Raw genomic sequence first — 125,096 nt, forward strand, 5'->3', positions numbered from 1 at the left:
CACGCTGTGAAATGCATTCTCCGAGATCTCGTGTTTTGATGAAGACCAGCAAGATATTGATATTAATCTATAATTTACATCACATTTTATCGCCTGACCCTGTGCACTGTGCGAGACTGTGCCGCACTGTCACTCTGTGCGCTCTGTGCGCTGTACCACTGTGGGGCTGTGCTAGTTGTGTCGCTGTGGGAATCTTGTATCCAAAACCGGTAGTTTGCTGATGCCGTCCTCACGGCTCGTCTGGGTTGCGACTCTTCTGAGTTGATCTTAACTTGTAATTGTATTTGTACCACTCGAAGCGACTCATCTGGATTAAGTTGATCTCTACGATATTTGTTGCAATCGATTTACGTTATGGCTCGAAAAAGCGACCGTAGCGGGCTCTGCCGCGTGCGGCCTTGCGCGTTATCGGGCTCACGCGTTCCGAAGCCGATTGCTCAAATTTCAAACTGCACTCTGTTTATTAAAACTCGTGGCTTGCATGACAGCAATGCAGGAAAACCTTCTGAAATTAGTGCCAGCGCTGTCTTTGTTATTCGCCTCCACCGAGGGATATAAATTTGGACAGCACTGACATGATTGGTCCCGCCTGAAATACCCTTCGATGTCTCATCCAGTCATATCAGAATTCGACATTATCTTTGCTGGAGGCGAGTAGTAATACATCTTGAATTGATGGTGATTCTCTTGACATAACGCTGTATCGCGGTTCAGGCGGTACCACAGCTTGTGTTGTCGCAGGCCGCCTGGCTGCATGGGACCCCTCGCTTAGTATCTTAATTCTCAAAGGGGGCCAACACACGCTTAATCAAGCTGTGCATGTGCAGCCTTACCGATTTACAAGCCACCATGTGCCCACAAGTACCACCATGACATTCAACGTTGGAAATCCAAGTCCACGTCTCAACGGTCGTGCTCCGATCGTTTCGTGCGCCCATTGCATTGGTGGAGGGTCAAGTGTGAATAGTTCGTAGCGTTCTTGACTAAATAGCATGGCTCTGACTCGGATATGTTGACTCGGTCAGCTATGGTTTACACTCGTGCGCCTGCCTCAGATTTTGATGACTGGGGAGCCGATGGGTGGGAATCTAAGAACTTGATTCCCCTCATGAAGAAGGTCCTTGATTGAATCATCTTTAATTTCTCAAGCTGAACTATTCATTACTTAGCTGGAGACATATGAGGTGCAGCCCGATCGCCCAACCCACGGGTACGGTGGACCTATCAAAGTGTCCTATGGTGGATGCAAACTACGTGCTAGCGAAGAGTTTCATCCGTGTTGGCACGACGTATCACAAGAGGAAATATGTCGAAGACACTGATGATTTAGAAACATGCAACACATACAGTGTGCGCCACCTGATTTTCTTTCTCTGTGTGTGGAGTCCGCTAACGAGATCCATTTCAGTCATGGGCGAAGTGAGCTTGTGCTCGTCATCTATTTGTGAATTGACCTCATAGATAAGAAGGTACATTGACGGGACAACCGGAAGGCGTTCTGATGCAGCCCACCACTATGTCTACAACCAAGCTCACAATGCAAATTTGCAGATATGGGTCGGCAAGCGCGGAGCGGTGATCTTCCGGTGAGTGTTGTACAACAAGTTGGATTGCAGCCGTGTCCAACTGCTGATGTCTTTTTCGAATGAAAGAGATAAGCGTGCCGTAGGTGTCGAGTTCACCAGCGATCCAGTGTCTTGCCCAGACGCAGGTCAGTCATCAAGTATCGTAAGAGCATCGAAGCTTGTTGTTGTCACTGCTGGGGCGTTCGGCTCGCCAGCCATTCTCGAGAGGTCTGGCATCGGTGCCGAAGCGATTCTCAAGCGGTGCGATATACAGCAACTGGTGGACTTGCCTGGCGTCGGAGAAAATTATTGCGGTCCGTGTTCAACCATTTATCTCATAATGTTAACTTAGGGTTAAGAGATCACAACATCGTCTCTGTTCCATACTTTTCTGCTGATGGAGCTGTTACTATGGATTCCCTCTGGCGTGGGAAGGAGTGTTGTCCAGGGTAAGCATGTTCTTGTCATATTCTGAGTCCCTTTAACCGCCAGGGAAATATTATAGAACACCTGGCGCAATGGAAAATTAATGGCAAGTCACTTATTGCCCAAAAGTTGGTACAAAACCTTCAATGCTGGTGACGTATTGATTGGCAGTTTCAGTGGAACCGATGCAAAAATCAAATGGCGTCCTGACGATGACGAGCTGAAAGCCATGGGTTCAAGCCTTTCAACCACGATGGAAGGAGTTCTTCCAGGACCGCCCAGACAAGGCTGTTGCAATATTTGCTCTTTCTGAAGGGTGTGTACACATTATTTTGCTTTGATGACTTACGAATGCTCACAATAACCAATAACCAGATACGTTGGGCCACTCTCGAGGAGCCTTCCTCCTCGCAATTACTTGGCTGCTTTCTATTTCACAGTACTACCCCCATCTACTATCCCGTAATCTTTGTTCTGAATTTTCCAATAGTTGTACCCCGCGTCCGCCGGCAGTATTCATATCAAATGGGACGAGAACGGCCAGGAAGGAATCGACTTCAATACAGGCTACCTGATGAGTGAGTCGGCAATTTCATCTCACTGAATACTACTATAATCCACACAGTCCATCCGATATTGTACCTCTTAACTTTGGATACAAAAAGATGCGCGAAATTCTTCGACGGCATGCCTTCATACAGAGGTGAAGTCCCCGCCGGCCATCCTTGTTTCCCAGAGGGAAGCGCTGCAGTCTGCAGAGAAACGACCGGTCCGGTGGACTTGAATGCGCCTGACTTAATCTACACAGCAGAAGATGACGAGGCGATCGATCGATACAATCGTGACTGCGGTATGTCGCATCCCTATCATTATGTTAAAATACTGAATCGATACTCAGTAGCAAACGACATGGCATTCGGTATGTACAGCTGAACTTTCATGCTTTCACATGAGGTACCTGAACCTTGCAGTGTGTAGCTCGGAACTTGCGCCATGAAGCCGAGGGCAGATCAAGGGGTTGTTGACGCTCGGCTAAACGTCTACGGCGTGACAAACCTCAAGGTTGCGGACATGTCAATTGCGCCGAAAAATGTTGGCACAGTGAGTGCTGGTCGGGATCATTGACGTGCTGTCTAAGCGTCTCTCTAGAACACATATTCGACAGCGCTTCTCATTGGAGAGAAGGCTGCGATGATCATTGCTGATGAGCTGGGTATTGAATGCAGACCATACAGTGAGTCGTCGGGGAAAAGTCCTCGATCGCGTCTGTGATAGGCGTCTTCGCAGAAATGATCATCAGTATGTACTTTACGCGTCGATCATCGATGCGCAATTAGAACGTGTCTCGAAATAGTGAGGACAATATAAGGATTGACCTTCCGGCAAGGATCAGCATACTGTCGGCCTTTCCCTTACACGCGCATCTTGCCAGCCGGTCAGTGCTAGTAGCTTCTACAGCCGCTGTGCAGGAACCGCACATATTGCCTCATATCTTCATTAGTTCCTTCATATTCCTGATTACTGCCGCCGGCAGCTTTGCAGCCTTCGCAGCTTTGACCCCGGTCCGCTCTATCTAATCGGCATGGAATCACGGACCACATTGGTATCAAATGGCTGGATTCTTATCAACTGATACACGAATACAATGCCTTCTCCTCGAAACCATAGTAGGCTACTATGGTTTTCGATGTTTGCAAGGTACGAGTTCCCGTGGTCGGCGCTCGATTACAGGATATGGAGACAATGGTAGCAGATGGAGGTTTTGGAAGTGCACGCAGGGTTAAACAGGTAGATTGCGTGATGTGCACGACCTAACGAAGGTGTTCTTATCTGTGTTAATCGCTGTCATATGAAAGTATCAGTTAGATGATCGTCCGACTTCTACGATAGGCACAGATTTTGCCTTACGCAAAGTGAAACTTGAATGATGCATTCGTCACAGGGGTCGCGCGATGATAAGTATACCAATTGAGGTATGACCGAGATTGGATATTGCCTTAGCCTAACGGGTCGACGCGATGCAGTTAATGATCACTGAAAACCAACGTTCCCCGGGATGATATAACCTGTACTAATATTAATTACTACAAGTGCTTGCCGCTGCGCGGCTCCTGGAATTCTGTGAGTTTGCGTCTAGTACTATAACGGATTTTTTTATGCATCAAATATTCAATATATTGTCGTCTATTCTTTGCTGCGGAAATAGCATCGAAATCCTTGCGCATGTACATGTGAGCAATGAAACAAAGTATGTACGAAGCTTAGTTGCATGGAGATGGTACAATCACGCTATGTGTCGATAACTCAAATTTCTCGCAGTATACATAGCCATCTTTAGCAGGAGCAGAATTGTGTCCTCCTATAGTTCCCACGGCTACCATGTCAAGGACTCATGAGTTCTCTGATGATGTCATGAGCGGTAGGTAAAACCTCATCTACACACGTTCTGCGATTTACGCTCTATGAGGATGCGCAACTCCTCGCAAATTCTGATTTTGTTGATGTGCAGAAAGCCCTCGATGCTGGTGTTCCGTTCTACTTGTCCGCCAATGGCGTTATCCTGACAGACGGCAATGAAGGGTTCCTGTCACCAACCTATTTCCAGCGGGTGGAGTTTGCCAAGGGACGCTCGCCGGTACCAAGTTGGGAAGGCGCAAGACCAGTCGTACCACGGGCATCACTCGCTCAGTCCTCACTATCCGCCCAGGGTCTTCAAGTTGCACAATCAGATTCAAATACAAGTGAATCTACATAATTTGCATTCAAAGCGCCGGCACGCTTTGTTTCAGTATTTTTGATACTGGATGGCATATTATTCTCGCTTCTCCGCAATGTTTGGTCACTTATCCATGTCTTCCAGCTCTTCTTCCTCTAGAATTTTTCGTGACACCTTGCTTCGAGCACGAATCCTAGACCCATAGAAGAAAAGTACCTGGCCCCAATTTAATATTGACCTAACAGGTAGCTGGTTTTGTCTTACCCATGGAATGGGCACGAGCGCTGCACCTATGCATCCAAACACGGTCAGACCCCATCTATACGTCAAGCGAGCAAACGTTTGTGTCGTGAAAAGAGGAAAGATTGATGCGGCCAAATTTCCTGGGGATTCGTGGCATTAAAAAGGATGTGAGAGGCGTGCAGGAGACGAACTCACGACACAGGCTTTGGCATGCAATGGCTGACGATGCATATGTCCCATAGCTATGAGATTGATGAGTTTCATTCAACCGCGCAGGTCAAAAATATTTTCACCAGTCTGCGAGATACAAGAAGACCACCATGTAAATCACAAATCCGCCGGACATGAATATCTTGAGAAATGTCAGTCTCACAACTGTGACGGAGATGCGTAGGACAAACAGTGAGACCGATTGCTGGCGCTATCCAATGTATTTCCGGTCTTGCTGTCCAAGCGTAGATGAATATCCCGATTGGTATGAAGAATGCCGCAACACAAGGAAGATAAAGACGCGCTTCCTGACGTTTCCGAGGATAATTTTTTCTAATTCGAACAGGTCGATGATCCATAGATGTGCAATGTGGCCAGCGCATGCTTACTGATATAACTTTTCCTGATAGATGTTGGCAGAGTATCCAATGAAGCTCCCAACTCTAAGCCGCACAATAGTAAATCATCATCACGAGTTTCAGCTTCTGTCGACTCACATGAGGGTGCTGAAAACAAATCCCGTGTTCTGTACGTTAAAATCGTAGACCGCCTGGAACTCGGCAGAGATAGACCTATACCTGGGTTAGACGGTAAACACGAAGATATGGAACGGCGTACTCTATAAGGGCAAAGACTACGCCCCATGTAAAGCCAATCCACAACTGCGTGAAAGAAACACTCCTGTTTAGCTCCGTCTCTAAAAAGTAGCTGCAGAGCCTACGCTGAAACCCTGGACGATAGGCTCCGTCAGCAAGAGGTCTGAAAAAATAAAATGTCAGCTGATATGTGTAGACCATCGGCGAAATTTGCTGACAAATTGGCCGTGTGCAGGAAATCTTGATCAAAGTGCTTAATTTTTGTTTTTCAATCTCTGCTTTCGCTCGGTATCTATCATCTCCTGTCTCTTTTCGCTTCTTGCTTGCCAGGCGGGTTAAAACTATGGTAGCACGCGTTTCTTTCATGAGCAACACAACAGAGATGAAATAAGCCCCTGTAAACCTGCAGGAAAATTCAGTCAATGCAATGTGCGTGATATGTTCCAAGGGACTAACATAACATGAACCCACTGAATCCATCTCCATCCAAGGCGAGGATTTGCCTCTATTACACCAGCAATTACAGGCCCAAGACCTGTTCCAGTCACAGCAACAAGAGCGAAGAATGCCATAGGTTGTCCACGCCTGTGAAGATAGCTGTAGCGATCAAACAAGTAAAAATCTCAAAATGCCCAACTCATGTTGCTTCCATACGTCGGCGATCGAACCACCCACCAAGGTTGCACCTGTTGAGCCGAATGCGCCCCCGAGCAGACGTCCAAGTATGACGGTCTGTATGTTCGGTGACCTGTAATAGTCTGTGAAACAGCGTCACGTTTGTGAAAAATGAACTTACAGGGCAATCGTCATTTGCGTAAGCATGAATGCAAATGATGAGACGATGTATATATTCAGGCGACCGAATTCCTCCGTGAAGGACGAAGTGATGAGAGGAACTATGCCAAATCCGATTGACCACATGCTCAATCCGACAGTGGCCTGGAACTGAGTGCAGTTCAGGTCCTGCATCATCGACTGGTATCCCATCGAAAAAGAGGCCGCCGCTGCAGCTAGAGTTATAAGATTCTATCAATTCTCTAGTCGCTCCGTGGCGTAGATTAGATTACCGACTATGCCAGTGAAAGCACACGCCACCAGTGTGATCGTCCACTTTGTTTTGTATGAGAAATTCATGGGATCCCGCGTGTCATTATCCTCGAAGGTCACCTATTACTCATTAATAATATTGATTGAGCTGAAGGAACGAAATCGAAAAGGTACTTGCAAGAAATTTATCGTTGTCCTCGGACATACGGGTCATTGACGAAGGAGATCTGATTATGTCATGTTTCTCTGAATCTTGTACGGTCGCCATGAGCTTGTGGTGAACTGTCGCAGGGCAATGATGAGGTACGAGTAGGTATCCAATTGTATTTTCCAGCTATTTTATAAGTCTAATGGCACGACTTATCTGAGTTATCTCATGACTAGGAAAAGTCACGAGCCCACACTGGCACAGAGATAGGCAATTGGCCGAAACCCTGTCTAGATGCATAGTAAGCTCAGCTTGATAATCTCGAGCTATCCTGAGCCCGAGAAAGTACGACCCTGTGTGTGAACATCAATGTGAATTAAATCGGGTTATCGGACAGACCCAAGCCCAAATTTACGTTGGCATTTGAGCTCGTTCGAGGCATTCCTAAGTATCCTGAGTGCGGACAGTGAAGACAGCGCTCTGACGGCGGTCAGGGACTCGGACACCGGTACGTTCGTCCGAAGGAGCAACATTTTGACTTTTTCGGATCAGTAGCCAAGAAAGCGCTCAATTCGGCAAAGTGGCAAATAGATGTGCCCGAGATGATGCGGGGCAGCCAGCTCGAGATTATATGAGCCTGCGAACGAAGGTGGCTATCATGAAGAGCTGCTCCAAGACAAACTCTTGGGATGCATCCTACATGCTACTTACCTCGATTATATGTGTTCTCAAACAAAGTCGTGCACTATGGCTTATAAACAGTTCATGTTTGGAGTGTAATCGCCACCTCAGAGCGCGGGAGGCGCTCGGTGATAAGTTTCTGAGGTAACCGATTTGGGAAGTGTAAGTTTGACGGAGGAGAGATCCTGCTCAGGACTCAGGCTGTGATATGACAGCACACGTGTCTCTGTAAGAGGAAGTAATGCCTACTAGTCACCGCGTTCTGCAAGGTTCTGCAGTGCTGAGTACATACAGGGAACAACTTGACAGACACGACGCAAATGTTTGCCAACGTCATACAAGGCCAAATAGAAGAACAAATAAGCTATTACGCAACGTCAGGCCTCGTTTGATGAAATTCCAGCCATCTTCATATCATGTCGATAGACCAGAATCTAGACATATATCATATTAATTTCCGTATGGACATTCCTGATAGGGTGTGGTGATTCAATCACGGTAGATCTGCGCCCTGCATTGATGAGGTACTATCTCATTTTTTCGCCGCTTTGGAATTCTCAACCACAGATATCTCGTCGCGCGTATCAAGAAACTAGGACTGTTACCCATCGCAGGTCATTGTCACGGCCACTCGAAGACTTTGCGCTCGTCAGACGGGCCTCATGGATTACTATTGGATTACTAGTAGATCTGCTCTCAATCACCGCGCCACTTGAAATCCATTAGTAATATGTCCGTCTGCTCAGGCTGTCATGATGGAAAGTCGTATCCTACTGACAACAAGGGCATTTCTTAATGGTGCTAAACTTGTGCTGAATCACAACTCAGCAGGTCGGCACTATTCGGGGTTTGCAAACCATCGATCATCAGAACCCTGCAATCATATCTAAAAGCATATATCCATCCAATTAACAAATTGGTCATGATTTCAACTTATTCGTCTAGAATTGACCCCTGGCAGTCAACTGCAATTCCGTGGAGGCTTTGAAAGTTTGAATCGAATAACCCTCTTCCCCTACTCCTACTTGTGAGTCGCGTCCAAGTTGGTGGTATTTTTCTGCTGCTCCCTGTTGCCTGGACTACGACCTGTTCGCTACGGTTACCTCTTATGTCACCGTTGAATGTTGCACTGGCATGACAGCTTCCATTGATTGGCCACGGTATGTATGGAACCTGCGCAATCTAGCAGAACCCTGCAGGACCTCGGTTGTTAGCGAAGCCCGTTCGTTAATCGGGACAGAGCTTTGTTTATGTGATACGGAGCCCCTTTCTAGAGAAGTTCACTGACAACGTTGACATCCTGTTGACGTTTTTCCCTTTTCTCTCTTGCCAATGGGCTGCAGGGTACTCACCTTGCTTATTACGAACAGTCACCAGTTCATTCTTGAATACGAACACCGCGAAATCCCCACGATATTTCGTAAGAATATCAACACCTGACTTCAATTGGTCGTAAGGATTCTATCAGCCCCTAGCCTAGCATATAACCCCTGAAGCTGTTTATGTACATTCGAAGAAGTGCCATCTGCTTTGTCCTGTCTATGATCCCTTTTAAAATTTCTGTGAGAATGACAACTGAATGGCTCTTTAATGAGCTGACTCACGGTACATATGCAACCAACCAGAAAGGTATGTGTAGCTTCTCATTTACATACTTGCATCCGACATAGTGATACAAGTGACTGACAGAAAAAGACGGTAGAATAACTGTGTCGGGTGCATTGATATGAAAAAGACAACTTGCAGGAAACTGAGATAGGGGTCGCTGGAGCATATACTCATGCACACCAGCTGAATGTCAACCACAGGCTGTCCTAACCTTGATTGCCTCAGAGTTTAGCAATCCTCTGGGTAGTTTATCAGTTAAATAACTTGAAGATATATGATTTGAACACATACCCGACGATAATGATAACTCACTGTCTCCTCATCATCACAAGGATCAAGTGAAGGCTCTGTCATGCCTAATTGCTTGCCCCGTTCATCTATATCCTTGCAGGGATATTCTTTACTACCTGTTTCGTCCCTGACCATGTAAAAGAAAAACATGGCGAACCACGAACACTGGTACATTGGTGTGTACATGGGTGCGAAATCGTCGATGACATCGATGAGCGTAGCGAATTGTGCTGCTGACATGTGGGTATCTTTGACGGTATTGAGAACTTTGTATGGTCCAAACGCTTCTTCAGCTATGCGTTCAAGTCCACCCCATGTTCCAAACGCAGGCACTATGATACTGTTTATGGCTGCGTGATAATATTCACCGCTCTTTCCCGTATCTTGCATGGCGTTGCCGGAAGAGGGGGGGGACGCTAATGGAAAGTGGGATGGGCAGTGCTTAGATAGTTCCAGGTCCCGTGGAAACAACGATCGTATAAGACCGGTCGGCTTTTCTGGATAGCGATCTAGTGTTACCCCCATTTCGAAACTTGTGCCGTCTATCTCTGTGATGAAGTACGCCATGAGGAATTCGTGAGCTGGAGATTGCAAAGATTTGCAGTGTTGAAGTTGATGCAGGAATGTGGACTCTTTCGAAATGACAAGATACACACTAAGAACCTCGCAGGTCCAGTAAATGGCATTGACTCGGTCATCGAAGGGAGTGGGAAAAAATGTTTGGATCTTCCGCGGAGGGAGCGGATCTGGCGGATCGTTCGACGGGTCCTTGAAGATTTGAAAGAAGCTCTTGACCACTGCAGAAGCTTGTTGTAGAATGTATTCAGTCATGATTTCGTTGAGAGATTGTACTTTAGGGGTTCTTTTAAGGGGTGCCGGTGATGTGACCTATGATTGTACTTTGAAGCTCAGCATACCGCATATCAATGATGTGGGGCCTACTACCTGGCCTCCTTGAAAGCCTAACCCATCATTATATCGTAACGTGTAATACCTTACACTGGTCAGGATTTCTCGCAGTTCATTCAGCAATGTCCCCTTTACCAGGAAACAGCTTCATAGACAGATACCATCATGTTTGCAGCCACACCGAGCTTAGTGGGGTCCTTTCTCGACGACAGAGCAGGAAGACCGTCCGCATCTTTTGAGATTATGTCGGAAGGAAGATCGAGTGTTCTTGGATGCTCTAGGCCCAGCCCAGATCTGCTTTTGATCAACGTTTTGCGGGCCTCGGGTTGTTGAAGTCCCCGATATCGATATATACAGGCAGGTGTATATCACAATGCAATGATTCTGCACGCTATCGCATAGGTTGGAAGGGACGGAGCCGCTGCTGCACGACATCCAGGACAAGGTCGTGTGCGAGTTAAAAGCAACTGGTCTCATGAAGTTGCAGTCATTCTGCAAAGTTGTTCGAGATGTGGGCTATCACTTGGCATGGGTTGATACGTATTGCATGGAGCACAATAACAACGTCGAGGTCCGAAATTCACTCAACTCTATGTTTGTCTAACCATGGCACCCGGCACTTGGTTGGTAATTAGGGACAGAGTATCAGAATGTGCTGTGAAAAATCACTTGAGTGTTGCGATACTCACTTGGTTTCTTGGAGAATTTGGACCATTGCACGATAGATGACGTTCCTAAATATCCGCAGTGACAAATCGATAATCAAATGCAGCTTGACTACGATGAGAGCCCGCAGACTTAGTAGAACTGACGGCAGTGTTGCATCGATACTTGCAGGGTGCAGGATTCCTATGAGATGGATACAGGAGATGGATTAGTGAACGATAAAAACCAAAACGAGTTTGCCCAGAGTTTGCAAAGCTAGGAACACAGGGAAACCTATAAATAAAAGTTCAAACACAAGTGTTCGGATAAAACTGGAAAGTCGGAAACCAAGGCGGAAACTCGTCCGTCGTAGCACTAGTAGCGGATTCAGCTGTATCCGATGCACACGTAACAGATCTCAGGAATCGACTGAGTGAAAAAGTGATATTGCAGTAGGCTCAGTTTCGATAGAGAAGGGACGATGCACGCAAACGGTGACCGTTCGGACAGGCTACATGGAAACCTGCTGGATTAGTTGCTCGGCATGAGAAACAAGGTATTATTCATGCTACTGTCCAGGATGGATGACGTTCGCGACCCTAGTAATATTTGACGGGCCTCAGGCACTATCAGCTGGATCACTGGACTTACACAAATTGGTGTCGGATGTGCAGAGGCGCAGGGGGTGTTATGCTGTCCAGGGAGTATATATGATAGCGGTGAGTATTCTTGTCGCAACCTTGATGTATGTGTGGAGACGAACGGGGGTTCGTGTCCTAGGCGTCTATAGAAACACAAGGCAGATCGATGGAGTGGAACAGCATAGAAACGCATAATACACGCACCTCTGTAGCCTAGGAAAACGACACTTGCAGTCCCTCCAAAATCCATCTCGACCGTGCTCCACACCATTGACATCCAGTAAGATGTCAAGCTCATTCCAAGCACCGCACTCCTTCGAGTTTTTGAAGATTATGAGAGCGGTGTAACCGGAGCGGCAGTTTTTCCTCATAGACAACATATAACGACAGGCTCGTATGACAGACTGTTCGGTTGTGGGACTTGAAGGCAAGTTGTTGTGTTGAAGAAGATGAGGGGGCACTGCAGTGAGGTGCGGCCATTGGCGGTGTGGCCATGGTGAGGAGATTCCGAGCCTGTGCCACGAAATTCGGTTGCATCTGGTGCACACAGGGATCTTGGGAGTCTACGGGATGCATAAATGAAGAACTGATATGACGGTAAGCTATATGCACGCGTTCGAAGGAGTGACATGTGATGTGCTGGAGTAGCTGCTAGACACGAAACAAAACGATATTCGTGCGGTTATCAGGATAAATAGTCAGATTCGAGCGCTGGGGAGCACCGACTGCTCGTTTGGATGCGATGTGATGAATTCTGGAAGCTCTGGAGACAATAGTCGGACGCATATATGCACTGAGGCGCTGGGAGGGTATTGTTGAGGAAGGCAGGTATGACAATAGGGAGCATTCTTGCCGTAATGGTGATGGAGGCGAACAACCTCGTGTCCTGGGCGTCTATGAAAACTAGGCAGGTTGACGCAGTGAAACAGCATAAAACGCACATAACACGCACCTCTGCAAAAAGACACCCGCAGTCCCTCCAAAGTCCACTTCGACCGTGCTCAACACCATCAACCTCCACTAAAATGTCGAAGCTCGTTCCAATCACCACGCCCCTGCGAGAGTTTAAAGGCCATGAGGAATGTGTAGATGCAGTCGCAGTTTTTCCCGATAGACGACGAATGGTTACGGGCTCATGGGACAACACACTTCGTCTGTGGGACTTGAAGACAGGTGTTGTGTTGAAGAAGATGGAGGGGCATCGCACTATGGTGTCGGAACTGGTAATATCACGAGATGGGCAATTGATAGCAAGCTGCGGCGATGGTGAGGACGGAGTGCTCATCGTCTGGCACGGAGAAACTGGCGAACCTTTCACCCAATCCTTCGAAGGCTGCACCTCGGTGGATTTTTCTCCCGATGGAACAGTAATGGCCGCTGGTTTATGGGACGGAATGACGGAACTATGGAACACCAAAACCTGGCAGATGCAAGGAGATCCAATCCAGTGTGGACCTGGTAGTTATGTCTACTGCGTACGGTATTCACCGTCTGGAAAACTTCTTGCCATCGCAACATTTGATAATATCGAAATTTATGATTCAGGCACGAGGGAACGCGTCGCATCCTTCAAGGGTCACACATCACACAACTACCTTACTCGCGTGGACGCCCGATGGCACACGCCTTCTCACAAGTGGCGATGAGCTCGATCCTACCATACGTGAATGGGATACAACAACCTGGCAGCAGGTCGGTGTTCCTTGGATGGATCACTCAGACTATATCCATGCCATCGCCGTTAATCCTGCTGGCACACTCATCGCATCCGTATCTCGTTCCAACCACGTCCATCTCCGGCGGCTCTCAGACCGACAAACCATTGCCATCTTCAAGCACTCATCCTTTCCACATGCGTCACTTTCTCCGTGGACGGAAAGCACATCCTCAGCGGAGGTAAAGATATGATGATCTCAGAGTGGGGCAGTGCCTCGGGGTATCCATCCAAAGGCGCGTTTCCATACTCGACTCGCATAACGTAATTTGAGCGTGCTTTATGCAGATCCTCACCATCACGACAGCCCGTATTGCATGCATAGATGGAGACCTATTTACCGCTGAAGAACTACTTACGCAAGATATCAACACCGATCCCAACAACCATATTTCCTACGCCCATCGCTCATTCGTGATGGCGCGAAAATGCGACTGGGACCACGCGCTTGAAGATGCAATCAAGGTAAGTCATATTGATTGATCAGAGCCCCCTTATGAAAGGCTAACTCGACAGTGACATAGTCCATCAGCATTCACCCTCATTGACAGGCTATATCTCCAAGGGAATTGCCCTCTGCGGAAAAGGCCATGTCCTGGAAGCGAGGGCAGCATTTGACGTTGCATCCATGTACACGGACCAAGATTCAGAGAGACCATCCATTTTCTGCTCTTGATCAAGGTATGTTACATTTGCCTCGCATACTCTCTGCTTCATCACGTATTTCAGGCCATCACCCTCTTCAATGCAGATCAACATGACGAGGTAATCCTGCTCCTCAAAGAGCTCACTACCGGCTGTCCGAATGCAGATACACGCGCATGTCATATTGTGGAAGTGGGTGTCATGCAGCCACGCTGGTCATCAACGCTAATCTCTGCGACCCTCGCACATTAGGCATATCTACGTGTTCAACTAGAAATCAAAGCCTTGGATGACGCACGTCACGCCGAAGCCGCCGATCACTTCACTGTCGCTGTCAACTCCAGCGCTTCTCTTCGAAATCGGACATTCATGAAATATACGAGGACTTCGTAGTGGTGCGTTAAGATGATGCGTACATAATTCTTTTCATTAGTAACTGAGTGTCTTTTCCAGCTCTTTGGCTGGGATCTCAAAATTTTGTGGCTCACTGCACACCAGAAACGGTGTGATGCACTCCTTCAGGCAGGTAGACCTGAAGAGGCCCTCACAATGTACCTAGACTTGACGGGTATGAGTGACTCAGATACGAAGGCCAGCTGCCTCGACTGGTCTAACGGCAAGTCCGGAGTCCGTAATTTCATGCAGGCCGTAATCCTCACCCGTATTTTACTCAGCTTTCAAGAAACAATGCAGCTTGCTCTATCTTGCCGACGGAGATGATGCCTTCTCTGCAAGCGATTACGACAGGGCTATCGACTTATTTTCTGTGGCGATCGACCTCGATCCTGCAAGCGACACCATTTTTGCACACCGCAGCAAGGCTAAGCTGGAAAAAAATGTTATGGGAGAGTGCACTTTTCGATGCGCTCAAGGTACAATGCCATTTACTGAGGCCGTTTCGTAGCCAGTGCTCACTTGTGCATGCATAGGTAATTGAACTCAACCCTTCGTCCCATATTGGATACCAAGTGAAGCACGAAGCGCTTCATGGCGCACAATGCTATGATGAAGCAGTCGAGGCCTTCCAAATGATGCCATCCAAATTGAACGATGCCCCCAACATGCAAATACGAAGTAAGCCTTGAGCAACTCCATATATCAACGTGCTTAACTCTTTCCTCAGAGTTGCGCTAGCAGTATATCAGTCCCTCCGAATCAGAACGTATCATTCAAAAGGTCGTTGACGTTGAACTCGACAGCGCCCCCGCTTCGTTTACTTGACACCGCCACGGGACTCTTATGTCACCGAGAAGCGCAGATAAGCACCTTCAAAACGAGCGCAGAGTACAAAGAGCTTCTGTCATCGACTATGAACCGCTCAGACCCCAAAATGGAGCGTATCGTAGATGTGGTGGCGACGTACTTCCGTTGTGTCATGCTATCGCATAGGTGGGAAGGGACGGAGCCCTTGCTGCACGACATCCAGGACAAGGTCGTGTACAAGTTGAAAGCAGCTGGTGGTCCCATGAAGTTGCAGTCATTCTGCAAAGTTGTTCGTGATATGGGCTATCACTGGGCGTGGGTTGATACGTGTTGCATCGACCAGAATAACAACGTCGAGGTCCAAAAATCACTCAACTCTATGTTTGCCTGGTATCACCGATCAGCGCTTACGATCGTTTACCTATCGGATGTTCTGCCTTCGTCCAAGTCTGGCGCACTGGCAAAGAGCGCTTGGAACACCCGAGGATGGACCATCCCAGAATTCCTGGCTCCTAAAGTCATTTTCTTCTATCAACAGGATTGGACTTTATATCTTGACGACCACTCCTCCAATCACAAAGAGTCTGTCAAGATCATGCATGAGTTGGAGGATGCGACAGGCATAGATGCGCTGGCTCTCGTCGCCTTCCATCCAGGGATGAGAGGCGCCCGAGAGAAACTTCGATGGGCGTCTACCCGTATCACCACTGTACAGGACGACATCGCATACTCATTATTTGGTACCTTTGGCGTCCAACTACCTGTCCTTTATGGCGAGAATAAAAAAAAACGCGCTCGGGCGGCTCCTGCAGGAGATCGTGGCTCGGTCAGGCGATATTACTGCCTTGGACTGGGTTGGACCACCATCCGAGTTCAATAGTTGTATTCCAGCCGATATTTCCTCATATGCAGCTCCGCCATGCGCTCCGCCATCCTTGTCTGAAAATGAGATCCAGACAACGGTGTCTTCGCTGCGAAATGCCGTGGCTGTGGGGTTGGCTTCAAAACTTTACACCCTGCTTGACAACATGAGCGCTCCTCGATTCGCGAACTACAGGTTGCATCTGCCTTGCATCGCATTCCGTGTCGCGGAAGTCAGACGGAGGCATGGGCCAGCCCCAGAGACTCGTTTCACCTACGAAGTCAAGGCAGACGGGCTTCATGACCTACTCATCACCACCGATAAGACGCTGGTTCAATTTTCGCGGGCAAGGCCCACTCGACAGACCTTCTTACTTGTCCGTCCATGGGATCGATATTTCCTCGAGCTGTCTGATTTTGCAGACGACGCGGAGAGCATAGGAGAGTGGTCCGAGCCCGAGTCTCCGTTAGACGACTCGGCTGGCGATTCTCTAGTAGAACAGGAGTTGGCTGATTCGGAGTCTCACTCACGAGCATTGCGATTGATTGTTCGCCTTGGACAACCGTTCGGCGCATTTTTACTAGCGCAGCAACGCGGTGGAGAATACAAGAGGATCGCTTCGGATTATGATATCATTGCACAAGTCCAAAGACGTGGCGTCTGTTCATGATAAGATGGATGTTAGGACCCTAGAAATATTGTAGTTGTATGTGTTTTTTCGAAGTCCAGAAATCTCAAGACTCAGAGTGGTTTTTGTTTGTACCGATAGCACTTTGTAGCCTCATCTATGCATTGACACATCCCGTAATTTTCACGGTGGGGACCAGTCATTCATGAGACCAGTGTACTTCTCGGTCTTACACTATCAATACGAGCCTCTCAGACCCCCTCGCAGCCCTCCAATCGCTTGACACACTTGCTGATTTATGCCTCACATTCGTGGTGCCAGGAAGCTATCATGATTTGAACGTTGATAGGCTGCCTGTGACTTCCTTGATGAGAACGACTTGCACTATGATCATGTGAATTTCGACACCAAGTATTAAATAGATCAGTGCAACAAGTACTAGTGCTCGACATCGCAAATGTTGATGCCAAGGGTCGTGAAATGGTCGTATTGGTAGTTTTGTTAAGAGTCCACCGTCGCGGTGATAGTCGACCCGTCTACCATGATGTTTCTGTATGCCATGGACTGGCGGGGTTACGAAGACGTCGAAAAGCTATTATTGTTATTCCCTGTCTGAAAGTTGCAGACATACCATGGCCTTGGACTAGTCGATGTCGATGCAGGCAAGTCTTGTATCGCCTGTCCAGCATTAATGATGTTGATATCTGCAACCAAAGATAATGGTGTATTACTATAGCGACTATACGGGCCGACGGCCCGCACAACAACCGTAAGCACTGAATAATAAAAACAATTACCAGAATCTGTTACTGTCTGGGGTAAAACCCTGCGCCATACGCAGCATCACAACGTTTGAGGTTAGGCTCGACCACTGCAATGAGACGCTCGTCAGTCTTGCACCAGCAATTAAGCTGCAGCGGCTCTTACCCCATTCCCGATTAACACTTCAGATCTTTGAGCCACCAACATATCCAACGCTTGCACCACAAATTTCTGTTCCCATGTGATGTCGAGATCGCGGCTGCTCTGAATCTGGTCCCAGTCCCCAGAGTTCCAAAGAGCCTCTTTCAGCTCCTCAACCCAAGCGACAGCGCCATTGGTCATGATATAGATATGCGTCAGCGGCTGTTCTGACTTGACGCGCACTTGTACAACTTTCTCGACGATTTGGTCGATTGTGGGAAAGCACCGCTGCATATACATCTGCATGTTCTTCTCGGATGTCTCGCCCCATCCGCCATCAGTGGGCCTTTGGAACCTGTCGGAGAACTCGGGGAACATATTGAACGCATTCCAGTTTGATGACCATTTGCCCAGGTGGACGCAGTGATCCTGGAAGTCACCCCTTCGCACGTGTAGTGCTAGGAGGCCAGGTATCGGGTCTGTGTATTTTTCCGTAACAGCCGAACCAGAGAGCCCTTCGAAGATGTGGCGATTTTGTCTGTATGCATCGTGTATTAAAGGCGACCACCTCCAGTGCGTCAATACCGGGGAATCCTTGAGGTACTTCCATATGGACAACATTCTCTCCTGTCCAAATATCCTACGCGAAGTCTGGCGTCTCCCACTAGTCATCCAAAGACGATGTGTATGACTCACAAGTACTCAAAAACTGGATGACTCTCCGGGCCCGGGTCGGAGTCGATTTCCACACACGGATCCTCAATCGAGTTGATTTTTTGGAGCCACTTTTCGAATATATACGAAACTGGTACGCTTTCATCGAATGGTATACCACCATCGTTCACCTCCGTCACCTGAACGACTGTCGGATGGGGGCAGACTTTGTTGAAGAAATCCTTAGACACCGCACGAGGAGTGGTGTCGCCAGGTGGCATTTCACCACCCACCACGACACCTAGAACAGTCAGTCAATGGGGCATATACGCGGAAATTGACTATGTTGTACTTGCCGCCCAATAATGCTGTCAGGGGAATCCGAGAGGGAATCAAATGTCCATTATAATGCGAAAAGAGTGAACCATCTGGATTCCAAACGTAGTCATCAAAGACAAAACTACATGTCATCGAAAAACAAAATCAGGAATGTGGGAACCAAGCGAAGGAGCGCGTAAAGGAATAGGAACTAACGAGCGTCCTGTGTCATGTGCAAGCAGTGCATTCATCACATAGTCTTGCATCACATTTCCCCATCCTGATTCTGGGCACGGTCAACACATGATGAATCAAATTAAAAAGAGGATCACCCACTATCTGCATGTTTGGCTGACCAAAGATATTTAACGTCCTTGCTCATTTCGTACTCCTTATAATGCTCCAAATTTTGCTCCCGCTTTCGACAGTCCTCGTACAATGGCGGTAGTTGATCAGTGAAATAGATTCTCACAGCTTCACGGTAGTGAAGTAATACAGGGAACACGAAACACGATACGACGGCGAGGAGCAAACAGCGTGTATAACGCTTCGTCAGACCATAGGATGGCATAGGGATGATGGAGGGAGGAGTCCTTGAAGATGAGAAGCGCAAGTCGTGTCAGCAGTATCCAGATAGTGCGTCTGAGAATGTGAATATACAGCAGGGAAAGGTGTAGGGAAGGTCATACAAGGCTTTAATCAGAATGCCGGACACGCTGCGCATCATACAGCCATCCTGATCGTTTCGCACAGCTCGTGTTTACTGGGGAGCTGCAACACTGTGGCATTGAGCAACCCGGTTTCTGATACCAGTCGACCATGGAGTTAATGAGGCTGGCAGCGTGGCTGTTGCATCGTATGGCCGTTCAACGTTTAGCGCTCAGCTTTCGACAGCTTTCGACACTCGCGCTGAACATCGTAACGTAGTGGGTATGTGCTACCGTACGGTGTGCATGAGCATGATGGATCGGATCCCGAAATAAGTTTTTGTTCTAATTTCGTGCGTGTTGCCATAAATAATCAGAGATAATTATATTCTCTTCCAGTTCTTATGGAAAGCGCATGACCATTGGCTAAAGTGATTCTAATGATACAGCATGTACTCGAATAAATTCCAATTCCCAGACCATACTTCGTCAAAAGACAGTGCCAGTGAGAAGAAGTGTTAGTAAGTAAGTAATATATACATATCAGAACCGGGGATGAACCCCAGGGAAAACTGGACATGGCCAAAACGGTTGAGATCGAGCGGAATATGACGAATTCAGAAGCACAATATTTCAGTATAGGAGACTCGCTGTGGAGACAAATAGAATATTTCGCATCTGTTGCAATCTTCTCGAATGTCGTAGGATATGCTAAGAATATTGTTATCATATTTCAGTTCAGTTCGTGTGGTACGACAAATCGGTTGCATTCGGGTGAATTATGCTATAATCTACTGATACAAACGCTTCGACCTGCGACCGGCAAATACGATACAGGATGATAATGATAGAACCAGCACGACAGTGAGAAGCAGGCAAACTCGACAGCAGCAAAAGAACAGGAGCGATGTGGACGGGCGAGGAATGAGACAAGCGAGCACAGGCAGCAACCAGCAGGTAACGGCAAAAGAACAGGAGCAAGGTGGACAGGCGAGGAGTGAGACAAGCAAGCACAGGTAATTGGGAAGCAACCAGCAGGCAATGGCAAAAAGAATAGGAATGATGCAGACAGGCGAGGAGCGGCAAGATAACGTGATGGGAGAGCATCCAGCAGCAAAAAAGGCATAGAGCAAGAGTGAGGGAGGTGAGTAGTACACTGAAGACAACAGGACGGAGAAAAATCATGAGGCGGAGCTACTGTCGACAATAAGCACCCTTCCCGCTCCTAGTAAACATGAATGATCATAAAATAAGAGTTCGAGAGCCGAAACTTACCAGCTAGCGCTAAGTGGATCATAAGCCTGCAGAGACAATAAGTTAGTGCCATTTAAGAAAAGCAGTAGTAGTAACAACACGTATACCTGAATCCACGAGACCCGCATATTTGTGGAATCAGTGGAGGAAGGCAGTGGCAGGACTCCTAGCTGTTGGGAAGATGGTGGTAAGAAGAAAAGGGGAAATGGACTTTGCCGAAATTCCCCAAACATTTTTAAACTTTGGGGTGTTGGTAGTTTCAAAACTCACCCAAACTTTGTGATCGGAATTCAAGTGGAGCTTTGCAGAGTAAGTAAGCTGTGTGACGTGTGAATGCAAAGTAGTGATCGAGACATGGACGGAGTGATGTAAGTGAACAAATTGTGTGTGTTGACGAAAACACGCTCGACGACGTAATAACGCAAATCGACAACAATGTAATGTTTTTGCCATGCGATGCGCAGACGATCGTGTCGTTGAAGATTATACAATATTATAGCATAAATTATATGTCTAAACAATATTTCACACTATCCTGGCCGTTTTGGCCATGTCCAGTTTTCCCTGGGGATGAACGTTTAACGTTCGGTCTATGTGTCCAACTACTTGCAAGCGTCCGCGAATCGTCCACTGAATGAGGGATACGATGTCAGAATATATTGTTGTCTTGTCCGGAACAGTCAGAGGAACTGACTTGTATTTGTTCTCTTGAACAGGTGCGCAAAGGACTACAACTGAGTACTTACTACTGAGTCGTAAAGTATACCAAAGCAAGTTGAACTGACTCGGAGGGCTCCGGACTAGAAAATTATTTGCTGCAACGACTCGTCCGCCAGAAATGTCCGGTTCATGATGCAAAATTGTACGCACGGTACTAGTGGCCATCACAGCTGGGATTGCTAGTTTGAGGAGACACATTAATACCAAAGGGGCAGATGCGAGTGCAGAAGATTGTGAAGGATGAATGTATTTGAACAGACTTGAGAATTGGATTTCGATGCTACATACGGGCTTCTTTGGAGACCTTGCTTTTCCAGCATCCTCGAGCTCCGTCTTGGTTCTGACGCTGCACGCATAGCCTCACTCGGACAAGCTTGATCCAAAGTATCGAGTCGTAAAGATCTTAAAAAAAGTGGGTTAGCCCTGTCGTAGCCTGACCTAGTATTAACATGCAAAACGCCTGAGCCCTAAAGTACCTGAACCAAATATCAAGCAACGAGCGGATGATGAGATGATCATGTCTGCTATACCACCTAGAGGAGTCAAAAACATACCCTACAAGCTACTTGTTGCAAACATGAAGGGAACCCCTGTCGACGTTTAAGTTTTGTTACTGTTGGACAGTCTAGTTAAGCGAGGCTCAGAGATAAACCTAAAAATAGTGCTCGCTCTCCTCGAAAAATACTGATCTAGTCCTGGCATTTGGCATTTGCTTGGTAATTGTGGTCAGAGCATTAGAATGTGCCGTGAAAAATCGCTCGAATATTGTTATACCCACCTGGTTTCTTGAAGAATTTAGACCATTGCATGATCGATTACATTCCTGGATATCCACAGTGACAAGTCGATAATTAAATGCAGTTCAAGTGCGGTGAGAGCTCGCAGAGTTAGTAGAGCTGACGGCATTGTTGCACCAACACTTGCAGGGTACAGGTTTTTAATGCGATGGATATGGGAGAGTGATTAGTGATAAACAAGACATTATTCATGCCACTGTCCAGGATAGATGGCGTTTGCGACACTAGTAATATTTGACAGGCCTCGGGCACTATCAGCCAGATCGCTGGACTTTACAAATTGGATGCAATGGAGGCTGAGATACGTGTTGGATGTGCAGAGGGGGCGTTATGTTATCCAGGGTACATATGATAGCGGTGAGTATTCTTGTTGCAACCTTGATGGAGGTGAACGGGGTTCATGTCATAGACGTCTATGGAAATACAAGGCAGGTCAATGGAATGAAGCGGCACAGAAACGCACAATACACACACCTACACGCCCCTGCACTGTAGCCTAGAAAAAGACACCCACAATCCCTCCGAAGTCCACCTCGACCATGCTCCACACCATCGACCTCCAGTAAGATGTCTGAGCTCATTCCAAGCACCACACTCCTTCGAATTTTTGAAGATTATGAGAGCGGTGTAACTGCAGTGGCAGTTTTTCCTAATAGATGACGTATGGTGATACGCTCGTATGACAAGATGCCTCGGTTGTGGGACTTGAAGATAGGTGTTGTGTTGAAGATGATGGAGGGGCATCGCAGTGAGGTGCGGCCATTGGCGGTGTGGTGATGGTGAGGAGATTCCGAGTTTGTACCATGAAATTCGGTTGCATCTAGTGCACACAGGGATCTTGAGAGTCTACGGGATGCATCGATGAAGAATTGATATTACAGTAAGCTATATGCACACGTTCGAAGTAGTGACATGGTGAGTGCTGGAGTAGCTGCTTGACACGAAAAACAACGATATGCATGCGCTCATGCAGGATAGATCTTAGTCAGATTGAAGCGCCGGTAACCAGCAACTGCTCGAATGGATACGATGGGATAAATTCTGGAAGTTTTGGAGACGAGTCGGACGCATGTATGCGACACTGAGCCGTGGGAGGTTATACTGACGAGGACGACAGGTATGACAATAGGGTGTATTCTTGCCGTAATGGTGACGGAAATGCGGAGGCGAACAGCTTCGTGTCCAGGGAGTCGTAGGTGCCCTGTTACTGTTCCGAAGTAGATTGGCTCCCAAAAGCTTCCGAAAACAAGGTACGTGCAAGGTGACATTACTTAGTCATTCATGGACCCCAGCAACTCCTCCCAAAGTATTCCTAAGCCGAGTAAAGTAAATCTTAGTAAGTCTGTTTCAGTTGCAGTTGTGCCTCGTCAACTGTGCCACCCAGTGTCTTCAGGTGCTCATCAAGTGCTCCCGCCAGGGAACTATATGTTGAGATGCACCATTTCGAGTCGTCTACGATAATCAACGACGGAGACAGAATGCTGGTCAGTGAGTAGTCTATTATTCGTGCACCTGGCTGTAATGCAAACGACAGGCTGTTGAATGTGCTGATTTGTGATGGCATCAGCGGTTGGCGAAGCGAGACTGACGGTGGCTCATTGAAAGTGACCAGGGTGGAATCCTTGTCAACCATCCCATATAGTGGTATTGTGATGGCGTGTGTGGTGGCAGTGTGTTTGGTGGCTGGTTGTATTGGCATCGTGACGTTGCGAACAGTAGGAAGTTGCAGAGGTCGTGGCGTGGCTGTAGCTTGTGAGGACTTGCAGTGTTTTTTTTGTGCCAAAGCTAAAATAATGTTCAGTTATATTCAATATTCAGGACAAAGCTTGTACTTTGCCAAACAATACACCTCGTTGCATGATAAACTTGAGTTGCCTCTTGGTCTCGTGTTGAGACTCCAAATGTCGCATGGACATCCATGCTACTCATTGCTCCTTGATCGAACTTCATGCCCTTCATGATCCCAGCTAACAGAGTCAAGTGTACACCTTCGCGGTATGCATTACGGTGAGCTTGCTCATTCCCATTGGTCGTTGAAGGCGATGCTTTCCATAATGCGAGAGGGATCAAGCTCATAGGTTGGTACAGTGCTGGAAGTGCGAATTTCGTTCCTTCGAGTTTGTCTTTCAACCATGCTAGTAAAAATGTCAGTATTAACGGTTCCTGTGGTTGTGAATAGTTACCTGCAGCCTTTGGCCCACCACAACGAATAGTATTAAATGTTCTTTGGATGTCCGGGTGTTCCTCACACGTCGCTAAACTAAGCATCGCCTGAGTAAACTTCATCCGAAACATGTGTGTGAAGAGCATGGACATTCCTCTTGAAGTGAGCTACACATAGCCGGTAAAAACAGCGAAGATGATCATATGGACTCAAGTCACACACACGTCGGTGAGGTTCATGTACACATGGTGTTGAGATAGAATGTGAAAGCTGTACACAGTACATTCCTAAGCCTATGCCTCATGCATCAGCGAATACACGGATGACGATAATCAAACGTACCAAGTCCTTGGCCTTTGTGGCTGTCAGCAATGACAATTTCGCACCCGAAGCCATGAATATGTTGGAATGAAAACGAGTGGCCAGTGTCTGCAGATGCAATGTCAAAAATTCACTGAAAGAGAACCAAGTGAGCCTTTGTGCTCTGTGACGTGGTGAAGGCATCGAGTGCTGACAACAGCTGAAGAACCATTAATACCTAACGGTACGAGTAGTGATTTATTTTACTCACAGTGACAATGCTCGCTATCCCATGATTCAATCTCGAACTCTTGCCATCCTTGTGCTCATTTGAACGAGGTGTCAATGGACAAGCATTTGGCTTGCACTAGATGCGATGACATTCGTGATGTCATACACACGACGAGTTTGAACTCCACATCATGGTCAATGACATGTGTTTCTGCGCAGCAAACATAGCGCTGCTCCAGAGGCAAGGATGCAGTGTTCATTCGCAAGACGACATGCACCTAAACAGAAAAAAATGATAATCAAGGATCGTACTAGGTGGTTCAAACATACCTTCAAATCCTGTTCCACTCGGGTACTTTGTAGACCTTGTTAAGTTAATAAGGCGACGCACGTGGTCAAGATTAGCGAGTGATGGATGGAGGCCTTGAAGCATTGCATCACGGCCATCAGGAAATTGCCAGTCGAGCACTTGATGAAGACCCTCAACAAAGGCCGTGTCCAGGTATATTCGTCGTGGTGTTGCATCTGCGAGTTTCCACTTCATGAGGGAGACTAATCCATGAAATACATCAATGAGGGGAGGCGGCGTTTTGACAGGTAGAGGAGGGGGATGTGAATGAGGGTTGGTGCAAAGGACAAGTATTTGAGGGCAGGCGAAAAGATCTTCGGGAACATATATGTCAAATGATGCTACACAGTTGTGCGCCCATTTTCGTAGCACACCTTGCTTCAATGTACCGTCAGCTTGGCGATGCCAATGTGCTGAAGCAAAGGACGTGATTAAAAGCAACAAGCTACAAAACAGAAAAAAAACATACGGCACACTTGTTTTTGTGATGATGGGCCAGTAACAAAACTACACGGCATCAGGGGTCCATATCCCCGCGACTTTGCAAGTTGCTCGCACTCCGTAATCATGTGGCGGTCGTCGTCCAGTAATGCCTGCAAGTAGCGGGTATCGCTCTCCTGCAAATTTCATATGAATAAGTGTGAGCGTGCAATGCGAGAATGCAGGCTGCATCTGTGATGCAGAATGTGAGATATATGCGAACAGCAGTAGATAAATAAAAACTTACCGAATGAATGGTTGATTATATGCATCAAAGTGCATGACAAGTCTTCCATTACATTTTTTTTTGACTGATCGACGACTTGATGGTACGCAGCCAATATGGAGATCGGTATCAGAACTGGTAGAGACACTGTCAAGATACTGGTCAGCCGTCAGACCCTCAAAATCATCATCAATATCTGTGCTACTATCTTCTACTATGTCTGTATAAGCGATGGAATTGTTGTTGTGTCCATCAGTAGGAGAATGAGGCGAGCAGCCATGAAGACATAGAGCGACAAAAAACGCAAGAGTTTTCTCAAAAAGTTCTTGGTCAGCGGTGCCAGCAGGCCCTCGTGGTTGTAATGCAGACGGATGGTGAGCTAAAACTTCAGAAACGTTGGTGAAATGGTGCGCAGAGATATCGTGCTGATGTCCTGAACAAATTTTGAGGCCCTTGCCTGCAGGACATTCGAGAATCACCCAAAGACAATGTGTAGATTACTTACATGATGTTCTGAGCTTTGCGCATGAAACTGGTTGCCCTCCAGCATCACGGAGCATTAGACATTTCCCAATGATTTGACCACCGTGCCCGTCACCCAAGGAATACTGGAAGCTTGACTTAGGATGCAAGGTAGAAGTAAACATGGAAGGATCTATATGAAAGATATGGGCGATTGATTCGTCGGCATGGCGTCCAGTCTGCGGGTACTCGACTATGGCACCAATTGGATGCTCGACGATGGCATGTGCAGAAGTCTTGTGTGTGACACAATGCCATCCTTGCATATGATCTTCCGCTGTAAAAGGTCGCACAGGAGGTGGGGTATAATGGGTGCCAGCAACAGCTAGACAGGTATAATGAGTAGATAGAGAAGCAGGGCAGAATTTAGGCAGAGTACTAGGAGGAGATGAAGGTGATAGTAGTGGCGATGGCGATGATGATGACGGTGATGGCAATGATGACGACGAGAATGAATCCAAGTCTCGTGGAGACAGACCAGCATTTTCAAGGAGGATCTGTGCGCTCTGAACCGCAGAGCGCTGAAAGTCAGTAAGAAATGACATAGCTACAATATTTACCTGTTCTACAGTCCTCTTAATATACTGTCGATATCGGCTAGGTTAGACATTAATCGATGCTGAGATCTAAGATGCTTGAGCGCTGAGCGCAACACCTAAGTCCTATCGCCTGGTTTGGAAGATCATCAGCACTTTCGGTTAACTTAATGGCAAGCAGGACCTACATCATCTTAAAGATCCAACTTTGTGGGAATGTAGCTTGAGACTCTTGCAAGAGTTTCTGTTTAGTTACACTAAAATCTAGTTCGTAGATACCTATAGCTTAGATCATTACTTGTCACTGACCCATCTCAACTTGCCAGTGATTTGGGTTTGATTTTCCACAAAGAACTTCCCTAATTCCTATTCACCTTCATCATGGAAAGGGTGAACAACGGAAGTACTTACATTGCAGTGTAGACTTGGCTTTGACTCAAGCCGGTGTGCATCGTGTCAGTACTGAGCACTTGCACAGGAAACCAAAGAAACTGGTAAGTCTTTCAAAGTCCGAAGACCTCACGTTTCACAGCACACAGTCATCGGGCCAGGCAGATGGAACTTGCGGGTTCATCACCAGCTTCATCTCCCCCTCAACCAAGCAGTCCTGCTTTCACCAGTACTATGTCAAGTAGTGCGACTCATGTTGAATTGACACCCTTGGAGATTTTTAAGAAGGTCGACTACTCTGAGTTGCCCCATAATATGACCACTGCACTCTTATCTGGCTCTGACTGTTCACTTTCTCCCAAGCTGTCTCCTTCCCTTTCAGGTTCTCCAGATGTCCGCCTCTCCCCAGTGGAAGAGATCCCACATCTCCCTGATGTAAAGGAGAGCTTATTGTATAAGCCTGGCCTCATACAGTCACCAAAGTCACCTTCTCGGACAGCGCACATGCGTGAGAGGTCGTCCAAGAGGCACATTCCATACCCTCATAGGCCATCTCCACTGGAGCTTCGCCTTGCAAAGCGCGTGACAGGGCGAGTGCGCGAACCAGATTTTACACCTGAACAACTTCAAGAGGTATTTGTATTTTTATTTCTTTGTTCTAGATGTTCTTACATAGTCTATATTCAAAAGCATGAAGACGTGATTTCCAGTGGTCTTTCCCGGATGAGCTTTGACACTCTGTACAAAGCGTTCAGAGCATTACTCGCTGGCCGTGAGACTGTTCGCCACGAAGTGGCAACATCACTATGGCAGGTCGAATACTCAGAGTGTATGACAGCGTTCAATAAGGCGCTCCACCAGGAGAATAAAGACCGGCTCAATATGAAGGACGAACAGCTGAAGAAGATTAGAAACCTGTTTTCTGGGCATGACCGCACAGAAATTGATGACGACACTGATTACCTTCAGGCCGTCTATAACGATGAATGCGAGATGCTTCGTGCCATCACCACCCAAGCGGAGATAGTCTCAAGATGCCTGGGCCCACGTGCCAAGCGTGAATTATTGGCGTCTACGGGTGAAGCTCCCTATCTCCCTCGTTTCGTTGGTACATTGCCCAACAAGGACAGCATCACCCATGTGCTTCATGGTGATTTCGCGGATGCCGGGTACCGATACAGATACTGACTCCGAGAACGATTTCGGTGAAGATGGTGACTATCACGGCGAGTGGCCGGGCCAGTGCAGCATGCAGCTGTGATTATCTCGGTATGTGACTGCCAAGTTATTCACGCTGCCCACGCTGATCAATATCAATGACTTCATAGATTGCTATCAAGTGGCACTGCCTTGCTTCCCCCGTTTTTCACCTATGCTTCGACCGTTCATACACAAGCTTCGACCATTCATAAACATGCTTCGGCCATTCAAATAAAGCGCTTCGCCCGCTCCGGCCGTTCATAGATCTTTTCTCTCGTTCATATTTTGTCTTATCAGGCCACGCCCCTCCCCTCTTTTCAGTCTTCACTAGTAATTGTGCTTACTTCGTTTGTCAAATCACCTTATCAGCCCGCCACATGTTCCAAGTTTGTAAAGATTGTGTAACGTTTGTGTTTCTTTTCTCCCTATGTACTATTAGATCAATCCACAAGTTAAATGCATGCATATGCTCTCAGAACTTTACCCTCGATCTTGAATGCCTAGCTAACTTGGATCCTAGCGACAAATGAAAGTCCCAAAACCGCCGCGAGTTTCTGGCCTCTACTGATCGACTTCACATTCCTAGATGTCTTTTTTCACCTCTGATGCGCATGCAGCCAGTGGAGGCTGGCAGGGTAGTAGCGATGAAGTGCCTCACCCCCAAATGCCAAGCGCTGGGAGCACATGTAAGTGCATCATACTTTCGATCATTGATTGCTCAAAGTTCTATAGCTGTGCATGATCACTGGTCCTATGGTAGCATGCCCTCCCAAGGCACTTCATCCCAAGGCATCTCATTCCGGGATGCGCCTTTCCACTCCTTCGACAGCGACCTCTCTCATCAAGGCTATTCCTATGGCACTTTGTCTTTTGAGATGCCCTCCCAAGGCCCCTCCTTTGAGACGCCCTCCCAAGGCCCCTCCTTTCAGACCCCCTCCCAAGGCCCCTCCTTTCAGACGCCCTCCCAAGGCTCAGAGACAACACTCATCCAACGAGAAATGGACATGATGCACATAAGTCATTTGTTTTTCTTCGATTAATTCAATACTGATATACATTTAGACAATGGGCCTGGCAACGCTACCAAAAAAATGAGATAACCGACGACCGATGCCACCTACAACACGTATGGAACCCTACCCAACAACGCGCCCACAAGACGTCTCTGACCAACCCGTATCCGAAAGCTCGTCATCGTCAACATCCCAACCCCTCATCAAACTCTCCAAGGATGTGATAAAGCAGACGGTGAAAGCCGCGATGAAACTCGTCACGCATGAGCTGTTCAGCGAGAACGCGATGACAATTGGTAAAGCCTCGAAAAAGGCCATGTTAACGAAGGTGATCCAGGATGCGGTGCTGCGTTGTTTCGGACCCGATGGTAAGCCTTACACGTCGATCATGAACATTATACTGACCTCATTCTATTAGTGATGTTCGAGGACTTCATATTGGATAAACACCACATGCATGTCTCAAATGCGCTGTCAGTCACACGTGGGAAATTCGTTGAATTTGCGCGCGACGGCATCTTCAACGCATATCAACTATTCCCCCCCACTACATAGTACCACACCCCCTATTGTCTATCGCAAACGAGTGATCAACAAGATCACGGTGGATGTTGACGGTCTCGCTTTTATGCATATCTACACCTTTGATCAGGTACTTTTTCATTTTCACACGTTGCAGGAGGCTTAACTAGATTTTTTTCAGGATGGGGAGGTCATTATCAAAGCAAAATTCCAACATCCATTCATCATGTCCAACGTTATCCGGTTTATTTGGTATGGCTTGCGCCATGAATTTCTCGGTGAGACGGAGGAAGAAAAGCTCAAGAACTTGAGGTTCATCTGGGCGCTCGCCGGCGCCGCTACATTTTGCAGCTTGGATGAGCAAGCCGACGATACTGTGGATGTTGATCGTTTCAGGGGGAAGGCATGCAACAAGAAGTTTCTCGCTATTCTGAATGCAATGGACAACCTGACGGACGACGAACTAGCAGAACTTCAAAGGTTCTTCCAGTACGCATCAGTAAATCACAAATTTCTCCACAGAATGTACACAAATCATGTTCCCACGACAGTGAGCCACAGAGTCCACAGTTCCGCCAAAGTCACAGCCAACAGTGGCTGCAAAGTATACATTGTCTCCAGTTACTCACAGTTCTACAGTATAATTCAAGAATTTATCAACTAATATAGGTAGTAGTTACATAGTACTTTTCTCTAGGTCTATACGACTCAGTTTCGTACGATATGACTTGGCTTCAAATTGAATGATCAAACTTAAACAGCCGCAGTGAAGATAGTTTAAGATCTGAGTGAGACGCATATGTTCATTCATGCCTGAGAGGACATACAACAAACAACACTGCATAGCGAAATATTCATGCAACAACAGCATATACATAAGTTGAGTATCATAATAATGTGAAGAGGGAGCGCTCGGATCAATCAAGCTGGACGGTGAGGTGACGACCACGTTCAGCATCTTCTACTGGGATAATCAACCTCCTGCATCAAGTTTCGTATCGTTAGCTTACCAGTTTGTAGGCGGCCATCGCGTGTTTGAGTCGGATGAGGAAAATGACTCCATCCATTCTTCTTAAATGCGATTCGCATGCACCCTAATCCAACATCCGCGTCCTCCAGTCGTTTTTCTGCTTCTTCAGCTCGATATCGGAGTAAGTTTGCCAACACTTCGTTCTCGCGTATTATACAGTCCGCCAGTGTCTTTTGCGCTAGATAAACTTGCCGCTTAGCTCTTACAAGGTCCAACACCAGGTTGGCCTCAGAGTCGGTTGGATCCTGTATGGACTGTTAAAATGTAAGGTACATCGAAAAAGCGAATTTCAAGATCGACATCACCAAGGAATTGACAGAATGAAGAACATTGTATATGTCATATGCACCCGATGGTCCTTCGTGATGATGTAAACGGGAGATCTGCTCATCCATCCCTGATGCGCGTGCTGATAGAGATCGCAGTTTGGTTATGTTCATGGTAGTATTGTTTAAGTCAGTATTGGAAAATGCCGAAATATCGATCAGAAGGTTAATGATGACTGTCGTATGTCTCACCCTTACCCTTATGCCTCAATGTCCATCGTGCGGAAAAATTCTGAAGGACCACACATCTGTCGCTCGCCATATGAGCCAGCCCTGGTCTGGCTGCAACACGTGGCTAGAAGATATCATCAAGCTTAATTCCCTCATTCCACCCTTGGACCCAGTGAATATCGAGCACGACATTTCTCATGAACCAGAACTCGGAGGCGAGGCGATGGTAGTTGACTTTGGTGATGATGGCGGTGAATTCGGTGATGAAGAGAATATCATGGGAGGTGGAATTATGGATGAGGGCGGTGAAGTAACTGAATACTATCCTGACCCTCCACTTGCCTATCAGGATGGCTACACCTTTTTGAACCTATTTGACGCTGACGAAAATAGTGTGTATCGCAAGAACAACCTTTACTATCCATTAGTGGTCGAAGAGATTGGCAAGTTGCGGCATGGCTGCTTCGTTCGGGCCTGAGCATGGGCAAGATCGATTCCTTCCTATCGCTTGAAATGGTGAGTGTCCGAACTTCATACTGGTTACCATTCCATAACTGTTGGACTTTCTAGATCAAAGAATTACCTTTGTCATTCTCCTCAGCTAAAGAACTACGGGGTCGAGCTGAAATGCTCCCCAGTGGTCCGCGTTGGATGTCCAAAGTAATACCCACATCGCATGCAACAAAGTCACCGGTAGTTTTATATTGGCGCGACCCTCTAGAATGCATCGCCAGCATCTTCAACAACCCCATATTTCACAATCGTATTGATTCCAGGCCTCGCAAGGTGTACACTACTGCAGAGAAGCGGTGTCGTGTATATACTGAATGGATGACGGGAAATGATGCTTGGGATATGCAGGTGCGTACCATGTTGACTTTCGGTGTCTCTGGCTTATTTATCCTTGAAGGCGGCTATACCTAGTGGTGCGACCCTCCTCGGTACCATCCTATCCTCCGACAAGACGAACATCACTGCCTTAACAGGCGATCGCGTTGCTCACCCACTTCTTATAAGCCTTGCAAACATACATATGAATATACGTCTAAAATCGTCTTCGAGTGCTTTCGTTCTCACCGCTCTACTACCGGTCCCGAAGTTCGTGCATAAGAAGACACAAATGAAGGGTGTATTGGAGGATCGCCTCATACATGAATGTTTGGACATCGTTCTTGAACCTCTGAAACAGGCAGCTCGACATGGCGTCATGCTATCGGATCCCATTGGCAACAGTCGTTATTGCTTCACCCCGCTTGCCAGTTATATTGCTGACACCCCTGAAGCCATGATGTTAGCAACGGTCGGTGGCAAAACATCGCCAGTGACCATGGCAATGTATAAGCAGTTCGGGGATGCCTTCCAGCATGAACCTCGGATGAAATCCACGACTCTTGCGCAGCTTACAGTTGTGCGTTCACGCGCTGATCCCCTCGATATCGAGGCCTTCTTCCGCGAGGCACAGAAGTTCCGCCTGAATGGGGTTGCTGAGCCGTTCGTTCGAGACTGGATACTCGCGGAACCATCTCATTTCTTTACACCGGAAGACCTTCACCACATTCATAAAGAATTCTGGGACCATGACGCGCAATGGCTCATTTGTGCAGTCGGAGAGTCCGAGATTGATTTCCGGTTTTCTGTTTTGCAGCCGATCACTGGTTATCAGCACTTCCACGGAGGCATTTCGAAACTGAAACAGGTTACCGGTCGTTGTCATCGTGATGTTCAACGATACATCATTGCAGTATGTGTGGACGCAGCTCCTGGTGTTCTCACTGCCGTACGCGCACTCATGCAGTTCCGTTATCGTGTGCAGTCACCACGCATCGACGACGATGATATCAGGCGCATTGGACGAGTTTCATTCAAACAAGGATTCAATTATCGCTGCGGGAGTTCGCTGAGGGAAGGGTAATAGACCTATTGCCAATTGGCATATACCCAAGTTGGAGTTAATGCAGAACATTGTTCCAAGCATTCGCAACTCTGGGGTCATCAGACAGTGGTCTGCGGATGTCACAGAACATGCGCATGTGACTGAAATCAAAGACCCTGCAAGGGCAAGCAACAATCACAACTACAATCCTCAGATATGTTGACACTTGGACCGTGCCGAAAAGTGTCAGCGCTTTGAGCTCGCCACTAGCCTTTTGGATGCAAAACAGACTACTGAGCAGCTGGAGAACATCAACATCGATGCTGACGCTGACGATGCCGATGCCGATGCTGACACTCCAATCGAACTTTCCGCGGTGCAGGAACTCCCACGTCGTCCTGTCATCAGCTATTTTGCCATTGCTAGGGCATTGCAGTACAGACCCCTGGGTTCCGTACCTCTTCCATTACGTTCATTTGTCGTCGGCCGCACTGCATTTCATATTGCATACGATGCGTCCATTAGGAAGATCTCTATCGACGACGTCGCCATCAAATTTTCCCTTCCAGATCTGCGACCAGCTATCGCTGATTTCATTCAGCGTGAGGCGACTTGTGGAGACCAACACATCCATGCAATAGGCGGTCCAAGAAGAGGGGCACATACGGATATCCTTCCTTTTGACAGGGTTCAAGTCTGGTTCAAAGTTCGCTTACAAGAAACAGAATTTCACGATGCTCACACTATCAGACCAGCTCAAACACTAAATTGTGCCCCACCCTGCCACCCCTGGAATTTAGGTCGTTATGACACAGCTATCGTTCAAACTAGTGCGGGCTTTTCATGGCCTAGTAGTGGACTTTCAGGTGTGAATTCTGTCTTGTGTCACAATACTTGTCTCAGCCTCAACTGTACCCTGTATAGGTCACACTGTCGCCCAGATCAGACTGATCATGCGGCCTATTGGTAAGAGCGGCACATCATGGTCATGGAAAGACCAATTTCTCAGCTACGTGCAACGCTTCGATATCTCGCATGATCGTGATGCAACTACGCAACTTCATGTACTCAAACGCTCAAAACGCTCAAATGGTGTTCGGATGGGGGACGTGATTCCGCTCTCTCAACTAAGGGCGCCTATAAATCTTGTTCCTCGCTTTGGAGCCACTGCAGATAAACGCCTCACTGTTTATAATAGCATGGAGCATGCCGCGGAGTTTTGGTTGAATGAGTATTGGGAAAAACACACATTCTTCGCCCTATCAGCATAGTATTTGATTCGAGATAAGACCATTTTGTGTGCTATCATTTCTTTACTTTCCATATGTATGCTAGCATGGTTTTTTCGGAGTTCTATGCCTCGTTATGCCAACTGCGAGACACGCCAGAACAATCGACCTAGGGAAAAAACTGTCATCCTTCTTGACAGCTCCCCCCATCCATAATATAAAAGTGATGGATGAACTCACAACTTCTGAACTCAACCGCTTGATACTCCATGAGCCTGCGTTTACCAACAAAGACGAGCTCAGCCATACCTTATCTCTTATATTCCAGTCATGCACCGTTGAAGTCCCCAAAGTGGAGGATCTTGTGGTTCCGTTAAGCAAGATACCCCCCGACAGTCAGCTCGATGATCTGGAAGCTTTTTCTCTGGCTCCAGATGGAGCTCCCATGGTGCCGCTATATAACACTCAAAAGCGTCGATGGAATTGGCCCCTTCCAACAATGCATGGACAGGGACGAACTACGAAAAAAAGTGAGCGAGGAGGAACTGAGAGTGGCACAAAAGAGAAGTCGGGAGAATGGGTGTTGATCGATGAAACGAACAAAACCGAGTTACTAGCCTCTGGGGGGCTGGATGCACCGCTGGCATCTACAAGTGAAGCTACCGAGAGCATGCTGCCATTCGCTGATGCAGACCTTTTGACGGATGAAGGATCGAAGTCAGACGACGGGGAGGACAGGGACTTGGACTGCCTGTCTTCCTCAGCTGTAGCCTCGGAGGGTCCATTAACGACAGAACAGCATCTTCTCATCATTCTTCAATGTTGTTTCTACGGCCCTCCTTGCATTGCAGCCTGATCTTGCTCATACACGCAACTTATCACGCACCTGGAGTGCGGCAAATTCATCACGCCCAGTACCTGGTGAAGAAATCCCGCGCAAACCAGATCTTACCCTACTAGACGATGTTGAAGCTAGGTGGGATACGATCAAAGCGGTATGCGAGTTGACATCCAGCGCATACAAACCTTCGAGCACCCTTGTGAAGACTCTCGATACCAAAGCATACCTTCTTCTAAAGCACCAACCCTGGAGACGGTTTGCGCTGCTGATATCCTTGTGCAATGGGTATCGCGATCTTCGTGTCCACCTGTACGACCATTCCGGAGGTGTCGTAAGCCCTTGCACTAACATCGATCAAGAACCAGACAGATACTTGTATATCTTGTCATGCGTTGTATTTGGTAATCTTGAGTGCATCGGATACGACACCACAATCAGCATATTCGCGCATACACTTCCGCAGACTCTCAAAACACATTCTACTTGCCTCCTGCAGAACGAAGGTTCATCCCAGGACGTCGCACCAACTCACTCCCCGGGCCAGATCGAGAGCACATCCCCCCCCAGTTCGAGAGTACATCTTCACTTGCTAGTACCACTCCTCAGATTGACTTGGAGACAGAACCTACCGAGGATAACGCCGATGAAGATGACGGTAGCTTCCCAGTGGAACTCCCAATAGAGATCCCTCAGGATCCTCTTCTCGAACCTCTGCCAGAGCCAATCGGGAAGATACGGGTCAACGACCATTTTTATGACATTTTGGATATTATTTTTTCGAGGCAGGGTCTTGTGGGCCGCGGTACTGTTTGCTATCATGTGAGGAAGAATGATGAGGAGTTTATAATCAAGGACTACTGGGCCATTGGAGGAAATAAAGAAGCCTTGAATGAAATCAAGATGATGGAGAAGATGAAAGGCGTCCGTGGTGTCCCCCAGCTGGTTGAATATTGGCTCGTTGAGGTCACCCCTGGCAAGGTGGATCAAACAGTGGAATATCGCTACAGGTCCGTGCGAAGTCTGCAGGGTACATTCCGTACTCACATTCGCAGTGGTCTTGAAACCCCGGGGACGACCTTTACACAAATTCCGCACAAAGTACGAGTTGCTGGCCTCGGTACGGGATATCGTGCAAAGTAAGTATCATACATTGTGATGCGCGAGCATTTACTGACCTATCTTTAGTTCAGAAGGAAGCAGTTGAACAACGCAATGTTCTTCACCGCGATTGTAGTCTCTTCAATGCCATGATCGAGGACGATGGTAACGGCAACCCACGGAATGCTGATAGATTGGGAGTTTGCCGTGAAGATCTTGAAGAATCAGAGTTACACTGTTGGGGGCACCATCAGTATTTCTTTTGAGTTAGTTGAGAAATCAACGTTGAACGTTGTATTTAGGGCACATTACCCTTCATGTCCCGAGCACTTCTCCTGCAGCTCCACCTCAAGACTCCAACTGATGTGCTCGAGCTTAAGGGGGCCTCAAGTTCGAGACCATACCCACCCCCCCTAATCAAGCACTGCTACCAAGACGACCTCGAGTCCATGTTCTATGTCTTCATATGGATTCTCATCGAGTTCAGGGGTCCCCTTGGCATGAAGCGTATTCTCGACAAGAGCCACAATTGGATACCGCACGAGTGGTCTGCCTCGAAGTTCAAGACATGCTGCGATAGTAAAACATCATTTTTTTGGCACGATGAGCACTACGTCAAGGAGCTTACTGAACAAATCCATCCATACTTCAAAAGCCTCATTCCTGTTGTGTTGGATTGGTATGAGCTCATGAAAAACCTGAAAAAACGTGCATTTCGACGACGTGCTTACGGTGTTGAATAAACATCTTGCGGACCTTCCGATGGATGAGCCCTCACCCGAACTCCTGGTTTCAAGGTGGTTGCTCAGGGCACTCAAGGAACAGGATGAGAAAGATGAGAAGGAGGGCCCAAGTGTTGAGGAAAAGATGTCACAGTCGGTTGCTGGGACTCTGCCGGGCAACAAGAACAAGCGAGTCATAGATTATCGATGGACGATGGAAGCTATGCCCAAGCCGAAGAGGTCCAAGACTCGGAGATAGGAACTTGAAAACGCATCTGATTCATTATGTCATTTCAATTGGATTTGTTTGAGTCACTGATGATATATATAATCGCGCTAACCTCCGCACAACATGATACCATACGACTACATCATTACTCAACCACATCATTTGTATCATGCCTGCAGGCCAACACTCGACTAATATCTCTGAACACGTTGATTCTGACTTCACTAAAATTCCACGCTGTTACCCACGCCGAGCTCGAGTCATAGTAATTGCGATACATTCCTTATTAAAAGCCATCAAGGTAAGTTTTTTGTTTCCTTCGTGCCAGTTTCTCCCTGGTGTCAGCCTCAGATGCCATCTCACGTCAGGACCCAGCTCGCACTAGCCCTAAGAAGAGGAAGACAAAGCGCAAAGCCGCGGATTCTGATGGGCAAGATGTGTCAACCAAGAAATCGCGGGCTGAGGCTGAAGCACCCATCGTCGTCGCAGCAGCCTACTCAACGTTCTGGACGTCCTGGTGCTGGAACAGGAGGTAGAGTTAGTCAACTCGAGATCATTGGAGCACTCTTGGGTGCCCCAGCACGTACCAGCCAGCCCAAAGGCTCCACCTCCCTCGACTCTAGTATCCCTACCAATCCGCTTGCTCCAGAACCCGCCTCGCAAGAGAGGCCGGATGAAGGTTTTTTTCGTTTTTTACTTGTAGTAACAGACTGATCACTCTGAATACATCAGAAGCCCCCTCCACCATATAGTGCCTCTGGCAAGCCGATGGATTCTGCGCCTTCGAGACCACAGGGGGAAAAAGCTACAGTGGCGAAGAAAACCTGCTCCCGTTGCCTCAACTGTCGAGTCCATGGATTCTGCGCCTTCGAAACCACGGGGAAAAAAAGCTACATTGACGAAGAAAACTACTCCCGTTGCCTCGACTGTCGAGCCCCCAAACCTCCAACCCAGTTTCGTACATCGTGAAGCGGGTGCACGCTTTGGTTTTTCTCAGTTAATCGTTCCCCCTGGTACAGAGCCTGACCTGCAGGCACTCAACAACCCTTTTGTGGCTGCAGCCAGGGAGAAAGCAGGCTCTTTCAGCAGGTTCTAGCTGCACGTCAGCCTGATGCTAACTCAGACTTATTCCAGAACCTGGATCCTACCCTTCGGCCAGTCAACAACGGACCGCAAGATTCAGGAGCTGAAAGCACGGAGACATCTAGTGAGGGTGGCGATGGAAATACTGACGACGACGACAACGACAACGACAACGACAACGACGACAACGACGACGACAACGACAACGACGACAACGACGACAACGACGACGACGACGACGACGACGACGACGACGGACAACGACGACGACGACGACGACGACGACGACGACGACGACGACAACGACGACGACGACGACGACGACGACGACGACGACGACGACGACGACGACGACGACGACGACGACGACGACGACGACGACGACGACGACGACGACGACGACGACGACGACGACGACGACGACGACGACGACGACGACGACGACGACGACGACGACGACGACGACGAAGATCACACGGACAATGAAGTTGGCTGGGGAGCAGCGCAGGGGCGTGTGACTGAACATCCTGGTAAGCAAAATCATGATCACCATCATGAAATACTAAACGAGCGACAGGTTTCTCAAAAGAAGATTTACCGTCTCAACCCCATGTCGCTCGTGCTCTTCCAACCGACTTCGATTTTCAATATTCACGTGATGAAGGTGACATTAACGCAGAAAAGATCTTTGGCAGATGATATCTCCAGTACTGATGATACCACGACCAAGGTATAGTTTTATTTAGTTTCCTGAAAGCCTACTAATTTTCTGTTTGTTTGGCAGCCGGCTGAACCTAAGCCAGATGATGTCTTACAGCGCCACCACCAGAAAAATGGACGCCCTCGACTTCCTGATCCACAAGTTCTTGACCTCCTACGTCACGCCGAGACAAAGTCTTCCAAGTCAAAGGACACAAACGTCAAGACTACATCAGCAAAAGTGAAGGAATCAGGTGATGGGCCTAGAGCCACTCAACTAGGCTGGTATGGTCCACGATGGAAAAACTTCCTTGAGGTTACAAAGAGCGAGTGCCGCGCCCAACACGCGATAGAGAACCCATTCCCCAAACTAGCGAAAGATTTGACAGGTTCCATCAACGAGATACTCATGGCTTCGCTCGTCGAATGGCTCGAGGGTGGTCAACAAGTCGAAGAGGGTAGGTCTTTTTTGCTGTCGAGATATTTTACTGACGTGTCTACCAGGTATTTGGCCTGATCGCAAGCATGATATGGCAAAACTGGTGTGTGCATTCATTGGCACGCATCCGATATCTAACGTGCTGTTATGTTAGCTGTATGAGGATTTATCAACGTGGCGCTCGGACCTCAAGAAGACCGTTGCCAGTATTGTGCCCTCCATGTACGACCTCATACCTCCATCTCATGTCCCACCCCAACAACGTGCTGCCTGGGTTGAAGAAGCTGCCACGGAGTTGCTCAAAGACGCTATTTTCTTATGCAACGGTGTAGATGAAAATGGGAAAACCGAAAACGCCTCTCATCCTGTGCTCCGCGAGGCTTCTATCTCTTTCTTCTATACAGGGTCTTACCGTGTTGCTCGCAGGAGACCTGAGGTCTTCCAGAAGTCTTTACCGCTAGAGTGCTTGGCACTGGTTTGCACCGCGGGTATTTTTTCGTCCTTCCATGTCCTACTAACAACACACTGACCACATGTTTGATAGGTTAATTGTGTCCTAGATGGCTTTGCTAAGAACGGCAGTGGAAAATCATTTCCGAAGTTCACCGCAAAGGAATACTCTTCTTTGTATACTGCTATGCTCACTAACCTGGAATCGATCATGCGTGACCCTTACCATGGACCGAAATTAGCACGGCAACTTCGTTCCTGGGCTGCAGCTGGATGGCAAGGAGTTTTTGCTTTCGAAGTATTGCATGCTGATGAAGTTCTCACAGGGCGGAGTCCTACAAAGTCGACGGCAATGTGAATGACGCTTCGAGACATTCTCATTTGAAAATCATCCTTGATTGACGTCTTTCTATTCTTGACATTATTGCCCCGCATTGATTCTATCTCGAGCGTCATTTAGTGTAGTATGCATCTGATTGAATGCTATTATTGATTTTGTCAATTTTTGCTTGTGTGTACATGTGTGAACAGTCGAGCAGCTAGCAGCAGCGGCACAATTATATTTTATTGGTACAAGAGCCCTTCTCTGGGTGTCTGTGAGTTATCTGTACAGAGATCTACAGAGTGAAGTAGTACTGTAGTGAGCTGTATAGAAGGGACCAAGCTGTCGGCCTGTCACACTGTACAGTTCTGTACAGTTCTGTACAGAACCGAGTGATTTACTGATGCAGGCCACGACTCAAACCCGAGTCTGTTCCCCTGCTCTGTATACCCATGACCTCATGCTATGGTATCATTGATGAGAGAAGTTTGAGCTAGGTCGTTCAACTGATAGATAATATTGAGTGCCAATATCGCGGACAGCATCAGTAAATTCACACATTCCTTAACAGTCCTTAATCAGCTTATCTCACTTATTTCAAAACCTTGTTTTCTCTCTCTCACATCATTCACCTGGCACATCTTGTATTTTTTTAATGTGAAACATAATAAAACATGTCCATTAATACATCTCAACATTTTTTTTCTTAATACATTCAAGTTGAAATTTCGGACAAGTAGATCCACTTTCAACAAGGTGGTTAAGTGTGAATAAGTCTGTTTAAGGGCAAAATAAGGAATGTGTGAATTTCCTGATGGCCAGAGGAACAAACTTACAGCCCCCTTGGCCTTGTACCAGCGGGTGAACTCTGCCAGAGTCTCTTTCTCCGTGTCGCTACTATCGAAGGTCTCTTCTGCGTCGATCCTTGCCATGGTTCCAGCTGCAGACTTCTTCCAAGCATGTATTAGTTAGTATAATTACCTAGCTACAAGGATGCATAGTACTTACTTTATATTTCTGGGCCTCTTGCCAGCGCATGACTTGAAGTCGGTCAGGAGTTTTGGGTTCGGTCGCGCTGAGGTCGACATGTTCAGGAACTTGTAGTAATCTGGGCCGCTTGGTGGGCCATCTGAGCGTGATTTCGACTGTCTACAGAGGTACTTAGTTAGTTGGTTGTATTTAAATCTAAACTTACCATAGGCCCTGGTCGCTTGGTTTCAAAGGTAAAACTGAATGCCTGTAGTTTCGAAGGTAGTTCAAGCTTGATCTTATGTGCGTCGTCCAACATAGTGCGAGTTAACGATGGACTTAGAGAAATTTTTCGAAAAAGGTACCTCACTGAAATCCAATCGTATGCAGACTGTCGAAAGAGTGGATTTCCCGGGTCAGTCAACGTTGGAATAGCAAGCATTTGAAGAGAATAAATGGACGTCGGAAAAGACATGGTGGCGAAGTCCGAAAAGGATCTGTTTACGTTTGTAGCTGTGGACCAAACCGAAACGAAGGCTTTGCTTCAAAATCTACGATACGTCGGATTTGCATCGGATTAACAGCTAGGTACGTTTTGTGTCTGCTCACTTGCGCTTTCTCCCTCGGAATATGGTCTGATCAGTTTCTCACTTCCGCAGTGAGTACTGTAACTGCAGGACAAAAAGCCGGACAGCCGCGCTATACTCATATGGAACCCACAGGTTGTCGATCGCATTAATCTTTAGAGGTGTACGGAGTCTTCAACTTGTGACTACCATTTTTGGCCCATGTCACGGGTGGTAACAAAGCGCGGCTTTCCATATAAACGTTGTTTACATAGATACATTTTACTGTCAGCAGCCTGGGACTAGTACTGTGCTGTGTATCTACTATGGCTGCGCGCTCAATACCGATATGGGGTGCACCAGGAGCAGCCTGTCGCCTGTCTGTTTTCCGGATAAGGAAATCTGTGACTTGCTCTCCGTATTGAGGGGTGCATATATCAGCATGATCCAAAACTCACAACGGTCTATGAGACGGAGCATAATGTCATTCAGGTCGCTCGCTTTAATCTCTCCAGAACCTTGGCGGAAGGAAAATAATCTTCCAACCTGCGAATCATTCTCTCCACGGTGTTCAAGTAGTCATCCAAATCTGAAACTAGTTCTTCCTGAGAACATGGCGGAGGAAATTTCTCTCGAAAGGCCTCCTGGAATGCGGCGTCAGCTTGTTCTACAGTTAAGCTAAAGACTGTTAGCCTCTGTCATGGAGACCATGGAAAGACTCACGTCGCAAGCAACTGCTCCTGTTCTTGTTCGCGTTCCTCTTCCCATTGGGTGACGTCCAGTATCCACTCCTTACATCCTTGATACGCGTCTTCCATAATCTGTTTCTCACTGTCGGAAAGTCCGTGTTGAAACAATAGCTTAGACGGTATATCGTGACCCGGGAAGCATCCCGGAAAATAGTCGTTCAGATGTTTTGCAAGCATACACGACTCCGGTGCCGTCATAAGGTAGTAAACATGCTATCTGAAATGAAGCTAAAACGAGGTCGAGCTTGAAACCTGAGAAACGCACCAATAGACACAGATTCTTAGTGACCAAGATATAATGCAGCCTGTCACGTTCGTCGTTCGTAGCATAATCTTGGATTTTCTTTAGCTCTCTTTCTGTGAGTAGTATCATGTCTGGATCAGAACTAAGTTCCTTCGCATAGTACTTCTGCCACGACAACGCAACAGAAGACGCCTCGACTGCATATCTCCGGAAAGTGTCAACCATGGCTAGGCAATCAAGTAAATCTGGGATCTGTCCCAGAATCAAAGTGGGGTGCAGGATGTTCCGTGCCGCGTAGAAGACAAGCGCAGGTGGTATCTGTGTATTTGCAGATGCGGGTTCATTGTCTAGAATCGACGAGATATGGTCTGTATTAGTGAATGAGGTTTGAGCTTTGCGCACTACAGATAATGAACACGAAGCACACCATATGTTGCTCGGTGGGCTTCGGCATTATATTGACCACGCATTCCCGACGCCGTCGCAGGTAGTATCATTGGATGATGAAAATCTTGCATGACTCGACGGTATACTAGTATATGGACTAGCTAGAGGGCCCGGGCTAGTGACGGAAACTTCAGGTTTAGCACGGGAATGATGTTGAAGTATCATCTTATATATATATATAAGACGCGTCAAGTCAGGTGACTCGTGATTGTGGTTCTCTTAGTAAGTATGTGGCACAATTATAAGACTGGTACAAAATGTTCCGTCGAAAACTATTCATCTTCTTCGTCTGAGTCCCCAAACAAACAGGGCCCCCGATACATATCATCGTCATCTATTCTACTGCATTGTACATCCCGGGGAGAGACTCGATGCGCGAGTGCAGTAGGGATGCAAGGTGACTCTGTTTGTATCTCCGACTCTGCCACCGTCAACATACAAAGTGGCTCGTTCTGAGCTGTGATTTTCATGTCTTTGACTAGATTGGAATGATCAGGCGAAGGTCTTTCTTCCGACTGTGAACCTTCAGAATGTTGAGAATGATGGCGACAACGGTCGGTGGTTTCCCCCAAGTGCTCTTCCACCTCGTCGTTCATCGTCGCCTTGGATTGATCTTCGCATTCTGATTTGACCGGTTGCAGACTTATCGTCGAATTATGTGGTGGATTCCATATATGTGCTGTTTCGTCCAAACGACACCTGACATAGCCGACACCCTCCCGACCGCGAGTAAAAGTGATATCATCATTGTCGTGCGTCTCCACGATCTCAAGGTTTAGAATCTTTCCGATGGTCGCCCATGGGTCCGGGTCGTTGAGAATGTCCAAAGGCAATCCAGTGTCATGTATATCTGAGCCGAAAGAAGAAAATCCGTGTGACGAATTGAAAGAGTGTGATTCCACAGGTTCGGTTCGAGTGGTAAAATATGGGGGCTTGAAAGGTGTAAGATGTCCCGCGTTAGATATCTCAGTGAAGGATTTCACAGCCGCTTCCGAAGCTTTGGCAGCGTGGAACATCTTCTGAGCCTTCTGAGGAGTTATAGGACCGTATTGTGTTTCGAAGGATGAGGCTGAAAATTGCTTAACATCACTCGTGTGGCAGAGAGACTGTGATATAGGACTGCTGCACTTGATGGAGCTATCCCATCCGAAGGACCCAGGAGAATCGTGCGTAACAATGGGTGCAGGGGAACCAATCGGAGAAGTGGAGGAGGATGGCGATCGTGGTAAGAAATGTTCGTGGTTGGAACTCCATCCACCACGCAACTGTGAAAAGGAACCCTGCGATGAGGGTGGTGACGTGTCCATGTCGAGAATGTACTCCTCTTTTCCTTGAGAATTAGAACCAAAAGAAAACGGAAAGCTGTTTGACGGAGGTGTGGGATATCCCTGCGGGTCTAAAAGATCGTGGGTGAGTATGGATCCACGAAGGTTTTCTCTATCATCATCGTTATCCATTGGGAACAAATGGCTAGCGCTTCCTGAAGATCGACTGGTGTGAAAGAAAATGTCACTAGACGTTCCTTGAAACTAGGATATGGTCAGCGTCCTACTCGGATGCTCACCGTTCTCTCTGATTTTACCTGAACGTCCGACTCGCTGTCAGCATCGATAGGCAGGGGAGGATCTTCGTCGGGATCAATGCCAGGGTCGCCATCTTCGGTGTGGGATGGCTTTCCTTGCAAGGGAAGGCCAATCATTTCTGACAGAGGGATTGATAATATGCGGTCAATTGCATCACGATAGGCCACCGCTGACACGATCAGCGCATAGTATATAAGACAGGTCGAGATATATCAGGGGATATATCACATACGATCAGAAAGATCAAGCGTTCGAAGTATCTTCGAAGGTTGTTTGCGGCGGTTTGGGGCGCCGAATGAGGTGCCGTGGGCGAATGATGGGTCGCGCGATGTGCTTATACTATGCGCTATGGAGGGGCGACTGCCTTTGATTTTCGCGTCTCGTTGTGCATGAGCCAGATTGATTTGATGTAAAACAGACTTCAGGGACATCCTTTCAGGCTTTCCCCTTTCTTCCTTTGTGTTGCATAATGCAGCTGCCAATCTCTGTTGACCGAAATGTCGCTTCTGAACCCGACCTGTACTGTCTTTGGTCCGCGCTCGAGCAGCATTCCTATATATACGAAATCTGAGTAACCATGATAAATTTTGGTGTCCACTAACCTTTTCCCTCCCATGTAGTTAGCGCCTGTCATCCTTAACGTTTGAATATGTGGTTGGCCGAGTAAGTAAGGTTTCAGTCTGAATCAAACGCGTCGCGTAATGTGCACGTGGTTTTTAGTCACATCATGCATTCTTGGCAATTGCCGACGACCCAACTTGTCCGTCCTAGCAAGCCTAGTGAAGGCCACCAGTGGCATGTGCGATTTCTTCCTTGTTCACAGTCTTCAGAAGCTTCAATTTCCACACCTTCTCGAATCCAAGAGATTTGTCAGTAACTGTAGCGATCGTTGCAGATAAGCTAACCTATTTTCATTCACCGTTCCTCGTCTCGACTCTCGAGTGCTTGAACTGATCACTGATCACTGATCAACGTGATATTAAATCAGCTGCGGGATGTATTGCATATATCGTCGATGTTAGCATATCAAAGGAGTACCGGAACCCTGTGACCAGAGTCCAATGTGCCACTTCGTGGAGGTCTCTCACTCTAGTGGCACTTCCAATCAGCAAGCGCTAGGGAGTTGAGCCGGTTGTCGAGACAGGTCGCTACAATATCGGGTCACTTGTGTGCACGTTGGTATAATTCTTCTGTGGCTTCCTTCTATAATCACCTGGTGACACGCGAAGCTATTTAGCTCTCCCATACTCGAACGCGGTGAGTGAACAATATGCCCAGATCAAATGTTTATGTTGTGAACTTCCTTCTGACTTCGCAACTATCTTCATCTACGCGGCGCTTCTCCCGTTATCAGAGGATCCTGACTATCATCGACGTCTTCGCGCCACATGGCGTCCACCGTCTAGCCTGAGCTAGGTGCTTTCTGGATGTCACCAGACCCTTGGACCATGTGGCGATACCGTGCTGATCACCTGAATAGAACACCCGGAAAGAACACGTGTAGGTACATACAATGGGGGTAATGGACACGACGCTAGTACTGACAAAACACTAAAAATTTAAAGGTACAATCTCATGCGAAAAACATCCTGGCCAGCATGGATGAGTGAGTTTGTGTGTAGCCCGATCGCCACTGGCTAAGGTTAAATGACTGCTTCTCACAAGTACTCGAACTCGCTACAGTTGCACCATCGCTGTCCATGTACCGTAAACTCGCATCAAAGTGATACTCGGCGCGAGCGCAGACCTTCTGTAAAATGTGAGAGATGGTATTAGTTACAGCTCCAAAGCGTTGACAAAAATAGTCGTACATCCGCATCTTCGAGAGAATAGTCAGAAAATTACTTGATAAAAGATGCAGAAGCACGTACAATACACAGGGGCAGGTATGGAGACAGATCGAGTTGCGCTCACATACGCGTGGCAGAGAGTATATGCCACCTCTTGTATACTTAAGAGTGCATGGATTTAGTTGGTACTTGTACTTGTACGATCTTCGGCTGAAACTTACGGCCTAATATCAAAGTTGAAGATTTCATCCTTCAACACTATGTAGTGGGCAGGTCGGCTTGCTGGAAATCACCAGAAATAATCAGTTAATCTGAATATCGCTGCACATACTGTACACCAACTTCCAAGGATCCCACCGTGGGACAGGAGGTAAAAGTCCTTGGCAATCGGGTTGGCAATACCTTCGCTGGCGACAAACCCAGCTTGCACGTTGCCGCTCTTTCGATCTCCATCTTGACTATGAGAACTACTCAATAAGGAACAAAAGCGCAGGAAGAGGTACGTACGGGTTTGTCGGGAAGAAGCGAACGTGATGTCTGCGAGGAAAGTCAGCAGTCATTGCTTGCCCGTCTGAAGTGGAAGATTACCTCTTCCCCACGATAAGGTAGGTGATTAGAGGCGGAGGGTCCTTTAATTTGACTTCAGCCCAAACCCTTCTCACAGCCTCTAGATAAATAAATTCATCAATATTCTGCAAAATCTTATTGTCTTCGACGAACCTTTGATGTCTTGGAACTCTAGTTCACCGACACCTGCATATTCACCTTCAGAGAGACCGTCTCTGAAGAACATGAGTTTTTTGGGGGCTTTCCCATTGACCTTGCCATATCGTGTAATGGCGTCCTGCAAATGATAAATTGATTGTCCCGACAGCCAGAAGGCAATGCGTACATAAACCATAGGACCGAGCTCGCCTATTCTCTCTTGTCGCGGCTGTTGCACCCTCGATGTTGCACTGTACTTGACGCCGTGCCGGTCATACGAAAAGACGACACTGGCAACCGAGGGCTTGTTCTGGATACCGGGTCCAGGATGACCAACATCGGCCCCTGGAAATGAACGTCAGTGTCAGTGCAAATGTCGGATCGTTGATGGCATCACAGACCGAAAAATATGAAATCTTCTTTGGTGAACCAGTCATATGCAGGCGATGATGGAATGGAGTTCACTCCTGTTAATCGAGCGTTGATTCTGTAGGCAGATGAGCTTCACAAAAATTATGTTTTAAAATATCACGCACTTGATTGCGATGTTATTGCAATATTGGTCAAGTTGTCTCCCTGAAAACTTCGCAATGTTGTCTTCCCGCTGTGAAATACGTGTTGAGAAATAACTAACTGTCAGGATATCAAGCTGAACCCACCACACACTGAGTAGATACCTAGTCGTGAGGTCAAGTCAGCCCAGAAAGTTGTGATCAATGACGACACCTACGCCAAGGGTGACATCCCCCGCTCTCTTGACATCTTGGCGGATGTCAGCGGCAGATTGAGGCAGGATGACTAGCACGATCTCAGGTGGCTTGTTATAACCAGGAGGGGCTCCGGCTGAAACCAATGCCAGCGAGCATGCCTCCTTAATATCCTTCGAAATTACATTCAGTACAAACCAAAACTTCAAAAAAAAAGCGGACTTACCCGATCCACCGAGCCAACCCCACTACCTCGTTTGTATGACGGCTTAGCTCTCACACCTACAATAAATCGTGAACAGCACTCTCACAAACCTAAAAAAATCGTACTCATTCCTGGAATATGATGGTGAATACCAGAATTTCAACAGCGCGATCAGCATACCTCGTGCAGTGCAACACTGTTCAAGTGTGTCCATAAACGCTTTGATAACGTTTTGATCGAGCCTTAGACTGTAATCTACAACTGCCCACGCTCTGATGATCTCGGGGGAATGTAGATGTTGCCTCGTTATGTTCCAGGCTCCGTTGTTTACATCCTGTGGCAAAATCTCACTAAATTGAGCAATATGCGAAAAAAGCTACTTGCCGCCGGCTGTTTTTTGCCGTAGAAAATGGTAGGTGGTTTGAGAAGTTGACCTTGTAATGTGATCGGTTTCTCCGAGATTTCCATTCCTGCATCTTGAATATAAGGTGAGGTAGCATACTCAAGTGTCTGGGCGAAAATGGTTAATAAATCTCAACTTCGGCTAAGGACTTACGGGAGGTTGCACTCGGTCGCCTTTCTGGCCAACAATCATTTCCAGCCGTTTCTCTGGCCTGAATTTAGAAAAATCAACCATCATGGCCGTCATGTTCTGCGGTAATTTACGGGTGTACCGCTGGCCTGCGGCCACAGTGCAGAGTTCAGCCGGGATGACGGTGTTTTTTCCAGACCCACGGCTCAATTCAATGCCAATGATGTCAGGAAATGATAGTCGTATGTTGTATGTTTTGTAGTAGTAATCCTGCGTAAATGTCAATCATATGCAGGATGAGACGATGAAAGCAACTGATGCAGAGCGTACCGCCACTGTTGTGGGAAGGGATGTGCCGTCTTCTTGCTCTTGAGTGAACGGAAAACGTCCAGCTGCTTCAACGAGACCAACAATTTTCTTCGTCACAGTTTTCTTTGGTAACTTTATGTCGACAAGGACATTCCGGAAAAATTGACTGAGGATATTCCATTCTTTGCTATGCTTTTTGTAGCTGAGGGCTCGTGCATTCCCTCGAATGTTCAAAACCTCTAGAGCAATGTCCACAAACGGCCCCGGTTTATACCTAATGGGGAACACGATGAGATGTAATAGAAGCGATATGCATGACGTACATTGCGGCTGCACTGATATCGACATTCACGAGAACTCGGCCGATTGCCGGTCTGACACTCCTACGCACTAACGTGAGGAATGATCAATAGGATCTGTAACATGACGTACTGAAAAAATCCACGAAACAGCTGAAGACCTCCGCGAAGATCTTTTGAGCCGCCACTGGTGAAGTACGCTCTTCCATTATTCGGGTACTTACTGAAGGAGATTCAGTGATACTATTAACCGCGTAATGTATGGCTCACAGATTCGGGGCCTGGCGAATAATGAATTGCAGGAGATTTAGTGCAACGGAGACCTTTGGCGTCTGATCGCTGATTTTTCCGGTGAGAAATTTCTTGAGGTCGCTGTAGCATACATGTCATGAGATATGCTTGAACTGGAACTGGAAATGCGTACTCGAATGTCACTGTCTCGCCCGCGACGCGAGCTACCTTAATTGTAACTCGACCCTTGCCGGGAACGACAAGTGTGTACTGTAACCGATATCAGCCTGAGAACACTGGACCACGACCGAGAGCATACGTTTCCCGAAGTGCCATCGGGGAGATCCAGCGGCGCGGCAGAGTATAGGATGCTCTTTCCGTCAAACAAACACAGACGAAAGACCCTGGGTGCTTCGTGGTTTTGGAGTCTTTCAACTATTCGATGTCTCCATCGAACATTTTCCACATCAGGTGTCATTACTGAAGAAGATTTATTCGAACAGAGTAGTTGCTACTGGCACGAAGGCGCACGCACCAACTGCATAAATTTATTTAGGACGATGATGACCCCCGGTCAAGCAGATATGTACTCACCATCGTATTGCTCGTATGCTTTGACTGGGATTTGTGTTACGTCGAAAGCATTTGCGTAGACAGGCATGGGTCTACGTTGGCCCAACGGCACAGTAGACGCCGAAGCCGTTTGGGAAGATATGTCTATCATATGGTTGCTAAAGGATGTAGTCCGAGAAACGAAGATGTGACAGGGTTTATAAAGATACAATGTGCTGTTTGAAACAGAATTATGGACAGATGGTGCGAGTCGGCGATGGCGAGATGACTATCATACGCTATGATTCGCCTGGCTGCAAGAATTGTACAATGTCCGACCGACTCGGATTTAGTCCTCGTGAACAATAAAATTGGAATTTCTCCCAAGCTCGTGTTCAAGAAGACGAAGGTCACAGTTCGGCGGCCTCAAGGCGGTTGGAAGAGAAACAATGAGCAGATGAGTCAAGGAAAAAGGAGGTATTTTCCCAAAATCCTACTTTGAACTCGAACCACGTGTAAATCGTGTTTGGACTGAACACGTTGTTAGCTACAACGATTTTGACATCGACGCGTGCGTCGTCCAGCATCTTCGACGCTTTGGACCGCGATGGAGGCAACAAGAGAGATGGAAGAACAAGATATCGGTTTGCTTTATCCTTCTCGATCAGGGTCCTGCACAGGATCAACTGAAACTATCGCCTCAAGGCTGCCATCTCGGCAGCCTTCCCCAACCGAATTACATGTTCCGATCCATCATGATGGTATCGAATCGTTTCAAGACCCTTCGAGTCCACTCAAGTCGCCCTCACTGTCCAACGTTCAGGATACACATTTTGGACTTCGCCTGGTTGGGCAAAAGACCGTGACACGCTCTAGGACTCTTCCTCATCTGGCAAAATCTGATGCAGCGTTACATCTAAGTTCAGAGCTCGCTGGCTTTGAGTTCGAGCGAGATAAGGCGTTGCGAATGTCCCAATGGGTCTTGGCTTTCGCTATAGGTCAGTGCCACGTAACATACTTGAACCATCTCCCACGTCATACCTTGCACCACAGTCAATTTTGATCTGGATGTCGGTCCTGTCATTTGCGGGGTACATCCACCCTTGTATCTGGCCCCCGCAGAGAAGGATAACATGTAAGAATTTATCTTCCCCATCAGTCTGATTGGGTGTTGAAATACATTTTCAAGTGCTTTCTCATGCTTCCCGGATTCCCTGCAATTCGAACAAGGATCAGAAGTACATTCTTTTCGCATCCAAGATCTCGGCGTATCGCACAAACACATCGTTCTAGACCACGGTATCAACAGACCAGATAGCATCGATGGATACCTTTATGGATATTCGCATTTTTCCCAGAGAAGAGACAACACCTCGAAGCGAGGATACCAGCAGGTGAATCAATATTCACATGTCGAACCACTTTGCTGACATTGAGCAGACTTCTCTCGTTCTTCTCTCGCACCTACAGTACCCTGCACTATTTACCATCCTAATTATGAAACTTGGGCCCTTGTTCCTAACCCATGGTGTACCTATGTTGGAAACGGCATGTCATAATATTGCCAACTGGTACGTGTGTCGCTTGGGCTTATTTCGGGTTTTAATCGATTAAATATTATCTGCCAAAGAAAGGTGCAGCCCATCGCCGGGTTTGACTACTGAGCTAGGATTTCTAGGCTCAGTTCTGCATGTCGAGTTGCCCATGAATGCAGACATTCAGCAATTGACAGAGACTGCATCTTTTCATGAGAAATTTGACCCCACTTTGCATGTAACCGAGTTCTCCATTGCTGTGGATCTTTGACTGAACCGTATCAGCTACTGTCTTCTATAGCTCCACTTGACCCGCCTCCAATATCCATATTTGAGGCCTCCTTGTCCCATTTATGGTCAATATGGGAGTGCCTAATACTTTGTGAGCCGATCTTGGTATTCGGATCTTCTCCCGCAGCCACGAGTCAAGCAGTTTGGTGGCTCAGGGATCTGTTACGTCCTGTGCGCTGTCTGCTTTCCATTTGTTGAATCGAAGGCTGACACATTCCATCCTCAGATACCTCTTGCGAACGATTTTCGTCCTTACTTCACCATTCATGACAAGGATCACGCCCTTCTGGTCAATAAACTCCCACCTAAATCTGGCCTTATCTTGGGTGTGACCAATCCATTCTTCCAGAAGTCATGCGCCCATTGGCCTCACGTCTTGAGTGTAGGGCTGAAATCAAGGTGTGTCTGAGGTTGCTTGGGTTCTCAACTCTCATCACTCAAATTTACTACAGTCCGCGTCGCCAGGGGGATGCGACCATTATGGCAGGGCCGCCACCTGGATGGTGTACAAGAACTCATCGCCGATACATTTCCAAAGACCGCCAATTATTAGCGGCTATCGAGAAAGCTTGTCATGCAAGCGTCCAACACAGTCCGTATCCCAAATTATGATCAGTGCTGTAACTTACTCATCATTCTCAGGGATACAAGCATCTTTGGATCTAAGAAGACACTTGAGTTCGCGCACCAACGCTATGTTAGTTCCTTTGAACAGATACCTCAATACTCTGATACCCTCTCCGACGGAACGTACCACTGTTTCCGATTGTCGACGCCTAAAACCCTTCAGCACTGCTGACTTTTTCTCTTCGCTGAAGGCGAATGGCTCCCCTCTGCCGTTTAAGTCCGTGACTAAGCGGAGAGAATTTTATGAAAGGTGGCTGAAAACGCCAGCATTTGGGTTGTGGTTGGCTCAGCAAGAGGAAGTAGTGCATAGGACACTGCAGGACAAATGGGCTGGCTGATATGGCGATTGATTCCTGCCGAGCCAGTAACCGTAAATTGTTCTAGACTAGCTACCTTAAATCCACATGTTCTGTGAAATGACCGTCATCAATCTTCAAGTCAGCGGCACGACAAGAAGGTTAGGCGCCGACTGCGCCACGGATACCAAACAGAACCAAACAAATGTTACTGCTATAGAACATGACGAATTTGGTGAAGTTCCCCGAACATTCTCCTGCTTTTGCTCTTCCACGTCGCTGTCGCGCAACTTGTACGCTCTCCTTGCGTTCCACTGGTTTTTTCTCTGTTCTTATTGTGCCTCGCTCTACGTCCTGTATTTCGCTTAGCTGTTGGGCGCGTAATCATTGTCACTGTATCCTTACCTATCATGTAAGAGCTCCTCCACTTATTTGTATAGCTGACGTGGGTAGCGCGGGCGGGCGGCTTCATGATGCGCCGTGTGGAAGTTTTACCTCGTTATCATTCGTGTTACTCTCATGTCCGTTGGTACTCAAATCCTGTTATTTTACTTTTTTCTAGTGCAAAAGACTTTCTATTCTTCTGCTTGAGTCAGCGAAAAAATGCCTGAGGAAGATTATGATATCTACGGCGAATACGAAGCTTATGCTGTCGGCAGAGCCAACCAGGTGGGCACATAATATGCGTCTACTTGGTTGAGCAGCTAGTTGGACTGACTATATGCGCGCTTAAAGGGTATTGACGGACAGGAATTCGATGCAAAGGAAGAACCGGTGGAGGCTATGATGACTGTAGTCGAACCCTCAACAGGTGAGAAACGGCCTCGAAGCGACGAAGAGGAGGAAGATGAAGCGAAACCGTCACCCGCCCAACACTCGCCTCCAGCAGCTCCTCACATCCAGCCAATCCAGCAAGGGCAGGTTAGGGCCGAAGGTGTCTCGCATGGCATGAACGGTAACTACAATGCCGTTGTGCAAAACGGTAGTCATATGGGAGGCGGGACAGATCCGTCGATGATGGGCTATGATGCACTGTATATTGGCGATTTGCAATGGGTCCGTTTGTCCTGTCGTTTAGAATCCTGTGTATATCTTTCTAAGCCTGTCTTTGTGTTTCTCTCTCCTACAGTGGACAACGGATGAGGACCTGCGTCAAGTCGCTCTTAATCTCGGCGTGTCAATCGATCACCGTGACATTACGTTTTCTGAGCACAAGGTGAATGGCAAGAGTAAAGGGTGAGCAACTTTCCTGGCCAAATTGAGGTGTTACTCAGTCACATCAGTATCGCCTACGTGGAGTTCAGTAGTTTCGAAAACGCCAACGCGATCAAAACATGGTTCGATAATAAGTATGTGAGGCTTGATGCTTCGATGTGAATGCAAGGCTGACCTTGTACTCAGTGACTTTCAAAATAGACGTGCTACAGCAACTCTAACAAGTTCGTCGCAAGGCAATCCATTCCGCACGCTCCCAAAAGGTCTGGTGATCGCCTGGTGCTTTTGATTGCAGCTTTGTCTAATCCATATGGCTTCAGAACCACCACCTCGAGACACCCGAAACACCCAGCAAGGAACCCCCATATCCACATCGGGAACAAGCATGGGCCGCGGCTCGACAGGGAACTTTCGCGGTAATGCTTCCAACCAAATGGGGGGAGCCATGATGGGTGCACAAGGTCGCGGGGGGTGGTGGTATGGCGAACAACATGATGCGCGGTGGCATGCCCGCAATGATGGGTAACATGGGCATGGGCATGGGCGGCATGAACATGATGGGAATGGGGAACATGGGCATGGGCATGGGTATGGGCAGGCTTCGGCGGGCGCGGCAGCATGGTTCCCCAGGGACCCAGAGGAGGTGGTATGATGGTAGGCGGGCGTGGTAGCATGGGAGGAATGGGTATGGGCTTCTAACGGTCTCATGCATGTGGATTGTTGTTCTTACTTGCACTTGATGTACGCTATAGGTGTGGGAATGATGGGATCACGCGGCGGCTTCGGCATGCAAGGTCACTTCAACCCAGCGTTCATGCATGGCCAGCAAGGTGGTCAGTTTGGTGGCGGCTCAGACAGGAAGCGATTCCGAGCGGACGACAATTGATAATGCATCAAGACGCCCGCAATTCAAAACACCCGTGGATTGACGTATCTAATTATTTATTTATTTCTATCCTCCACTCCTTCGTATCATGGGCTCGGCGTCTTAACTTGTTGATATTTACTTGCCCTTGTCACTGTTGACATCGCTGATGTACAATAACCTATCATTGTAATATTGATACGTGCATCGTCCATTCTCCGCCACGCATTGGTTGGTGGTGAGCAAGGGAATACTGCATTGCACAAAAAAGCATGAGTACGACTCGAGTGACTGCGAATACATAGTGTAACATATAAACAAAATTGCGCTGGCTGATAGAACATGAGTGATGGTGGTGTGTGTGGTATGAGTATATCCTATCTAAAGCACCAAGAAAGACAACGGGATAGGTTCCATTATCCATGAGGGTATGAAATGTCCATGAAATATAGCATGCCGATGTCAGAAAAACTCCTTGCCTTATCCCCGCCTCTCCTTCATTTCCCGTTCCTTCTTCTTGCGGCGTTTTTCTTCCTCGTGACGCTTCTCCTGCTCAAGGGCTGCTTCATCCTCCTTTCTGGCAAGACGCGCACTGAAAGTCTCTTTGTCAATAGTGTGATCCTGGATGGAGGCGAAATCACTGACCTTCTGAGCTCCTCCCTCTCAAGAACGCCGGCATCAACTTCCATGTCCTCATCGTCACTATATACATCCTGCTCGACATATTTAGAGCGGTCCTTGCCAAATAGTTTCCAAATTTCATTGCTGTAAGAGTCCACGTCAGCCGAGGCAGGGCGCCTCTTTGGAGGAGGGGGGGATAACGAGGAGGACGGGGACCGGGGTCGTTTTTTAGTGGGCCCGGCAGAGCGTGCTACTGATGAAGGCTTACAAGCCTGCGACTTCACTGAAGGAGTGAAGTTTGAAGTCGACTTGGGTTTCACCTCGGTCTTTAATGATTGAGGGCTATCTGTGCCTCTGGAATGTGAGGTCTTCGAAAACGACAAGACAGCAGACTTCGGAGCAGTTGAAGTCTTGGACGTGCCAGAGTTGACCGATCCTATAAATTCAAAGATGAAATAATGAGAAAGGATTCAGCCACCAAAACACTCACTGGACGCTGAGGGGCCTGGGGAGCTGGAGCCGGAGGACGCTCTAGATGGTGCAGCCGTAGACACCTGAGTACTGGTCTTTGCCGTATCCTTCTTCCCCTTGCCAAACCAGTCATTAAACTCTTTGGCATCGTCGCCGTCCAATGTGGCAGTTTTCGCCTTGGCTCTGTCCTGCAAAATCTCGTCTATGGTCCGTGTGTCTCGCTTGTGGATATTAAGCTTGGTCAAAGTATTCGGGAGTGCAGAAAGGCGAGCCTTGACGGACTGTGAGCTGTTACAACTGTCTGAGGTTGGTGCTGACGTGGCGTCGATAGCCCCTCCTGGAAGTCGCTTGCCAGCTTTGTTGTAGCCGGAGGATGTGGCGGCCCGCCTGAAGGCATAACCCCTGCGCATTTCAGATTCGATCCTGCGCTGCCGTTTCTCTTCGCGAGTGAGAGCCATTGCTGGAGACCCGGAGCCGGAGCCACTCTCCTCATCTGACTGTAATCTGCGCTTGAGGATCTGTTCCTTCGAGATTCCGCTGGACGACGGCCACTTAGAGCCCGACTTGGCCTTCTTGGGACCATAAAGCAACGCATTGCGTTGCTCCTCCTCTCGCCTTGCCTGCTCCTCCTCCAAGCGTCTCACTTCTGTTTCTCTCTTGAGCTGCAACTCTCGTTGCTTCTTCTCGTCCTCAAATCTCTTCTGTCGGAGCTTCGCTGCTTCTTCTCGCTCCCTTTTATCGAATTCCTCCCGCTTTTTCCGTTGGAGCTCCTCGTTGCGCTGGCGCTGCAGTAGTGCGATTTGGACGGCGCTTTGAGATTCCTTAGTTTGCGAGGCGCTAAGCGCCATCAGAGCAGCGAACGACATGATGACAGTCAGGCCCCGTCCTAAGGATAACGCAAGCTAGCAGAAATCAGGATGAAGGAAAGGCGTGCGCTCAGCAAATGATGGGGGTCCGAACGGCTGTACCGTTGGCTTAAGTATGTGCCACTATGTGGCGCGTGGCAGTGTCCTTTGGTAGACAGGATGTCACACTTTCCACAGGGATCCGTGACATCTTGTGACAAACTATCACGTTTGCCGAAGGGTGTGGACCGCCGAATTGACAATAACCGGTTGATAGACGAAAATGCGATTAAAATAACAAAAGCGTGGACTTTGTCTCAAAGAAATGATAGGTCAAGACTAGTGAGACAATGTCTGTCTAATTCATGTAAGTGATTCCCCCCTGACCCCTAGCAGCGACCTCAGGGAAACCATAAGCGGGGCGTGAGATTCGTTAATGGTGATTCTTCCACAAGTGTCGAGGAAGTAAGAGCGACATGCAAATGCCCATACAGACAAGAGCAATCAGATAATAGTAGACTATCCACGCGTGGTGGGGGTTTTTAATGGAGAACGAGAACATGGACGTGGCGGATGCAGGGCCGATCGTCCGCGCGATCGAAACACCCAACTGAGCGATCCCATTCGTTGCACCAAGAGATGCCTGGTTCGGAGAGGCCGCAGCGATATAAATAAATACGCAGGCTGAGGGGATGATGGTCAACGCAAAGAATCGTGATATGATACAGAAACTGACCATACGCCAAATTTAATATCATTGAGAGAGCAAGTTGTAGGCCAACGATCACCCATACCATGAGGCTTAACCCCTGCACTCTGGCCACAGCATTGATGATGGGAAGAGTGACGATCATCGGAATTCCAGCAGCCATTGAAATAGAATAGATCGTCTTTGAGCCGAAACGATCATGGAGATCGGCGAAGAAAAAGATTTGGAACAAGCCGTTGATCACACCATAGATAGCTAGAATATTACCGATGCGCGGGGGATCTAATCCCAGCCCACCAAGCTCTAGTGGTGTGGCGAAAAACACAGGTTGCACGGCACGAAATGCGATGTCAAGGAATGACAAAGCGGAATAATTTCCAGCAGCTATGATCACTCTGGGTATCAAGAGCGAACGAAGGGGTAGCGGCTTGGAGCCATCAGCCTTTGCCCGCTGAGGGGTATCTTCTGTGCTGAGGGAATCACTTGATCCTGTGGGAGTCGCGGGGCCCTTGACAGGGGTGGAATGTTCACGACTTTGCCCCTTTAGCAAGCGCCAGGGAGTCACCCTGGTAGGTACAGTCTGTCAATCACGTCATCAACCTTTGTCGCTTGCCCAGAATGCATGCTAGCTCAAAATAACACACCTCCTGCAAGAAAAGAAACGTGACAACCCAAGCTAGTATAGAGAAGGTAGCAGGCACGGCGCATGCAAGGAAATAGGGATAGGTCTTCATAAATTGCCAATGCCCAAAGATGTTTGGAAATCGATCTGCTGGCCGGGATAATGACCCACCTATCAGGGGTCTACAAAGGGCGTTTGATTTCCAAAAGCGGTGTGAAATATCACACAGGTACGTACCCAATAGCCCCACCGCTTGACCAAGCTATCGGCATATATGCATATGCCTGGGCTAAATTAGTCGAGTCGGTTATCTCCACCATCATGCTTTTGATTACGCCGATATTGCCGTTCAAAGCGCCATTTAGAGCACGGCTGAGTTTGAGGAGTCAGGAATCAGAACTCACGGGACAATAAAATGATCAAACCTTAGTACGAGCCCCCAAAAGGTTCTGGATAGGCCAAAACAGTACATTGAAATGGACAAACCGAATAAGCCTGTCAAAATGACAGGTTTCCGTCCGATGTGGTCCGATATCCGACTCCAATGGAGAACGGTAAGGGCTTGTGTGGCAAAGAATAGGGAGTGCTGCAAGTATTCGAGGATAAGAATATAACCATCGATTAAGTCGGACTCACCATTAATCCGACATAGTATCCTACACGAGTTTCATCGCCATCTGTGATGCCAATGTCTCTTATCAACTGCAAGGGAGTCGCGACGAGTATGAGAAGCTGTCAAGTGATTCGGTTGTGTGAAAAAACTATACCTGGGGTGCAAAGGGAGCAATAACTTGTGAAGTAAGCGGTTCTGCGAGCTGAAGAAACAGTATGATAGAGAATTGACGCCAAGGTAATGGTGTTCTAGCCTTCTTCTGTTGCACAGGGAGCAGCAACGGCGTCTCTTCGTCCACCTGCTGTTGGGACATGATGATGGTTCGCAAGAAAGAGTTGAAGATAGAACAGCCGGGGAACTAGGATCTGTGGAGTACATAATAAGCAATACATAAATTAAATGATCTCTTAGTCTTTGTAATGACTTACACTAGCATACATTAATGATTATACGTACTTCCGTGAGTCGGATGACCTGCATTGAAGGCAGTGCACGGCTGTCCATGTCAGCAATCGCCCTCCGATTGTGGCAAAGACCATACAGAGATCGCTGGGCCAAGCTACTGTCTGCTGGTCGTGAGTTCCACAAGCGTGTTGGGGCGGAACGTTCGCAGAATTTTGCTCGCCTTCGAATTTGTCAGAGAACCATTATTGCTTCCGGCTCCCAGAGCCGCTGTCATGCATGTCAGCACTAGTCATCATGAATCATGAATCAAGTCGCCGTTGCTTTTCCTGCACGTGACAGTGGCGCGTTCGTTAACTTCATGCACGCGACTCGACTCGACTCCACTATACGTAGGTGAACTTCAAAAATAGGTGTTGGTGAAGCTTATAGATTTTTCGTTCCGAAATTTCAAGTTTATGCGTCTGTAGTACGCAAAGGACCGTCAGCCACGGCACACTCTCCAGTCCACCTTGCCACTGGCAGGCTCATACCTTGGTCAAGTTGAGCCTGCCGTCCAAGGCATTGTACATATGCTCCATCCACAGTCCACAGTGTTCTTCTTTGTCTCCTGTATTCCGTCCACAACACCACAAAGGACACTTTCCGGCCTCAAGTCCACACCGCTTCAAACGCTTTGGAATTGCTTGGTTATTTATACTATCTCAGTTTTGCTCTCGCTAATTTATACACCACCCTCATCTGTGTTTTTGCAGTCATGCCTCTCAACGTAGACAAGGAACTTCCTTCGTTGCCAAGAGGATTGAGCACACCTACTGGCGCAAGGTCGACGCCCTTGGCACCTCCGTCCACTGGTGGCCGGGTTAATATGGAACCCCCCCACCCAACACTTGTGCTCGAAAAGTTTCCATCATCCGCAGAGCTTGCACTTATTAGTTCCTGGCATGATGCCACCGAAGCGGTGTGTGACATGTGCTATCAGATGGACGATGTTAACTCACTCTTTTCTTCCAGCGGCAAGTTCGCTTTCAGCGCAAGCCGGCACCTAATGATTACCGGCGTTCGTTCCCCCCGCCAATGTCTGAAGCAGAGGTTCTTGCTCTAAGCACCTCACGTGCAAACGACAACGCTACACCTCAGAAACGACGGGGATTATTCACCAGGTATGCACAACCTCGACTAAATATTCAAGTAATTGATCGATCCACGTATTGCACAGGGAACAGTCAGCAGATGCTCAGAATTTGGAAGAGAAAGAGCCGAAAATATCGAGGCCCACCCGCTTCCAGAAATTCTCGGACGCAAGCAAAGCAATAGGATCAATGCCCAACCTCAACTCGGCTGCCAACCCTGGCGCACAAAAGATTTCGCGTTCGGTGCGTTTCGCTCCATGCGAGGCCGTTGCTTCCACTTCCGCGCCTCCGCACTCCACCGATGCTCCTGTTGATGAGCTCGATGAGGCTTCGCAAGCACTAGGGATTGACGTGAACGATGGGGGTATTTATCTCACTTTCGATCCCGACTGTAGATCCTCCCGCGGCGAAGCCGTCCTTACTTTCTTGTCGCCAATTCCTGACGGGACATCAAACTCGCCCCCTAGGGCCAGGATGCAACCTGTCGATGAGCTGCAGTCTTTCCTCGGCGTTGAAAATTGAGCTGTTGTGACTCTGGTTCCCCGCCTCTCCTTCGTTCCATATCACTGTTCACTTTGTTCAACTCATCACACGGATCTCTCATGGCCATTCTACGCTAGCTTCACGATATGACCCCTTCATTTTATATCCTTGGCATTATGTTTAACTCATCTGACAACTATAACTAGCCTTTCGTTCCCATTGATCACTTTATGTAGCCGACTAACCAATTCTGTGTATCGCTAAGAATACTATATCATGCTTGTCCTCGTGTCAACTTTCAATTTGCTAACTTGAAATAGTTACCCCTGACATCTTATCATTCACTGCTTCAGGTGACCACTTGATATGATGGCATTCGGACCTATATATTGCCCGCGCGGCATCACACGGCTGGTCCGCCCGTCACTGCCTCCAGGTGCATAAATTTGACTTTGCGGCACCCGGCGTGGTATATGCAGCAACTCAGGTCATCATGCATCAGCGCCAGCGTTAAGTCAAGATCATGTAGCACATATGGCGTATTATATATTGTAGCCGACTTCAAGTTGGACTCGCACAGCTTGGAGTATATGTCCAAACTGAAACTCGAATCAGTTACCGATTGTTCTACTACCCTAAGGTCCTTCGCAAGCAAGGTCATGATACCACTTATTTCGGCTAACCAAGTTAACGTTACTACTATGTACTAGACGTGACAGAAAGTGATGGATATCAATCGCAAAAAATTTACCACTCTTGAAAGAAAATCGATATAACAATGCGCTTGTGGGCGCTGGGAACGTGACAGCCTTTATTATACCGTTCAGACGACGTTCGAAAACATGGTGCGAGGAAACTCTGAATTTGACTTTCTCTATCACAACCAAAGAATCGGGAATGACCTCAAAGAATGCGCAATTCGACTCTGGGATAATGGATGAGAATTGGAGGGTACATGCGAAGCACTTGGTAAGTGGGGGAAGCTGCTACCGCTGGCGACGGATGTACTGTTGACAACAGTTTGAAGATATCCGAGTCTTGCTGCGGCTTCCGATCTTGACGAGGTCTTTTCTTCTGACCAGTTAGCCTCGTATAGTTGCCTGACTCTTTCCGTCACCAATGGAGGGTGTGGGTTATTCTGGAAGCTCTAATGGTTTATTGTCGGGGCTCTCGTCAATAAGCGCGGCTGCCATTATGATGTTGCGTGGTCTTGCTCTTGATTGTGAACCGGGGTGAGTTTCTTTTTGCCATAGTAAATAGGTGTGTATGACACATAGTAGCAAGGGCTAACAGTGCCTGAAAACCGTGTACAAGTTGCAGGAAGCCGACTGCGAGGCTCCGTTGTAATATCGATTTCCTTTTTGGTCATCGGAGTGGCGGCGATTGCCAATGACAACCACTGCTTGAAGCTTGAGCTTGACTGCGTAGTCTACTAGAGCTGATCGATATCAGCGATCATTTGCATGCAAATCGTGCAACATGTTTGATCTACGCAAGTTATAATGCAATCCCTTCTATGTATCTAGTGCTCTAATGATCCTCTTCCGCTTCCTTTTTGTGATCTGTACACAGAGACATGGGCATGGGCGTCACTTGAAAGAATTGACGCCGTGCCGTTCAAGTTTTCATGCCATTGCTACTTAGAATGACAATTGTGTTATAGTACTACTTGGATTAGATACATGCATGGGGGCGTTCGAAATTACACAGTAGAGCGTACAATAAGAGAAGCCGTCTACCGAATTTGAAATTTGAGGGCGGACATCATGTGTAGCTTGCAAAATTGACTATTACCACCAGGATAAATATCATAGAGGAAACCAGTAATAATATAAGTACATCGGATCATACACAACATAGATAACAGAAGCTCTAATTGAAGTCAACGCATAGAAGATAGATAGCACGGGATCCTATGTCAAAAGACTCTATCTAATGCTGACCAGAACATGTTCTTTTGTGTTTGGCGAGAGTATCTTTGCGCGAGAATACAGCTCCGCACCCGCACGCGTGTACAATCCCCATGTGAACTTCCTCAACGTGCCTCGAAAGGCTCTCCTTGTTGAACTCCCTATTACAAGAGTTCCATAGGCACCAAACGCGAGTCATGTCTGACCCCTCAATTCCATGAGCCTCACGCAGGTGAGCGGAGAGATTGTGGCCACGAATCAAGGCGTTGCAATGCAATCCATTTCCACAATGCCACATACACTGAAACATGTCACCGAGCAAATGTTGGCCCTGCAAGTGTCGATTTAGTCGCAATGATGCCATGTAAAAAACTTAACTCACAGGTCCTGATGCAGAGGGGACAGATACTCCGTTGCCCTGGTAGTGGTGAAATTGCCCTGACATGATATTAACGGAGCGACGATTGTGATGGTTACACTTGCAGACTAGACTCTAGAGTATCTGAGGGAGCAGTGAATAACTGCGAAGCCTGCCGTAGTATACAAATGTTCTACCTGCCAGGAGGACCTCAATGGCACTTCATGCATACGGGCGCTCGATTGTAAGCGGAAAGCGGTATCAAGTTCCGAGTTTTATACCTCCGCTAAGCGCTGGACTGAGAGACACTAGTCACTGCTCATTAACATTTACAACCACCTCGCATCACTGACACATCGTTCCAGCTGATCAGCCTTTTTCTGCATCCTATTCTAAATGACTTCTCTACCGCATTCTCCACCTCAAAAAGTTACTCGCAACGAACCAGAAAATGATAATCCGTCTTCGCCACCTCCGTCACCTAAACGATCTTTTGCTTTCACCGACGAGGCAGATCATACTCCAAGTTCTCTTGGTTATTTTAAACGTCGCCACGTCTACAGTGATGGCGAAGCCACTAAACGAGCACCGCTTGGTAAGTTTAGCACCTCCCACAGCCTTATTGCTATTTCGCTGGAACATACTGTGAATGCAGATCCCTTGTCATCTTCAGAGATTGATAACAGGCCATACAAAGATCCAAGATGGTCAGAAACATCATTACACTCCCTTGCCACTGCCCCTGAACTGCGATCGTGTGATGCAAACCCTAGCATCCCAAAAAACGAAATTGAGGATGAAGCCATATATTCACGGCTGCCTGCTGTTCAGAGTGGTGATGCTGATAGTACTGTTGGAAGTAGTCGCAGAGAACGCCCCCCACTCACACGTGGTGCAAGGTATAGCTCCGATGTACAGGAATCGGTTTGTGCCTCAGCGGCCGAATTGGCATTAGGGTGGCCATCACCGTCAAGGAGCCAGTCTGACCTCACCTCATCAGAGCGTAGGGCGTCGTCTCGCGAGCGGAATGTAGACAAGGTGACACAACCCATCAGATCATCTGCTCCTTCCATGCCATACGACCGGAGTCCTCGTCGGGATCTGTGGAAGGCCGAATCCCCATCCGACGAACCTGTGCGGACGGTTTACGGCCTCATGGACAACCGTGATTCAATATTTGATACTCCTGTGCCACCTGGACTTACAAGACGCAGGGGATCCGTGCCCGATATAACTGGAGTCCGCTCTCGGTCACCGACGTCAGGCAGTCTAGCACTGTGTGCCAATAAACCCTCCAAATACGAGCGACCCACAGGTGCCGAACAAAGCAGAGTAGTGTCGATGACACGGCGAAGATCCAAGTCGTTGCCTCCTGCACAATTACAGCCGTCTTCATCAAGTGATACAGGTAATAGTACCGAAAGACACCATTTCCATCTTGATTCCATTGGTACATGGCATGGTACCTACCTCCCGGGAGATCCGCTTACTTGTGGCGTATTGGAGGAATACCCGTCTGATCTACCAATCACTGGTGGTGAATTCTATCGTCTTTTACGACAAGCTCATTACAATAAACATGCTTCAAATATTTTTTCTCCTCTCAACCCCCTCCGAAACCCACGGCCCAGCTCCTCCCTAACTACCAATGCAACTTATCGGTACTTCTTTCCATCTATTCAAGATATACCTGACAATCGATCAAAATTTAAACGAGGACCAGAGCCGCGGGTCAGAACGTGAGGGCATTTTTGCGTACGCACGTACCACGCAGTTCTCATGTACACTTGTTTTCTTTGTCGCACAGTATCTGCGAACGCCGCCAGCCGCGAGCAGTAGCATTGGAGTGTACGCACTGCCAGGAATGCCAACGCGATACATTATGTAAACGGCTGTTGGTCAAGGATTATCGACGCATGCGCCGTGCTGCCAGGAAGTTGAGGACCACTTCCAACGTGCACAAGCCGTTAAGCTCGCCCGCCTGCAAAATTGATGAAGACGAAAAAAGTCTTTGCAATGAGGTGACAGCTGCCACTTCCCCCGAGCCCTCCCCGGGCAGCCCTCGCTTGCGAGACTTGGATGACTTTGGTAATGACGACGGTGACTACCCGGAGATACCGGATGAGGTTCTGCTTTCGGGCGAAGAAGATGCGAAGCTTGGGACTGGGGAATTCACCCGCTGAAGCTTGATTAGTACTATGCATTGCATCAAGTACGAATGTTTGTATCATTACTTCACACGAATTTTCTATTTGTATATCATTCTACCATTTCAACTCACACGCTTGGACAATAGCCCTATCCATTCCTCACACCAGGTGAACCCCACCATTTTCTACCCCAGGCTATCATGATATTCGCGTCCAAGCTTTCAGTCGTGTTCAGTCTTGTAAGAAGCACTATGGAAAGCACGTACCTGATGACTAAGGTCATTTCAACGTCTTTGGTTATTCGAAGCTTAGTTCACTCTCAATCCTTCAAATTGACTTACTTCGAACTTTTCGTTCCCTCCTTCTCGTTGTTGTTCTACGACTTCATGGACCAGGGGTCTCAAGGGTAAGAGCTACGCACGAAGACCAACTTGAAGTGTCGGCCCTTTCCTCAGCTTAGTCAGCACGTAGACTAGATTTCACCATGTTCGTAGAGGCTAACATCCATTATCTGCCTTGCTCTGAGCTTAGGTTGCTGTCCCTGCTCCACCTGTACCGCCAGTCACTCCTTTGTCCATACGCTCCTTAACTATACCCCCCAAAAAAACAATTTCAGCCACCCAAATTTCGAAACCACCATACTCTCCCTCAATGCTAGTGTTCTTGATCTTCCTCCTCGTTTCTACAATCCTTCCTTTGACCGTTGGCGCCACCCATGGCCATAACCAACGCGGGCGCCATCAAGAACTAGCCCAACGGGCGCAAGGCGACGTGGGCATCCACAAACGCACTTTCAACAACTCGCGCTTCACCTTTTATGACGTTGGCTTGTGAGTGAACTTGAACCAAAGAATCACTCGTCGAGCTATGTAGCTGACTTGGATCCAAGGGGTGCTTGTGGGCAAGACAGCTCTCCCGACGATTTCGTATGTCCCAACCATGATCATTTTTTGATATAGCGTTTCCGATACTCATAAGTTGATGACAAGATTGTCGCCCTGAACGTTGCTCAATATGGTGCAGGTTACCCGGGTCCACAGTGCTTCAAGTCCATTACCATTTTGTATGGGGGCAAAACTGCCCAAGCCACCATCATGGACAAAGTGAGTCCGACGACACTCTATTTTCTCTTTTATTGACGCGTTCTTCTCCAGTGTATGGGGTGCCCATATGGCGGGCTTGACTTCTCTACGAGTCTTTTCAATTACTTCGCTCCTGAAGATGATGGCGTCCTGTATGGATCGTGGTGGTTCAACATTCAGTGACGGCGTCAGCGAGCCTACACCAAATGGACGCCCACGCCGGTTCCTCGGGCTGATTGGTCCTCGCCTACTTATGCATACTACCACCACTACATCGCTGAAACAAACACTACTACCTCCATCCTATCTACATCTTAAACCAGCACTACATCTACAAGATTCCTACTGTAAGCTCACACGAGCAGGGCCCAGTAATTTATCTCATTTTAACATCATGATATCCTCTTACACCCTTAACTTTGACGGAACTCCATCGCCCAAGACAATGGGTTCCACCACTGACGAGGAGAACCCTTGCATCAAAGTTCTTGTCGTTAGCGCTGGATTCGAGAGGTCACGACTCATTTGAAGGTACTGTAGAAATGATGACTCAGATGATTGGGGTGCCGTGACCTCTGACGCACGGAGAGTCGGAGAGTCGGAGTCATGTCGTGGTCTCCGACTTTTTGCTGACTCCGCTTGCAAAATTTTGTCCATGGTGCAGCTCAAATCCTCAGGACTCTCCACTACAAACTCCATCGACATCCGACTGATGCACCGGGCTCTGCACATTTGTGAAATCCTTCAGGAGATATTCGTGCATGTGAATGTAGTCCGGGGCCCGGTGTCTTATCGCCAGAAGGCATTCGCGCGGAAATCTCTTGCAGCACTTGCGAACGACATGCAAAACATTCTACGAGCCTGCAATGAACGAACTTTGGGCTGTCATGTATGGGTTGACGCCATTGCTTGGCTGTGTAACGAGGCTATATCCAATAATATATCGTAGCGGCCTGGATGTCAGTGTGCTCTGTTCGTTTCCTTTCGTTCATCAGCTCACCGAGCACCTAAACACAGTACTCCTTGTTTGATCCCCCAAGCTTTCGAGGCATCAAACCATTATCGGAGAATGAAGGTCGTCAGTTCATGCGTCACGCAGCCCGTGTGCGTTGCATGTATGTAATAAATGATAGCTGCTATCACCTTCTCTCAGTCCTCAAGTGCACAGTGACGTGCATATTTCCGAGACTGTTGTCATTAACGAATCAATGTCCGGCTAGTCACTCGGATATCTTCCTTTCCCCCACACTGCGACGTTGTGTCCTATGGGTCACTTATCCGGATTTGAAAGTTATCGTGACCCATTGTGCTGCTTTGGAGCACTTATCCTTTGACACCCCTGATGAGAAAATAGTAAATGAGGTGTCTCTGCTGTCCGGCTGCGTCCGTTTGTGCAAGCGGCTTATAACTCTATCTTGTACACCACTCGACTTGGCTGCATGGAAACATCTCTCCAACCTCCCTACCCTTACCAAAATTACAATTGATAGGAGGACGGTAGACCCTTCCTCTTTGGACTTCGAAAATAATGTCAATTTTGGACCTTTCCTCAATCTCACAGCTCTTTCTTTCACCGTCAACACGACTGCATACATCATGACACTCATGCAACACTCAGACTTCCCCTCGCTGAAACAGTTCGAGATAAGCCTCAATAGCTTGCCTTGGGCAGAGGCTGAACTGCTCGTTCGTGTGCTATCCCGGTGTAACGCATGTCAAACCCTTGAACAAATTAAGATGGACGGCTCCGCTTCAGATGTCCAGGATCCCCCTCCCCCTCGCAGCTCTATCACACACTTTATTGTTTTACACAACTCCGAGTCCTCCGACTCACTTTTCCTCATTGCTGCATCCACCTTGACAACGACCTTCTTTTGGAAAGCATGTCAAGTTGGCCACATCTCCGCTCTCTGGACTTGAAAGATCCTTATCAGGCTCAAGGTACCATTACATTCCGCGGATTATTCGCAGCGCTCCGTCAATGCCCCCACTTGCACGAGCTCAGTTTAGTGATAGACGCTGTGAATATCGATATCGACCCTACAACGGAGTCGTTTCGACATACGTCCCTACAAGCATTGAATGTGCAGTCCGCTCAAGTAATGGATGTTGAAGCTGTCACTCATATCATCTTCTCTATGCTCCCTTGTGTCGACACGATCTATCGCAAACTCATGTCGATGGACGGTGGCCCTCCGTACGCGTGGGACGATGTCCAACGTCGTCTGCAGTCCCTTCATGGAGCTGCAGAGACCTGAGCTCAGATATAAACATGTCCATGATATTTGGAGTATGGGAGGTGGGGGTGGGCAAGGGAGATCTGTAGTGAATGACCTTACCTGCTTTACAAAGTGTACAGTCTTTACGACTACCGCGTTCAATTGGTGTCTCACCAGCGCTCGAATGTCTGCTCGTACATACCATGTGTCTCATTGCATTAATGTTGTCGTTTTCTACAGCTACTTAGTGTAGTCTAAGCACAGACCACGGAATATCAGATCTGTCAGACACGAAGTACTGTACTAGTAAGTGCAAGCGCACAGTGGAGCTCACGCGCATTGCTTCCGCGCGGGGATTCCGTCTTGGTAGGCAAGCCCCTATCAATTCCCTGTGAACCTCACTGGTTTCTACTCCAGGCCATGATGATGGGCCTGTGTTCGTGTTTAAGTAAGTCGGGTTTAGTATGTACTTGGCATGCTTTGTACTAGTAAAAGGCGCTATGTAAGGTACGTACGCGATGACCAAAGTCATATTGGCTTCTTTGATTATTCGCTTGGTTGACTTTTCCTTTTGACTTGCTTCGAACCCTCCCTGTTTTTTTTTTGCTTGTCGCTATATCACTTCTACGACTTCATACCCTGTACCGCCAGTCACTCCTTTGTTCATACGGTCCTTAGCTATACCCCCAAAAACGACAATTTCAGCCACCCGAACCTCATCTGACTTTCAGTCTATAATTCCCAATGCTAGTGTTGTCGATCTTCCTGCTAGTTTCTGCGATCCTTCCTTTCACCATTGGCGATACCCATGGCCGTGACAAACGCGGACACCATCAAGAACTAGCCCAGCGGGCGCGAGGCGACGTGGGCATCCACAAACGTGCTTTCAACAACGCACGCTTCACCTTTTATGACGTTGGCTTGTGAGTGAACTTGAACTGCAGAATCACTCGTTGAACTATGCAGCTGATTTGTATCCAAGGGGTGCTTGTGGGCAGTACAGCTCTCCTGGCGATTTCGTATGTCCCAGCTATAATAATTACTTGCCATAGCGTTTCTAATACTCATTTGATGACAAGATTGTCGCCCTGAACGTCGCCCAATATGGCGGAGGTTTCCCGGGTCCGCAGTGTTTCAAGTCCATTACCATCTCATTCGGGGGCAAAACTGCCCAGGCCACCATCATGGACGAAGTGAGCCCGACCACGCGTTATTATCTCTCTTATTGACGCGCTTTTCTCTAGTGTATGGGGTGCCCATACGGCGGGCTTGACTTCTCTATTGGTCTTTTCAGTCACTTCGCTTCTGAAGCTGCAGGCGTCCTTTACGGATCGTGGTGGTTCGATGATGGCGCTAGCGAGCCTGCACCATCCACGAGCTCCGCATGGACGCCCACATCAACCCCTGATTGGTCCACACCTACGCCTACACACCAGTACCACCCCGCCGATACGCCCTCCACCACGCCTACAGCCCAAATTAGCATCCCTTCTGAAACTGCAACTAGCACCCTTCTACAACCGCAACCAGCACTGCTTCTGAGACACCCACTAGCACCCCTTCTACAACCAACGCCACTGCTACTGTTACGTACCCTTCAAACTCGACGGTGTCGACCTATAACAAGGATATACCACTTTCTACTGGCGCACCCATCCCCGTACCTATCCCCGACGCTTCGCATCTGGAAAACCTTCAGAATATCGGCGAAGCCCTCATCAACCTTGGTACTATGTTAATCTCATGCCAGCGGGGCAATTAGGCTACTTTTGGCAAAGGCCCCTTCTCTCTCGTCAGTGTTATGTATTGGGCGGGAGGTCCGCCGATCTTAGCCTCGTCGGGTACGTAGCGTCTGTTCTTAATACGTGACTGAGGCTGCCGTGATGATTCTGAATTCGTAGGTGATGAGGTGATGACATACATTCATGTGAAACCGCTCAGTTCATTTGTCCACAAACTCAATTTTGCATTCGTACAACAATAATATACATGATCATGATCTTCGTTCTTCATTCTTTTCTTTTCCGCCATCAGAAAAAGTTGTACTCCTTCCCAAGTGGTAATCTGCTCGCAGGCTCGATATCAGCTAACACGCCATCCGCCCTCACCTCATAGTTTTCTGGATCAACAGACATCTTCGGCAGCGCATCGTTCCACTTCATATCTCTCTTGGTCACATTCCTACAATTAATAACAGCCTCTGCTTTCTTGGCAAGTCCGTAAGAAGCGATAGTACCAGTCTGGATCGAGATTCGGGAAAACGAATGCGACCGAGTTGAGCGCGGCTGCAGGGGGGAAGGAACCCCACATTGGTCTACCATAGGTCGGTTGTACAGTCGGAATTGAAGCGTTTGCGTCCCCCATCTAGCAAAGACATCAGCACTATTATCTAAAAGGCTCCTCTGTGAATTCTACCTGAGCCCAAGCAATCACTCCTGATTTTAATACCATTTCAGGTTTGGCGCCAAAGTTTTCGGGCTTCCAAAGAACAAGATCGGCAAGCTTTCCTACCTCTACTGAGCCGACGAGGGTGACTGATACCGTGCGTAATTGCGCTAAAGAACCATTAGTGTACGACCACTCCAGATGATAAAAAAACGAACGGGTTGATCGTGTACTTTGCTATATATCTCTTGACACGTCCATTATCATTCTCGCTTGTATCGTTTAGCTCAGTTAGTGGACCTCTGAAGTCCTTGAGCTTGCTCGCAGTACGCCATGTCCTGGTGGTAACTTCTCCGACGCGTCCCATAGCCTGAGAATCAGAGCTGATCATGGATATCGCACCGGTATCGTGCAGAACGTCTTCTGCTGCTACCGTCTCTGCTCGGATGCGAGACTCTGCGAATGCACCATCCTCAGGAAATCGATTTGTCAAGGTGGTGACAAACCATCAGCATCTATTATGTATTTAAAAAGGCAGAGATAATCATCATGCGTAAATGACTCACGTCAAGGTGTTCGTCTAGAGTGTTCCTGGCGTAAGGTCGTGTAGGGTTGGTAGACGAGGGAAGAACATTTTCCAAGCCGCAAACGACGATGATATCTGGGGCATGACCACCCACCTAATTTCACGATGAGACTACATAATAGGGAGTTAAAAACAAAGCATACCAGCTCCTTCCGTGTGATACGTATGTATAGTGCGACCGCCAAACGCCTTGATCGTACCTGCGTTCCATCAGCATCCGAAAGACCGATGAATGGAACACCTCTTACTCTCCACAAATCCACTCTCATTGAGAGTATCCGTATGGATGTTGACCTGAACATCAAACTCATCACCAACATCCAAGGCGTTTGAGATCACAGCTGGAGTAGAACCCCAGTCCTCGTGCAATTTCAAGCCGCCTGCACCTGCGCGAACAATATCCTCCAATGCATGCCTTCCCGTGTCATTCCCCTTCCCGTAAACAAGAAGTTCATCGGGAGCCCATCTGTTGCCGCAAGCATCGTCTTCAAGTGGAATGGGCTCGGTGTGCACGTCGTAGCATTCGTTCCAGCGCTCGGACCCGTCCCCCCCCGATCATCGTCGTCGTACCCGCGGCGAGCGCTTCGGTGACTTGTTGAGGACAAATATAATGTACATGTGCATCGATAGTGCCCGCAGTCACGATAAGCTTCTCGCCGGCAATGACCTCCGTTGAGGAGCTGACGTGCATGTTAGCGGTAACATTGGTCATGACGTCGGGGTTTCCGGCTTTGCCTATGCCGACGATCCTGCCTTCCTTTACTCCGATGTCTGCCTGCAAGAGTGTGCAGCAGGTGAGAGTTGGTGGAGAGTATTAATTACCTTGTATATCCCGGTCCAGTCAATGATAACTGCATTGGTGATGACGAGGTCTAGGCAGGGGGGCTCGAGGTAATGGCGACTGGTATTCTGGCCCATGCCCTCTCGGATAGACTTGCCTGCAACTAGTGATGAAAATTAGGGGAGGCGCCAGAAATCATCACCGACCTCCGCCGAATTTGACTTCATCGCCATAACAGGCCTGTGCTAGATATGAGTCCGCACAAAAAACATGATCATACTAATATAACCAACCGCATCGCTCTCGATTTCAACCCATAAACTAGTATCACCAAGCCTAACACGGTCACCGACCGTGGGTCCATACATAGAGATATACTCCTCGCGGCCAATAGTGGTGTCCTCGTGTAGCTCAAACGCAGCAGGATCTGGACAATGTCTGAAAGTATTAGTAGTAACCCCTGGTCAATATAGGCGCCCCTCTTCAGATCATCCTTCATGCGAGTAACAATCAAGTTGCCACCAGTTATGGCTTTCTTGCCCCCGATACAACATAGTGTGACGGTCTTGGAGTCGCAGGCTCGAAGCGAACAGCAGTGCCAGCGGGGATATCAAGACGCATCCCGTTAGCTTTAATGCGATCGAATTCTAAACGCGCATTGGTTTCGGTGAAATGGTAATGAGACCCAAACTTTCGAGCAATGAGAGATTGCATGATAGATCAGGGGAAGCCACGAACCTGGATAGGACGATCGCCGTGGTTGGTCACCTTCAACTTAATGCGTTCGCGTCCTCTATTAATAGTAACTCTCTCTTTTTTGGCGATGACAGCTCCTGGAAGACTTTCGCGGGAGACAATTGTAGTCTCCGCAGCTGGGAATTTATCCTGTAAAGGTATAGGGAGGAATGATCCATAGAGCGCTTCATCTAGGTTGCCGTGATGCGTGCAGATGGGATCATGCACAGTTACTAGGAATACACTTGAAGTGGACATCAGTTGAGGTGATAACGCACGGGGATACAACTCACCCGTCTGGGAATGTTCCTTCTACCTGTATCTCGTGTAGCCGGGCTGGAACGCTCGGTAAGACATGGGTTCTCCCCAATAAGGTTTTCCCAAGCTGCATTAACTCAGCCACAGAATGCTGTCCATCACGTATACGTTCCTGGAGTTGAGAAGCGATCAAGCAATGGCTTCATTAATATTGAGCTGTAGGCCTCTAGCGAGGCGCTTTTGGGCTAGAAAACCGGCCTGAAGAAGAGAAATTGATAAGGATATACACTCCATTCCATGAATCATTAATCAAGACTGGGGAGTACCTGGTGCAAGAGTAACTTCTCATGTTCTCTCGGCAAGATATGCATACCCCACAAGTTAGAAATACAGCTTCTCTGTACGAAAGCTGTACGAAACGTTTGCTCGATGAGGCCTAGGTGCCAGCGAGTTCAAGAGCTAGCGTTAACTTCCGGCGATCAGAGTCGGATTCGGCTGTTAGACTAATAGAAGGGCTTCTAAAAAATTAATTCGAATTCATTATAACGAATTCTGTAATTTCTAGTTTTCTTTCTCGCGTATCAACGTCACTTTCAAAGTTAAGTTAACGTTCAACTTGACTGAGTCGAGCGAATGGTCGACTGCTGGTGGCCAGACGGACGATATCTCTTCGGGTCATCGATGCCTTAACAATGGGCCTGCGCCACTCATGACCAGCCTCTCGACCAATCTGACGAAGATAGCCGCATCCGCCACATCCTTGTCTTGACGAGGCCTTGCGATAGTCTGGACGCAACATCACCATCTTGGGACTTATAAGACCTTTGTTCTGGATTTTGGCCATGACTCGGATGAAATATGTCAAAGGTGGTGTTCTAGATTTCGACTCGTTCGAGCGCCCTAGCATTGCGCAATGGATACTTGGAGAATGCTGAATTGGCAGGAGCAGCAGGGTCCGTTCATTATTGTCTCATACAAGAATCTTGACTTTAGGCTAATGGAGCCAACAAATTCTCGAAATGGAGGGGAAGACCTTTATTTGCGGTATTATTTAATTTTCAGTTAAGTCCATATGTAGAAATTGATCTTGATCTGGCTCCGTCATCATTCCGATCATATCTGAACCTAGTCATCGCTATATTCTTGCTCGGCACTGCTTTTGTTTGGACCACAATCCACAGATCTTATATGAATCCCTTTGTCCTGTGCCACCAGGTCCCACATCCTTCATTTCCCTACTTATGTCTACTCTTAAAGTCATCACGCCTTCCTTCACAGCCAACACTCGCACTTCGTCCTTCTCTCAACCTTATCCATCCCAGTCTTCACGCATGTCTCTTCGTCGCACTGCTTCTTTTCTCTCCTTGTCGGACTATGACGGTGACGAGGATACCTCGTTACAGTCTGGCCCCTTTTCATCTTCGATTTACGCAAAGACCCAACCCCCTGTCGTTCCCTACAATCGTACCCTGTACCACTACAAGGAGCAGCGTGAACGGCGTAAAGCTGCCCTCAGCCGCAACCGTCCCGAGTTCACCATTGCTCCACCCCACCAAGCAGCCCGCTAAACAACACTAACAATCTTCAATTACCAAAGCCTCGCTCGCCACACAAACAAATAGTAGGGCTGCGGACCTCTTCCCCTTTATCACCGACCCCGAAACTCCTTCCGCCCCGCGCTTCTTTCCCTCGTTCGAAGCCCGAACCGGACTTGTACCGCATCGCAATCAGAACCCGTATGCGGTGCTCCCCTGAAGGCGCGAAGATTCTTCGCATGGGTCCTCGCATGGCTGTGTCTATTTTGGCCGCCACTCGTGACCTCGAGATGCTTGTGTCAACCAGGACAGTGAGTAGTCTAGGCGCCTGATGCTACATTATCTAACGTCTCCTTAGTGAACTACAGCGATGACTGGGAAATGCTTGACTGCAGTGCGTGATGCAACCCTGATGCCAACATGCGAGATTCGCATCACGCTCTCACAAATGATCTGACGATCTGGGATGACCTGAAACGATTCAGATCTGTACGAGAGCAATCACATGAATTTGTTGAATTTTTACGAGGGGTCTTCATTCATTGGCATTTATATTCGTTCACTTCGTCTGTCTAATATGCCGGAAGATCATTGGACGTTCGGATTGACTGTTGTACCAATACTTAGTTATTTTCACGTGTTCTCTTCGACCAACCATACCCCACACGATCATGTAGTTGTATTGCATCATTCATTCATTATTTACTTCTTATGATCATACACACTCCTTTGCACGAATTTTCGTTTCCAGAAACAGAGATATCAATACATCACTTTTGGGGCTGTGTTTCCCGTTCCACGATCGCGTTCCGGTGTGTTTTGACTCGATCATACATCACCATGACTCGTTACCACAACACCTGACAACTACATAAAAAGTAAATAAGCCGGGGCCCTGCAGCCAGACACGCCTCATCTGGATGGGTACATGATCCGTCTATTCGTCAACGTTCCTGGATGATACACAATACAAAAGGTATACACCTCCCAGAAAGCAAACGACTAACTGATCCTGATCCCTTTGAGGAACAAAACGTGCGTCGTCATGACCGCGAGGTGAACTTTGCAAATAAGACCATAAGGGCCAGGGCCCAATGCTCGAACTGTTCCTTGGATACAAACAACAACGCCTGAGAAATCACGGCTTTGATTATCTGCGCGGACATCCCCTGTTCAATTTGGTCAGCGTGGAATAGCGAGTATTAGATTGGTAATATCGACCTGATACCACCCGACAAATCCTTCTTTCCTCAGGACCCTGAGGAGGAGGCTGACGGCACCGGCTTGCTTTGCTTTGGGTTTCGTATTTCCAATTTGACCACCAGGCAGACCCTCACTCTCTGATGCATCCTTATCAGTAGAACGGGCCTGAATTCTAACCTGGCCATAATATACGGATATGTTACCTAGGAAAGCGATGTTGTCAGGAAACGTCACTCAGCCACCCAACCACGTATCAAGCTCACGATAGTGGCGAGCGTCTTGCTAAACGCCCCAAGCAAAAACGACGTTCCTGGTGTCAATTTACCGTTTGCAGAACTTGCGAGCAACATCAAGCTCTTGAGGCGTTCATAAACACCGTACGTGATGGCAGGGTTCACAGTCAGGACCATGCCGGGTTTAATACCTAGCCACAGCCCTGTGACGCCATCCTCGCGAATAATCTCACGAGCGACAGCTAATAAAGACTCGTCCATTGGTGCCTCATCTCTGAAAGACTGCGAGGACGCTCGGGCAGAGCGCCCGACTTGTTGTCTGGTTGCGATAACCGATACGGGAATCGTGAAAATCTGGGATAGCGCGCCTGCGGCTTGCCCCGAGGGAGAGTTCGGCAGCTGTGGATAGTGCAGGAGGTTTTGAACCAGGAGGCAAATTCAAAGTCATGCGCTTGATGTATGATGAGCGCATGAATGAGTAGAAGAAGAAGTAGGCATATTCTTGAGGTATTCAGCTCGATATGGGAACGTAAAAGAGGTAATTGAAGACACACGCATAGAGAAAGTGTTGAGCATCGTTGCAGCAAAGCCTCTGTACCACCCGTTAATTCCCTCTTGTTTGAATATTTCGAGCAGCAATGATAGCATGCTCAGGTCGTCCTTGCGCTTTCCTCGTGCGGGCCGATGAGGTCACCTGTATCCTTGTCTTAGCACTACGATAAGATTAGAAATGCATCTCATGAAACGAAATCGCCGCCGCACACATCGAGAGGATACACCACACTGTTGATAAGTCAGGACAGCTGGCACGTGGGTACTCGAGTAGTACTACTCACGCATTACTAAAGCAAGCTCCAAGGGCACCAGCCAACGCAGATGCAAAAGGCGTTAGTTGCTGCGCCTGCTTCGCTGGTTGGGACTGTGTTGACATATTGGAAATGCGCAACTGAGATATATCGACCTCGTGTTCAACCTTACAAAAGAGCTCGGAATTACCGGCCCCAGCACCGGCTAATTGAATGCCGATTGCATATGAATTCCAAAATAGGGCGCGACTTGACCCAAAATGGAAGGCTAGAGCTTCTGAAGCTAACACGGACAAATAAAGATGCTGTTCTACACCTGCGATTATGGCTGGGATGCACAACCATGTCAATTTCCCAGAAGAACTCACGATAAGTCCTTTACTTCCACGTGATACTTACTCTACATGCGATTTTGGGATAAGCAACAACTTGCCTTTGGTGCTGAGGCGCAGCGAGAAGGGATCGAGACTTACGGGATCGCAGGTCGCGTTTGGTGACTAGATATCGCTTTGATGTTTCTGTTCTCCTCGCTCTGAGCGTGACGCCATGTAGGGAATCAGCATATCTTGTGACCAGCTACATCGACCATCCTTCTACTTGGGAGTTTGATCCGCCCTTGATCGATAAACATCTATCTGGGCACAAACGAATCTTTCTCGAGCTCGGTTCTGGCACGGGCATCGTTGCAGCGAAAATAGCTCAAGCGGCTGCTTTGTCCGGGCGAGATCTAGTCATCGCGACTGATCTGCCCGAAGTCTGCCCGCTTCTGGAGAAGAATCTTCTCGGTCGCACCAAAGGAAGATTCAACAAACACACAGGTTACTTTAGTACGACCTCTTTCGTGGGGGAGTTATGATCATGCCATCAACATCGTACGAGAACTTAAGCTCGTCGATGATTCAAGTGGACATGAGCACGGTTGTATCACGCATATCATCTGCAGCGATGTTGTAAATACTATGGTGCTCTCCATGCTCTAAGGCCGATCACTGACAAAAATGTAGGTATATTTTCCGGAGCTTCTAGCGCCCCTTCTACGCACCCTTCTTCATCTGACCTCTCCGCCCTCTATCTCCATCTTCGAATTACAACCACGAGTCATCATATCATACAAAATCCGGAGTCTTTCTAAAGAGACTCCATTCTGGTCGGCATTCGGCCTGTGGTTCTCGTTTGAGCCTGTTGTTGTACGAAAGATTGATGCGAACAATTCGCTCTCCGAGTGGCAGCGATTCGGATCTGATATGGGGGGTGATGGCGATCTGGCATTCATCTTTGTGGCACGTAGACGTCTAGAATCACTCAACTGGACAATTCCGTCGGAGAATATTGATCTACTTGGAGGCGTCGGCGCAAGGGGAACCTGTGGCAAGAAGAGCGATGAGACATTCGAGACCTTGCTCCTCATGGGCCTTGGACAGTGATATACATTCACCTTGTACAATACTCATTCAAATACCAGGAGATACATACATACATACCCAATACAGGATTCAATAACAACTCTCACCTCCCCTTTATGTCTCAGGACACTCCGTACCCTCCGTGATGGCAGAAGGCATTCTCTAGCAAACTGATAGAGCTGTCCAAATTCTCCGGTTCCTCTGCATACTCGGGTGGCGCAAAGGAGCGCATTACAATGCCAGTCGCGTGGAAAGATGTCACATTAACTGGTTGTGTCAGCAGTGGACCGGAGACATGCGGTGTATGTACGAAGCCAACTGCTTCGAAAGGATGAACTTCTAGATAGTACTGTGACCCGATCACAAGTTGCAAACAACACACTGGTGAATAGGTTTCTCCAGAAAGACAGAAAAGAAAGTCACTGACCCTCACAGAAAATCGGGGGAATACGACACTCTGTTTGAATGTATTCTTTAACTTCACTTCACCTTGGAGAACTCGCTTCCCCGTGGCACTGGCGTCCCTTATTGGCCAGAAGACAGCACGTGCCATTGTGCGAATGAAGAAGTCGGCTGAATGCTTCCCAGCATGATCACTTGTCGCGTCCGAGCGTGTAGCCAACGATCGCTTTAAGAAAATACGGATGGCTTGGTGATTGGCGAGTAAATCGAGAGCTTGCTCGTCTGTGCCTGTGAAAGTTAGCCATAGTGGCATCGCAGAACCACAAGCATAACTGAGCTACGGGTACAGTGAGGGGCCTGATGCTCGAAGTCAGGAATAGACCTACTGGTTTGGCTAGTGCTAGCTATAGATGTTTTATCATTTTGGAGCCTTGCGAATCGCAAAACAGGAGATAGACGTACGTTAAAATCGACATTCCCTCTCTTGGCACCAAAAAGTGTGCCTGTAACAGTGACTGCTGGAAGGATGTACCAGCCCTCAGGATCGCCTGCCAGTATTGAATACAAGCATCGAAGACCACATCGTTCGACAACTCACCTTCAGGACCAACGAATGGAATGTTTTCTTTACACGCTTTCTGTAACATAGGAGATGGGAGTTCCGGTTTCGTAATTGGGACATATGCAAAATTCGTGGTTAAACTACGGATTATTGAGTGGTTCCGAAGAGCATCTGAGAGGGCAGGAAACCCACGTTTGATTCACTCTCAGTGCGCCCCGCTTAATGATGACAGTAATCCTGTAGTTGATGTAAGCGGGACTGGCTCGCTCTGTGAATGAAGGCGGAAGGGGGAATCTCTTCTTCTCTTTACGGTCCAGAACTTCCGTCTCGTTTGGAAGTGCTATTTTGAAAGGCCATGTGTAATGGCCTTTCTCGAGTTTGGGCACCACGGATCCATCAGGAAGTGCCATCGCTGGAGTCCACAACTCCTTCTCGATAACAAGAAAACCTTGCCCGACCTGTCCAGTTGAAGCAGCTGTGGCTGTCACCTGTGTCGCCCATAAGCATCGAGAAGTTGCGCAAATAGAGGGTGACCTGCTGTTATTACAATAGACTTGGATGACTCCGACTTCAAAACGTCCAGAGTCAAGCTCCCTGAGATGAGATCGCCAGAACAAAATACTGGCCAAAACTCTGGGGAAGGAGCACGACTTTTCAACGAAAGGAGAAGCCATTTGTGTCCATTGCTGTCTTCAAGCGATATCGTGTGTTCGGAACCTGGCGTCAAGGCGTTCAGCGGAGCTACGCTGCTACCGGCTTGAGGTGTGTACCCGGGAAGTTCATCATCACCTTCTATGTGATCCATTACGACACAAACAATCGATTGCCGGTTTGCGAGTTGCGATTGTTAATGCTTACGACGACGTTGTCTGTGGTAAGTAAGATAAGGGACAAACATATTCCACGACCAGCGTGCCGTGCCTGACCAAGGTTGATAAGAATACCTAAAATAAGGAGAATCCATACTCACCACATGGACTTCCTCGCCCTTTGGTAGTCCTGAAACCAGCCTACAGTATACTACCACGGATGCTCGAGTGGCGAAAAGCCCGCGTGGGCAGACTGGTTACCAGTCTAAGTCCTGAAAGCAGTTTCGGGCCTGGTCAGACAAGCCTCAGCCCATCTCAGATGCATCCTATCGGTTTGTGCAAATGCATCTAGGTTCTTGAATTATCTTGTTAAACCACAGAGTTTGCAAAGTGTGCTGAAGACCTGAAAAAAACTGTGTTAAGAGTACTAATTATTCAGAACGAAGTCCTGGCTGCTTGAACCTTCTCGCAACATACAATGATAGGCCCAGACCGCCACAATCGCGAATCATTTAGCCTAGAATGACGAAGATCTCTACAGAAGATAATAGATGGTGCCGAGAGGAGTCGGAACCCATGATCAAGTTCAAGTTGACCTATGTATTAGAATTGACCTTGGAATCTGCCTAGAGCAGCCGTGGCCGCAGTGAACCGGGTTTTGCCGCGCGCGGCTATTCTTAGGACCGATGGCCCAACTTGAAGTCGGTATATAGACATTAATGACACGAAAGACAGCTTTCTCTGTGCGTGACCGTTCGAACCGCCGCTGAATGATGTGCAGTAGCGCAGCACGATAAACTGTCGATTGTCGTATGTGATAAATCAGAATAACAGTAGTAGGTGGACTACAGGAGTATGCATTTCCGCTGCAGCGAGCCTTGCACTTGAATTCGCCAGGTAGGCGTCCAGAATCACTTAACTGGACAATCCTGTCGAAGAATGTTGATCTACTTGGAGGCGTCGGCGCAAGGGGAACCTGTGGCAAGAAGAGCGATGAGACATTCGAGACCTTGCTCATGGGCCTTCGAGAGTGATATGCATTCACTTTGTACAATACTCATTCAAATACCAGGAGATACATACATGACTCAATAACAACTCCCACTTCCTCTTTACGCCTCAGGACACTCCGTACCCTCCGTGATGGTAGAAGCGCTGGTTTCCATTCTCCAGTAAACCAACGGAGTTGTCCAAATTCTCGATTTCCTCTGCATACTCGGGTGGTGCAAAGGAGCGCATTACAATGCCAGTCGCGTGGAAAGATGTCACATTAACTGGTTGTATCAGCAGTGGGCCGGGGACATGTGATGTATATACGAAACCAACTGCTTCAAAAGGATGAACTTCTAGATGGTACTGTGACCCGATCACAAGTTGCAAACAACACACTGGTGAATGAGTTTCTCCAGAAAGACAGGAAAGAAAGTCACTGACCCTCACAGAAAATCGGGGGAATACGACACTCTGTTTGAATGCCTTCTTCAAGTTCACTTCACCTTGGAGAACTCGCTTCCCCGTGGTACTGGCGTCCCTTGTTGGCCAGAAGACAGCACGCGCCATTGTGCGAACGAAGAAGTTGTCTGTATGCTTCCCAGCATGATCACTTGTTGCGTCCGAGCCTGTAGCCAACGATCGCTTTAAGAAAATACGGATGGCTTGGTGATTGGCGAGTAAATCGAGAGCTTGCTCGTCTGTGCCTGTGAAAGTTAGCCATAGTGGCATCGCAGAACCACGAGCATAACTGAGCTATTGGCACAGTGAGAGGCCTGATGCACGAAGTCAGGACTCAGGAATAGACCTACTGGTTTGGCTAGTGCTAGCTACAGATGATTTATCGTTTTAGAGCCTTGCGAATCGCAAAACAGGAGATCGACGTACGTTAAAATCGACATTCCCTCTCTTGGCACCAAAAAGTGTGCCTGTAACAGTGACTGCTGGAAGGATGTACCAGCCCTCCGGATCGTCTGCCAGTATTAAACACAAGAATGGCAGACTACATCGCTCGACAACTCACCTTCAGGACCAACAAATGGAATGTTTTCTTTACATGCTTTCTGTAACATAGGAGATGGGAATTCCGGTTTCGTAATCGGGATATATGCAAAATCCGTGGTTAAACTACGGATTGTTGAGTGGTTCCGAAAAGCATCTGAGAGGGCAGGGAACACACGTATGATTCACTCTCAGTGCGCCCCGCTTAATGATGACAGTAATCCTGTAGTTGATGTAAGCGGGACTGGCTCGCTCTGTGAATGAAGGCGGAAGGGGGAATCTCTTCTTCTCTTTACGGTCCAGAACTTCCGTCTCGTTTGGAAGTGCTATTTTGAAAGGCCATGTGTAATGGCCTTTCTCGAGTTTGGACACCACGGATCCATCAGGAAGTGTCATCAGTGGAGTCCACAACTCCTTCTCGATAACAAGAAAACCCTGTCCTTCCTGTCCAACTGAAGTAGTTGCGGCTGTCACCTGTGTCGCCCGTAAGCATCGAGAAGTTACGCAAATAGAGGGTGACCTGCTGTTATTACAATAGACTTGGATGACTCCGACTTCAAAATGTCCAGAGTCACGCTCCCTGAGATGAGATCGCCAGAACAAAATACTGGCCAAGACTCCGGGGAAGGAGCACGACTTTTCACCGAAAGGAGAAGCCATTTGTGTCCCTTGGTGTCTTCAAGCGATATAGTGTGTTCGGAACCAGGCGCTAAGGCGTTGAGTGGAGCTACGCTGCTACCGGCTTGAGGTGTGTATCCGGGAAGTTCATTATCACCCTCTATGTGATTCATTACGACACACACAATCGATTGCCGGTTTGCGAGTTGGGATTGTTAAGGGTCAACGATGTTGTCTGTGGTAAGATAAGCAAGATAAGGAACAAATATATTCCACGACCAGGGTGCCGTGTCTGACCACTTAAAGTTGATGAGAATACCCAAAATAAGGAGAATCCATACTCACCACATGGGCTTCCTCATCCTTTGGTAGTCCTGAGTGGGCTCGTGACCAGCCTGGCATTTACTACTATCACGGATGCTCGAGGGGCGCATAGGTAGACTGGTTAACTATTCAGAATGAAGTCCCGGCTACTTGATCAAAGCTTCTCGCAACGTACGATGATAGGCGCAGACCGCCACATTTAGCCCAGAATGACGAAGATCTGAATGAACCGGGCTTTGCCGCGCGCGGCTATTCTTAGAATCGATGTCACAACCTTGTAGTACTACTGTCACCCTCTGTCACCCCCAAGTTGACGAAGATCTTTACAGAAGATCGATAGTGCCGAGAGGAGTCAGATATAGCGTGTCTTACTACCGTTTCTATTTATTTGTGGAGCTGGACACACAAAAGGGTCCAGCCACCTGGGCTTCACGATTCACGGTCACTTCTTCATCATCTGTGCTTAGACAGCGGAACTCCACAAACGCGTAAAAAAACGCGTAGAATCAGCTGTCTGGGTATCGAGGACTGGGTTTGTTGCTAGACGTTCCGGATAATACAACAAGAAGTAGGTTTGTCTACATAAACTCGTATCAAATATACTTATGAAACATCATAACTTGACTAAATACTACGATACTACGATGGATCCTAGACCGAACATCTCCTCCATGTAGAACACTTGGCAAGCATTTCCCTAAACAGTACTGCTAGTTGGTACATATACACGCTCCTGGAAGACAATCGAATTCATACTAGTTTCTTTGTTGGAGTTGGTCACGAATTTAACGTGAGATTCTCGAACGCTAAGGATAAGGCGTGGTCCCAGCACGAACATCTGCACGCATAACAAAATCGGAATAGCACCATTGAGTATCCGAACTCCAATAGTATTCGAATTCTACAGAAATGATGAGCAGTGGTTACAAGTAGATGTCAGCGACAAGTCGGCGCACCAAGAGTTCTGGAGAGAGATAACCAAGCGTGAGGCAAGAGACACAAACAAAGCTAGCACGTGCAGAACTTGAGCAGAGAAAGATAGCCACATTCACATTACAAGCTCACCTTGCAAAATAAAGCACGTGAGATTTTATCAGCACTCTAAAACAGTCCCCGATGGTCGATCCTGTCAATGGGCCGAGTCGTCGCAAGTCACGGAAGTGTTTCACAGCAATCCAGGCTGAAAGATACAGTGCAAGGACTTCCCAAACAGTGTTGAGCATCCAAACCATTGAGGCCAGAAGCTGGGCATCCCCCTCATATTTAAAAGTGCACATATACGTGCCGGAGAGTATCAACTCCTCTGGTGTTTGTCCAATGAGCTGCGTTCTCCAAGTCAATGAGTAAAGCTTACCTTCTTCAACATACTTGAGTCCTATTGTCGTAATGACTCCGCAGGTGATGTTAACAGCCAGGAAGATAATAACAATGAATACAAGCATGATTCTAGATCTCTGATACATGGCATGTAACCGAGCAATCATGATAACTTGCATCTTGTTTCAGTCGAGTCGATATCACTGAGGAATCACAGCTCACCACCCAGCAACGCAATTACGACCACATTTGTCCCATTTATTGCATAGTTCATAATGTTGCCTGAAACACCCAATTAGTGATCATCCTCGCACTAGGATCGAACGCTCTGACTTACACCTATCGAGTCATCATTTTGAGCCACATTCAATGTTCAGAATCTCACTCACCCCTACATATGAGTGTAATCATTGATTGGGAATGAGATGGTTGCGGAATACTCACTGCATCTGTCAGCGAAACCAATGGCATATTTGCTATGTCCCGCCGGTCAGAAGAATCGAACACAGTGCATATGAGACATACACAAAGCATTGGCACTCAGAGATGGGCTATTAGTACCGCACCAACTTGTTGACCTCAAGAACATACACAGAATATGGTATTCCAATATAGCGTATCTAGAACATTTTGGAGTCAGCACAACTTGCCAACCACGCTATAGTATAATATGAGGTACGAACAACCAGGTACAGCACAGTCATGAGACCAGCGTTGCCTCTATCGCAAATTCATTATATTTTCCTGTTTTTCTTCTGGTATGGGACTCCGTCGCTTACCCAGATCAGTTCAATCTATGACACCATCCTTAGCAAGTTGGCTACTCCGACAATAACACCGACCTACCTCTTGTCCGAATGTTAGTACTGGAAATATCATGAACATAACAGCGGTTTTCGAACACTGTCCTGCTCACCCCAATCGTATGCCACCACGACGCCAGCGGCAACTGTGAAATCGTAAGTCAACTTTAGATCGAGACACCTTGATGCGACGAACTTATCCAATAGCTTCCAAAAATATTCAACTTGATTAACGGCCACCAACTAGGATCATTTGAGACCAGGGTCATATTCGATAGATGGGTGTGAGTAAACGGGGGATGTTGAGGGTCTATAATAGTGTTCGTGCTAGATGTACCACCCCTCAGCGCTTGTACCGCCAAAATATTCGGCGTAATGGGATGTTTGTTCCTGTCTCAATACCCTTGATTGGTTGAAATAAGTATCGCGGTAGCCTGAGTGTAAGAAGCAGAAGCCCTCGACTGAATCAAAATAGATTCTGATCTGCAAATCAGTACTTATCATGCACGAGAAACTTTTGTTAGAACATCAAGAAAGTTCGGACAGTCACTAGTCACTTTCGGGATGTCGGCGACTTGTTTACAACTTGAAACGCCACTTTCGAGGTGTTCCGTAGGAAATTATGTGGTCATCGATCTAGTAATGGCACAGGTCTCAACAAGCGTTTGCAGCCTGATGCCTGAGGTGTGACGGCTCCAGCGATGACTCTCTTAACAACTTGAAGGTCCCTTCTGTTAACATGGCACCAGAGAAATCAGATAAGAAACAGAGGGGCCCGAGGCGAAGAAAATATGACTAACCTTACAGACTCAGTACTAGCTTACGACGTACACGGCAAAACGATGCGCTCACACCTGACTGGTGACCTGAGACACGGCCAAATAAGAGTCTGCGACAGATCCTGGACGTCGGACCCGACTCCCGAGGAACAAATTGTTGTAATAATATTCATGTATTAGAGTGAACCGGGCTTTGCCGCGCGCGGCTATTCTTAGAATCAATGGCACAACCTTGTACTAGTACTACTCTCACCCTCTGTCACCCCCAAGTTGGCATGCATACTATGGACACGAAAGACAACTTTCTCTGTGCGTGACCGTTCGAACCCCCGCTGCATTGGCACGACATCACTACTGTGCAGTAGCACAGCACGATAAATTATCGTCGTATCTGATACATCAAAATAACAGCAGCAGGCGGACTGGAGTGTGCATTTCCGCTGCAAGCCTTGCAGGCCTATAGCGGTACAGCCACCTCGTATGGCCCTGTTAGGCCAGTCAATATTTCCTGTGCGGTTTTGCTGATGAAGGTCTTCTCTCGCGTCTACGAATATGTGCTCTTCGGAGGAAAGCCCCTTGCTCGAGGGAGATAGAGTACATATCCCTGACGATTTGGACACTGTGTACAGCCGATTCAGCAAGGCTCAGAAAAACATGGTTGTCTTTGCGGTGTCCTTTGCAGGGCTGCTTCCTAGTGCGTATAAGTCAAAAAATACGCTTTTCGACTGAGTTGATCTTGTCTCTACAGTGTTCGTGACTGGTACCTTCGTTCCTTCCATTCCTCAGATAGCTCATGACCTTGACTCAACGGGTACCGCTGTGAGGTATGTTTCCAAATTCTGCACCATGCGCTAGCTGGTGACACCGAGCCGGGCTGTCCTCAGCTTGGCTGTGAGTTTGTCGGTCTTTGCGAATGCGATCGGGGGTTTAGTGTGGTCAGCATACTCTTCATTTTGTAGGCTTTCAATATGCTTTCTTCAGTCGAACAATCTCAATTTCCCCCGAAGACGGGCGTCGCCCAATGTACTTATGGGGTATGCCTATCCTATGTATGGGAAGCTTCGGTGTTGCAGCATCAACGTCTCTCAGGTGGTTGCTATTCTGGAGGTTTGTTCAGGCGTTCGGATGCGCTGGCGGGGTGTCTGTAGGTGCGGCTGCTATTGGCGATATCTACAAGGTTGAGCAACGAGGTACAGCCATGGGTATTTTCTTTGGGGTACGTATGTGCCCATACGATAAGCTTTCGACAACCAACCAATTCTTGCCAAGGCTTGTCTTCTTGGTGTCGCATTGTCACCTATTACGGGAGGTACTGCAGCACATTACTGGTCATGGCGCAGCCTACAGTGGTCGCTTGGACTATGGGGCTTCATTGAGATGGTTTTTATCTATCTGTTTTTGCCAGAGACAAGTCATTCGCGTTCTGGAGGCATTAGCGAGCCGACGGCACCGTTCAACTTCGTATGGATCAATCCTTTCAGCAGTATCTGGCTGCTGCGTAGTCCGAACATCATGGCTGTCGTTTGTCTTTACTTTTCTTCTGACTGTGCATTGCCCAAGGTCTTGTTCTCAGACACTAGCAAATGCGTCTGCGATGGTTACAGAATATGGTATGTTGAGAACGTGGACGTCATCTCCCAGTCTAACCAAAGCCCCAGTTTTATTGATCCCAATTGCCTACACGATCGTGAGTCTACCATCCCATTTCAAACTATCTGGTCCGTTGACTTGCGATTCCAGGGTGCTCGATACCACATATCTAACGAGGCACTGATCGGTGCATGCTTCCTCCCCAGTGGACTCGGAAACTTCAGTATGCATGCATACATCCTGCTTTTTGAGTCGTATTCTTATTATTCGACATGTTTCGCACACAAGTTGCTTCGCCAATTGCTGGCCGGTTGTCCGACACTATGATTAAAAAATGGAAGGCCCGCCGGAAAGGTATTTGGGTCCCTGAAGATCGGCTACGTGCAGTCTTGGTCGGCGGACTGTTGGTCCCTCTATCTGTTTGTCTTTCGGGATTGATCACCACGTACATCGATGGACCCTATGGCTTGATATTGAATTTACTTTGTTTCTTTTTGAATGGCATTGGAGTAAGTTGTAAACTTGTGTATGATTTTTTCCTCGCTCAAACCTCGCATGTTATACAGGTGGATTTCGTTCTGACACCGATCGGTTCGTACAACGTCGATGTGCTACAATCACGCAGCGCAGAGGTAATTGCTGCAGTTACGTGAGCAGCATTCAGCCCTACTGGTTGAGCTTCATACCTAGCAATCTCGCAGCGCTTTCCGTGCAATCATTCTTGCACCAGTGACTGCAGCCGTACTTCCATCGATTGAGACACTTGGGTTGGTAGCGACAAATAACATAGTTACCATGATTGCGATTCTTGGATATGGGTGAGTACTGTCGTTGAACACTTGCAGTCATCGAATCTTATGATGGCACATAGGCTTATCGTTCTTACTATTCGGTATGGAGATCGCATGAGAGCCTGGGTGGACGTTGGATATACCGTTATGGATACGTAATCATAAACCGGACTTGAGTGGTTGTAATCTTGCCCTCGCATCCAATTCGAAAGCTGACACAACAGGCGTGACAATCAAGGCCCTTTTATTTATACACTTACTTCTATTGTCAAATATACATTGGAATACGTATCACAGCTAAATTTCGAACGACGGTTTCAGCCCTCCCCGGAAGAGTACCCGACAAATGTTTGATTGCTTGAGGCCTTTCCAATGCTACACATCGCCACAAATTGATACATCGCCGCCCTCCTGGAAAACGATTGGAGGCATATCGATTCCTGCATCGGAGTCGGTTACGAGCTTAGCATCATATTCTCGAATGCTAAGAATGAGACGTGGTCCCAGCACAAACATCTGCGCGATTGACACAAATTCAAGTAGTCCAGTGTAGACATCAGCTCCTACTGAAGATGAATCCTATAGATACGGTGAACAATGGCAGATGCCAATAAGTGAAAGATCGGCATACCAGGATCCCTGGAGAGAGATAACCGAGCTGGAAGCAAGAAACAGCCACAAAGCTTGCACATCCAGAACTTCAGCTTAAAAGACAACCCCGTTTGAAACGATGAGCTCACCTAGCAAAGTAAACCACGTGAGCTTTTATCAGCACCGAGAAACAGTCCCCCATTGTCCGTTTAGTCAACGGGCGGCGCAGTGCACGGAAGTGTTTAACAGAAATCCAGACTGCAAGACACAGTGCGAGGGCCTCCCATACAGTGTAGAGTATCCACGCCAAGGAGTCCAGAAGTCCGGCGTCTCCCCCATAGTCATAAGTGCACTGATAAGTGCCGAAAAGGACGAGTTGCTCTGTATGTCTGATGAGCCTAGCGCACTTAAGTCTTTCGACCATAATTCAAGCTTACCTGCTACAGTATATCTGCCTTCCATCACGGCGATCACTCCGCATGCAATCGTGACAGCCAGGAAGATTGAGACGAGAAAGGCAAGCATCTTTCTGGATTGCTGATACATTGCATGTAACCGAGTTATAATGATGACTTGCATGATGTTTTGGTCGAGTCAATATCATTTGAAGTATTGTAGCTCAGAAGCTCACCTCCCAGCATTGCATTCACGACCACAGTTATCCAAGTTAGTGCAGAGTACATGATGTTGCCTGAAAAATCCCAGCTAGTGATGAGTCTCGGAGGATAAACGCTTGAAACAAACTTACAGCTATCGCTGTCATTATATTGGATGAACAGGTTAGCAATCTCACTCACCCCTACTCAAGAGCGCGGTTGTTTGAGCAAGAATGATAGGCTTTTGTGCAGAGTACTCACCGCATCTGTCACCGAGACTGTCGGAAGACTTTCTGTATCCAGCCAGTCAGAAGCAACAAACAAAGTGTATATGAGACATACGCAGCATGAAGATTCTGATTGTGAGAGATGTCTTATAAGCACAGCGCCAACTTGTTAGTATCATAACAAAACATACATGGTGTATGACATTCCAAGGTAGCGCACCTAGAATGTTTTGAAGTAAGCACGACTGGTCAAACTGCGCTCGTAACATAATGTACGTACACCGAGATATAGAAGAGTCGTGGGGGACCAACGTTTCCCCTGCCACGGAGTTGGATACTGCTTTCTAATATGGGACTCTGCTCACCCAAACCAGTTCAAACTAGTATAAAAGCATTATTGATGAGATGGTCACTCCGACAGTGGCATCAACCTACCTCTTGTCCAAATGCGAGTGCTGAAAATATCATGAGAAGATCAGCGTGTTTTTCTAATAATACTATCTTGCTCACCCCAATCGTATATCACTGCAGCACAGGAAGCGACTGTAAAATCACATTTAAGGTTAGAACGTCACCGACATCATTCCACTGAATCTCCACGAACCTACAAAATAGCTGTAAAAATTATTTGATTCGATTAGCGGCCACCAACTGGGATCACTTGAGACTACAGTCATGTTTGGAAGATAGATGCGAGCGAGCGAGCGGTGAACCTGCCCTAAGGGGGCATGCGTGGTAGATATGGGACCCTCCAGCGCTTTTTATCACTGGAATAGGCATGATGAGGATGTAATTTGTCCCTGCCTTGATTGACAGAAGATTGACACATTGGAGTAGGGGACCCTGGGGGTAGGAGCCGAGTGGCACCGTAGTTTAGCGAGCATTGAGTATCCTTCGGGCTTTGTCGTAGCGTAGTGCTTTTCACCACTTCTTGCCTTGCTCGCGGCACGCAGGCACACAGTCGCGAATACACCGCTCCAACATGAAAGCAGGTAAAAAATTAGAAGCGTTCGACAACATAAAGTGTGTTCGGCTGTGGTGTCACGCGGGATGTTTGGATACCACATAATAAGCTCGAAAAGCGAGTAGTTGGTAACAATGACACTCGAAATGTTCTTGTCATTCTTGTATCAGCTCATAAGTTCCATTAGTAAATAATGACGTTTATCTGTCTAACCTTAGGCGCGATAAGAAAGGCTTGCCGTCTTAATAAGTCTCAACGACTATCAAACTTTTTGCCTCGCTTGCCGGAATCTGGTGACCGCAACAGCTTATGTGGGGTCTCGTAACAAGGCCACACGCTGTCGGTTTAACCCAAAATGAGACTTGAAAACTGAGATAGGTTCAAACATACCGAACAGATAACTCACGTCTCCCCACTGCCCCTGCAACGCCTCGACGCAGACGCACCGATGTACAAGTCCCTCAAATGTGCACCTCCTCACAAGTCCTCAGCATTTGTCGCCTCTCCGTGCTGTGGTCACGAGTGCAAATAAATAAGGTAATGTCATGCGATTCTGATGATGGCTGCCATGCAAAAGGCACTCCGCTAACTCCATCATACAGTTGATGCATCACTGTTGTATCAATTAGCACAAGCTGCTGAAACATCCCGCCATATGCGAGACTACCCACGGCTAAAAACAGAATAGGGAGACCGAAGAAAAGACAGATGCCTGCATGACCGCACGACATCGGAGGAAAACTGACTTCTTGTTCTTCATCGATCTTTTTCTGTCACGGCTTGATATATACACTAGAACGCTATGAGGGTATCAGAGACATGAAGAAGCAAGGAACACACTGCAAGATTTCCGCAGGAATACTACAGGAGACTACGGGTGGGCACAAAGGCTGTGCAGTAGTTTCAAGTTTATGGTTCCAACCTCGTCCACGAAGAATCACGGCCCAAGCATCCCCTTGTCATCATAGCGCGTGCTGTTTGTTTGTGGTTCTAAGTGAGGTTAGAAAATCAGAAACAAGTCGCATTTTGATGTCAGTAGCGTACCGCTTTCACTGACCTCCCAAAAATCTTTGTGATCAGGTCATTGAAGTTGATCAAGAACGCAAAGCCCTTTTATACAGACCCAAGTACCACATTATACACCTACTTATACTTGATACACCGGGAATCTTGAAAAGCACGGGGTTGAGAGTATTGACTGGACTGGCTAGCTTTCTTGGAAACCTCAATGCTAGTGTCAGGGTCCTGCTCGCCAGTAAATATTGACGATGGTAGTATGAGCAGACAAAGTGTATTTCAGAATCCGGGACACATCTGCACAACTTGAAGCTTGAGCTTGAAACTTTGAAGTCCGAGTCTGTCGTCCGACGCACAGTAACAGGTACAATCACACTAGGGCTCGGGGAATTAGGGATCCCGCTCTGGTTGACCGGCTAATTAGCACGACCCTCTGCGAAGACCTAATTGACCGGTGTAAATGACAGCAAATTCACTCAAATTGACCCATAGCTCTTTGACGCTGATTTGCGCTAATTTGCAGGTAAATTTGGTCTAATTGACCGTAATCTACAACAAAGCCGCCAATCACCATTCCTCCCACTCGTCGTCACCCATCGGTGTCGAGGATGAAGTTGTGGCAGCCATCACCTTTGGTGTCGACAGACCTCCGCAAGCAGCCGTGGGCTGTAGAGCGTGGTCCGACAAAATATCGAGGAGGTACGTGGATGATATGTTAATATCTTTACCCACGTCGAACTCAGTCCTTTTCACGCCAGTTAAACCCACATGGTCCGCAATATCACCATTATCAAGCCAATCCCCATCTTCATCATCCGAGTCTGAACATCTGCCTTGATGTTCGTCGGTCAAGCTCGAAGTGGTCATGGTAGGTGGAGCATGCTTCATGATTCGTTGTCGAGCTCTTGGCCATGACCATGTGATGTTACAGCCATGGCTGGCAAATGCAATGCACCGAACAAGTTTTTCCCCAGTGGGATCACTTGATAAATGACAAGGCTTCGAAACCTTGCGAAGCAGTGGGTGCATCTTGGCACCACCTTTTCGACTGTCCTCGTCTTCACCAGCACTGATATACCGGTCGTCATCGAAGGTTGACAAGATATGGGTATCGAGCTTCTGAACCTTGGGCTTTCGTTTCTCGGGTATCTGAGTATGATTGACTTTGACTGGTTTTTTTTTTCCGTAGAACTCGAGTCCGAGACAAGGACTGGCAACTTCATAGTATGCCATCAGTAAGTCCGTTATATTGAAGAAAAAAATAAGATTTGACTCGCAGCTTTTCCAGCTGCAAGAATGAGGCCTCGCGCAGCTTCGAGAGTGTCGTTCACCCATTTCTCCAGGATAACATCACCCGGAAATTTCTTCGTCCATGTTTCAAAAACATGGACTATGGCCTCCATCTCTGGGCCTTGTTCAACGAGTTTAAGGCCATTGACTCGACTGCCCAACCTGACTTCTAGTTCTCGATTGACGGCAGCAGCCTCGCCAATGTCTGCAGTTCATTCGGCGTCTAAGGTGAAGTTTGAGAATTTATACTTTGACTCCTTCGGAATAGGAATGTCTGTTGGCAATGCTGCAAGACAGAGTCGTAGTTCAGCTAGTTGATCCTTGAGATGTTGCATGTAGCTTCGCGATGGGGAGGACAATATTTACAATATTTCAGCGACTCGAACTTCACAATATTTCGGATTCTCGGTGATCTTCCGAGTTGGCAACCAAATCAACTTATATATCTTGACTATGATGAATTAAGGCTCTGTTTGGACATCGAATTCAAAAAGAAATTCACAATGAGAATTTAACTTACGTGTCAGGTGACCTACTCACATGACCTTCGGCATGACCTTCGGCACTACGTGGCGCACATATGATGAATGATAACAGTGATTGTTTGAGGACAACAGTACTAGTGTTGAACGTTGCCCCCCGCCCCCAATCAATATGTACGATTATGAAAACTCAGCGCAGAAATGGCACAGGGAGGAGACCCGTCGACGCCGGCTTACCTTCGTTATGACCTGCATCGTCACGCAAGTTGTATACGTGTATAATCTATTGTTTTTGACTTCGACTCCCCGTATCCCGTACCATACATCAGCCTTGACTGGTGAAGCATGGGTTTATGAACTCACTACAGGGCACCCTGATCGAATCCGCAATAACCTTGGTGTCTCATTAGAAGTCTTTGAGGCACTGATTCAAATTCTCCAACAACATGGTATCTACCGGTCTCGTAATGGCGTCTCCGTGGAGGAACAATTGGGCATATTTTTATATGCTTGTGTGACGGGACTTTTGACTCGCCACCTTGGTGAGCGATTCCAGCGTTCCCCCGACACTATTGCCAGGTAGATACTCAGAACGTCGCAATTGATATTTGTCTCACATAGTATTTTGTGTAGGTACTTCAAGCACTTGTTGCTATTTTTCTCAGACGACCCATTCTACTCCTCGCAAGTTCGCCTACCGAATATCGAGACTCCCATTTCCCAAAAAATTTTAAATGACCCCCGTTTCCGCTTTTTTGATCAATGCATTGGCGCCGTAGACGGCACACATATCCGGATCTTCGCCTCACAAGGCGAACACTCCACCATGCGCAACCGCAAGGGATACTTATCCCAAAACTGTCTATTCGTGTGCGATCACGATTTTTTTTTTATCTATTCACTTTGCGGCTGGGACGGTTCTGTCGCTGATGCGACACTCTGGAATGATGCGCGCGCACATGACTTGCGCTTGCCTCCGGAAAAATACCTACTCGCAGATGCTGGGTTTGGTACATGTGATGCATTGTTGGTGCCATACCGTGGTGTCCGCTATCACTTGAATGAATGGCGTCAGGCCAATCTCCAGTGAGAACAAAAAGTATCAAAATTTTCTGCTTTTGACATTTGACATTCCAGGCCGCAGACACCACAAGAGCTATTTAATCATCGACATGCGTCACTCCGCAACATCATTGAACGCATTTTTGGAGTAATGAAGCGACAATGGCGTATTCTCCAGCTCCCACCCGAGTACAAGATGGATGTGCAAGCGCGCATCCCTGTAGCGCTCTGTGCGCTGCACAATTTCATTCGCAGGTTCGACCCTACCATTTTTGAAGAAGAATATGAAGATATTCTGGGACTTGAGCTTGAGGAAGGTGCGGCTGAGCTGGCTGAACTGAATGAGCTGGGGGATGGACCAGCGAATGCTCAGGAGAGGCGGCGGGCTGATCGTCGCAGGGATGATATTGCTAAGGCCATGTGGGACAATTATGTTGCTGTGTGCGCTGCGCGAGGCAATCAAGCAGGGTAGGATGCAACTGAAATCCTATTGTTACTTTCTATGTAGCATTGGTAAGAGTACAACGGTAATACGAATCAGTCAATGTGCATAGCACGAATTTCACTCAGCCTCTTCTGCACCCAAGCGGACTTCAGCTTATCATTCATGTATAGGTATGCGATGGCCTCGTCTTTGTCCTTCAAGAACAACGGCATCATGTCCAACTTGTCCTTGTCTGATATGTTGGTGGCGGCGCCGAGGACTTCAATAGCACGTGCGAAGTCAGGGGGAGGCGCAGCGACAGGGGGTGCAGGAGCCGGAGGTGGGGGTGGGGGTGGGGGTGGGGGTGGGGGTAGAGCAAAATTTTTACTCATTTCATGTACTGAACTGGCGAGCGACATAATTGCCGCGCTGCCATCCTGCTGCGCTTTGGCAGTTGCAGACGGCGGGCGAGAGCGCTTACCGGATGGAACGTCAACATCAGATTCTAGTGCACTGGCCTTGCGCTTGCCCCGGCTGGCACTTGTCAAGGCCGAAGGTGGGCTTGTGGAAGGGAGGCGGGGCGCAGGCGTGGTGGGAGGACCCATGCTAGTAGGAGACAAAGGCAAGTTATGGAGCATGTTGTCAGAGATTTCGTTGGTAGCAGCGGATAGTTCATGGAGGTTGAGTTTGTTAGAAGTGCGGGTGCTGGTAAAAGGTGCTGCAGATGACGCAGAGCCTGTCTTCTTTCTCTGGACCCGATGGACATGGATTCCCTTCGTGGCATTGCCGGATGCCAGCAGATCAAAGATTGCGAAGTACGCAAATCCCTTGTTCTGGAATTGTCTGGCGTGAGGGTGAGACTTGAAAAAAAATCAGATTGGCCTGCACATATAGAGGACGGTACTCACCTTGATATACCCTGCCCAAGCGCTAGCTGAACTCTCGTCAACACAAGCCCCCTTATCATCTGTCCACGTAAACCCCGACGATGATCCTCCATATCTGAGCTCTACCGCGGCAAGATAAGCACTCTTGAGTGTACCAAATTTTGTTTTGCAAGCGGCATCAGTTTTCTCGCCACCCTTCTGATCCTTGAACTTCTCTGCAAGTGCATTGGCAGCTTTCGTATATGTCGATTTGGGGTACGTCATTCCATCTGTGCCCACTTTGTTTTGATGCAAAAACTCGAGGAGCGCTGCCTCCTCTTCGGACGTCCAACGAGCTGGCTCTTTGCGATTGGAAATCTTGCCTTTCCCCTTAGCTTGTGAACTTGATGTGGTCTCAACTACTCCAGAGTCTACAGAAACTCGAGAGTGAAGAGACACGATAGACGAGTCCGAGTCAGACGTGAGCATCTCTCAAGGATATAGGATATGAGTGGCTAATATCAGAGATAAGAGGCGTGCTGGCATTCCTTGCCAAAGGTCATGTGAGTAGGTCACCTGACATGTAAGTTGAATTCTCATTGCGAATTTCTTTTTGAATTCGATGTCCAAACAGAGCCTAAGGTGTTCAGAAATTAAGCTTTTTACACTGGTCTAGCTGAACTGGCCAACTGAACCATTGGACCCAAATTCACCCAAATTCACCCAAATTGAGGACGTCTCAGGATTCGCTTTTTCGCCCCGCAAACAATGATAAATAACTAATATTAATTTTGTATGTGTTGGGCGTGTTATATAATCAAGCTTGCCACACGACAGTCATGCGTCAATGTCTCTTATCTTGAATATATTCCTCTCCGAGTCTGGCATCTCGCATCTCGCTATGCAACCAATCACTTCCACCCCGCAAATGATAATAAATAATTTTAATAATATCGGTATGCAAAGTTAAGTGTGACTTGGATCTGTAGTTGTAGTACTACCTCGCTGCTGGTAGTCATCGAATCCTATCTATCATGGAGAACGAGTCATCTGCCTCCATCATTGACCTTCTTTCGAATTTGCAACAAGCTGTCTCAGCCCAGGCCCAAATCTCTCTCTATTCTATTTTTCGGTTTGTCGTTCTTGCTACCCTCGCTCAAAAACGACATCACCCTTGTTCAGCCTGGCAATTACAATGTCAATGAGCCACCCAACCATCTTTCAACCAGCCTCCTTGAGTTCTTATCAGCAAGTTGTTGTATTCCTGCTAGTGATGTACCAGCATACTGGACAGTACTCAAGAACATTGTCTGGTATGAGGGCACCTTTGGTTTAGGTGATTTGTTCAAGATCTTTTCCGAAAATCGCATCTATGGAATCAGTAAGCCTATCTGTCATATACTAGTAACTGCCTCTGGATCATCAGCTATATGTACTATTTGATCCAGCACATCGTGCTCTTTACCCTCCACAACAAGTTTGCAGCACGCTTAACTGCGTGAACGAGAAAAAATTAATGAAGGCTATGCAGCGCCCTGCTGTTCTGTACACCCTTAACAATGGCCCCATTGCCACGTACACAGTTGACCTCAAATGTGAAGGTGCGTGCTACAGTTTCATTGACTGCCATTCACACTAATTGGATGCTACGCACAGAATGTAATGTCACATTTCATCACAACTACTATGTCGACTACAAAGCACCAAAGAATTCATGCCAGAGGACCTACTACAAAGGTGTTCCAGACATCATTCATGTGGGTGGACATCAGTTTGTCGAAACAGCAGTTATCCGCATGTGGAGGACTATGAATGTTGTGTCTTGGTAGGTGTCGCAATGTCACTGCTACCAACTGGTGCTGATATTGTGTGATTTTAGGTCATCAATGTCAAATTGCGCTCGTCTGTATAACCTGGCACTTTCTCATCAAGCTGTCCCTCCAGATGACTTTCCTTACAGTTTCTCTCTTTCTGGTGACCATGTCTGGAGTGGCATTGTTCAACTCTCACTCCTTGAAGATCTTCTATGTCGTGGGGAGACTCTTGCTGTCCAACATTCAGGTTTGCACCGAGACCGCTTCACTGCAGCCATTCAAGTGAGGAACCGTAGAATTCAGTATTATGGCCAGGAAGAGCTGTGTCACTACTGCTCTAAATGCACTTCTTTCTATGACGAGGACGATGATGGGAAGGTGGATAGCAAGCTGTCTGTTATTGTCATAGATGGTGTCACTGTCGGGCACCCATGCTGCAGTGTCCATAACTGCCATAATCCGCTTGCCAACAACCGTGACCGTTTTTGTCTCACTCATAGCTCTCTTGATGGTGTATGCACCATCATTGGGTGTGACAATCCCACTATCCCCGCTGAAGGATCTTCAACTCAGCTGAGGGTGCAGCTGATATAATTGTTGAAGGGAGGAAAATATGAGTGCGATATGTTCGTCCCTTAGGGGAAGCGGAGAAAGCAAATATCCACTGGTCAACTCTAGGGGGGATGCGCAAAGCGCGTGATAAGGCGAAAGCGCGGGAACAAAGGCGCTATAGGCGCGCGAAGCGCGGGAAAGTCGCGCGTCGAAAAGCGGAACTGGGTGAAAGCGGTATGCGAGCGATAGTGAGATGTTAAGATGTGTACTGAGATGCTGATAAGACAACTGATGCGGATATGGCCACTAGAGCTAACTGCTACTAGGGCTTGCGATGATTTATTCAAAACATAATAAAAACTCGGAGATGGTGACTGTCTATGATGATGGTGGTCCGTGGTAATGTGTGTTGTGTAAAGTAAAAAATGTGTCATGAAAAATGTGTACCAAGTGAAAATAAACATGGTACGATGTTGAAATAAATGATAAATGGAGAAATGCATACCTGGGAACTTGGTTGGACATGGGAAAACACAGTGGGAAGTCAGGCGCCCTATAGTGCTTAGGCGCGGGAAAATTCGCCTAAAGCGCGCGCAAGTCACGCAAGTGTCGCCTATGTCGCGGAAGTGTCGCCTAAGTCGTGCGAACGTCGCGTTTATCGCGCAAGTGTCGTGTTACATGCATGATACTGTAGACTCGACCTATGTTGCAATATGTGCCATTGTGAGGCTACCCAGGATCGAGTCTCTACACCGCAAAGAAGACGTGCAGCGATCCGGCTCATTATGCTGTTGAGGCAGCATACACCGAACGTGGACAGGCACGCTTCCAACTCAGAGAACATCTTGAGCGTGCTCATGTTTCCAACCCAAGTAGCTCCAATACCAGAGATATAGCTGTGGACGAGATCGACGATGATAGCCCGCTAGAAGAAGATTTCGATGTCAACGAGAGAGATGAAGTTGTCATGAATGCTGCTGCCACACCGCAAAGGACGAACCGCAAGGTTAAGGCACAATTTGGCTGCAAGCGTACACACAACGAACAGCTTTTCGTTGCACCCTGCAGCATGATCATAGCACGAGAGACTTTCTATGGAGCAGAAGGAGTTGCGAGTGTTATCATATGTTTTAAGTTCAACACCACTGTTATTGCTAACTTCAGTGTTATAGGAAATGATCAAGTGTGTGTATCGTGATGAAAGCATTAGGCCAGATCACATATTCTACGACAACAATTGCACCCTCTCCTACATGGTGCGCAACGATCCTTACTTCATCAACATAGGATTATCTGTCGATGTATTCCACTCCAAATGCAAACATTCCAAAGAAGATATGTGGTGTCAGACGCACTGCAATCCCTCAGCTTTTGACGACTTAAAGGACGAAAATGGGCAGTGGGTTTTCAACTCATCAGTAGCAGAGCAGACCAATGTTTGGTTTGGAGGATATCATTCAATCTGTCGAGAAATGACTGCTGACCACTATGCATTTTTCTTGATGAGATGATTTTGCAAAAGAACCGGATGACAAGAGCAAAGTTGGAGACAGAGGGACGAAACACAGACAACTGGCCATTGGCAGTAGAATAATTACATGTAGTATGTTAGACGATATACACAACAAAATGAGGCTGAGATGTGTAGGTGATGCGATGCTAGTAGAGATATGATAATTGAACCATCAGTTTGCCTTTAGACGCTTCTTCACAGCCTTTACCTGTGCATGACGTGCAGGACTTTCCTTCATAAACATAGAATATAGTCCCTCCTGCATCATGCCACAGGACACAAACCGGGCCCACATGGAGACCGGTGCATCAAACCACCGCTGGTAGTGTTCTGTGAATGTCGATGGGTTAAACTTCACCTTTGGCCCATAGAAGGCCAGGAACGTAGACTTGAATGACTTGCCGGCCTCGCGTGCCTTCCTGCAGGCATCAAAACAAGCTGAAACCTCACAGGTATAGAAATCGCTTGGCCATCGGCGAGTAGCGATGAATGCATCAACATCGATTGGATGCTCCGGTGACAGGCCAGATGAAGATGGAGTGATGGTACGGTCACCATCATGTTCGTCGCTCTCATCCAAGTCTATACTAAGGTCTAGCAGATCAGATGTGCAGACTACCTTGCGATGACGGGTTCTGAGCACAGTGGGTGGGGGAGAAGGTGATGGTACTGGAGGTGAAGGTGATGGTGCTGGAGGCAATGGCAATGGCAATGGCGCTGGAGACGAAGGCAAGGAGGCATCGGCAATGATATCCTGGTTGATGGCTAGATGCACTGATGCTCGCTCCCTTGGAAGATTCTTTCGCAGGTGGGGAGGAGCTGCAGCGTCAGAGGAATGTGTGAAGACAGAATCAAAGTCTGGCGTGACTGTAACTCCCACATTGCACAGGTAGACAGAACGTGCATCAAGGGTAAGCACGTGCCCTTGGAAAATTTGGACCCATCGACAGCACGAGGGATTGAAGTACTGAACCAGGTGTTTGCCGTCGATGCCAAAAGGAAGGCCAAGTGCTGCTAATATGTCCGTGGTCACTGGGAATTTGGGGTATACAAACCCGTTCTGAAATTCACATAACTGGGCATCCTCGCCATCCTAATATTCAAGACGTCAATAACAGTCCACAGCTACAAGCAGCGCAAAAAAGTTCACCTTACACCACCCATAGGCATTCACAGTATTAGCAACCTGCATTTGAAAGTCACGATCAGAGGCTGCTTTGGCTTGCGTTTGTTGAAGTGTGCGCTCCTGCTCTGCATAGCGCTCCATGAAAATTGGTGGGAGTTGAGATTGATGGTGTGGATCAGCCAAGATATCCACCTCGGTACTGGGCTCAATAGCACGGCCCTTGCCCTTACTGGCATGTCGGCCACGGGACTGTCTAGCAGGCTGCCTTGAAGCCTGGCGCGAAGATGAACGAATATGGCTGGGCGGCAATACTGTATCTGGTAAGGCACTGGCAGGTGAGAGCAATGGAGATGGCAGAGGAGACGGTGAAGCAGAAGGTAATGGTGAAGGGGCAGCTGAAAGAACTGGTGTTGGTGATAGTGATTGTGTCAATGACCAAGCATCTGGAGGGCTAAGTGCAAGTACAAAGTGGTTTTTCAATTTGCAGCCTCCAAAGGTAATGCAGTGCGTGTGACAACAGATGTTCTCGCAATCTGCAGCAATTCGAGGGAACTTGCAACCAGGAACAGCACAATGCCTTGCCTGGCTGCTCAAACTGGGCAATGGAACCGGTGAAATCTGTGGCAACTGTGTAGGTGACGTCCTCGGTGAGCCCCACCGAAAGTAGGAGCAGGGCATGCCATCTTCGTTACGAATTTTGCACTGTATCCAATGAATTAGCATGAGGGTAAGACAATGATGCTGGACTGACTTACTTTGGCATACCATCGTCCTTGATTGCCCTTGAGATTGGCCTTCACCACACTCCACTCGACAGGCTGACGGTGGGTCGAGCAAATGGCAGACCACTCGGGCTTGATAGGAAACATCGAGGGTGTGACATCGGACATTGCTGGTAGGATAGTATGAAGGTGAATCTGAAGAAACACAGTTTAGCGGGCAGGATGCGAGGCTTTACAGATACGACTTACCCATATTGACAAAATTGATAACGCACCAAGGAAATTGTTGGTGGAGCAATGGCTGGTGGAACTGAACGAAATAGGAATGAGTGAGCGATAACAAAGTACCTAGTGTCAGCAGATACAGTGAGCATTATGGAACACTTAGACGGAGTAGCCCACGCACATTAATAAATTTACATGCGGGCAGGAACCGGGAGGCGTTGCACTGAAGATAGCTGGTGGTAGAAAAAGTGAGAGGAAGAAGGGGATAAGTCTGTTGAGCATGCGGCAGCGCTCCTTTATACCTTGGGGATGTTTGGTGCAACAAAACAAAGGGATCAATACCCTCATGGCTATTCTGTATTTATTCCAGTAGGCGGTATCCTCTTACTTAAGGGTCTTATGTACGTCGCTTATATAGTGACAGCACAACTATATAGGATAAGACTTCTTGCCAGTCCTTAAGTACACAGTCTACGACTTTTCTAGTTTTCGTGGTAGATAACGTGTGAGTTCTTGGGAGGGTTTACTTAAAAATGTCCCCTTCTTGCTTTCTCTCTGTAGGTTTGCTTTGAGGTCTTTTGTCAATTAAATAGGTTTATTTCACCCTATGAAAGTTTGCCTCAATGTGAAGTAGTTCTCTTAGTTTGATTCTCCCTTCCTATGAAAGAGAGAGGTTATTTGTATGTGTGAAGTTTAGTTTAAGTTTAGTGGGTTAGTTTGTTATATAGTCAACCCCTGTAAGGTAGTATATAACTCAGATAGATGTTTCTTAGTCTTACTTCAAGGCACTAGATTTGCCTGCACTTTATTTCTTAGGTAATCTCACTTGATTTGAGAACAGGGTTTAAAGTGGGAAGCTTAGATTGACAGTGGCAAAATGGGCTCCTTTTATACCTTTTTGGAGGCCATCTTACTAAGCATGATTCAGCACATGGATTGGTAAGAACATTCTTACAAATCAATCCTTTTGGTGTGTTGAGTCAGCTTGTTTACTAACTAGCTTATTAATACAATGTAATATTACAAAGAAAGATGAATAAAAAACATGAGTCATCCCAAGGATTGGTAAGAACATGCTTACAAACCAATCTTTTGAGTGAGCTGAATCAGCCTTCTTACTAAGTAGCTTATAAATACACTTGCAAGTCTTACAAAGCATGACGAATCATGACAAAAACATGATGAGTCAAGTTGAATCCTTACAAATCAGATTATTAACCAGTCACATGACAAGCTTACAAACATGCTTTGTGGCTGGAGAGGAAGTTTGATGGATAAATATGCCTAGAAAAATGGAAACAGATAGAATCTCATGGAACAAAATAGAAATACATGGAGAAATGGAAGTGAAGTTTTGAAAGTGAAAATACTAGCTAATAACTAAGGGAAAAATGATGGGGTAACTTGGTGATAGGATACATCCTGGTGTATTATACCTCCCTTATTACTCCTGCTATGTATATGTCATGGTATGAGTCACATACCATGCATGACAGTGGGGTGGAAGTCGCATAGCGAGATGCGAGATGCCAGACTCGGAGAGGAATATATTCAAGATAAGAGACATTGACACATGACGTCGTGTGGCAAGCTTGATTATATAACACGCCCTAACACATACAAAATTAATATTAGTTATTTATCATTGTTTGCGGGGCGAAAGCGCGAAGGGGCGAAAACCCGAATCCTGAGACTTTCTGCCCAAATTGACACCTGGTTTTCGAGGGTCTGAAATTCACCCTGTCATTCACGGTAAATTAGCAAGGTAAATTAGCCGGGCAAATTAGCCCACCCCAAATTCCCTGAACCCTAAATCACACTGAGCAGAATTGAGTTAGAACTTGTTGGAAAAATGACTCATCAAGACTAAAACTTTCGCGATTCAACAATAATATTCCTCAATGTATATATTTGAAAACTAACATCTCAAAACTGTATAATGGCTGTTTGATGTAACTTGCCATCATGCAAGTGCGGCAGCCAGTTCCATTGGTAGTAGTACAATATGATATTGGCTTATTCCATAGTATCTACTACGAAACACCCAATCACTACAAACGACAAAACAGGATTCTTCTGCTCCGAGTCCCTGAAGAGTGCCTGGCAAATGACTAGTTGACTCGGAGTTGACTCAGAGAGGTCTTTGTGTCACACCGTGACAATACTACCAGTTGATGCATATGCGTCCGGATGGAAAACAAGCGAAGTCATGCGGGTTCCTGCATTGAAGTCAGCCACAAGCTTAGCGTTGTATTCTCGAATGCTAAGGATGAGGCGCGGTCCTAGCACGAACATCTGCATGACTGACAAAACATCGAGAATACCGTGATAAGCCACAGTCCCCACGGAATTCGAGTCCTATAGAAATGCATTAACAACGGTCACACGAAGATGTCATGACAGGTCAATCGGCATACCATGAGTGTTGGGGACAAAAAGCCAATGGTGAAGCAAGAACCAACAGCGAAGCTAGCAGGTGTGATTCAGCAAACTACAGCATCTATGTTCAAACAGCTCACCTTGCAAAGTAAGCCACATGAGTTTTTATTACCACCGTCAAGCAGTCACAGATGGTCCTTGTCCTGAGCGGTTGTGGCAGTTCACAAAAGTGTTTGACAGCAATCCAGACTGCAAGACACAGTGAGAGGACCTCCCATAGAGTGCAGAGCATCCAAGTCATGGAATTAAGAAGTCGGGCATCTCCCTCATAGTTATAATTGCATTGATAGTTGCCAGAGAGAATGAACTCCTCTGGTATTCATTCAATAAGCCTGATGTACTGATGTCCTTAATCCATGATTCAAGCTTACCCCCTATGGTATGGCTTGTCCCTATTGCAGTGATCCCCACGCAAGCGATCGTGATACCCAGGAAGATTGCAACAAGAAAGATAAGTATCCTTCTGGATTGCTGATATATGGCATGTAGCCGAGCAACCATGATGACTTGCGTGATCAGTCAGCCAATGCAAGGTTGCTGAGGTTTCTAAGTAGCTCACTTCTCAGTAAGGCAGTTATGACCACATTAAGCCAGTTTAGTGCTAGGAAGAGATTATTGCCTAAAACCCAGTCAGTGATGAGACCCAAACGCTAAAATACTCCAAACAAACTCACAGCTGTTGTAGTCCGAGTCATTATGCTGAACAAATTAATTGAGTGTATCACTTACCCCTGCGTAAAAGTGCAGTTGATTAGACAAGAATGACAGGCATCAGTGCAGAATGCTCACTGCATCTGACACTGAGATTGTCGGAAGAGTTACTATGCACCACTGGTCAGAAGAAATGAATGTGGTGTATGTCAAGAAACATACTGAGCATGAATATCCTGGTTGTCAGAGAAGGCCTATTAGCATAGCATCAACTTGGTAGTTGTGCAAACCTACACAATGTATGGCAGTGCAGCATAGCGCACCTATAGTACTTCCACTCAGCACAACATGCCAATTTATAACATAAAATACATACACTGAGATATAAAAAAGTCATGAAAGACCAGCGTCGCTTCTGCCCTGAATCAAATTTATTATCATGTTGTTTTGCTGATAAGGTACTTCGCTTACCCAGATTAGTTTGACCTATTACACCATGCTTAATGAGATGGCCATTCCAGTAATTGCATCAACCTACCTCTTGTCTGAAAGTGAGTGCTAGGAATATTGTTAAGATAATTTAATGATTCTTCACCACTACATCAGGAAAATGGGAAAAAGTCTTAGCCATCTTATCTCACTTAAACAGACTTAATTCAATGCTAAGTTCACCAAGCTGTCAAAGCAAATCATTCTGACTTAATTTCTGCTTGGAGAATTGTTCACCAAGGAAACACAATAATAGTAAGTAATGCATGGCCAGAATTAAGTATGATAATAGACTGTGGGAACTTTTTTCATGAAAACCAATGTTGTAGCCCTTGTCAAGGAGAGTCCACTATGCGACCCAGAACTGGTGAATTTCGCCGGTACCATCACCCGTCAATCTAGTCAGAGTCACCGCATTACATGTTGAACATCACCGGGGATTGGTAATAACAACCCACCCCACAGGTGATTTATTACAGTTAAAAAAACTACATTTTTTGCCAAGTCTTTTTGTTTTCCAAACAACTGACCTGAATGGCCAGATATTCTGCTTTGTTATCCTCAAGCTTCATCGCCTTGAGCAGACGGCCTCTGCTGCCCAAGTCTCTCATTTCGGCAGTTGTGGGCTTCTGGATGAGCTCGTGCGTCGGATCAACACCATGACGGCCATTTCTAATCTTCTCTTCTGCAACTTTTTTAGCAGCTTCTGCTTCTGTGGTCATGAGCTTTGCTGCCTGTCCAGCCTCCTCAAGTTGCAAGATCTTTGCTGCTCGAAATATGTTTGTTATTTGAAATACCAATGGCACCGGTAAGAAAATTTTTCCACACCTCTGAGACGAGAATTCTCATCCTCAAGTTTCGTGTTCTTCTCTTGCAGGACTTGCTTTGTCTGATTTTTATTCGAGGTTTTCAAAGCTGGAGTCATTGTTTTGGCTGCCACAGGTGGTCGAACTGTTCCGACCTGGCCGGAAGCTGCTGTTGGATTGCTCGGTGCAGCTCCGCTTTTTTTTAGCTGCAACAGTTGGCCCCGTAGGTGGTCGGTTCTCATTACTGCCAGGCATGGTTATTGTATGGGTCTGATGAGAGGACTGAATGTGGGTATGGTGGCTAGCGCTGCGAATCCTTGTATGCAGCCACAGATGTGAATCAAAGTCATTTTGTCCTTAAAGCTTCGCTGATCTGCCAGAACACGTCCAAATTCCATGGTTAAATTTCACCACCCTGCAGTGCGTAAACTATGCCGCTGTTGTAACAAATGGGTCAGTAAAAGAACATGGCGGAATCACCGCCTACTCATTGCCCCTCCGCGTTTGAAAGCAACATCACCCTATCAGTCGAAACTTCTCGCCACTGGCAAACATAAGAAGGCAAAGCAGGTAGCGCAGCCCTCAGAGAATATTCAACTCAAAGATGAAATGACATTGGGTATGTCTCTCTCATGATGAAACCAAACTATAACCAATGCATTCGCAGACGTGCAGGATAATTACAACATATCATTCAGTCCTCCACCAAGTCCATCACCTCTTCATGCCACCTCACCGATCCCACCGAACGATACATTAATTCCAGCCCTGATGCACTGTACATGATGCACTCTCAATGGCTCGCCAATCTTGCAGCCATCTTGTAGAGTCAGCTGAGCGGGAACTGTTGTCTGATGAAGAGAAAAATGATCTTGAGAGCAGTGGAGAAGAGGACTCTGACCATGACTCCAATGAGGACTTTGACCGAGAGGTTGGCCTTGAGAGTGATGTTGAGGATGAGTTATTGGGTGAAGGAGTCAAACAGGAGCTCCTGGAGATCAGTGTGTTTTTTGCTGTGAGATTTGATGTAGTGAAGCTTATAGACTAGCAGGTGAAGATCTCAGCATTGACGACAAAGATATATTGCGTGCATTCGCATACAAAATCAAGTCTCACTTGACTGAGGCCAATTTTAACATGCTCCAGTTTGCTTTCCCCTCCGCCAATGTCCCAAGCCTTAAGAAGGCAAAATCGTGAGTTGCATTTTTATCAGGACTAGAGCCTCAATATCACGATTGCTGCGTGAACTCATGTTGCTGTTTTGTTGGGCCAAATGAAGATCTTGAAGTCTGTCCGCATTGCAGTGCACCATGCTACCAGTCCAACAAGCGGCCACAGAAACAGTTCACTTATGTTCCCGTCATTCCACGCCTCGTCTCGATGTTTCACAATCCTGCATTGGCAACAAAAATGAGATACCGTGTGCACGATCACATACACACTCCTGGCTCAGTCAATGACATCTTTGATGGCTTGTGGTACTGCCAGCTGTGGGCTACAAATGTTGTCATCAATGACACAGAGATGCCTTTTTCTCACTTCAACCCTTGTGATATTGTGCTGGGATTGTCAACTGATGGATTTGCACCTTTCCGACGTCGAAAATCTACTGCTTGGCCAATCATTCTCTTCAACTACAATCTCCCTCCGTAAATCCGATTTCTCAAGGATTATATCATATGCCTGGGTGTGGTTCCTGGCCCAAAGAAACCAAAGACTTTGATTCTTTTCTATGGCTTTTTGTCGAAGAGCACCTCAAACTAGCTGCAGGAGTTCGGGCATTTGACTCACTCCAGGCGAAGCTGTTCATCCTCCAGGCTTATCTCATCATTGTGGCAGGAGATATTCCTGCAGTTTCAATGGTCATGCAAATCAAGGGTCACAACGGTTATTCTCCCTGTCAAACATGCAACATTACTGGGGTTCGAGTTCCCTGGGCAAAAAGTACTGTGCACTAGGTGCCTCTCAATTGAAGCAGTCACCCTGAGATTCGTTCATCATGCACTGCCGTGAAAAATTCGATCCACTTCAACTCCCCCACCGCACTCATGAGGAGATGATGCAACATGCTCAGCAAGTTCAACTGGCACCCACAACAGCTGAAGCAGAGAGACTCGCCAAGAAATATGGCATCAAAGGCATACCTGTTTTAAGTTTTGTGTCCTCACTATCATTCCCGAAGTCATTTCCCTATGACTTCATGCACCTCATTTGGGAGAATGTCATCAAAAACCTTATCTTACTCTGGACAGGTGAATTCAAAGGCCTCAATGTTGGGTTGGAGGATTATGAGCTGGGCGAAAGTGTCTGGAATGCTGTATGTCAAGTGGGTGCTAATTCAGGCTCTTTTATCCCATCAGCATATGGTGCTCGCCCACCTAATCCAGCCACTGAACAGAGTATGTGCACAGCAGACTCGTGGTCATTTTGGACTCAATATCTTGGGCCGGTCCTTTTGCATCACAAGTTCTCAAAGAGTACTATAAGCACTTTGTGAAGCTTGTTCGCATGGTCCGTGTTTGTCTTCAGTTCAAGCTCTCATCTGCAGATATCAGTGATTTGAGAATGGGGTTTGCCACTTGGTTCGAAGAATTTGAAGTGTGAGTCCTTAACACTTCTCTGCAGTGCTTGTCTTGATGTCTAAGGTGCCGTTGTTTAGGATATACTACCAAAACAATCCCGAATGTCTATCAGCATGCCCTATCACAATTCATGCACTTCTGCACATAGCTGATAGCATCGAAGAGACCAGACAAGTGTGGACCAGTTGGGCATTTCCAATGGAGAGGTTTTGTGGGCGGATGCAACCAGCAATTATGAGCAGACGTCATCCTGATGCATGCATGGCTTGTTACATTGTCGAACACGCTCAACTTACACAAGCAGCGCTTGTCCACAATTTCACAGAAGAACTGACCCTTCGTCCATGTCAATTGGGAGTCATAGCCAGGCATTTCAAGCATGAGTCGTGTTTGTTTTTGCTATGTCTTTCAAGCACACCCCAATTATTTACTACTACTTCCCCAATCAACAGATCCATCATGTGTGCTCTTGCCACCACAGAGAACAACCCCACTCGCATCAGTCACACTCTCACGGATCTTCAAGGCACTTGCAACTCGGTTTGATGTGTCGTTAGCATCGGTTCGCCAGCATGTCAAAGAAGTGTGTATTGAGCAATGGGGCAAGGTCCGATGGCTGGATGGTGGTGACACAATGCTTGCGGCAGGGCTTGTTTCATCCCAACATGATTCATGAGACGCCACATTTGTGCGAGTGAGTTTAGTTGTTTATGTGGTGTCATTGCGCGTGCCAACAGAACTTTGCAGTATGAGACCCTCATTGATAAATTCGCTCGACAACATCACATGCCACCTGCATATGAGAAACAGACATTCTATGGTCATCTGCAACATATTTTTGTCATTTGCATTCCACATACTCCAGCTCTCAAAGTTGACGGTCCAACTACCATTTTCCTCACTGCATTGTCAACATGCAAACTCAAATCCACTCCATCAAGCTTGAACGCTCTCGACATTCACTTTTACAGTAGCCTCAATGATACTTTAGACGTCGTGGACATTGTCTGCTTGCAATGTCTCATTGGGCGTGTGCCAATGGATGGAGGTCGGCAGTGGGCAATCATTGACCGAAGTGGGAATCTTGCTCATGCAGCTTTTGAGGATTCTTAGCATTCACAAGAGGCAAGGTTGCAATTGAGATCATGTTCACGGATTTTGGTACTTGGTGTAAATTTTATCTAGCCCTTGTGAAAATTTTAAGCTCGAGCAACTGAGCCTTACACTCTGCATTACACCGCTGCCTCTCCGCATTCCAGCGTGCCTCGATGAGATTCTCGATATAGTCCACTGGCACAACAAGATTATCCTCCAGGACCATGGTTGTGTCAGCATCATTGGGCTTGGAGGCCTTGGCCTGGGCAGCAAGTATCGTGAGGTATTCGGGGGCTGAGGAGACAGTGGTCAGTATGTGTATATGATACATAGGTCAGGAGCTCAGGATGGAGACACGTACATAATTCAATAGGGTCATCCAGATTCTCAGGTATCTTGAGGCGACAAAACAAAGTTGGCTTGGATGGTCTGGTGAAAGGTGATATTGAGCAGTTAAGTCAAAGAGAAATTAAGATGACTCACAGTGCGGAAGAGTTGGTGGTCATATTGTTAGTGGCGCTGATGGGCAGTTGACGAAGATCAGTGATTCGATGGGTACAATTGCAACAGCGCGCGACGTCAAAGATTATCATCTGTCGACAGATTTGGCATTTTTTTCAAGTGGTGAATGTAACTGAGAGAACAGGTGATTATCAACTGCAGGATGGACGGTGAATACAGTAGCTTGCAAAGCATCGAAAATTACCCAAATAGGCGGTGACACGAAATCACCTGTTCCACACCGGCCACCACCTCACCACTGGTTTATCAGGTGAATCGCGCAATTCACTAGTTTGCCCAGTGACTCGAACCCGCTTGCAGTCTCATAGTGGTCTATCCATAGTCTAATGGTATCAATAGGTTAAGATCATAGTAAGATATCAGCAAAATACTCGAAAGTGGAGGGTTCAAGAAAGCAACTTGACTGTGGGAACTTTTTCGATGAAAACCAAAGTTGTAGCCTTCATCAAGGGGAGTCTATCCATAGTCTCATGACACCAATAGGTTGAGATCCTAGTGAGTTATAAGCAAAATACTTGAAATTGAAAGGTTCAAATGCTATTAACCAAAAACTCGAAAATTCACTAAGTCTTGTGTTGTGGCTTTGTTTGGCACTGCTTATATAAGCAAAAGTGCGGTCAACCACAAGTCTTTTCCCATCTTTTCCTTCCTTTTCTCCCACTGTCTCTTCCTTAGTTTATCTTCCATCTTTCTCTGACAATTTCTGAGTTTTTGCCTCTCTTCTCTTCTTCTTCTCCTTCTCTTGAAGTTGGTGTTGGTGTTGATGTTGTTGGTGCTGGGGCTGGGGCTGGTGCTTTGAACTCTGGTGAGTCTTTTCTCTTTCTTTGTGTTCAACTCTCTTTCTTTGTCTTCCTTCTCCTCCTCCTCCCTAAGTTTGCCTCTTTGGTAAGTCTTTCTTTCTCTCTTCTTCTCCTTCCCTCTGACCCTCTCCTTCCTCTAGCTCTCTTCCCTCCTCCTCCTCCTCCTCCTCCACCATCACCTTCCCCTCAATAATCTTCGCATTTTTTACCATTTGGTGAGTCTTCCTTTTTATTTTCACTCTGCCTCTAACTCCTCTTCCTTCCTCTAATTTTTGGATTTTTGGCTATTTGGTAAATCTTTCTTTTGTTTTTACATTTCCTCTCTGATTCTTCCTTCTAGCTCTCTTGCCTCTTCCTCCTTTAATTTTCGCATTTTTACCTCTTTTGTAGTTAGTAGTTTACATGTGTTGTAGTAGTTACTGGAAATATAATTTGAAATTTTCGCTTTTTGGGGGGTTTTGAGCCATAATGACAAGTACCATTTTTCCTGATATGCTTAACTGTGTACTTATCTCAAGTCACTGATAAGTATAACAATAAGTCAAATTCATCAGAAGACCCTACTTTTTCAAGCAATGGAATACTTAGCAGAATTCTACTTAATCTTACTTAGAATTACCTTCAAGTCACCTTAAGTGTGTTTAAGAAAATTTCCCTTTTTCCTGATGTATCTTGCTCACCCCAATCATAAATAATCGCAGCGGAAGCTGCAACTATGAAATCATTAGCTCAAGGCATCACCGACATCAACCGACCGAGTCTCCATGAACCTATAAAATAGCTGTGAAAATTATATGAATTGATCAGCGGCCATTGACTAGGATCATCTGAAATTACGGTCATATTGGAGGGATGGGTGTGAGCAGTGAGTGGCAATTTTAGTGGACGTATGATGGGCCACCGAAAGCCAGCATTCATACAGAATATATCTACCAACCATCAAGCGCTTTTATCCCACTGAAATAATATTTTTTTAGATCAGCCCTGCCTTGATTTACCGCTGCACAGAATTTACCAGTATGCTGTCACGGTGGCGGCCATCCAACCCTTGGACCAGTGCTTCCACCACCTCTTTGCCACACGCTCACGCTTCCACCACCCCTTTGCCGTGCCTCCAAGCACGCTCCGAAATGTGCCTTCAAATCCACCTCGTCGCTCCTGCAAAGTGTTCTGCCAGACCTGTGCTCTCATGCCCTCCTTATTCCAACGCAAAACTTGTGAGACGTACTACGCCCAATCCATCATACAGTGGTGCTAATGTCAACTAAGGTGGATGATCATTTTGCACAGCCAGTGATAGTGATACCATCCTGATATATAATCCGTGATTGTCTGATGAATATATGATGCAGTACCTATTATGTAATATTCGGAGCAGAAACCATGGGTCCCATGGGAAGATAGATATGTTGTAAGCGAGCCTGAATTCTGGTTCTTCGAATTGTTCTGCTCAGCACTCATGTCTTGTGTGGGCTAGTTGATCCGGTGAAAATCTGATAGATAGGATAAAGAACTCACTAGGATATCTTTGGTACAAACTAGGTAGGCAAAAAATAAACTCATACTTTGCCTTTTTAGGATCACTCACACCAGCGATATCCGCTGACATAATCTTACCGTGCGGACTACCGCTCCCAAGAGGGGTGCAAATTTACAACTTCTGACATCATCCTGGCAAAACTTCGAGCCCCCCCCCCCGCCCCCTGTCACAGCGTGATTGTCACGGCAATATGACTATATTAGGTAGCTTAGTCAGTTCATCTAGCGACAAAGAACTAAGACATATGCAATAACTAAAGCACGCTACAAAACATCGTAGAACAGTGTGTAGCAATTGTAAACATTGTGCGTGAATGATACTAATGATAGTGCAACTGAACATGAGTGAAAACACGATCGATTAACGGATCAACCAAGGAGACTATGCAATTAAAGTGCATGCAAACTGAAGTGGTTGGACAGAGGTACGAGGTCATTTCGAAGGTAGGGATGCGGCCGACTCAAGGGCAGGACGTTTGCGTGTGCGTGAACCAGATGCAGGGATGTTCTCCTTATCACTCTCCTGTCCCACCTGCCAGCGCTCTTTCGCAATGCGGGAGGCGCTTTGTTCAAGCTCAGTCAGCTTGACATCCATCCAGACCACCGCCGGCAAGGCGACACCCAACACTCTATGCCCGGGCACTGAGTATTCCTCATGCTCATTGAGTATGTGGTTGACCATGTTGTACCTCCAGACAGCATCGACGGATACGACTGGCGTCCTGCGCATTGACTTTCCAGGTTCAGGAGGGAGAGTAGGGTAGCAAAGAGCACATTTGAGGGGAACATTCCGACAAGGTTTGTTCTTGGAACCTGTCTCTGCAAATCCGTACTTGAAGGTGTGCTGGTAGATACACTTCGTCTCCCAGACTGGAGGGCCGCTGGCAGGGACTTTGATGGTGATAGAACACCCCGGTAGTCCAGAGCGGCCGCAAAAACCGCAAGGAAGCACATTGCCAACCTTGAGCAGATGTATTAGAAATTAATGTACAGCAGTCATGGGCAAAAAAACACACCGGTTCCTTCAAACTGACATTCTCTGGTGTGTTGCTTAATGCATGCAAAATGTGCTGGCCAATATGAGAGCGCATGTCGGCAACCTTCGCTTCACAGAGTGGGCACATGGTGATCCGCTTGCCTTCGGACGCCGTAAGCAAATTACATGCTTCGACAGAGACAACAGCAGGTGTACCTAAGAAGCATTGTCAGTCAAATGCAACTTAATGTAAGAAAAAACATACCATCGGAGAGTTGGTAAGGGAATTCTTTGGCATCTGAAGGAGTGATACAAGCAATAGACTTGAGAGGTACTTTTGCTTCGACTGCCTTCATCCACAAGAGCTCGCATGCCGCTTGAAGGGTACCATATGACACTTGCCAAGTACTTTGCCCCCCTTGAATCTCCGAAAAATTGTCGCTATTGATATCTTCGCGAAGTCAAATAAAGGTGGGCTCGGGATTGATTGGTTCGACGAGGAAGCCGGGCACGCTGACAATTACGATACGTTCCGTAGACTCTGTTGTTCCTGGGATAGCGGACCGAGCTTTGATGTATCCTCCATTCCAGAGGAACGACAGAGGATCTTGAGAGCCGGGTGAAGTGTAGGCACAAGGGTGAGAAGCTGTCCGGTAACTTTTGCTGTAGTACGAGAAGCCTTCATTAACGTCGTGCTAATCGATGACCGGGAAACATCATTAAGAGTGACCAAAATAGAGCGAAGGATGGCGATAGATATAGTACGAGCTGATCGGAGGATAGTGAGGAATACGTCGCCAACGAGAAACAAGTTTTGATCAGTGATGCGCCCGGCACACATATTGATCCTCTTATTGACCTTGGTATAGCCATGTACACGCTCAAGTCGGTTGAAGGATTTGGATATGAACTCCTTGTTGATCACGAGCTGGCAAATAGTCTGTTTGTGTATCCAACGATCTTTGTAGAGTAGGTAGTCGTCAGTGCGAATGCCAGGACCTTGAACGAGAGCAGGGATAGAAGGATCTATCGGAAAGGGGTGGGATGGAGTGCCAGGCACAGCTGAGACACATTCCGCGGTAAGGGCTTCTTCAAAAGTCAACATAGGTTCTTCATCGTCCTCTTCAGTGCCCATATAGACCCCCTGAATCTCACCAGCCTCAGAATTAGGTATTATAGTCTCCAAGACCTGCAAGGGCATAGACACAGGGACATCAGGAAGGGGATTGGGGACACGGCTAGAGTCCTCGGGATCTTCTTCTGCAATGCCAAAGTACTTATTCATACCTAGAGGACGAAGTATGTCTGTTCCTGGATCACGGAACAGTTCAGTGAATGAATAATTGATGGGGTCGATCTGGGAGGATGTAAGAATAGAAAGCGCGATTTCACGTCCTTGTCGCCACGCTGATGGAAGGTCACAGCGACCGCAAATGATGTCACCCCTCCACATTTGCCGATTGATGTGGTCAACATCTTCGATATGTTTGCCAAGACTGAGACACTGATGGCCAGGATTGAGTTCAGGGTGTCGTTTGAACACACCATCAATGTCCTTTGCTGCACCGAGACGATCAAGGGCCTGGGAATACGTACACCCAGAATTATGTCCACCGATCATGTGCGACTGACCGAACATGAGTTCAAGTCGATCGTCTCCACAATCCCCAAGGAAGAATGATGCGTTACGGTCAAGAACTTGCTGCTTTGCGATATTGAAAATGACGTTCTTGACAGCTGTCTGAGTGTCGTAGTAAAGCTGGAATGGCATGAATGAATGTCGATGAATACGGAAGATGGTGAAAGCAAGGTGAGAATAACAACTGAGATGATGGACTTGTTCGGATAGGGAGAGCTTGGTATTGATAAACGGCATGAGGATGGATTCAAGGACGTGACTCAGAAGTGTAATCGACATCAGGTCCGCATGTGTCTCGACATTGGACAAAAACGAATCATTGAGAAGGGCGTGCTGCGATTTCGAGAAGTCGACTATGGCCTGCATAAGCTCAATTGCACGGGGTACATCTTGTGGGTCGTCAGGGTGGAGGAGTTTGATGACGCTTGTTTCGTCATATGCAGGTAACCAAACGAGGTACCGTGCCAGCATCATTGAATTGATGATACACCCGTTATTGAGTACGATTCCCGCAGGGGAGCAGATCAGAGTGCAGAAACCTATCAGTTGAATTAGAACAGAACGATAGATATATATATAAAACTCACGTTTGAAGATATGCTTAAAGTCAAAATCGAGTGTTACCTCGGCATCACCTGTCATGGTGTTCAAGCCAGGCATGTTCCCAAGAATACCGTAGAGCTCTGAGTCTGAGGACAAAGGATTCCTAAGGAAAAGTCGGTGCCCCGCTGCACACCGAGTAGCATCCCCGTCAGTTGCAAAGGACCACACCGGTCCAACAACTGAAGCTGCTCCAGTAGCATTCCACCGCCCAATTGCACGAGCAAGCAAACCCTCCATATCACTAGCGTCTTCCGTCTTGCAGGTAGGCGCTGCTAAAATAGGGTATAGTTCATCCTCTCCAAAGCATGTGACTCCTATGACGGTAAGCTCCTTCCCAAGATGAACATCACCATCTTGGATTTTCTGCGCGATGGTGATGGCAGAGTCATAAGTGCAGAGGACGGGGTCAACAACATGTGAATGTTTCCAGCAAAGACCGGCAATCTTGTTGTATTTGCCAAGGTGAACCACCATCTCTTCCAGGGCGATTTCATCAACCATGAGACTGACTCCATGCGGGGTCGCGATATCAGTACGAGAGCTTAGAACTACAGAATGAATGTTCGCATCGAACTGGTCATCACGGATAGGCCCGATGGTCGGAGTGAGTGTGGTAAAGGTGGACCTAGTGCGAAGAGTGCGGATGGAGGGGAGACCAAGACCTTGGTTGAGCACGAAGAGAAGCTGATGGCCACCAATTTGCAAGACTAACGTCGCTATGTCCAAGTCATTGGCCCCGTAGCCTCGTGGAGGATATACGCCCTCGAGCGCGTCCTCAAGCTTGTTGACTATCTCCCGGATGCTGGTGCCATTGCGTAACGCCACATTGACGACCTGGTGAAGCCGAGGGATGTCTTTCTCAGAGATGGCCATGAGAAGACGATGATAATCATCAAGTTGGGTGAGTGAGGTCATGTGTTTGCGTGAATCATTGAGTCCCTACATATAGCTAGTTAGCGCATGCCGAAGTACATAAAAAAAAACTCACCTGAAGTTTCAATTGCCTTGTTTGATCGGCATAGCCTTTGGCGAGATCTTGCATGTGCGCAAGGCCTAGGAAGTGGTAATTGGTGTGTGATTTGGGGTTGCGTGCAGCGTCTGCAAGGTGTGTGATGTGCTGTGAGATTTCAGCACACTCATCACATGGAACACCCTCAAGAGAAGTGACCAGCTTGCAGTGCTTGGAATACGCTCGAGGTTTGCTGGGAATGCTGAGGTCGACGAGGAAAGGTAAGGAGTCCGGACCCTCATGATATCGTTCCCAAGGAAAAAGCATTGTGAATGGCCAAAGGTCATCGGGCCAGACGACAGCAAGACCAGCACAATGAGTAGGAGCAGCAGCAAACCGTAATACCCTGAAAATTTTGAGCACAATAAGCATATGCGATAAGATAGAAGCGAACTAGAATGTACCTCGTGTCATTTGAGGTAACTAGCTGGGAGGAACATGTTGCCGGTACGTTACACATGTTGTTGTCTTTCTCAGGCGCGCGCAGCTGTTTCTGAGCTGCCTTCTGATGGCATTTCCGACTCCCCCGATGATTGCTCAGGGACACGAATTGTCCTGGGATCCATAAGTCAATACCAGAGTGTATGCCAGTCTGACACCACTCTGCGCAGTCCGGACACAGAAGTTCCCACCGCTTGGAGGCGTTAATCCGGACTTGTAGCTTGTCCTTGCGATACAGCTGATAGAGCGCGTCGGGGGTATTTAATATAAGGAGTTCGTCGTTGTCATATTCCATTTCCGGTTCTGATTCAGGGTCGTCCGAGTCTGAACAAACAAAGTCATCAGGGGTTATTGCTAACTCATAAGCGTCTGGCAGATCTTCTGGTGCAACTACCGACTCTAGGAAGGCGTCCAAGGGGTACACAGGCCCAAATGAATCGGTAGAGTCGATAGAAACAGAACGACGTGAACGTCGTAAGTCTAAGTTCGTCTGACGTGAACTGGAACTCGTATCTGAGTCCCAGTCACTACAGTCATCGGACACGTCATCCGAGGACCCGAAGGTATGCATGTGCCATTGTAACGAGCCCATAGTAGAATTTATGCTAAAGAGTGTGAGTATGAGACGTTGACGAGACGCGTCGAGACGCACGACGCGTATAATGCGCATATATTGACATGACGCGCTTTGATCACGTGTTTGAAAAAGTTACATCCAACATTTGTGTTTTGGCGAGTGGCGCACTTGCACGCGCGTTTTTTATCAAGTTAACTACCTGGTTGTGTTCTACGGTAAGAAAAACCCCCCCCCTCCCAGTAGCAATCCAAAAAAACTATTCACCTGTGAGACCGCTAGATCAAAACTCAAATCGTATGTCTTGAAAGTTCAAGTGGCGGTATATTAAGATTTGAAAGCTTATGTAAAGCTAAGCCACCTATCCGGGATTTGCCATTTGCACCCCTCTTGACCGCTCCTGCACCTCACAGATTCCCCGTATACTTTCGCATACTTACCTTGTTTCTATAGGCACTGGTTTGGATACTTTGTGATGAGCCTGACGTCCACTAGCGATCGCCAAGGGACAACGGTGCCTCCTTATGTTTCAATATCAACGTACGACATGACAACTAGGGAAACGCACGGGTACGGGTAACACCGCGGTTCTATGCTGACGGGTTTGGAGGGTACGGGTACGGAGTAGGATAGTCGTACCCTTGAGCATACCGTGGCCATTCACCGCGGGTTGACGGTGTTTGGGCGGGTATAATATACCAAATCGGGAACCAGGCGCGCGACAGCCATTGAACACCGTGTTTGATTCTCTGTTTTTCCTTCCTCTGAGAGCTTGAGGATCACAAGTGAATGCTATACTGATTTCTGTCATGTCTTTTGTACCCCCGTGAATCATTCTAGCAATTTATTGAGCTGACACTTCGTTGCAGAGAAGCTCGAGTCACTACCATAAAGCCAAGGCAAAAACTCGAGACCAGTAAGTCCACTGAGTCGTCTCCCCATGAAAACTAAGCTCACAAAGAAGGCATCTGATGCTTCGTCTACCCAGTCACACTCATCATCTAAGTCTATCTCGTCGTCCATCTCCGAGAAGGCCAGGTCACTCAAAAAGGCTGTTGCAAAGGGTGCTAAGGCTCTGGCCCGCCCCTTGAAGAAGGTCAAGCAGTCATTTGTGTCTCGGTCTTCTCGATCGAGCCCCACAGACACCGTTGATCTTACGCGATCAAGTACTGATTCACTTGCCACTGACGATAACAAATCAACGGCAGGTGCATTCGAGCCTGATCCCGATCCTTCTGCAGATCTTGGTATGTTTCTTTCCATTGATTTTTGCAAATATCTGATTATACAATGATACAGAGGCTCTCAAGAAGACTTGGCGGTCACCTATCTATAGTCTCTTTTCATCCGAAGTTGTGGTCCAACACCACAATGGCCGCTTGTGTCATTTTTTCCCGTGTGGTGCGCGTAAGTGTAAGACAGCTTTAGGTGGTGTGCGCCGCTATCAGGATACAAAGGATAAGTCCTCGACGACTAATCTGAAGCACCATGCCATTGGATGCTTTGGCGAGGATGCCGTCAACAACGCCATGAAGGGCAAGGATGCTGGTGCTAATAGCACCTGTGACTCCCACGTATTGCCTCTAATTAGACGTGATTATAGATAGGGCTAGCACGTCTAAAACGACAGAGTTCCAGCGTTTCCAAGCCTCCTTCAATAACTCTTGGATAAAGAGTGACTTATAATAACAGTAGTTCTAGGTAACTAAGCGGGACGTCGGCATTAATGTTCCTGGCTTCGGCTATCATGCTCCCGCCATGTGAACCTTCGTGCCCACCGTCGTACACGACGAGCTCCTTAAACCATGCATATTGACAGCGCGTTTTTACACATTGGTGGCGCGTTTTTTACAGTGACAGCTACTAATCATTCAGATATGTACAGATCCTCAGAATATACATAAAAGAGTAGCAGGGTGTACTACTCGCCCTCGTCCTCTTCCTCATCAGACGACTCAATGAACTCCGCACTTTTAGGGGCCTCACGATGCTGGGCACTAGTATTCTTTTTCACCTTCTTTGACGGCCTTCTGTTCTCTTTGTGTGCCTGTCCTGTGGTAGGTGGAGCCTTGCGCTTGCGAGTGATTCCAGCATCGGAGCGCTTCTTGCGTGGCTGCCGAACAACTTGCCCCGCCGAACGGCGCGCATCAAGTTCAGCACTGTGAACCTTGACTTCGGCTGGAGTGAGAGCAGCCCAGTAACATGTTTGGTCCTTGAGCGCATCGCGGAGCTTGCGAATTTCACCGACTGTCCCGATGTTTGAGGGACTGGTAAATTTGATACCCTGGGGCCATCCTACTAGCTTGACCGCATACGTTTCGATAATCGCCATCTCGTAGTTGTTGTAGTTCATCGTGATGTCTCTTTTGCCAGTCATTGCAACTGTAAAGATGTCAGACAGCACTCATGCACACTACTGTCACATACCCAGTCCTCGGACAATCAATTTTCGAGCTTGCTTGCGGACTGTTTCCAAAGAGTCTCGTTCATTGAGATCTGAAAAAGACTGAATAAGAATAAGATATCACTGTGAGGAGCCAGATGACTTACTTTGATTCTGCGTGCAGGCCCATTGTTCGTATTGTCGGAGAAAATCAGCCATTGGAGAGTCGTAAACGTCCTCCCAGAAGTCTTCAGAATTGTCAGTACCGTGCATTGTGCTTTGAATAGTGTCATTAATGTGACCCCGAACGACAAATAGAGTCCCGTAGGTGCCTGTGCGAATACGCAAATCATCGAGCTTCGAAGTGAAAATAAGTTCAGTAGAATACATGTGACAGGCGGAGAGCTCACCTCCTTGACCACCCTTTCCGTCGTGACTAAAACATCTCGCGCAGTAGCCATGTTATTTGCTCGCACGCTACTTACCTTTTGTTCACGGTGTTGACTGAGAGCAGCTATATAAGTGGCCTTTTCACCCTTCGTCAAATCTTGCATCTGGGGGTCCTGAGCAACCATCTCGCGCAGCTCGACCAATGTGTACCGAAAGGCCATTAGGCTGGCCTTGTTGCAACAGAATATGAGTATGAGAACAAGAGCAAGCAAAGGAATTTTGCGTACCGCTGTTCATTTCCTTAGCTTTGGCATGAATTAAGGCGTTATTGAGGTGAACCTTGCGCGCCGTGCAATACTTGGTCTGATGACTGATTATGTCGTTGATCTGTTTGGGAGTAACATTGTGAGCGAGTGAGAGCAATTCAACTCCGTTTTTCTGTTCTTGCAGATGTTTGGCAACAGCATCGTGTAGATGCTTCGTAATTTCTGTCCTCTGGTCTTTCTTGATTTTCCGAGAGGCCTTCTGGGCATCTGATAGCCGAGGCGGTGGGGTCCGGCGATGGATCATGGGACGTGTTGGGTTTCGCGCTGCCCAGGTGGATGAATTTGCATCACGGAGGGGCTCTGACAATGACTCTTCACCACCAGGCGATGATGCGCGAGAGGAAGGTGTGAGTTCACGTGCGTCAGGTGAAAAATGAGAGATGACGGGAGTAGGAGGCTGTGGAAGGGCCGGGCCATCATTGAGGAATGCTAACTCATCACTTGTCAGTGGCATCGAGTATAATGATGGGTCTTCCCAATCGATACCGTGCCAAAGTTTGGGTGTATGGCTCGATCCTGTTTTTTTCAAAGGTCAATACAAAGAGTGGGAGATGCACATAAATAACACTGCACCTTCATTTTCATTGAGCAACCCTGCGAGATATTCAGGTCCTCCGCCGTTGATGAAATTTCCATTGGTATTAAAGTCATCTTCAGAGAAAATGTAGCTCATAGTTGTCTGTGTGGGTAGGAGGGAGTGTCGTTGTGGGGATGCGATTAAAAAAACAATGTGCTTGCTTCAGGAACCTGAAAAGCATACCTATGGGATCGATGACGCCATGGCAGTCGGATCATTGAAACCCTACAAAAAAGCATATCAGAGTCAATAATAGAACAACTCGAATAGAAAAAAGATGCTTGCCTTGAGAACCTAAGAATCACGCCAATGGAGTAGGACGAGGTCTGGAACATTCAGATGGGGTTGTTGTCAGCTTCCTCGGTTGCACAGCGGCAACTTTGTAATTTCGGGAGGAAGTTTTCTGATGGGGGACATCTCTGCTGGGATGACCTTGTCGCAATCCCTTGATCCAACTTGAATGCCGATGGTGTATAACATTGATTGGGGGCGATAACACACATCTCTGCTGGGATGACCTTGTCACAATCCCTTGATCCAACTTGAATACCAATGGTGTATAATGTTGATTGGGAGCGATAACACACATCTCTGCTGGGATGACCTTGTCGCAATCCCTTGGTCCAACTTGTATACCAGTAGTGTATAACGTTGATCGAGGGCGATAATGCACATCTCTGCTGGGATGACCTTGTCGCGATCCTGACTTGAATCCTGATGGTGTTCGGTCCCGGATAGTTCCACGTATGACATTGATTCAATGGGGGTGATCGCTGTCTCATTAACATTCTACATAATGTACGAGGGGGAATCCCAAGGTAAGGGCATTAATATCAGATCAAGGAAAATCTCACGAACCGTTTTTTTCCCCTCAAATCTATGGTAAGTCTCGATTTTGGGACTCACAGTCTGCTCACAGTTGTATAATATTCACATACATTCTAAGGCTAATCCTGCTGTTACTCTGAGCAGGCAGCGCATGGCTACCAAGCGTTGGCTTGAGAAGCCAGGGTAAGCTTTCGCCTTTGACTGACACTGAGATTGTACTTCCCTGCTATTTCAGAGTTCGAGACACGCAAAATGCAAAGGCACGCGTTCGGATGGCGAGGTCAGTCCGGCTCTCATTCTCAAATCAAAATTTCGTGCTTAAATACATTTTTTCAGCAAGCGGGCCAGGTCAAATCACTTTTGTTTATTCCGTCTCTTACTCTTGCTGACTGCACTCATAGCCTTAAAAAAATACATGCCCCTGCAGAGCCAACTATACACATCCCTTTGGTCAGTTCGCCCGTGCTCGACGGTCTCAATTCTCGCGATATCACTCCTGAGGTCGATGATGGATCTCTACTGACTATGGAGAATGACTTTCCCTGTTCCTGCGACACGCCAACCCTGCAAGACATTGAGAACATGGCCAACCAGTGGCAAAAGGGATGGGCCCGGAAGTCTGAACATGCATGGGATGATGCGTATGAAAACCTACTCAAAGGTGCGCAAAAGAAGGGAGGACTAGAGACTATCATTTTTCTTGACGAATGTGGTGCGCATGCTTGTGAGGGGAGGGGACTTCTCGAATGTGTGCAAAACATTGTACATACCAGCTGCCCGTATTGCAGGGAGCGCCTCAAACATGATATTATTCTACTGCATGATTTGCTCATTTGTATTGTTTTGGAGGTCAAATTCTTCGAAGTTAAGGTAGCTAACAGTAAAAATAAGTAGTTTGACTATATGATATGTCGAGCGATTATAGTGAATCCATAGCGAATTGATATCAAACACATAGCGAATTGATGGTGAACACATACCAGAATCCTTACATTATAGCGAACACATAGTGAATTGATATCAAACGCATGGCGAATTGATGGCGAACACATAGCGAATGTCATTGTATCTCTAGCATGTTGCACTACCATAGAATTCTAAACCACCAACTGCGTCCAAGGTTAGGTCATCTGTTATACTGAATGTGTGGTGAGTGCAGTGGACCTCGATTTAGGACTATGACTCTTGTATATCACTGGCTAATCGCTAATTACACTTGCGGGATACATGCAGACTATTAAGGTAATGCAACTATGCAGTCCAATGTCGTTCAATCACAGTTGCACATCTGCATCAATTTTGTAATCACGCATAGTAGCTAGCACATTTTGTGATCCGAGCATAAAGATTCCATTGCTAAGGAATTACAAGCAAGTCATGTATATGTACACGGCTGAGATAGTGAACTACTACGAAGGTATCTAAAGTTCATAGTGTGTCATTGTCTCCGATAAGTCGTCTACCTGCGACCACAAGTCATCCGAGTCAGCGGACCAAGAGGGGGAAGGTGGGGATGCAGGCAGCCAGAAAGGGCCACCCGGGGTTGGTACTGCTCGTACTCTACCTTCATTATATTGTACTGTATATACCTCGAGTGCCTTCTGGAACGAGGGGTACCGCTTCTGAACGTTACCGCTCACAAAGTTGGTGCGTTCAGCCACGTCAGCCCTTATATGAGTGTCAATATTATTATAAGTGAGAGGTCGGCAATGCTTACCAGTGATAGAAGATGCCTACTTCTTGGCCGACGGTAATTAACCAGAACCCTTCAGGTTCTAAACCAGCATGTGGGGGTGCGATATCGCTAGGTTTTGGTACCTGCATTGGAAGAAGTGCGACATTCGTAGAATGTTGCGCATGTGATGATGAACTCGAAGGCGGCAGATGGTCTTGTGCGCGGGAGCTAGTAGATAGATCGGAGTTTGGGATGGTTTGATTGACATGCGAGGAGTTGGTGTGTGATGCTTTGGAAAGGGTGATACTCTCTTCAACAGTCTTGCGCTTCCAGCTAATAGTATCCAACGATGAACCTGTTTGAGAGCGTGAGCATGCGGGTGATTGTCAGATGATATAGACCTGCGACCCACCTGATACGGTTAAGCTTTCAACCAACTGACATAAGTCCCGGACGTGATCATCGTGGCAAGAAATGATGGATGGTGAGGGAGTGCGTGACATGGTGGATATAAGACA

At 47.4% G+C, this 125,096-nt stretch overlaps 43 protein-coding genes across 43 annotated transcripts; 18 read left to right on the top strand and 25 right to left on the bottom strand.

The window, feature by feature from the left end:
- Nucleotides 1–604: 604 nt before the first annotated feature.
- Nucleotides 605–3,345, top strand: DFJ58DRAFT_718215 (uncharacterized protein; the record flags this gene model as incomplete). Its single annotated transcript, XM_041384447.1, has 15 exons — nt 605–650; nt 715–966; nt 1,026–1,117; nt 1,170–1,289; nt 1,462–1,586; nt 1,653–1,879; nt 1,918–2,014; nt 2,042–2,119; nt 2,169–2,253; nt 2,482–2,569; nt 2,617–2,864; nt 2,893–2,910; nt 2,970–3,092; nt 3,141–3,225; nt 3,329–3,345. 15 exons carry the CDS (start codon nt 605–607, stop codon nt 3,343–3,345), a joined length of 1,701 nt encoding a protein of 566 aa, XP_041239344.1.
- A 730-nt stretch (nt 3,346–4,075) lies between these two features.
- On the bottom strand, nt 4,076–7,484 carry DFJ58DRAFT_718216 (MFS general substrate transporter; the record flags this gene model as incomplete). Its single annotated transcript, XM_041384448.1, has 17 exons — nt 4,076–4,130; nt 4,835–4,923; nt 4,972–5,090; nt 5,146–5,192; nt 5,244–5,302; nt 5,352–5,493; nt 5,550–5,603; nt 5,658–5,732; nt 5,779–5,822; nt 5,882–5,919; nt 5,975–6,159; nt 6,213–6,341; nt 6,394–6,504; nt 6,553–6,766; nt 6,824–6,923; nt 7,301–7,304; nt 7,351–7,484. 17 exons carry the CDS (start codon nt 7,482–7,484, stop codon nt 4,076–4,078), a joined length of 1,599 nt encoding a protein of 532 aa, XP_041239345.1.
- Nucleotides 7,485–9,097: 1,613 nt separating this feature from the next.
- On the bottom strand, nt 9,098–10,379 carry DFJ58DRAFT_808936 (uncharacterized protein). Its single transcript, XM_041391326.1, has 3 exons — nt 9,532–10,379; nt 9,237–9,479; nt 9,098–9,180 (listed from the first exon to the last, which is right to left on the bottom strand). The coding sequence occupies exons 1-2, from the start codon at nt 10,360–10,362 to the stop codon at nt 9,462–9,464; spliced, it is 849 nt and encodes a 282-aa protein (XP_041239346.1). The 5' UTR covers nt 10,363–10,379; the 3' UTR covers nt 9,098–9,180; nt 9,237–9,461.
- Nucleotides 10,380–17,570: 7,191 nt separating this feature from the next.
- On the bottom strand, nt 17,571–19,524 carry DFJ58DRAFT_808955 (uncharacterized protein; the record flags this gene model as incomplete). The annotated part of the gene is given in 8 exon segments (XM_041391327.1): nt 17,571–17,649; nt 17,706–18,321; nt 18,378–18,636; nt 18,692–18,795; nt 18,870–18,939; nt 18,990–19,246; nt 19,343–19,425; nt 19,439–19,524. 7 exon segments carry the CDS (start codon nt 19,375–19,377, stop codon nt 17,572–17,574), a joined length of 1,419 nt encoding a protein of 472 aa, XP_041239347.1. The 5' UTR covers nt 19,378–19,425; nt 19,439–19,524.
- Nucleotides 19,525–20,057: 533 nt separating this feature from the next.
- Nucleotides 20,058–20,526, bottom strand: DFJ58DRAFT_808959 (uncharacterized protein; the record flags this gene model as incomplete). The annotated part of the gene is made up of 1 exon (XM_041391328.1): nt 20,058–20,526. A coding segment is annotated over exon 1 (394 nt), but the record flags the coding sequence as incomplete, so codon positions are not given.
- Nucleotides 20,527–23,404: 2,878 nt separating this feature from the next.
- On the bottom strand, nt 23,405–26,888 carry DFJ58DRAFT_732557 (uncharacterized protein; the record flags this gene model as incomplete). The annotated part of the gene is made up of 13 exons (XM_041386181.1): nt 23,405–23,856; nt 23,904–24,206; nt 24,255–24,402; nt 24,460–24,522; nt 24,578–24,664; nt 24,702–24,755; nt 24,807–24,902; nt 24,955–25,044; nt 25,097–25,105; nt 25,158–25,528; nt 25,585–25,732; nt 25,929–26,278; nt 26,327–26,888. The coding sequence occupies 13 exons, from the start codon at nt 26,886–26,888 to the stop codon at nt 23,405–23,407; spliced, it is 2,733 nt and encodes a 910-aa protein (XP_041239349.1).
- Nucleotides 26,889–27,434: 546 nt separating this feature from the next.
- On the top strand, nt 27,435–29,477 carry DFJ58DRAFT_732558 (uncharacterized protein; the record flags this gene model as incomplete). Its single annotated transcript, XM_041386182.1, has 4 exons — nt 27,435–27,902; nt 27,960–28,438; nt 29,056–29,155; nt 29,202–29,477. 4 exons carry the CDS (start codon nt 27,435–27,437, stop codon nt 29,475–29,477), a joined length of 1,323 nt encoding a protein of 440 aa, XP_041239350.1.
- A 102-nt stretch (nt 29,478–29,579) lies between these two features.
- Nucleotides 29,580–30,668, top strand: DFJ58DRAFT_732559 (uncharacterized protein; the record flags this gene model as incomplete). Its single annotated transcript, XM_041386183.1, has 5 exons — nt 29,580–29,850; nt 29,901–29,955; nt 30,038–30,134; nt 30,186–30,493; nt 30,644–30,668. 5 exons carry the CDS (start codon nt 29,580–29,582, stop codon nt 30,666–30,668), a joined length of 756 nt encoding a protein of 251 aa, XP_041239351.1.
- A 253-nt stretch (nt 30,669–30,921) lies between these two features.
- Nucleotides 30,922–31,474, bottom strand: DFJ58DRAFT_732560 (uncharacterized protein; the record flags this gene model as incomplete). The annotated part of the gene is made up of 3 exons (XM_041386184.1): nt 30,922–30,965; nt 31,015–31,288; nt 31,340–31,474. The coding sequence occupies 3 exons, from the start codon at nt 31,472–31,474 to the stop codon at nt 30,922–30,924; spliced, it is 453 nt and encodes a 150-aa protein (XP_041239352.1).
- An 88-nt stretch (nt 31,475–31,562) lies between these two features.
- DFJ58DRAFT_732561 (uncharacterized protein) lies at nt 31,563–34,675 on the top strand (the record flags this gene model as incomplete). The annotated part of the gene is made up of 6 exons (XM_041386185.1): nt 31,563–31,923; nt 31,980–32,047; nt 32,102–32,392; nt 32,442–33,439; nt 33,675–34,270; nt 34,329–34,675. 6 exons carry the CDS (start codon nt 31,563–31,565, stop codon nt 34,673–34,675), a joined length of 2,661 nt encoding a protein of 886 aa, XP_041239353.1.
- A 457-nt stretch (nt 34,676–35,132) lies between these two features.
- On the top strand, nt 35,133–37,553 carry DFJ58DRAFT_845101 (uncharacterized protein; the record flags this gene model as incomplete). The annotated part of the gene is given in 8 exon segments (XM_041393129.1): nt 35,133–35,399; nt 35,485–35,805; nt 35,913–36,481; nt 36,501–36,610; nt 36,660–36,737; nt 36,766–36,825; nt 36,900–37,251; nt 37,370–37,553. The coding sequence occupies 8 exon segments, from the start codon at nt 35,133–35,135 to the stop codon at nt 37,551–37,553; spliced, it is 1,941 nt and encodes a 646-aa protein (XP_041239354.1).
- Nucleotides 37,554–37,874: 321 nt separating this feature from the next.
- Nucleotides 37,875–40,552, top strand: DFJ58DRAFT_845102 (uncharacterized protein; the record flags this gene model as incomplete). The annotated part of the gene is made up of 8 exons (XM_041393130.1): nt 37,875–38,202; nt 38,276–38,612; nt 38,658–39,136; nt 39,302–39,336; nt 39,391–39,763; nt 39,810–39,847; nt 39,899–40,219; nt 40,289–40,552. The coding sequence occupies 8 exons, from the start codon at nt 37,875–37,877 to the stop codon at nt 40,550–40,552; spliced, it is 2,175 nt and encodes a 724-aa protein (XP_041239355.1).
- A 361-nt stretch (nt 40,553–40,913) lies between these two features.
- Nucleotides 40,914–41,960, bottom strand: DFJ58DRAFT_845103 (uncharacterized protein; the record flags this gene model as incomplete). Its single annotated transcript, XM_041393131.1, has 4 exons — nt 40,914–40,979; nt 41,353–41,466; nt 41,525–41,665; nt 41,712–41,960. 4 exons carry the CDS (start codon nt 41,958–41,960, stop codon nt 40,914–40,916), a joined length of 570 nt encoding a protein of 189 aa, XP_041239356.1.
- A 124-nt stretch (nt 41,961–42,084) lies between these two features.
- Nucleotides 42,085–43,626, bottom strand: DFJ58DRAFT_808965 (uncharacterized protein). Its single transcript, XM_041391329.1, has 4 exons — nt 43,472–43,626; nt 43,066–43,412; nt 42,775–43,013; nt 42,085–42,729 (listed from the first exon to the last, which is right to left on the bottom strand). The coding sequence occupies exons 1-4, from the start codon at nt 43,560–43,562 to the stop codon at nt 42,540–42,542; spliced, it is 867 nt and encodes a 288-aa protein (XP_041239357.1). The 5' UTR covers nt 43,563–43,626; the 3' UTR covers nt 42,085–42,539.
- A 119-nt stretch (nt 43,627–43,745) lies between these two features.
- On the bottom strand, nt 43,746–44,533 carry DFJ58DRAFT_808967 (uncharacterized protein; the record flags this gene model as incomplete). Its single annotated transcript, XM_041391330.1, has 1 exon — nt 43,746–44,533. A coding segment is annotated over exon 1 (740 nt), but the record flags the coding sequence as incomplete, so codon positions are not given.
- Nucleotides 44,534–45,133: 600 nt separating this feature from the next.
- Nucleotides 45,134–45,753, bottom strand: DFJ58DRAFT_808970 (uncharacterized protein). Its single transcript, XM_041391331.1, has 2 exons — nt 45,677–45,753; nt 45,134–45,626 (listed from the first exon to the last, which is right to left on the bottom strand). The coding sequence occupies exons 1-2, from the start codon at nt 45,706–45,708 to the stop codon at nt 45,299–45,301; spliced, it is 360 nt and encodes a 119-aa protein (XP_041239359.1). The 5' UTR covers nt 45,709–45,753; the 3' UTR covers nt 45,134–45,298.
- Nucleotides 45,754–46,474: 721 nt separating this feature from the next.
- Nucleotides 46,475–50,793, bottom strand: DFJ58DRAFT_77497 (Piwi-domain-containing protein). The gene is made up of 25 exons (XM_041389403.1): nt 50,447–50,793; nt 50,172–50,332; nt 50,046–50,122; nt 49,892–49,993; nt 49,755–49,844; nt 49,646–49,705; nt 49,344–49,596; nt 49,038–49,283; nt 48,866–48,991; nt 48,662–48,815; nt 48,607–48,612; nt 48,503–48,558; nt 48,300–48,449; nt 48,229–48,246; nt 48,106–48,173; nt 47,971–48,056; nt 47,757–47,914; nt 47,585–47,708; nt 47,453–47,531; nt 47,372–47,401; nt 47,207–47,322; nt 47,086–47,146; nt 46,946–47,025; nt 46,886–46,893; nt 46,475–46,824 (listed from the first exon to the last, which is right to left on the bottom strand). Exons 1-25 carry the CDS (start codon nt 50,574–50,576, stop codon nt 46,648–46,650), a joined length of 2,616 nt encoding a protein of 871 aa, XP_041239360.1. The 5' UTR covers nt 50,577–50,793; the 3' UTR covers nt 46,475–46,647.
- Nucleotides 50,794–51,011: 218 nt separating this feature from the next.
- Nucleotides 51,012–53,195, top strand: DFJ58DRAFT_718220 (uncharacterized protein; the record flags this gene model as incomplete). Its single annotated transcript, XM_041384449.1, has 9 exons — nt 51,012–51,402; nt 51,458–51,539; nt 51,594–51,798; nt 51,845–51,975; nt 52,039–52,177; nt 52,225–52,401; nt 52,457–52,629; nt 52,683–52,822; nt 52,873–53,195. The coding sequence occupies 9 exons, from the start codon at nt 51,012–51,014 to the stop codon at nt 53,193–53,195; spliced, it is 1,761 nt and encodes a 586-aa protein (XP_041239361.1).
- Nucleotides 53,196–53,400: 205 nt separating this feature from the next.
- On the top strand, nt 53,401–55,460 carry DFJ58DRAFT_808980 (uncharacterized protein). Its single transcript, XM_041391332.1, has 8 exons — nt 53,401–53,565; nt 53,716–53,822; nt 53,889–54,209; nt 54,283–54,389; nt 54,437–54,502; nt 54,555–54,631; nt 54,689–54,890; nt 54,986–55,460. The coding sequence occupies exons 2-8, from the start codon at nt 53,757–53,759 to the stop codon at nt 55,065–55,067; spliced, it is 921 nt and encodes a 306-aa protein (XP_041239362.1). The 5' UTR covers nt 53,401–53,565; nt 53,716–53,756; the 3' UTR covers nt 55,068–55,460.
- On the bottom strand, nt 55,461–57,323 carry DFJ58DRAFT_808982 (uncharacterized protein). Its single transcript, XM_041391333.1, has 3 exons — nt 56,345–57,323; nt 55,879–56,290; nt 55,461–55,825 (listed from the first exon to the last, which is right to left on the bottom strand). The coding sequence occupies exons 1-3, from the start codon at nt 57,189–57,191 to the stop codon at nt 55,714–55,716; spliced, it is 1,371 nt and encodes a 456-aa protein (XP_041239363.1). The 5' UTR covers nt 57,192–57,323; the 3' UTR covers nt 55,461–55,713.
- Nucleotides 57,324–57,426: 103 nt separating this feature from the next.
- Nucleotides 57,427–59,765, bottom strand: DFJ58DRAFT_808987 (major facilitator superfamily domain-containing protein). Its single transcript, XM_041391334.1, has 8 exons — nt 59,543–59,765; nt 59,269–59,479; nt 59,138–59,203; nt 58,927–59,087; nt 58,739–58,873; nt 58,524–58,683; nt 57,907–58,459; nt 57,427–57,854 (listed from the first exon to the last, which is right to left on the bottom strand). Exons 2-8 carry the CDS (start codon nt 59,425–59,427, stop codon nt 57,604–57,606), a joined length of 1,485 nt encoding a protein of 494 aa, XP_041239364.1. The 5' UTR covers nt 59,428–59,479; nt 59,543–59,765; the 3' UTR covers nt 57,427–57,603.
- A 403-nt stretch (nt 59,766–60,168) lies between these two features.
- DFJ58DRAFT_77718 (uncharacterized protein) lies at nt 60,169–61,440 on the top strand. Its single transcript, XM_041389540.1, has 3 exons — nt 60,169–60,477; nt 60,531–60,679; nt 60,736–61,440. Exons 1-3 carry the CDS (start codon nt 60,274–60,276, stop codon nt 61,169–61,171), a joined length of 789 nt encoding a protein of 262 aa, XP_041239365.1. The 5' UTR covers nt 60,169–60,273; the 3' UTR covers nt 61,172–61,440.
- Nucleotides 61,441–62,920: 1,480 nt separating this feature from the next.
- On the bottom strand, nt 62,921–63,635 carry DFJ58DRAFT_77755 (uncharacterized protein). The gene is made up of 2 exons (XM_041389566.1): nt 63,425–63,635; nt 62,921–63,373 (listed from the first exon to the last, which is right to left on the bottom strand). Exons 1-2 carry the CDS (start codon nt 63,485–63,487, stop codon nt 63,065–63,067), a joined length of 372 nt encoding a protein of 123 aa, XP_041239366.1. The 5' UTR covers nt 63,488–63,635; the 3' UTR covers nt 62,921–63,064.
- Nucleotides 63,636–63,726: 91 nt separating this feature from the next.
- On the top strand, nt 63,727–65,680 carry DFJ58DRAFT_809002 (uncharacterized protein). Its single transcript, XM_041391335.1, has 3 exons — nt 63,727–63,995; nt 64,056–65,139; nt 65,208–65,680. The coding sequence occupies exons 1-3, from the start codon at nt 63,797–63,799 to the stop codon at nt 65,581–65,583; spliced, it is 1,659 nt and encodes a 552-aa protein (XP_041239367.1). The 5' UTR covers nt 63,727–63,796; the 3' UTR covers nt 65,584–65,680.
- Nucleotides 65,681–65,935: 255 nt separating this feature from the next.
- Nucleotides 65,936–67,049, top strand: DFJ58DRAFT_809008 (RlpA-like double-psi beta-barrel-protein domain-containing protein-containing protein). The gene is made up of 4 exons (XM_041391336.1): nt 65,936–66,380; nt 66,440–66,476; nt 66,540–66,653; nt 66,705–67,049. The coding sequence occupies exons 1-4, from the start codon at nt 66,202–66,204 to the stop codon at nt 66,813–66,815; spliced, it is 441 nt and encodes a 146-aa protein (XP_041239368.1). The 5' UTR covers nt 65,936–66,201; the 3' UTR covers nt 66,816–67,049.
- Nucleotides 67,050–69,302: 2,253 nt separating this feature from the next.
- Nucleotides 69,303–70,750, top strand: DFJ58DRAFT_688826 (uncharacterized protein). Its single transcript, XM_041383351.1, has 4 exons — nt 69,303–69,774; nt 69,834–69,870; nt 69,931–70,044; nt 70,096–70,750. Exons 1-4 carry the CDS (start codon nt 69,596–69,598, stop codon nt 70,588–70,590), a joined length of 825 nt encoding a protein of 274 aa, XP_041239369.1. The 5' UTR covers nt 69,303–69,595; the 3' UTR covers nt 70,591–70,750.
- On the bottom strand, nt 70,751–74,085 carry DFJ58DRAFT_809016 (urease). The gene is made up of 18 exons (XM_041391337.1): nt 73,923–74,085; nt 73,632–73,768; nt 73,342–73,582; nt 73,195–73,293; nt 73,062–73,168; nt 72,884–73,041; nt 72,645–72,766; nt 72,364–72,597; nt 72,267–72,307; nt 72,071–72,237; nt 71,966–72,022; nt 71,803–71,897; nt 71,743–71,751; nt 71,455–71,708; nt 71,427–71,431; nt 71,267–71,385; nt 71,114–71,215; nt 70,751–71,091 (listed from the first exon to the last, which is right to left on the bottom strand). Exons 1-18 carry the CDS (start codon nt 73,965–73,967, stop codon nt 70,882–70,884), a joined length of 2,202 nt encoding a protein of 733 aa, XP_041239370.1. The 5' UTR covers nt 73,968–74,085; the 3' UTR covers nt 70,751–70,881.
- Nucleotides 74,086–74,837: 752 nt separating this feature from the next.
- DFJ58DRAFT_907761 (uncharacterized protein) lies at nt 74,838–75,933 on the top strand (the record flags this gene model as incomplete). Its single annotated transcript, XM_041395075.1, has 3 exons — nt 74,838–75,127; nt 75,154–75,446; nt 75,490–75,933. 3 exons carry the CDS (start codon nt 74,838–74,840, stop codon nt 75,531–75,533), a joined length of 627 nt encoding a protein of 208 aa, XP_041239371.1. The 3' UTR covers nt 75,534–75,933.
- Nucleotides 75,915–77,557, bottom strand: DFJ58DRAFT_809023 (mitochondrial carrier domain-containing protein). The gene is made up of 7 exons (XM_041391338.1): nt 77,411–77,557; nt 77,122–77,238; nt 76,994–77,068; nt 76,598–76,941; nt 76,353–76,511; nt 76,139–76,300; nt 75,915–76,084 (listed from the first exon to the last, which is right to left on the bottom strand). The coding sequence occupies exons 1-6, from the start codon at nt 77,496–77,498 to the stop codon at nt 76,175–76,177; spliced, it is 909 nt and encodes a 302-aa protein (XP_041239372.1). The 5' UTR covers nt 77,499–77,557; the 3' UTR covers nt 75,915–76,084; nt 76,139–76,174.
- A 220-nt stretch (nt 77,558–77,777) lies between these two features.
- DFJ58DRAFT_666732 (putative methyltransferase-domain-containing protein) lies at nt 77,778–78,797 on the top strand (the record flags this gene model as incomplete). The annotated part of the gene is given in 4 exon segments (XM_041382578.1): nt 77,778–77,866; nt 77,926–78,158; nt 78,175–78,323; nt 78,378–78,797. The coding sequence occupies 4 exon segments, from the start codon at nt 77,778–77,780 to the stop codon at nt 78,795–78,797; spliced, it is 891 nt and encodes a 296-aa protein (XP_041239373.1).
- Nucleotides 78,798–78,847: 50 nt separating this feature from the next.
- Nucleotides 78,848–80,798, bottom strand: DFJ58DRAFT_78020 (uncharacterized protein). The gene is made up of 8 exons (XM_041389733.1): nt 80,711–80,798; nt 80,279–80,661; nt 79,933–80,228; nt 79,777–79,880; nt 79,641–79,726; nt 79,565–79,582; nt 79,204–79,515; nt 78,848–79,125 (listed from the first exon to the last, which is right to left on the bottom strand). The coding sequence occupies exons 2-8, from the start codon at nt 80,543–80,545 to the stop codon at nt 78,898–78,900; spliced, it is 1,311 nt and encodes a 436-aa protein (XP_041239374.1). The 5' UTR covers nt 80,546–80,661; nt 80,711–80,798; the 3' UTR covers nt 78,848–78,897.
- Nucleotides 80,799–81,566: 768 nt separating this feature from the next.
- DFJ58DRAFT_809046 (uncharacterized protein) lies at nt 81,567–83,627 on the bottom strand. Its single transcript, XM_041391339.1, has 8 exons — nt 83,505–83,627; nt 83,066–83,451; nt 82,720–83,015; nt 82,564–82,667; nt 82,428–82,513; nt 82,352–82,369; nt 81,984–82,295; nt 81,567–81,905 (listed from the first exon to the last, which is right to left on the bottom strand). The coding sequence occupies exons 2-8, from the start codon at nt 83,330–83,332 to the stop codon at nt 81,669–81,671; spliced, it is 1,320 nt and encodes a 439-aa protein (XP_041239375.1). The 5' UTR covers nt 83,333–83,451; nt 83,505–83,627; the 3' UTR covers nt 81,567–81,668.
- A 3,313-nt stretch (nt 83,628–86,940) lies between these two features.
- On the top strand, nt 86,941–89,089 carry DFJ58DRAFT_857031 (major facilitator superfamily domain-containing protein; the record flags this gene model as incomplete). The annotated part of the gene is made up of 12 exons (XM_041393937.1): nt 86,941–87,076; nt 87,131–87,206; nt 87,267–87,337; nt 87,390–87,598; nt 87,652–87,903; nt 87,956–87,992; nt 88,041–88,069; nt 88,123–88,195; nt 88,261–88,481; nt 88,539–88,621; nt 88,674–88,790; nt 88,844–89,089. Coding segments are annotated over 12 exons (1,383 nt in total), but the record flags the coding sequence as incomplete, so codon positions are not given.
- A 3,636-nt stretch (nt 89,090–92,725) lies between these two features.
- On the bottom strand, nt 92,726–93,561 carry DFJ58DRAFT_732583 (uncharacterized protein; the record flags this gene model as incomplete). The annotated part of the gene is made up of 2 exons (XM_041386186.1): nt 92,726–93,375; nt 93,432–93,561. The coding sequence occupies 2 exons, from the start codon at nt 93,559–93,561 to the stop codon at nt 92,726–92,728; spliced, it is 780 nt and encodes a 259-aa protein (XP_041239377.1).
- A 4,177-nt stretch (nt 93,562–97,738) lies between these two features.
- Nucleotides 97,739–99,846, top strand: DFJ58DRAFT_666720 (uncharacterized protein; the record flags this gene model as incomplete). The annotated part of the gene is made up of 4 exons (XM_041382577.1): nt 97,739–97,883; nt 97,939–98,107; nt 98,162–98,675; nt 99,412–99,846. Coding segments are annotated over 4 exons (1,263 nt in total), but the record flags the coding sequence as incomplete, so codon positions are not given.
- A 487-nt stretch (nt 99,847–100,333) lies between these two features.
- Nucleotides 100,334–102,383, bottom strand: DFJ58DRAFT_732587 (uncharacterized protein; the record flags this gene model as incomplete). Its single annotated transcript, XM_041386187.1, has 5 exons — nt 100,334–101,254; nt 101,312–101,989; nt 102,043–102,204; nt 102,259–102,319; nt 102,358–102,383. 5 exons carry the CDS (start codon nt 102,381–102,383, stop codon nt 100,334–100,336), a joined length of 1,848 nt encoding a protein of 615 aa, XP_041239379.1.
- A 3,918-nt stretch (nt 102,384–106,301) lies between these two features.
- DFJ58DRAFT_845123 (uncharacterized protein) lies at nt 106,302–106,738 on the bottom strand (the record flags this gene model as incomplete). The annotated part of the gene is made up of 2 exons (XM_041393132.1): nt 106,302–106,579; nt 106,642–106,738. 2 exons carry the CDS (start codon nt 106,736–106,738, stop codon nt 106,302–106,304), a joined length of 375 nt encoding a protein of 124 aa, XP_041239380.1.
- A 2,081-nt stretch (nt 106,739–108,819) lies between these two features.
- On the top strand, nt 108,820–110,314 carry DFJ58DRAFT_718232 (uncharacterized protein; the record flags this gene model as incomplete). The annotated part of the gene is made up of 5 exons (XM_041384450.1): nt 108,820–109,068; nt 109,098–109,219; nt 109,279–109,541; nt 109,615–109,853; nt 109,949–110,314. 5 exons carry the CDS (start codon nt 108,820–108,822, stop codon nt 110,312–110,314), a joined length of 1,239 nt encoding a protein of 412 aa, XP_041239381.1.
- Nucleotides 110,315–110,378: 64 nt separating this feature from the next.
- On the bottom strand, nt 110,379–110,802 carry DFJ58DRAFT_732591 (uncharacterized protein; the record flags this gene model as incomplete). The annotated part of the gene is made up of 3 exons (XM_041386188.1): nt 110,379–110,590; nt 110,658–110,725; nt 110,780–110,802. The coding sequence occupies 3 exons, from the start codon at nt 110,800–110,802 to the stop codon at nt 110,379–110,381; spliced, it is 303 nt and encodes a 100-aa protein (XP_041239382.1).
- A 2,788-nt stretch (nt 110,803–113,590) lies between these two features.
- On the bottom strand, nt 113,591–118,495 carry DFJ58DRAFT_732592 (uncharacterized protein; the record flags this gene model as incomplete). Its single annotated transcript, XM_041386189.1, has 7 exons — nt 113,591–114,118; nt 114,174–114,349; nt 114,399–114,574; nt 114,658–116,311; nt 116,360–117,314; nt 117,364–117,730; nt 117,789–118,495. 7 exons carry the CDS (start codon nt 118,493–118,495, stop codon nt 113,591–113,593), a joined length of 4,563 nt encoding a protein of 1,520 aa, XP_041239383.1.
- Nucleotides 118,496–119,960: 1,465 nt separating this feature from the next.
- DFJ58DRAFT_688835 (uncharacterized protein) lies at nt 119,961–121,784 on the bottom strand. The gene is made up of 5 exons (XM_041383352.1): nt 121,512–121,784; nt 121,193–121,402; nt 120,950–121,139; nt 120,827–120,895; nt 119,961–120,781 (listed from the first exon to the last, which is right to left on the bottom strand). Exons 1-5 carry the CDS (start codon nt 121,740–121,742, stop codon nt 120,321–120,323), a joined length of 1,161 nt encoding a protein of 386 aa, XP_041239384.1. The 5' UTR covers nt 121,743–121,784; the 3' UTR covers nt 119,961–120,320.
- Nucleotides 121,785–123,054: 1,270 nt separating this feature from the next.
- On the top strand, nt 123,055–123,772 carry DFJ58DRAFT_845128 (uncharacterized protein; the record flags this gene model as incomplete). The annotated part of the gene is made up of 4 exons (XM_041393133.1): nt 123,055–123,086; nt 123,139–123,183; nt 123,305–123,564; nt 123,753–123,772. The coding sequence occupies 4 exons, from the start codon at nt 123,055–123,057 to the stop codon at nt 123,770–123,772; spliced, it is 357 nt and encodes a 118-aa protein (XP_041239385.1).
- A 552-nt stretch (nt 123,773–124,324) lies between these two features.
- Nucleotides 124,325–124,727, bottom strand: DFJ58DRAFT_666698 (uncharacterized protein; the record flags this gene model as incomplete). Its single annotated transcript, XM_041382575.1, has 2 exons — nt 124,325–124,571; nt 124,621–124,727. The coding sequence occupies 2 exons, from the start codon at nt 124,725–124,727 to the stop codon at nt 124,325–124,327; spliced, it is 354 nt and encodes a 117-aa protein (XP_041239386.1).
- Nucleotides 124,728–125,096: the final 369 nt, after the last annotated feature.

Source organism: Suillus subalutaceus, assembly GCF_016647625.1.
Source record: "Suillus subalutaceus strain FC151 chromosome Unknown DFJ58scaffold_128, whole genome shotgun sequence".
Lineage (NCBI taxonomy): Eukaryota > Fungi > Basidiomycota > Agaricomycetes > Boletales > Suillaceae > Suillus > Suillus subalutaceus.

What these genes read in the sequence shown, in the direction of transcription:
- DFJ58DRAFT_808936 (XM_041391326.1), bottom strand. Translation starts at nt 10,362, where the DNA reads ATGACTGAATACATTCTACAACAAGCTTCTGCAGTGGTCAAGAGCTTC.
- DFJ58DRAFT_808965 (XM_041391329.1), bottom strand. Translation starts at nt 43,562, where the DNA reads ATGCAAGATTTTCATCATCCAATGATACTACCTGCGACGGCGTCGGGA. An exon ending in AGCCCACCGAGCAACATATG is followed by an intron (nt 43,413 to 43,471) that starts GTGTGCTTCGTG and finishes TCACTAATACAG; the next exon opens with ACCATATCTCGTCGATTCTA. An exon ending in CTAAGAATCTGTGTCTATTG is followed by an intron (nt 43,014 to 43,065) that starts GTGCGTTTCTCA and finishes CATTTCAGATAG; the next exon opens with CATGTTTACTACCTTATGAC.
- DFJ58DRAFT_808970 (XM_041391331.1), bottom strand. Translation starts at nt 45,708, where the DNA reads ATGACAGGCGCTAACTACATGGGAGGGAAAAG. An exon ending in AACTACATGGGAGGGAAAAG is followed by an intron (nt 45,627 to 45,676) that starts GTTAGTGGACAC and finishes TCGTATATATAG; the next exon opens with GAATGCTGCTCGAGCGCGGA.
- DFJ58DRAFT_77497 (XM_041389403.1), bottom strand. Translation starts at nt 50,576, where the DNA reads ATGATAGACATATCTTCCCAAACGGCTTCGGCGTCTACTGTGCCGTTG. An exon ending in GCGACCGAGTGCAACCTCCC is followed by an intron (nt 48,992 to 49,037) that starts GTAAGTCCTTAG and finishes ATTTTCGCCCAG; the next exon opens with ACACTTGAGTATGCTACCTC. An exon ending in AGCTCGGTCCTATGGTTTAT is followed by an intron (nt 47,709 to 47,756) that starts GTACGCATTGCC and finishes TATCATTTGCAG; the next exon opens with GACGCCATTACACGATATGG.
- DFJ58DRAFT_808980 (XM_041391332.1), top strand. Translation starts at nt 53,757, where the DNA reads ATGCCTGAGGAAGATTATGATATCTACGGCGAATACGAAGCTTATGCT. An exon ending in GTGAATGGCAAGAGTAAAGG is followed by an intron (nt 54,390 to 54,436) that starts GTGAGCAACTTT and finishes CAGTCACATCAG; the next exon opens with TATCGCCTACGTGGAGTTCA. An exon ending in ATTCCGCACGCTCCCAAAAG is followed by an intron (nt 54,632 to 54,688) that starts GTCTGGTGATCG and finishes ATATGGCTTCAG; the next exon opens with AACCACCACCTCGAGACACC.
- DFJ58DRAFT_808982 (XM_041391333.1), bottom strand. Translation starts at nt 57,191, where the DNA reads ATGTCGTTCGCTGCTCTGATGGCGCTTAGCGCCTCGCAAACTAAGGAA. An exon ending in CCCAGGCCCCTCAGCGTCCA is followed by an intron (nt 56,291 to 56,344) that starts GTGAGTGTTTTG and finishes TTGAATTTATAG; the next exon opens with GATCGGTCAACTCTGGCACG. An exon ending in GAGAGGGAGGAGCTCAGAAG is followed by an intron (nt 55,826 to 55,878) that starts GTCAGTGATTTC and finishes AGAGACTTTCAG; the next exon opens with TGCGCGTCTTGCCAGAAAGG.
- DFJ58DRAFT_808987 (XM_041391334.1), bottom strand. Translation starts at nt 59,427, where the DNA reads ATGTCCCAACAGCAGGTGGACGAAGAGACGCCGTTGCTGCTCCCTGTG. An exon ending in TCAAGCGGTGGGGCTATTGG is followed by an intron (nt 58,684 to 58,738) that starts GTACGTACCTGT and finishes CGCCCTTTGTAG; the next exon opens with ACCCCTGATAGGTGGGTCAT. An exon ending in GATATTAAATTTGGCGTATG is followed by an intron (nt 57,855 to 57,906) that starts GTCAGTTTCTGT and finishes TCATCCCCTCAG; the next exon opens with CCTGCGTATTTATTTATATC.
- DFJ58DRAFT_77718 (XM_041389540.1), top strand. Translation starts at nt 60,274, where the DNA reads ATGCCTCTCAACGTAGACAAGGAACTTCCTTCGTTGCCAAGAGGATTG. An exon ending in GGCATGATGCCACCGAAGCG is followed by an intron (nt 60,478 to 60,530) that starts GTGTGTGACATG and finishes CTTTTCTTCCAG; the next exon opens with CGGCAAGTTCGCTTTCAGCG. An exon ending in CGACGGGGATTATTCACCAG is followed by an intron (nt 60,680 to 60,735) that starts GTATGCACAACC and finishes CGTATTGCACAG; the next exon opens with GGAACAGTCAGCAGATGCTC.
- DFJ58DRAFT_77755 (XM_041389566.1), bottom strand. Translation starts at nt 63,487, where the DNA reads ATGTCAGGGCAATTTCACCACTACCAGGGCAACGGAGTATCTGTCCCC. An exon ending in TCCCCTCTGCATCAGGACCT is followed by an intron (nt 63,374 to 63,424) that starts GTGAGTTAAGTT and finishes CGACACTTGCAG; the next exon opens with GGCCAACATTTGCTCGGTGA.
- DFJ58DRAFT_809002 (XM_041391335.1), top strand. Translation starts at nt 63,797, where the DNA reads ATGACTTCTCTACCGCATTCTCCACCTCAAAAAGTTACTCGCAACGAA. An exon ending in CACTAAACGAGCACCGCTTG is followed by an intron (nt 63,996 to 64,055) that starts GTAAGTTTAGCA and finishes CTGTGAATGCAG; the next exon opens with ATCCCTTGTCATCTTCAGAG. An exon ending in CCAGAGCCGCGGGTCAGAAC is followed by an intron (nt 65,140 to 65,207) that starts GTGAGGGCATTT and finishes TTTGTCGCACAG; the next exon opens with TATCTGCGAACGCCGCCAGC.
- DFJ58DRAFT_809008 (XM_041391336.1), top strand. Translation starts at nt 66,202, where the DNA reads ATGCTAGTGTTCTTGATCTTCCTCCTCGTTTCTACAATCCTTCCTTTG. An exon ending in ACCTTTTATGACGTTGGCTT is followed by an intron (nt 66,381 to 66,439) that starts GTGAGTGAACTT and finishes CTTGGATCCAAG; the next exon opens with GGGTGCTTGTGGGCAAGACA. An exon ending in ACAGCTCTCCCGACGATTTC is followed by an intron (nt 66,477 to 66,539) that starts GTATGTCCCAAC and finishes GTTGATGACAAG; the next exon opens with ATTGTCGCCCTGAACGTTGC.
- DFJ58DRAFT_688826 (XM_041383351.1), top strand. Translation starts at nt 69,596, where the DNA reads ATGCTAGTGTTGTCGATCTTCCTGCTAGTTTCTGCGATCCTTCCTTTC. An exon ending in ACCTTTTATGACGTTGGCTT is followed by an intron (nt 69,775 to 69,833) that starts GTGAGTGAACTT and finishes TTTGTATCCAAG; the next exon opens with GGGTGCTTGTGGGCAGTACA. An exon ending in AGGCCACCATCATGGACGAA is followed by an intron (nt 70,045 to 70,095) that starts GTGAGCCCGACC and finishes GCTTTTCTCTAG; the next exon opens with TGTATGGGGTGCCCATACGG.
- DFJ58DRAFT_809016 (XM_041391337.1), bottom strand. Translation starts at nt 73,967, where the DNA reads ATGCATATCTTGCCGAGAGAACATGAGAAGTTACTCTTGCACCAG. An exon ending in ACGGCGATCGTCCTATCCAG is followed by an intron (nt 73,294 to 73,341) that starts GTTCGTGGCTTC and finishes ATTGCTCGAAAG; the next exon opens with TTTGGGTCTCATTACCATTT. An exon ending in ATATCCCCGCTGGCACTGCT is followed by an intron (nt 73,169 to 73,194) that starts GTTCGCTTCGAG and finishes TGCGACTCCAAG; the next exon opens with ACCGTCACACTATGTTGTAT.
- DFJ58DRAFT_809023 (XM_041391338.1), bottom strand. Translation starts at nt 77,498, where the DNA reads ATGTCAACACAGTCCCAACCAGCGAAGCAGGCGCAGCAACTAACGCCT. An exon ending in TGCCCTTGGAGCTTGCTTTA is followed by an intron (nt 77,239 to 77,410) that starts GTAATGCGTGAG and finishes GGCCCGCACGAG; the next exon opens with GAAAGCGCAAGGACGACCTG. An exon ending in GATTTGTCGGGTGGTATCAG is followed by an intron (nt 76,301 to 76,352) that starts GTCGATATTACC and finishes CAAATTGAACAG; the next exon opens with GGGATGTCCGCGCAGATAAT.
- DFJ58DRAFT_78020 (XM_041389733.1), bottom strand. Translation starts at nt 80,545, where the DNA reads ATGGATCACATAGAAGGTGATGATGAACTTCCCGGGTACACACCTCAA. An exon ending in CCAAGTCTATTGTAATAACA is followed by an intron (nt 80,229 to 80,278) that starts GCAGGTCACCCT and finishes TGGGCGACACAG; the next exon opens with GTGACAGCCACAGCTGCTTC. An exon ending in GCACTGAGAGTGAATCAAAC is followed by an intron (nt 79,881 to 79,932) that starts GTGGGTTTCCTG and finishes AATAATCCGTAG; the next exon opens with TTTAACCACGAATTTTGCAT.
- DFJ58DRAFT_809046 (XM_041391339.1), bottom strand. Translation starts at nt 83,332, where the DNA reads ATGAATCACATAGAGGGTGATAATGAACTTCCCGGATACACACCTCAA. An exon ending in CCAAGTCTATTGTAATAACA is followed by an intron (nt 83,016 to 83,065) that starts GCAGGTCACCCT and finishes CGGGCGACACAG; the next exon opens with GTGACAGCCGCAACTACTTC. An exon ending in GCACTGAGAGTGAATCATAC is followed by an intron (nt 82,668 to 82,719) that starts GTGTGTTCCCTG and finishes AACAATCCGTAG; the next exon opens with TTTAACCACGGATTTTGCAT.
- DFJ58DRAFT_688835 (XM_041383352.1), bottom strand. Translation starts at nt 121,742, where the DNA reads ATGATCCATCGCCGGACCCCACCGCCTCGGCTATCAGATGCCCAGAAG. An exon ending in CGGAAAGGGTGGTCAAGGAG is followed by an intron (nt 121,140 to 121,192) that starts GTGAGCTCTCCG and finishes TTCACTTCGAAG; the next exon opens with CTCGATGATTTGCGTATTCG. An exon ending in GGCCTGCACGCAGAATCAAA is followed by an intron (nt 120,896 to 120,949) that starts GTAAGTCATCTG and finishes AGTCTTTTTCAG; the next exon opens with ATCTCAATGAACGAGACTCT.